General features: G+C 45.3%; 25 protein-coding genes across 26 annotated transcripts; 11 read left to right on the top strand and 14 right to left on the bottom strand.

Moving 5' to 3' along the window:
- Positions 1-867: 867 nt before the first annotated feature.
- LOC128723430 (uncharacterized) lies at positions 868-11,738 on the bottom strand. Its single transcript, XM_053817174.1, has 5 exons — positions 11,696-11,738; positions 7,110-7,298; positions 6,064-6,575; positions 4,160-4,617; positions 868-4,075 (listed from the first exon to the last, which is right to left on the bottom strand). Exons 1-5 carry the CDS (start codon positions 11,736-11,738, stop codon positions 868-870), a joined length of 4,410 nt encoding a protein of 1,469 aa, XP_053673149.1.
- A 2,105-nt stretch (positions 11,739-13,843) lies between these two features.
- Positions 13,844-15,720, bottom strand: LOC128723421 (doublesex- and mab-3-related transcription factor A2). Its single transcript, XM_053817161.1, has 3 exons — positions 15,499-15,720; positions 14,366-14,609; positions 13,844-14,283 (listed from the first exon to the last, which is right to left on the bottom strand). Exons 1-3 carry the CDS (start codon positions 15,718-15,720, stop codon positions 13,844-13,846), a joined length of 906 nt encoding a protein of 301 aa, XP_053673136.1.
- A 6,454-nt stretch (positions 15,721-22,174) lies between these two features.
- Positions 22,175-27,482, top strand: LOC128720806 (hematopoietically-expressed homeobox protein HHEX). Its single transcript, XM_053814502.1, has 3 exons — positions 22,175-22,622; positions 26,835-27,037; positions 27,126-27,482. Exons 1-3 carry the CDS (start codon positions 22,178-22,180, stop codon positions 27,480-27,482), a joined length of 1,005 nt encoding a protein of 334 aa, XP_053670477.1. The 5' UTR covers positions 22,175-22,177.
- Positions 27,483-27,785: 303 nt separating this feature from the next.
- Positions 27,786-33,745, top strand: LOC128723410 (prion-like-(Q/N-rich) domain-bearing protein 25). The gene is given in 6 exon segments (XM_053817150.1): positions 27,786-27,804; positions 30,401-30,682; positions 32,338-32,487; positions 32,651-33,052; positions 33,125-33,270; positions 33,338-33,745. Coding segments are annotated over 6 exon segments (1,212 nt in total). The 3' UTR covers positions 33,551-33,745.
- Positions 33,746-33,990: 245 nt separating this feature from the next.
- LOC128732305 (major facilitator superfamily domain-containing protein 10) lies at positions 33,991-35,896 on the bottom strand. Its single transcript, XM_053825490.1, has 4 exons — positions 35,453-35,896; positions 34,782-35,373; positions 34,535-34,702; positions 33,991-34,463 (listed from the first exon to the last, which is right to left on the bottom strand). Exons 1-4 carry the CDS (start codon positions 35,894-35,896, stop codon positions 34,234-34,236), a joined length of 1,434 nt encoding a protein of 477 aa, XP_053681465.1. The 3' UTR covers positions 33,991-34,233.
- A 1,213-nt stretch (positions 35,897-37,109) lies between these two features.
- LOC128720291 (uncharacterized) lies at positions 37,110-38,868 on the bottom strand. Its single transcript, XM_053813953.1, has 6 exons — positions 38,614-38,868; positions 38,322-38,499; positions 38,043-38,231; positions 37,851-37,980; positions 37,380-37,747; positions 37,110-37,292 (listed from the first exon to the last, which is right to left on the bottom strand). The coding sequence occupies exons 2-6, from the start codon at positions 38,389-38,391 to the stop codon at positions 37,237-37,239; spliced, it is 813 nt and encodes a 270-aa protein (XP_053669928.1). The 5' UTR covers positions 38,392-38,499; positions 38,614-38,868; the 3' UTR covers positions 37,110-37,236.
- Positions 38,869-39,396: 528 nt separating this feature from the next.
- LOC128719991 (SAGA-associated factor 11 homolog) lies at positions 39,397-40,418 on the bottom strand. The gene is made up of 2 exons (XM_053813637.1): positions 40,058-40,418; positions 39,397-39,983 (listed from the first exon to the last, which is right to left on the bottom strand). The coding sequence occupies exons 1-2, from the start codon at positions 40,416-40,418 to the stop codon at positions 39,796-39,798; spliced, it is 549 nt and encodes a 182-aa protein (XP_053669612.1). The 3' UTR covers positions 39,397-39,795.
- Positions 40,419-40,825: 407 nt separating this feature from the next.
- On the top strand, positions 40,826-58,308 carry LOC128732095 (synaptosomal-associated protein 25). Its single transcript, XM_053825258.1, has 8 exons — positions 40,826-40,962; positions 42,385-42,478; positions 42,611-42,652; positions 46,894-46,942; positions 48,970-49,087; positions 49,185-49,313; positions 49,415-49,559; positions 53,646-58,308. Exons 2-8 carry the CDS (start codon positions 42,386-42,388, stop codon positions 53,706-53,708), a joined length of 639 nt encoding a protein of 212 aa, XP_053681233.1. The 5' UTR covers positions 40,826-40,962; position 42,385; the 3' UTR covers positions 53,709-58,308.
- A 4,376-nt stretch (positions 58,309-62,684) lies between these two features.
- On the top strand, positions 62,685-63,795 carry LOC128723400 (transmembrane protease serine 9). The gene is made up of 3 exons (XM_053817138.1): positions 62,685-62,784; positions 62,905-63,076; positions 63,159-63,795. The coding sequence occupies exons 1-3, from the start codon at positions 62,685-62,687 to the stop codon at positions 63,793-63,795; spliced, it is 909 nt and encodes a 302-aa protein (XP_053673113.1).
- A 1,226-nt stretch (positions 63,796-65,021) lies between these two features.
- On the bottom strand, positions 65,022-66,592 carry LOC128731587 (putative inositol monophosphatase 3). Its single transcript, XM_053824717.1, has 3 exons — positions 66,079-66,592; positions 65,737-66,003; positions 65,022-65,660 (listed from the first exon to the last, which is right to left on the bottom strand). The coding sequence occupies exons 1-3, from the start codon at positions 66,590-66,592 to the stop codon at positions 65,401-65,403; spliced, it is 1,041 nt and encodes a 346-aa protein (XP_053680692.1). The 3' UTR covers positions 65,022-65,400.
- A 475-nt stretch (positions 66,593-67,067) lies between these two features.
- On the top strand, positions 67,068-68,614 carry LOC128720223 (uncharacterized). The gene is made up of 2 exons (XM_053813882.1): positions 67,068-67,942; positions 68,010-68,614. The coding sequence occupies exons 1-2, from the start codon at positions 67,068-67,070 to the stop codon at positions 68,611-68,613; spliced, it is 1,479 nt and encodes a 492-aa protein (XP_053669857.1). The 3' UTR covers position 68,614.
- Positions 68,615-69,400: 786 nt separating this feature from the next.
- Positions 69,401-70,551, top strand: LOC128723390 (uncharacterized). The gene is made up of 5 exons (XM_053817126.1): positions 69,401-69,569; positions 69,638-69,693; positions 69,767-69,894; positions 69,958-70,099; positions 70,384-70,551. The coding sequence occupies exons 1-5, from the start codon at positions 69,401-69,403 to the stop codon at positions 70,549-70,551; spliced, it is 663 nt and encodes a 220-aa protein (XP_053673101.1).
- Positions 70,552-70,733: 182 nt separating this feature from the next.
- LOC128723379 (transmembrane protein 17-like) lies at positions 70,734-71,468 on the bottom strand. The gene is made up of 4 exons (XM_053817115.1): positions 71,423-71,468; positions 71,264-71,367; positions 71,089-71,202; positions 70,734-71,012 (listed from the first exon to the last, which is right to left on the bottom strand). The coding sequence occupies exons 1-4, from the start codon at positions 71,466-71,468 to the stop codon at positions 70,734-70,736; spliced, it is 543 nt and encodes a 180-aa protein (XP_053673090.1).
- Positions 71,469-71,783: 315 nt separating this feature from the next.
- On the bottom strand, positions 71,784-75,553 carry LOC128730600 (coatomer subunit beta). Its single transcript, XM_053823673.1, has 6 exons — positions 75,460-75,553; positions 73,878-75,390; positions 72,984-73,804; positions 72,644-72,917; positions 72,452-72,557; positions 71,784-72,334 (listed from the first exon to the last, which is right to left on the bottom strand). The coding sequence occupies exons 1-6, from the start codon at positions 75,551-75,553 to the stop codon at positions 72,260-72,262; spliced, it is 2,883 nt and encodes a 960-aa protein (XP_053679648.1). The 3' UTR covers positions 71,784-72,259.
- A 988-nt stretch (positions 75,554-76,541) lies between these two features.
- LOC128723368 (uncharacterized) lies at positions 76,542-77,299 on the top strand. The gene is made up of 2 exons (XM_053817105.1): positions 76,542-76,685; positions 76,763-77,299. Exons 1-2 carry the CDS (start codon positions 76,542-76,544, stop codon positions 77,297-77,299), a joined length of 681 nt encoding a protein of 226 aa, XP_053673080.1.
- A 387-nt stretch (positions 77,300-77,686) lies between these two features.
- On the bottom strand, positions 77,687-79,415 carry LOC128731049 (putative OPA3-like protein CG13603). Of its 2 annotated transcripts, XM_053824143.1 has the most exons (4): positions 79,105-79,415; positions 78,895-79,037; positions 78,701-78,829; positions 78,484-78,642 (listed from the first exon to the last, which is right to left on the bottom strand). In XM_053824143.1, the coding sequence occupies exons 1-4, from the start codon at positions 79,413-79,415 to the stop codon at positions 78,584-78,586; spliced, it is 642 nt and encodes a 213-aa protein (XP_053680118.1). In that variant the 3' UTR covers positions 78,484-78,583. The 2 variants fall into 2 exon arrangements, with proteins under 2 accessions (XP_053680117.1, XP_053680118.1); XM_053824142.1 differs by having other exon boundaries at positions 77,687-78,829.
- A 512-nt stretch (positions 79,416-79,927) lies between these two features.
- LOC128731979 (N-acetylneuraminate 9-O-acetyltransferase) lies at positions 79,928-82,600 on the top strand. Its single transcript, XM_053825138.1, has 4 exons — positions 79,928-80,060; positions 80,119-80,215; positions 80,294-81,052; positions 81,122-82,600. Exons 1-4 carry the CDS (start codon positions 79,928-79,930, stop codon positions 82,503-82,505), a joined length of 2,373 nt encoding a protein of 790 aa, XP_053681113.1. The 3' UTR covers positions 82,506-82,600.
- A 44-nt stretch (positions 82,601-82,644) lies between these two features.
- LOC128731750 (mpv17-like protein 2) lies at positions 82,645-83,319 on the bottom strand. Its single transcript, XM_053824887.1, has one exon. It carries the CDS (start codon positions 83,282-83,284, stop codon positions 82,706-82,708), a length of 579 nt encoding a protein of 192 aa, XP_053680862.1. The 5' UTR covers positions 83,285-83,319; the 3' UTR covers positions 82,645-82,705.
- Positions 83,320-83,788: 469 nt separating this feature from the next.
- LOC128720205 (DNA polymerase eta) lies at positions 83,789-86,636 on the top strand. Its single transcript, XM_053813862.1, has 4 exons — positions 83,789-83,845; positions 83,912-84,015; positions 84,086-85,866; positions 85,954-86,636. Exons 1-4 carry the CDS (start codon positions 83,789-83,791, stop codon positions 86,634-86,636), a joined length of 2,625 nt encoding a protein of 874 aa, XP_053669837.1.
- Positions 86,637-86,698: 62 nt separating this feature from the next.
- LOC128723359 (uncharacterized) lies at positions 86,699-87,519 on the bottom strand. Its single transcript, XM_053817094.1, has one exon. It carries the CDS (start codon positions 87,517-87,519, stop codon positions 86,725-86,727), a length of 795 nt encoding a protein of 264 aa, XP_053673069.1. The 3' UTR covers positions 86,699-86,724.
- A 68-nt stretch (positions 87,520-87,587) lies between these two features.
- Positions 87,588-88,705, bottom strand: LOC128723349 (uncharacterized). The gene is made up of 2 exons (XM_053817081.1): positions 88,644-88,705; positions 87,588-88,542 (listed from the first exon to the last, which is right to left on the bottom strand). The coding sequence occupies exons 1-2, from the start codon at positions 88,703-88,705 to the stop codon at positions 87,588-87,590; spliced, it is 1,017 nt and encodes a 338-aa protein (XP_053673056.1).
- A 521-nt stretch (positions 88,706-89,226) lies between these two features.
- LOC128730729 (tRNA (guanine-N(7)-)-methyltransferase non-catalytic subunit wuho) lies at positions 89,227-90,435 on the top strand. Its single transcript, XM_053823807.1, has 2 exons — positions 89,227-89,711; positions 89,786-90,435. Exons 1-2 carry the CDS (start codon positions 89,227-89,229, stop codon positions 90,432-90,434), a joined length of 1,134 nt encoding a protein of 377 aa, XP_053679782.1. The 3' UTR covers position 90,435.
- A 139-nt stretch (positions 90,436-90,574) lies between these two features.
- Positions 90,575-92,140, bottom strand: LOC128730728 (26S proteasome regulatory subunit 10B). Its single transcript, XM_053823806.1, has 3 exons — positions 91,982-92,140; positions 91,739-91,858; positions 90,575-91,667 (listed from the first exon to the last, which is right to left on the bottom strand). The coding sequence occupies exons 1-3, from the start codon at positions 92,073-92,075 to the stop codon at positions 90,703-90,705; spliced, it is 1,179 nt and encodes a 392-aa protein (XP_053679781.1). The 5' UTR covers positions 92,076-92,140; the 3' UTR covers positions 90,575-90,702.
- Positions 92,141-92,497: 357 nt separating this feature from the next.
- LOC128730730 (60S ribosomal protein L35) lies at positions 92,498-93,109 on the top strand. The gene has a single exon (XM_053823809.1). The coding sequence runs from the start codon at positions 92,572-92,574 to the stop codon at positions 92,941-92,943; it is 372 nt and encodes a 123-aa protein (XP_053679784.1). The 5' UTR covers positions 92,498-92,571; the 3' UTR covers positions 92,944-93,109.
- Positions 93,110-96,014: 2,905 nt separating this feature from the next.
- Positions 96,015-96,629, bottom strand: LOC128723338 (pheromone-binding protein-related protein 6-like). Its single transcript, XM_053817070.1, has 3 exons — positions 96,516-96,629; positions 96,368-96,443; positions 96,015-96,289 (listed from the first exon to the last, which is right to left on the bottom strand). Exons 1-3 carry the CDS (start codon positions 96,627-96,629, stop codon positions 96,015-96,017), a joined length of 465 nt encoding a protein of 154 aa, XP_053673045.1.
- Between the last annotated feature and the right edge of the window lie 25,267 nt (positions 96,630-121,896).

Genomic DNA, 121,896 nt, shown 5'->3' with positions numbered 1-121,896 from the left:
TTGAGCCCATTTTTCCATATTCTTCAAAAGCGCATTGCTTAGGGCGCACGTACGCGCACGAGAAACAAAAAAAAAGGAGATCACCAACATGCGTATGTATTTCACTTTTAAATTACCAAACTATCAAAAACATTCTTCATTCAACTGAATGCCATTCTTCATTCTGTGTAGTACATATTATAGGGTTTCGAAAAAAAAATGGTAGTTCAATATACAAATCATCGTAAGAAAAACTAAAGTAATTCCGTTAAACTAGCACAACGTTACTAGCAGCGACAAAGAGCACACAAAAAAAATCCTTTCGTAATGTACGCGATTCTTCCTATTCGAAGGGATCTGCGCTTCCATCACAACTAACCTAAATCTCTCGTTTTGTTTTCCACCGAATGGATATTGTACGCAAAAACAAAATAATCTCTTCTCGTTCTCCTCGTGATCGTGATCAATAAGGAACGAATTCAAACGGATTCGTTCGCAACCAAAACACCAGTGAAGTAAATGAACCAGCAGGTATAGCATTCCCTGGTTAAATTGCTCACACTTAACTGCATCAAGCATTCGAATCCTTCACCAAAGTGAGGTGTGAAGGTCAACGACAAGCGCGAGTACCATCATCCAAAAGTGCATGCGAATTTCAACAGATAATATAAACCGGCATGCAGCAAAATAATAATACTACTTGCATGCATACACATCCGATGCGATGGCCACATTAGAGGCCAACGAATGTGCGACAATCACCCACATCTTCCGGTCTCCTGGGAGTTCACAATGGAAGTTCGCGTATAAAAAAAAAAAAGATATTCGAAAGTGATCGATGGCAGTTGGCCACAACAAGGCCTCTCGCCGTGCCGTTGGCAATGTCAGTTAACCGCTCTGCGTGGTAATGGTGAACGGGCTGGGAGTTGACGCCGTCCCGGAAACGGCGTTGGTTCCGACTGTCTCGTCAGCGTGGAAATTGGGATGATAGTACGGGTAGTGGTAGTATCCCCCCATCGGTTTATCAACAGCATGGTGAACGATCGGCGAGAAGACGGTACGCTCTCCTCCTCGCGGATCCTCGTCGTCCTGCTCCGGTGATGACAATGGCTCCTGCTGCTGCTGCTGCTGCTGTTGCTGGCGTCTGACACCATCTTGGAAATCTTCGATCGCCAGCGGAGACGGTGGCGTTTTCGCTCCAATCACTATCGGCGCGGCGGAACAGCTTCCGTTTTCCATCGCCGGTAGGCAGAGACTACGCGATTTCAGCGACAAACGGCGCTGCATCAGCTGGCTTTCGTTCGGTGGCGATAAACCGACCGGTAGACCACCGGTCAACGCCATCTTCACTACGATGGCTGGGCTGCTGTTGCCCAGTCCCGCCACGGTCGTGGTCGAAACATTCCCATTGATGACGCTGTTGCCACTGTGGCAGCTCGTGTTGCTGCTTGTGCTGCTGCTGTAGACAGCTTCGTCGATACCCTCGATCGCGTCCGGATCGTCTTCCTTGCGCTGCACCAGATGTTCCTGCATCTGTTGCCGCTGGTGGTGCAGTTCGGCCTCCTCGCCCTCGTCCGCCGGCTGCTGAAGCTGCTGCTGCTGATGGTGGTGTTGGTGTTGGTGGTAGTAATCCCCACCACCAGGGAGTTCCGGCCGTCCGTTCAGGTTTAGCCCGTCGAATCCACCGATCATCATCGACTGGTAGCCGTTGTTGCGCGTCTCGCGCTTAAGGGCGCTCACGATCGTGGTCGAGTTAGAATGATAAAGCTTATATCTATTCATAGTATTAGTTGTTGGATCACAGTTTATATTACTCCTACTCTGATACACCAGCGTATGTGGCGGCGGTGGAGGCGCCTGCAGTATTAGCGTTGCCTGCTGCTGGCCAGCACTGCCGCGCCTTGCTCTTGCCTTCGCAGCCCCTACAACACCGTCGATCCCGTCGATGACGTTCTGGACGACACGCTGCAATCCACCATTGCACGATGCCGATGAAGGATTGCGCTGATTTTGGTACTGCGGCGGATGGTATAGCACCATCCCACGATATGGCAACGGTTTCTGCTTCTGCTGCTGCTGCTGCTGGCCACCATGGATCCCGGCGCCATAATGATGGTGGTTGTTGTAGTTGTAATGGCCCGCACCACCACCGCCATTGTGATAGAACTGATTGGTACCATTGTTCATCATACCACCATTGTGGTGCTGCTGCTGTTGCGGTGGCGACATCTGGTGGTACTGCTGACTTTGATGGCTGTTGCCATTGTTCATCCTCGCCGGATGATGACTACTTCCGCCTCCGTTACTACTAATGTTGCTAGTATTATTATTAATATTATTATTGGTTCCTCCGCGATTGTACTGATGGTGATTAAAGATAGTCGTGTTGTTGCTGACTTTGCCGTTGGTATAGTGTGGCTGCATCGTAGCAACACCACCGCCATTGCCATTGCCATTGCTGTGGCGATAGTTGTCGATGTCCTCGGTTCCATCACTGAACCGTTTGGTGGCGTACGTCGACGACGGTTGAGTACGCCAGGAGGACAGCGTAGGTGAAGACTGCAGCTGCTGCGACGACGGTGCACCATGGTGAGCATGGTGGTTGTTGTACGGATAGTGCTGTTGCTGCTGCTGCTGTCTAGGTTGCTTCATCTGTCCCGGACGAATATCGATGCCCTCGGAGGGCTCGTTAGTGTTGCTACACATCGTACGGATGCATCGGACGACAGTGTTGCCATAGTTGTGATGGTTGTAATAACCTCCATTACCGCCATGCGACGCGTGCTGCTGGTTCTGATGTGCGCCATTGTTCTGTCGATAGGACGACGATGATGACGTCGAGGACAGCGGTGGATGCGAGTGGTGGTTGCTGTGATGATGGTTATTGTAGTACGAATGGTTACCGTAGTGGTTGTTGTTGTTGTTGTTGTGGTGGTGCTGGTGGTGGTAGTTATGGTAATGTTGCGGATGCGAATGATAATGACCACTGCGGCCACCCTTGTAGCTCGCGCCAAAACCTTGGGCGGCATGCTTTGCCGGGTACGCGTGCTGGCTGCGACTGTTGTAGTCGTACGTGGCAGGACTTTGCTGCCGCTGGTCATTTGCATTACCGCGATATCGCCAACTCGACTCGGGCGGAATGTCCCAGCTACCGCTGCTCTTCTTCGGCGCAATGTTCTCCTTCGCACACACGACATGAGCCGGCGATGAATGGGACGAAGACGACAGGGATTGAGCTGGAGCCACCAAAGCAGCTCCTTCCTCCTCTGATGATCGCTTTCCATTCCTATCTGCAGCCACCACCAGGGCACCACCATCATCCGACGACTCACCGGTACCAATTCGTTTTGGTGGATCGGAATTTTGCAATCCTTCGTCACGTTTTATCTCTTCCTGTTGCTCCTGCTGCTGCTCTTGCTCCTGCCGCAACAGTTCCACTCGCTGATCGCCATCCTTACCACCGCTGCCGATGGTGCTGCTATCGTCGTGATGGCCGTTAATGGTGATGTTGGTGGCAATAAGGGCCCCTTCAATACCGGAAGACATACTATTCACAACACTCGGGGTTGCAGCTGGCGCATCTGCAACGGTGCTGCTGTTTTCACCAACAACGGCAACGGCGTCAACAGCACCGCATCCCCCCTCCTCCTTCGCCGCATCTTCCGACCTCTCTCCACTCTCCACTCCACGTTCGATGGAAACGTTTTGGTAGCTGCTACTATTGCATCTTTCCAGCTCTTTCTTCTCCTGCCAATGCTCCTCCTTCCCGTCAACTGTTGTTTCATATGCTCTCGTCGCATCGTTTTCCTTCCGTTTTTCATCCTCATCACAGACTCCATTGGGTTCTCCCGCCGTACGCGCCACAAACGGATCATCCGACGCAATCCGTTCTTCCGCTCCGGCCAACGTCGGTTTGGTTGCTTCGGTGGGTTGTACCGGGGGGGCTCGCTCTACGCTCCCGTTGTACGACGGCTGATAAATGTTCGGACGCTCCTTCGCCATGTAGTCGTAGCGCATCGAAAAGTGCTGCATTATGACCCGCTTGACGGCCATCGCCGATTCGGCAAAGTGGGACAACTCCAGCGCGGATTGGTTTCTGTAAGCGAGATGAGCGTATGAGCAAGGATTCACGATGGATAGTGATACAAAAAAAAACAATAGGCATCCCGCATTCCCTTACCGTCGAATTACACCTGGCGTCTTCAGCACCCGGCGGCGCTGCTTATCCTTGTTCGCTTTGGAGTTGATACCACCGGCATGGCACACCGTATCGTCGCTAATGCGAATCCACGGATGCTGGAGCACGGCCGTAGCACTCAGCCGCTTCGGTGCTTCCTTCACCAGCAAACCCCGGATCAGATCCTTCGCTTCCTCGCTCACATCCAGCCACTCGCTGTCCGGGAAGCAGTACCGGCCCTCCTGGATCGACTCGAACAGCAGCTCCTGGCAGGTGCGACAGTTCTCGCCCCGGTTCCACCCACAATCCTGCTCGCAGTTGCCGGAAAATGGCGGATACCCACACAGCAGGATGTACGCGATCACACCCAACGACCACAGATCACAACGCTTGTCGTAGTAATTCGATTCACCGACGAACAGATCGACAACCTCCGGTGCCATGAATTCGGCACTACCGACCTACAAAGAGAGGAGTGAGAAGTTGAAAACAAAAAGCAAACACGATCAATGTTTGATTAAACCAAACGGGGGTGAGTTGCGTTGCATCGCCATCAACAATCAACCTTCTCCGCACACCCACGAACACAATGAGTGCACACATTCAAACCAAAACACTGAACGCAAACAAAACAGAACCCATCAATACTTTCACTTCTTCTTCCCGGCCGCTGTACACGAGTTTATTCCCCCCTTTTGCTATAGCATCGCAAGCAAGTCCAGTTTGTTATCAAAACTACCTTCTCTCTTATCACCAGCAACGAGCCTTATCGATAGCGAAGAGGTCAAGCGGAAGGGGGGAAGTTTAATAAAAAAAAAGAAAAAAACAACCACATTGTAAAAAGCTGACGGAGGCTTCTTTAAGCAAAACCTTCTACAAACGCCACTTTACACCTTTTTTGGATGGTGCAGAAGCCACGATATGCCGCACGGTAGCGATGAGTCTCTCTACGACCGGAACATTACGGACGGATCAAATGAAGGAGCCATATTCCGTTGCGGGTGTCCTTCTCTTTTTAGCGAGCTGGCCCCATCAACAGTGGCTGAGCTCGGGACAAACATGTTTACATCTATTATTTATCTAGCAGTTTCACACAACCCCCTTTGGTTTATCTTATTTTGGGTTCCCCGACGACCAAGGATATGATATGTTAAAAAAAAACTGCACAAGTTTTGCGCAAAACACTCCCTCCTCCCTGTTTGCCGTTGATTGATCACAAAAGCAAATGCAAATGTGTTGGGGCATGGGAGGGAGAACACGAGAGCGATAATTTTTCCTCGTCGTGCTAACAACACACAACAACGCGCGGTCACTTAATTTACGCATTTCCATTTAATCTCAACCGACCTGATCGAGGGCACCCTCCTAGTGGCAGAGCAAGCAAATGTGATCTTTCTCTGTTGTTTTGTCATTACAGTGTGCTCTTTCTTTTCTATTTGCTTTCCAAACCAGAGTTCATTGACCAACGGGTGGTATGTGACAAATTTCCAATTGCCCATAAGCAAACAATTGTATCCATGCGAGCTTGCAGTCTTTTAAACAAGGAGCAGTCGCGTTTTTATCTTGCCGAATACACACAACACTTCAAGGGAAGTTGTTGGTGTGTGGGGCGGGCGATGAACGAAAGTGTTTATTTTAATTAAATTTGCAACTAAACAAACAGCGGCACGAACGAAAGCACCATCCTGACGGCCAGATAGCATAGCAAATTGGCAAAAATTTGGTAAACAGTAACGCCCCTTCAACCATCCTTATCGCTCGAGCTGGCCATTGGCGTCATCGCTAGCAGAACACTGACAAGAAGTCCGATTCGATCCCACCCTTAACAGAAAGTAGGTCAATTCGCAATTCGGAGGTGGCTCTTGGTGGCTTCTTCCCCCACGCACGCACACACACACGCAACCTACCGGTGTCAGCAGCTGCGGTGTGGCCGTCGGTGACGAGATGTTGGTCGTGAACTTGATGCCGGATCCGAGATCAAAATCACAAATCTTGATCGGACACAGCTTGTCCGGATCGACGCACAGGATGTTCTCCGGCTTGAGGTCCCGGTGGGCGATGCCCTTCTTGTGCAGAAAGTCCAGCCCGGACGCGATCGCCTTAATGATCTGGGCTGCGTCGTACTCGGAGAAGCACACGTTCTGCTGGATGCGCGTCAGCAGCGGCCCGCCGTTGATCTTCTCGAACACTAGATAGAACTTTTCGTCGTCCTCGAAAAACTCTAACAGCTGCAAGATGTTCGGGTGGCCCTGGCAGTGGTGGAACGTTTCCACCTCGCGGAAAACGCGTGCCCGCGCGTGCCCCGGTATTTTGTCGATGATCTTCACCGCGTACTCCAGCTCGGTGTAGATGTTGATGCACGTTTGCACCGACGCGTACGCTCCTTCGCCCAACACTTCGCCGGTCAGCTTGTACAGTTCTGCGAAGATAACAAAAAAAAGCGGTCAGTTATCGATCGGCTGTTGCCGTGCGATCGTTTGTCGCCCATTGCATATCTAGAATGCGTATTGCATTACCACCACCACCGCACAAGCTCTTCTTTGAAGATCGATCACACGCGATCACAGAAGAATGTGGGGGCATGTGAAAGGTAGTACGCAGTAAGAGCGAACGGCTGTGCTAGTAACTCATTGCAAACTGCACTACAGCCAGGCCGCTGACCGTGAGCGTTCGTGAGAGGTGGATGCCCGGTTAGTAGAGCAATGGTGAGTAGTTAAGGCTGCTGTCACTGCTACCAGGTTAGACCAAAACCATGAGACCACGTGGTTCGTTGCACAAACACCTAGAGCACACCTAGACGGCTCTTCTTCTCTCGGCTCAAGCGCACTCAGCTCAGTATAGAACAATTCAACTATTGCTAAAAAACGCACCACCGCGTTGCGTTGGTGCGTGTAACGGTAATTGTGGCATCCGTGCAGGTGCCACACCACCCCCGGAGGGTGTTCTCTTTTACCTTGAAAGCATGACGACTGCATCGATGAACTGGCGCGTTTCTTTCGGCGCCGCTTGCGCTTCATCTCCTCCTTGTGCCGGTTGAAGTCGGCCTGCCGTTCAGCTTCGGATAGCATGCGTGCCTCGATCGACTCGTTGCCGGACACCTCCTCGCTGCTGTACCGTGCGACATCCGCTTTGCGTGTTGAGTCTGCGAAAAAAAAAAAACAAAAAAAATGAAACCGAAATCGAATGAGCAAACCAAAAAAACAAAGCAGATTAAGCAACTGGAACACAAAATCCGGTGCTAGCTAAAGGGTGGAGTGATGGTTGGTGTTTGACGAGTTGGAGAATCGCGTGAAAAAAAAACGGACCAAACAGAGAGAAGCATCCTTTTCTACGTCAGCAAGCTTGTCCCGCCCCTACAACTTGTACCCAGGCGCCCGTGGCGCATTAGGTTTAATGAATCGCCATTACAACATCGCACGATCGTTACAATGTTCCTCTCCTCAGGCAAGCAATCGGTCAACACACACAACCGGCTAAATCGTTCTTGGCAACTCAATCGCGTTCAACTCGATAAACGATCCCTTTGTAACGATCACTGTTATCTTACGCTAGAGATCAATGTCGCCTCTCATTTAATCCTCCCCCCAAAACAAAAAGAAACAGATCGATTGAAGCTGCTTTTTTCAACAACAAACAACCCACCGGAGGAGTTTTGCACCGGAGCCACCAACGCAACAGTGAGGATGACACATACATTACGTGGCTTTCTTTTACCCCAATTACGATTACTCATCGATGGTCCGTAACGCACGTCACAGAACCCAAACTGAAATGATGAAACAATAATATATCCCACCCTCCCCCAAATAGAGACACACAAGGGTTTTTTTTGTTGATCGTGGGGAAATTTCCTTACGCGACCCGCTTTTCTCCATCTTGCCGGCAACGCCACGATCGCCACTTTCCGTGCGCTTTTTTTACGATCTCAACAAGGAAGGATATATCGGTCGAGTTATTTATGCACCGCCGCCACCTCGAGCACCTCCACCGGCCACCCCCTTCTTTTGTGTGTTTGTCTTCTCTGTCACCGATCGACAACAAAAAACAATATTGCACACAGGGACACTCACACACACACACCCGCACGCACAAAAACGTGCTACAAATATCTCGCTGACCACCATTAACACCCACCTCACGGTAACTCGGGGGGTGGTGAGTGGGTGGTTGTGAATGAACCGGCGCAATTCTTCCGCCAATTCTATTGCGGCTGTTTTTTGTTTTTTTTTTCGAGACCGCGGATCGCGGAGACGTCATTTCTTTGATCGTACACAGTGCCTCCCAAGCGATGTAATGTTTTTTATTTATTTTTTTCGTCAGTCTCTCTTTCTACAGAACGGTTTGTTTTCCTTTTGCTTGAAATATTTTACGCGCCCCCCTCCCCAACACCGGCTCCCTTATCTAATGTGTCTTCTCTGTCCCCTTTCAGGTCCTTCGGCCCCCCACGAGTCTTCTCCAAGGTCATTACGTTGAGGGGGGAGGGAACTCCTTTCGGGTGTGTGCACCGAAAACCAACGTGCTTTTTGGTGTGTCCCACCATTATTTCCCCCCAGCTCAACCCACGGTCACACTCTGCCTCTGGTGAAGATTTGTGGCGTACCTTTCTCCGAGCTGACAATCGGCAGGCAAAAAGGGCCAGAAAGGGATGGTGCGCGCCGCATAAAGAACCCCCAAGAACCGGTCTTACGCTGATGACAGAACAAGACAGAAGAGCCGGGGTGTACCTATGAGGCGCGCGGAGGGTGGGTGTTGATGTCCACATACATTTCGTTCTTGCGCTCGCAAAAACAACAAACACAATGGCGCGGCCTGATTATTGTCGTTCTTATTTTGACGTTTCAAGACGGCGGCACGTCATCGGCAACCATCCGTCACTGATTATTCGATCGAAGCAGGCCAGGCTCCGCTCACAAACCACGCGGGTTCTACAACGCGGGGTTTCAGCGGCAGACCGCGGGATGGGCGGAGATACGCGTATATAATGCGTATTATTTGCGCAACGTTTGAATCTCACCTCTCGCGCGGTTTTGGTCGACCGCGCCACAACCGTGAGGAAGATACGCAAAAGAATGACATTCCGTGTCCGTGAGGTGGCGGCCGGTTTAAACACGCCACGCGAGACACAACGACCGGCATTCGGACGTTGTCGTCGACGTTGTTGTTGTGGTCGTCATTTCTGGCCAGTGACGGATTCGCACTTGCGCGAATATTATTGCGATTACGCGCTGACCCCACAGAAAGCAGCCTCTCGGAATATATTATGGTGGTGTGGCTGTACAAGCGAAATAAAAAGAAAGGGGTTCGAGAATCTAATCGAGAGGGCGAAGGGGATAAATCTCTCGAAGCCAGCACAGCAGCAGACACACATCCCAGCAGCGAATTATTAATCGGTTTGCTTACACACCACCCGGCGAGAGCCGTGCCGTACACCTTTCGCCCGAGCCGCCATTCGAAAAGAACCGCATGGGGTGTGGGGGGGAGGGGAGCTATTGCGTGTTAAATTTGGCGATTCGCCGCTGTCGACGTTCGATTCGAACGGCCACTCGCTGTCGTACCATTTCTGTACGTTTGTGCTGCTGCTGTTGCTGCTACTGCTGGCTATGTTCTCACAGCGGTATGCGTGAATTTCGACCGAACGACGAACCGTGGCAGCGGTGCTAGTGCTGTGTTTGTAAACGCAAACCTAAACGCGTTCGCCGGATCGCACCATACACCGCGCCGCGTTTGCCCTTCACCAAACCCTTCTCACCCACCCACTCATTCACCCACCCACCTTCTTTCACTTCTTCCGGCGCCTAACCGTGCTTCCTTTCCATTCCGTTCAGCATTCTTCTTCATCACAAAAACATCACCCATCCAACCATTTTTTTTTGCTAGAGGCTACTGCGATGCGAGAGAAGGGCTTGTGTGGCAGCAAACGGGCCAACGGTGTGGCCCGTTTTCGCGTCCGTGTGCGTACGTGCCGCGATCGTACACGCGGCAGAAGGCTTACCAATATCACCATGGCGGCGCTACGCTCAACAGCCCCGCGCGTAGCGCTGTGTTCGTGAGGCTTTCCAAGCGGCAGCAGGCCATCGACAGCTGCCGACCTGCGGGATGGGTGAATGAGCGAGAGAGAGACAGAGAGCGCACACACAGTAGGCAAGGTGCTGGGTTCGCGTTCGGGCTAGAACGAAACGGCACGAGAAAAACAGGCCATACACCGAAAGAACAACAAAAAAAAAGTGCATACGTGCGCATCGAAACGCAATTCTACCAACGGTCGCTTTCCACGGGGAAAAATGTCCCTTTGTCGCCGTTAAGCGATCCTTTGATGGGCTGAGGGACCCGAGCAAGCAGTGGAAAACGAAAAGCGGCACGGTAACTGATAAACATGGCACCTGGAAAAGCTGAGGCTAGCTTCGAAACGAGGGTACAATGATGTTCTCTCTCTCTCTCTCTCTCTCTTTCGTTCTCCCGTACCCGACGTGAGACGAGCCTGCGGGAAATGGGCATCGGTTGGGAACGATTTCCTCCAACTTGCAACGGACTTTTGCGCCGTTAAAGCCTCATAGCCGGCATTTTAGATTAAGGCTAGGCCACAGCGAGAAAAAAACCCATTACGATTGTTCGATCTTCGGGGCAACAAGTAGCGCAAGAAAACCCACTCTTTACAATCCCCACATCGAGGTAGCCATGCCACCAGTGGTGAGCTCACACCTCTGCTCACTGACACTAGTGGCGGTGTTTACAGTTTCTGTTCCAGGAGGCACACAACCAAGAGATGTGACCATCCCAACTGCTTCTGCTGGTTGTTTGCATGCGATGCCGGGGCGGAGGGAAAGAGCTGAACCATAGGGGCCATGATGAAATATATTCCAGAATGTCGTTCGAAAGTCGAATACAAATCAGTGGCCGCGCAGTGGATGCCGTAAAAAAACATGTTCTTTCCGCCTGGTGGTGTGGCCGCGAAGAAGACGACGTATCGCTGGTGCGCTGGTGTGCGTAAGCGCCATTACACTTTGTCTTCTTTCTCTCGCATCGCTCGTCGTCGCGGATGGGTGAGCAAGCAGAAACAACGAGAGCGCAAGGGACGCCGGAGGAGCGGCGTGTTTCGATCGACATGTGTTTGTGATCTAAGCTCGGCACACGAGAAAACTCTCAAGTCTAAAAATGCGTGTTTGCCACCGTCATCGAACGAGTTTTTTTTCCTTCCTATTTCTCGGATGCTGCTGCTGCGTGTCCTGCTGTCCCTGCGCGGGGGGGGGTTTGCACTTTGCACCGCCACCGAATTCCGTTTCGCCCTTTCGCAAGTCACCACCTTCTTGCGTGTCCTTTCGCTGACATCCAATCCCAATATTCGATGCCGGCATATTCCTGGCCTGCGCACGCCTGAGCACAACATCCTCATCGTTTTCTCTTCTCGCTGCCCTACGGGTAAATGGCCCCCTTTTTTCTGTCCTGTCAGACACTCCCACACGTTCCGAACACACCACGCCACACGTTCCGAACGTCACGTAGCCCGAAGAGGAAGAAGAAGAGCACAAAAAAGTAGCTTACCGGAGTTCACGTCGAAACCCTCCTCGACGATGCGTTCGACCATCGTGCTGCGGTGATACCGGATGTCGTCGTGGAAGGCACTCCCGCTGCAGCGTGACACCTCCGGATCCGGTTTACACCACGACGTTCGACGAATCTGCGGGCACCGGGAGCAGCCGCTGCGGCTGGGACGTTCGATGGGCGCTCCACTATACCTGCTCGCTTGCTGGTCCTCGGAAACCGTCGATGCAAAACCGACGATGGTCGAGGTCCGGGTGGGATGGAATCGGTCAGCTCTTCGCCTGCCGGAAGTACGGTACACACGGGTTGTCGTCGCTCAGCGCCGGGGGTTTTGCTACCGCGGAAGCGCGTAGCAGCCAATTTTATCAGCGTACGCTCGCACACATGTACGCGTCGCAGATCTCTGGCTCGTCGCAGTACGTGTGTCCTCGCCAGGAAAGCACTGCCAACGCGGGCGATGACGGCGGGTCCGTTGTGATACACGGACACGAGGGGTGGGGGAGGGAGCGAAAAAATGATGGCACAATCCGAAACGGTGCGATGGCTACTGTTGCCTGCTGCTGCTGCTGGGCCAAGGGTTTTTTTGGGTTCTCCACCGGCACCGTACTAGAACACACACGCACTGCCCAAAGAAGCGAAACGCGCTGGCTGGCCGAATCTACACTCCGAAAATGGGATGCGGCTTGTGCGGAGTAAGATGATGAAAATGGTGTTTCAAATAAACACTTAACAGCGGACACAGGCCGATTTTGATTTCCTCTGACTAGCTAGCTACCCATCACGATCCATCACGCACGAGAGCAAAACCAAAACAAACGTAGGACGTCAAGTGCTTTGTCAAAACAACCTCTGCCCATGTTCAACTGGCTGCGTACGTTACCAGCCCATGCCGGACCCAGTGGGCAAGTGAGAGAACATTTGTTCGATACTCGTGGATTGAAGGATCGGATCCCAGTTCACGGTTGAGATGGAATCGAACCGTCTCAGTATGGAGCGTGCATCATCTCACTATCGGTGGTAATAAAGGAAAATTGCTGCATCGGAGTTTATGTACCGAATATCTTGAGCAGCAATACAACCAATTTCAGTTCAATTTTGAAGGTATTTTTTGTTGAAGCACGTTGCGTCGACCGCCACGATGAGGCTCCCATGACAACATCAGATCGCACAACATGCGAATAGCACGAAGCCGTTGGATGCTGGTGTCACTCTTTTTAAGCACCACCAGATATAGCGTGCTAAAATGGGGGTTTTGATCCTCTCCTTTGCGACGGATACGGTGTACCGCGGTGACCTGCAGCTGTTGGACCGCTTTGAACTCCTAAACTATCTTCTTCTCGCTGTCACGTGGCAAGCCACGAAGAACAATCTTGTAAGGCTTTTCTTCCACTAGGGCGTTCGAATCCACTAGGGCGTTCGAATTCGAAAAATTTATATTAGATGTGACTCCAAATAGTCACATCTAATATATTCAAAGGTTGACCACTTCTTTATAGGCTCGACTATCAGGAGTCATATGCCTTTCTTTGAAATACACTGGCAACGATTGTAATCGGATCACCTTCGTTAAATTTGTGAGCAGGGCGCTAATGTTCGTGAGCAGATCGGGAAAATCATCTCATTGTATGAAAACTGCAAGCTGTCATTCGTGTGACGTTTACTTGCGTCAAAATATCAAGGTATGTACACTAAATTTAAGAGCTGTAGCGATTATACTAACGGTTTTGTTGCAAACCATTCAATCAGGATGAAATATCCTGTTTTCAAACAAATTCATTACCATGGGTATGCAACTGCAAACTGCATGGAACACAATCAATTTGTGAGTAAATAAAATAGAGTATCATAGTCTTAACACGCTTAAACTTCACTCAATCCTCTAATAGCCTTGTTTTAACGAATTTTATTATACACACAATCTAATATCAAATCAAATAAAAGTAATGGTAGCTGCAAGTAGCTTGCATGATTCTTGTGTATCGTTTTGCGTGCAATTTGATGAACAGCTTCGTAAATATGTAGCATTTTACTCTTGTGCCATGTACTGAATCACAATCTTTGGTATTTTTATTTCAAAAACAAATGCAAATCGAACGAGATTATGTTAACCATCGAGCACTAAACTAAATGATCATCCTTGCAGCAGCCTCAGATCGGATGGTGAACGCACATGACGCAGTTGGGCAGCGTACACCTTGGCGCCAAGTTGGGAGCAATGTGGCTAAAGGACACCGGAATCGACATCGGCAACAGCCACTTGGGGTACGCGATGAAGGGTGGATACCCGGTCGGACTGACCGTTGGTGGTGTCGGGAAGGAACTCAACAACGCACCATCGCGCCCTCTATCGGCCAGGACCTGATCGCGAACCGTCGTCGGTATGGTGCCGGTGTTCGAAACTGTAGCCGTTCCAGTGCCCGGTGGTTTGAAAGCGCTAGCATTCTGCGACTGACTACATTGTTCGATCGCTCGCAGTAGGTCAGAATCGCACCGTTTCAGGATGAGCTCCAAGACGGACCGCTTCCGGTGCGGGAACAGTTGAGCCAACATGTCGAGCGCGTGCTGAGACACGGTCACAGTGCCGGTGGCTGAATGGGATAGAAAATGAACCATGTTAATGGGTGAAAGTAAAAACAACAGATAGATTGGGATTGAGATGATTTCCCTTACTTTCCGGTTTACATGGCAATCGCATGTCTTCGGCCGGTTCGAATCCGATGCCGTCGGACGACGTAGAAGAGGTGACATCGACCGTGGCCGTCGAGGATGAAGGGGATGGAGAGGGACACGGTTCTGTGACGGTCATGCCGTAAATTTTGCCCGGTGGAAGCGCCTCCAGCTGAGTTCCGGTTTCGGTGGAAGCCAACCGAAGCGCTATGGCGTCTTCAACCGCTTGCTGTCGTTTTAGTGCCACCTAATGTTAGAAAGACATTTCAGTTAACACTCGCTGGTGATTGCCCAATGGTACCTGCATGTATATAGATAATACGTTTATAATACGATACGATTAGATAAACCCTGATGCATGTTTCATATCGAAACCTTCAGCTAGTTAGGAAATTTGCTCATTTAATTCAAATTACAGCATCACTTCGACTCAACTCAATATATAGTTTAATTTCGTTTTAAACACACATTTTCTATTCTTTTTCTTCTTAAATTGTTCGACAACACCCATTTGAAAAAAAAACCGTATTAAACGCTCATGCTGGACCCAACATTTAACTACACCATAAAAAATGTTTAAACTCAGCCTTGCCTTTATGTATTTGAATTTATAATAACTAAAAATGTCTTCACTGCAGAAAAAGGCAAACGAAGTTAAATAGGTGTTAGAGTTGTTGTACTTTGTTTCGATTTATTTTCTTCTAAACTTTCATAGGGGTTTTCTACTTATCATGCATATTCAATCATGTCCTATCACATGCTAGTTCAAGTTTTAGAACATTTATTCGTTGGATGTTTTGCTTCGCTTTCAAGCTCCATAATTTTGCTTTATTTCATTCCCTATTGATGTTTGATAATTTTATTTGAATGTTCAAATGTCATTTTTATGTAAGGTCTAATAAAATCAAGATAAATTCCCAATCTCTGTAAGCCCAAGTGCTTGCTACATTGTCACATTGTTACAGCATTATGTGCTTGCGGAGTAAAGAACGCCAGCTCGCCTTGAGGGTTCTTTAAGCGATATTTGCATTTTATATCACTCGCGCTTGATTTTTCACTCCATTTACACACACACACACACACACACACACACACACACACGCACATACATGCCCCCCACCCGTTCGCTCACCAACCTGCGCGGCCATAATCTTCTGGCGCGACAATATTAGCTCACACTTTGCGCAGCGACAGTTCCGGTACGAGCACAGTTTCTTGTGACCACGCAATCCCGAGATGACACCGTGGTTCCGGCAACGGGCACATTTCGGCACCCGGAAATTCGACCCAGCTCCACCTGAGCTTGCCGCTCCCGTCAAGCTGCTTGATCCAGCGGTAGCTCTGCTGCTGCCACTCATATCCGTAACCGACAATTTCAAACGCCGGAAAACACGCCGCAACAGAACGACCGATCTTCTCGCGGCACGCACGAACACCAAACTGAACGACTCGAAGACGTTTTTCCCTGGCACCAAACGTTCTTGGACTCTTGCGCAGATGCGAGGATTCACCCGACATCAACTCATCTCCGCCCACTCTGCCAAGAACTACGCTAGTCGAAAAACGGAAACAATCCCCCTACGCGTGTGTATGTATCGCTTCAACAAGGACGATCTCGGGTTGCTATGTACTTCGAGCGATCGACATGGTCTCATTTCGAGCTGCTTTTGGGGTTTGGCTTTGTAACACGTTCGTTCGATTGCAGTTTCCCGGGAACATCTTCATCAAACGATGCGTTACACGGGATGCGAGTATACTCGTTTCAGCGTGATATCACACCTTAAGGCGTTTGATCAGGACAATCAATAAAGCGCAAAGCCGTTGGTCATAAAACGTTGTTGGTTAACGGTGGTTTGATGGGTGCGCCATAAATTCAAGATGGCAAGTACATAAGTGGACCGATGACTGCCTAGTTCGTCCATCAGTACTAATCCACCCCCGGATGAAACGCCCTTTTTGGAGCGACGATAACCGCCACAAATGACGAGTGAGTGAGCGAGAGAGAGAGAGAGAGAGAGAGAAGCAAAAAAAAAGAAAAAAAAAAACAAATCACACAGGACGAACGCCGTAGAAGCGCACAAATGTCCGTCTTCAAAATCCTTCGGCACATCAAACCAAAGCGGCCAGCAAGCGGGGGTTTTCGGGGAGGCTAATCCCGCCGATAAGCCGGTGTCAAATCGGTCGGTGTTCGATTTCGGTGATTCTCGAAATCACGGCTCGAAAGGGGGTGCGCATTTGCCGGCGATTGCGCTAATGCGGCCCGATTAGCAGTTTGCCTGAGCCTGGATTGTGTGTCGATTGTGTGAAGGCGCTTTTGGACGAGGCGGTGGCAACCCACCGAGGGTTCGCCTCCATCGATAAGATATTAACCGTATAAATAGATACCTCGGAGTCATCGCAACGGGTTCTGGAAGGGGTGGGGTCCCGAAATCTGGCGGCTAAATGACGACAAATATTGTCAAATATGCGGGACCATGTGCAAGGCGTTATCACTAGCCCGGCCAGGGTGGCTATTTGTCTGCGTTTGGCGTTGATGGTCCTGTCCTATCTTGTGCCCTACTGTGCTGGCTTTAATCCGGGCCGGGATTGCGAGGGCCGCGAATCAAGTTTCGTCCGATAAGCTGGCACCCCGAAACGCATCATTCCGTTGGTGGGTTACGAGTTAGGTTTTTTTATAGTTGTTTAGGCAACAATATTTGTCATTATTTCCCGCTGAAACATCGCTCGTTACGACGTGCGATTACTCGATAGTGGAGGGAGCATTCAGCACTAGTTGCTAATGGCTAGGACTTGCCTAAAGAGCACTGAGCAAAAGCTCTTCCCACATGTTGCCGGGATATTCAAGAAAGGCACTAACTACGTCATTTTTCGGTGAAAAGGCGTTTCCTTTAATCCGCCGTCGGGTTTAATCCGCCGAATTTGGGCGATATCGAGCGCTAAGCTTCCTTTCGTGGGATTTGGGTCGTTATCGAAATTTAATTAGACTTATCATCACCGAAGGACAAGTGCACATTGTGCTGAGACCATTTGCCATTGTAAACATTGCAGCCGTTTTAAGCTGCCTTGTTGTGTATAATTCTGGCTATATTGTGATATTACATAACGGTGTATTAAGCAGTATAATAAATTATATAAATCATTCCGAGGGTCGCATATTGAGCCATGCGAAATGTGTCGTACAGCAGCTGCTGTAACGCATGTAACGATGCCACATTGTTCGATCCATTAAACGATTGGAAAAGTAGGCGTGGCTACTAGCGCTAGCCAAAATGGCGCTAACGTCGAGCGGCAAAGGATACATAACGAAAAAAAACGCTCTTTATGACATTAGAAGGGAGCTTTTTGGCGATATTATAGCGTTTATGATACAAAAAATGCTACAAAACTTGATCATGTAAAATGTCAGAGTAGAAGTGTTTCGATTTCTTACAAACCGACGTAATTCAACACGCACTTTCAGCGATCCTTTTTGAAGTATGAGTAAACCTTTTACGTTATTTTTTAACGCACGGTTTATGAGTACCGCTTTTTGGTTTGTTTTTAATGTATGAATAATGTCAACTATAATATTCATGTAGGTGGCATTAAACAACTCTAGTCAATTCTTGTTTGTATGGATTATGTGCATCCACTAAACAACACGTTTCTTAACGTTTGTATTTATATTCGTCGAATCTCTCAGGACTTAATAATTTCATAGCGTCACATTGTACACTACTAAAGCCATTTAACAACACCATTAGCAACAATCCTTGGATGCTCACGATCCGTAAAGAAAACAATTACCATTCCCACCCGAACGCGACCCAAAAGCGGCATCTACAATGGATGTGATTATGTTCTGCGGTTGTTTGTTTGTGGTTGACAGGTTCCTTTCCTTCCCTTCGTTTCCCAGCATCCGAGGATACCCGGCAGGTCACCAGACAGGCACCCTACACCGAAGAGCAGATGTTGGCCGTAATCCGATACAGATCCGATACATCGCAAGCCACCGCGCGGTAGTTGTTTGCTCAGCATCATGAATACTGCCGCTGGTTGTGAGGCTAATGGCCTAAAACACGCCAGTGGGGAACATGTTAAGATGCGCCACATCGTTACTGTGTGGTCTCAACGGTGCAACTTGAACTCTCGATTACTCCCGGCGACTCGAATGTCAAGTATGGTGCGTTGTATCAACAGCGTAACATGAAAATATATCTGCCAACGGGTTTCGGCGAAATTTCCAAGCAACGTCGGATGAAAAATAATCAATCACAAGCTTGTGATGTAGAAAAAAAAACACAACCCTGATAAAGCGTTATAACGTTACGATGGAGATTCACCTTCTAAAGGCTCCCTTTTTGGTGTCTCTCTCTGTGAATCCTACCGCGGCTTTATCTCTTCGCACACCATTGAGGACGGTGCTCCGAGTTATCGACATCGCACACTAGCCGACTTTCCAGCTGCCAGTAATCCGCTACACTGTTGGAATTGGCTTGCTTTCGTGCTGGCTCGATGTGTCAACATTGGTCCCGATTTTCGGATTTTCGGCCCCTTACCGATTATTCTATTAACCCTGCTCGATTACGAAAACGCTATTGACACATCGGTTTCCAGTGACCCGGGGTTGAGGGGCGGCTAATGGATATTTTCCAATTCACCCCTACTCGGGCCAGAGATATGTTTACAAAAAAATTTGACTAACGCATCCCCGAGCCGAGGTTGGTTGTGTTTTTTCCTTAATTTTATTTTTTGCCGGCGGAAGGCAGAATGCCGAATGTGCTCAGTCATGGTTTCGAAACATGTGCTCGAGCTGAAGGTAGCTTGCAGCAGGGAATGTAACGTTTGCAGGAAGGCTAATGTGAAGGATGAGAGATTATTTTTAAACTCCAATAGAGGTGTTGTTTGGAAATCCTCGTGTTGTTGTGTGGAAATTAATCTTGTAAAAAATGTAATGATTTGGAATTACTTCCATCGCTTTATAAGAACTTTTTCGTCAAAAAGATTCAAACTCCATAACTTCTCCCAGGCAAATAGCCTTTCCTACATCACGAATAACAAAATGAAACGAAAAGAACAAAACACGAAAGCAGTTAAAACTATTTCCCAAACCCACCCAACTCGTGGTCCCAACCCGTTCGAGTCGATTTTCCATATTTATTTGCTTTTTCCGCCCACAACCGCAACAACATCCACATGGTGTGGCATCAGCTAGAGCACTAGAACGGCCAAAAGCGATCCGTTACCGTACCATATGGAAGGTGTGACAGGTTTGAAAGCAAGACACTGCGTGGCGGAAAGATGGAGACACGTGAAAACCAACAACCGGCCGGGATAGGACAAGAAGTGTGTGAAAAAAATAAAATTTCCGACGAAACCAAGACTAAAACTCTCGCGCCTCCACCGGAACCCATTCGAAATGAAAACATTCCCGTATCATGACACCGGGACCGCGGGTTTCTGGGAGGGCCGTCAAAACCCAACGGCCCTTTTTACTGACACGCTGCTGCGGGAGAGGTCCCGATTCGCACACGCCACCCTGTGCGGGTATTTATTTATTTATCTTAAGCTAATTGAGTTTGTGTCACATTTTGTTTGCACAGCGAGTGCATGTCGGTGGCGTGAGTGGCGTGGAAATGCTGGCCACACCAGGAATGGTTCCATCCTCCATCGAAGGGATCGATCGATGAGATGGGAGCCTGTTGTGATGGTTGTAAGTAGAGGTTACGATCACTTGTGGTTGTGTGAGGCCTCCATGGCTCGATGAGATCATGTCGTGTTGACGAAGATCACCCAAGTATCGAGTGTTGCCCGGAAAATGCAACTTGTAATGGGATAGATTGCAGAATTAAAATGTAAATGGTTTCCAATGGCAGGATCATAGGTATGTTGAATCGATCTGTACTCCTTGATCTTGTAATTGCAACCAAAAAAATGATTGATATGATCATTGTTATATTTGTGACACCGTCAGATATCAACAAAACGGAACATATTTTGTTCCAACGATTTTTAAATTTAATTGAAAAAAAAACATAAATCCTCCATACTTTATCTAATGAAATTATTATTTTTCTAAACAAGCTCATCATATTTTACACTGTTGACGTAGTAGGCCTAACAGTGGAAAATATCGCTTCAAAGATCATTTAATAAGCGTAGATCAATACAACTTCCCATTTCTGTTTAAACGAAACATCTCCAGCTTCGGACGATCGCTGTTCAAAATGAACAAATCTCCACAGAAACAATTCGAACGGCTCCAACCGCAGTTCTATCGCTGTGCTACATTTGTCCATCGCACCACAGATGTTCGTGTCATGGATACAACACCGGTAATCATTTTCCCGGACTTGAATCCGTCAAGTCGTCATCTCCGTTGCACTGTTTACGGTCGCGGTACAGGAAATTCAAATAAAAAAAACACACACACACACGCGGCTCGCGATCGGTTTCCAAATGATTCTCGGCTCTCTATTTGTTTATTCCGCTGCGACGAAGTCCGAAAATACCGCAAGATGCCGATTTCACCGAAACTGATGTTTAAATTAAATGGCGTCCTGGCACGAGCTTCGAGCTACGACGCCACCGAACCAGGAAGGTGTGCGCCAGTAGTGTGGATCACCTAAAGGCCCTTTTTTTTCGACCCATAACCGGCCACATCTGGTCGCTCCCACGTGGTGGAAAGCGGGAACTTGAAACACCCCGATTCTGAAGGGCGATCCAGCTGGTGGGGAGTTTGATTCATTTACAAGCATTCGTCGGCATCTGAAGCGCGCGAACTATATTCTATTATGGATATCGCGCCTAGAAAGGGTTTGATAAAGCCGACGGCAACGCTTAATGCGTTTAACGAGCACCTTTTTCCTTCAAACAGTCCATGTCAATGCAACGTGTCATATAACTTATAAAATATACAACCTCAACGACAAGCATGCATTCGTAAAATGGTCTCGTAATTCCCTTTTTTAAACTGCACAGATAATCCCATTACCAGCAGCTTAGTAGATAAAGACGTTAGCACAACACATCAACAAGGACTCTTGAACAGAAGGGTGGTGGTTATATAAAACCTCAAACAATCAAACCAACCGATGGAACATGGTTTAAACGACTTGTTGATTAGTTTGACGCCATTGGATGCTCATTTGGTGAAGCAGCACGCGATCACAACCCAACCGGCCGGATTACCAGCCCACAAATGTGACCTCCACAGTGGTGTGGAAAAAAAAGGGAAAAAGAATCCACCCAGAGAGAGACCATTTCCCTGGCAAGCGCAATCGAATGAGGAAGGGCCCCGAGAAAGGGTGATACCGTCTATCAATTCGCCCGCCGGCAGGTACAGGCAACCGAGGGTGGAAGGCAAACATAGACAAACGAAAAAAACAAGGAACAAGAAAAAGAAGAAACGAGAACCGGGTGTCACCGCCTTTCGGGGTGTAGTACGCGACAAATCGACATTTTATCGGCCCGCCGGGCGGTGCGCGTTATCAACCGAAATCGGAATTCGAATTCGAATTCTAATAAACAGTATTAATGTATATAATGCGGTGGATTGATAAAACTCGTTAGTCACAGATTGGGTCCGCTTGAAGGAACGTTTCCCAGCGCGTGTCGAGTACGGTTGGCGTAGTGGCTTGATGGATTTTGTTTGAGTGAGTTTTTGGAAGCGAACAGCGTCAAAACCCAGCAACCTTTACAGGGTTTTGCAGTGACTGAAAGGTGTTCCAACAATCCTAAAGGTGTTCCTAAAGGTGCACAGGTGGTTTTGTGAAGTGATCGTGAAAGTGAAAACCCCGGCCACCACCAGAAAAGGATACCACCATCGAAAGGAACATGAAAATGGGATCATCGAAGCGCAAATCGTCCTTCCGGATCGATGACATCCTGCATCAGCAGCGTGCCGAACAGAACCTGTTGCACCATCAGCATCCAGCCAGACCATTCGGCACCGGTAGTGGTGCAACATCCGACCAAATTCCGTCGGATCTTTCACTGGCACATCCTTCCGGTTACAGCTCACAACACACGGTTCCGTTGGATTGTGCCAGTTCACCACCGGGTTCGTCCGGAATGGCTTCACCGGTGTTGGGGTTGGGTACGGGTACGCCCGGTTCGGCTCCTGTTCGATCAGAATCACCGAAAAAACCCACCGCCATGTATCCGGGACTGTTGGATTTCTCGAAAAACGTCATCCCGATTCCGCTGCAGTTCGGCATGCCGACGTTTAACCCGCTTAACACGGCCTACCTGGAACATTACGCGTCCATGCTGCACAAAGGTACGTGCTAGTGGGGATGGTTAATCAGGGTTAAGTGTTGGGCGTGAAAGGGCGGTTTGGGTAGGCTTTTCGTTTGGCACTTCAAGGGATTGAGAACAGGTTATAACCGTCACTTAAAACATGTAACATTTGTGCGTAATATTTCGGTCAATGAAGAGAATTTTAGATATCTTCTTTCGTCGATCGCTCGATCGTGCAATTATTTAAACAAAACTCTGCCACTGCCAAGCTAGCGTAATTAGAAAAGCTTCAAAAGTAACATTCCAACGATAAGTGAGCTCTAGCGGCGATGACAACGCGAAAAGATGCTCAATTCCTGCTGCATCATCGCGTTTAATGTTGCGTATTTTGAGGCAGTTAAACACCTAGTTAAAAATAAACCCATTACATGGATTAAATTAAATTGGAAAACCGATTAGCTTCCTCGCTTCCTTTATGAGCCGTGACCACCATCCGCCATATGGAGATTGAAACAAAAAATAAAAAAGCCACCCACCATATCCACCGTCCGCGATTCTTCATATCAGAAGTATATTTTCCACCGCGCTGCTGCTGGAATAATTGGCCCAAAAAGGCAAGCGCGACGGCATGGTGAATTGATTATTTTTGGGGCTGCTTGCGAAATTAAATCAATAAGCCACCGTATCGTGCGGGTGCGTTACCAACAAAAAGAAAAATGAACGCCGAGGCTATAAACCACCGATCAAAGCACCGATAATATGCCCATATGTGCGCCCTTATCGAGCCCTTCCATGTTAGCACCACCGGGTGAGCATTGAGCCACCTATTAACGGCTAAAGCAATCCGGAACGAGCGTTTTTCTTTTCTTTCTTTGATGTTGTAGTACCATTTTCCAACAACCCATACACGCGGTACACCTACAGAGACGGGTGGTTTGTTCTTAATCCCACCCAACGCTCGGAGAACCCTTCACGAATGGGGCAATTGAGGGGCCGATGATTCGTATGGTGTGGCCGCGGTTCCACATCAAAGGGTCCGCCAACATCGAGGCATCGATTCAAGTAATCTTTCACCTGCAAGATTTATTAACACCCGTCGCCGCGTTTCACCCGGCTAATCGAGCTGACAATTGATTTACAACCAAGCTGCGAGCTAGGCTAGTATAAAAGAAAAAAAAACGTGGGCTGACGAAAGTGGGTTGTTGTTATTTGCACGCTTTCGTACGGAGTGCTTGGGGTGTGTGGTGATAAGGACACCGAACGGAAGCTAGCAGGGTAGTAGCCGGGTTGAGCTGCTGGTTCTGGGATTGGGTGCTTTTACGGGTGCACGATCGAAGGATGAAGCGCGATCGCTTTCCAGATTCGAACAGTAATAGAGCGAGCATGTGTACTAAAAGGTCCTTTTTTAGTACGAACAATTCTTGTTTAAGAAAAGGATGTAAATCGAAGAGAGAAGAGAGTTTCGATGAGGTCGGTTACGTTTCTTTATCAGAACATTCATTAATATGTAAAGGATATTCTTGTGGAAAAACGTTTTTTAACTCTTGATCGCTGAAGATTCATTACTCTAAACATCTTAGCGCACTGTCTCACGTGTAAGTGTATTAACTTCCAGCGCGTGGTAGCTTATTTTCTCCAGTATTCAAAAGCTCAAGTGAAATGCAATTTTCGTTGCATCTTAAGTGCACTCTGGTATGCTTTGCTTTTCTTGAACGCGTAAACTGCTACACGTTTTTGAAGAGGATCAGTTACATTTGCCGAAACATTCGAGCTAATAATAAACTAGATTATGATGAAATTTGTGGAATGATTTGCGCCTGGAATACGATTTAAATGTAAGAAAATAGGAAGCAGCCGTCGGGGGCTTTCGTGGATTCAGTGAAAAACTACACAAAAAAAATCCTGAGATGACCCAATCACGCCAATTGACGCATTCGCTCGGGATTCCCAGCCAAAGGGTCCGATTACACCCGTCGGCTGATGGTTGTATTACAACAGTGTAAGCAAATGCATATGCAAACAGATCGGGCTCCGATGCGCCCTTTCACCGGCGCCACTGCGTCCTAGCCCTTTGGTTGCCCTTCAGTCCCACTTCAGAAGAGACAGGGCGCCGATTCTTGGAGCCAATTCTGACGCCGTCCCAAGCGCTATCGAGTGGTGGCATTAAAAAAAAGCATTGCTCCCACTGGCGCCACCTTTAAATCCCTTCCTCAAACAACCGCAAAGCCCAATTTTATTTTATTGAACATGCGTGGCGCCCTTTTACCCCGGGCCTGGGAATCAAGGGAAATAGGGCATACGCACATACGCGCTCGGTAAACACTCACAGAGAGAGAGTGAGGACACTCGAAACAGTGGAGCCGCCAATCGAGCCGGGGATTAAGTGTCGTTCATCTTATCACAAAAACACATCGCGCCAGCTACAGGGCGATCGGATGGGCGATCGTTGGGTTGTGGCCACGGGCATCGGTTGCCCTTTAATCGACCACGGAACCACGGATCTTCCCCACCTTTCTTTTTGGGGGTTCCTGGCTCAGGTTTCCGCCAGAGCGGTGCCATCGCTGTGCCCAAAATAACCCTTCGCCAGCTGATAAAAGCCCTTTGGCCGATAGGCTGGCCAGACGGGCGACATTTAAACACAAAATCCCGACAACTCCGAGCGATCATTACGTTTGATTGTTTTTTTTTTGTTTTCTTCCTCTTTAACCTCTTCATGGCTTCGCGATTCTGCTAAAACCTCTGCCTATCCACGGTGAACTATCTGCCTAAGGGCCAACCTCGTCAATTCGTGTGTTACCCAATCGCGTGCGGATGCCCTTTTTTACCACTCTTCCCTCTCTAAGGGGGCAAATCACGGCCGATCGGTCGTTTATCTATCGCCTGCGAGGGATTAAGGGCCACAGGACAGACTGGCGGCGGCACATTTGCCACAAAAAGGGCTGGGCACTGAAATGTGTCACCGATCGTTGTATTCACGATTGTCACTTCAGCCGCTTTTGGCTGACCAACGGGAAGGACAAAAACTGATTAATCTTTAATGCGTAATTCGTGGCTCTAAAAAAACGTTCCACGTTACGCCACCCTTCATTTGTCGATGGGCATTTATCGACCCTCCAATCGTTCGGGAGCCCTTTTAATAGTTTTTGAAACACTCGAACAGGTCCATCATTCAGGCGAGCGCATACATTTTCATTCCTCGTTTTGTTTTCCCACACGAAAATGACTTCCAAAATGGCCCAACTCCTAGTGCCGTTTTGCTGGCAAAGAAAAAGATTACATAAAGACGATCGATTCATGGCGCATTGCACGCGATTATTTCTCTATCGGGGGTTTCGTTTTCTCTCTCTCTCTCTCTCTCTCTCTTCTGTTAGCCACTTCCGCAATAATAAATAGAGATTTCGATCAGGACTTCACCACATTACAGTCCCCCAGATAGATAACAGCCCTCCCCCCGGGCCAGGGATTCGATTCACCCCCGGGGTGGGTCCACTTTCGTCCGCATTTTCCCTTCTCGGAAGGCATTGGCGACCTGTTTCGATTTATCGTTTCACTCGATTAGCGAAAATTGCACCCTAAATGAACAGTGATTTTGTTGCCACCGGGCAAATAGGGCGCATGAGAGACCAACGACGAGATATGGAGGGCGAATAGCAACATGCACACACACACACACTATCACACACACACGCTCTATCGGGTGAGGTGGGCTAATCTCTCGGTGTGTAACGCTGTTTATCAAGCGAATAGCAAAGGCAAACAAACTGGTCCCGTTCGATTTCCGACTGGTCCTGTTTCGTTGCTTTCGCTTCGTTTAGCACGTGTGGTTCGGGAGTCGACGGGCTAGACATTTTTTTTCTTTCGAATCAAACGAAACGTCGTTTCGCCCTTCGAGCGCGTTTCCAAGGATAATTGATACAAATTAAATCAGCGGCTTTCTCGGCCCCGTCAGTAAGAAACCAGAGGGATCGATGAAAAAGATAAATATCGTGCATCCGGACCTAGAGCGGAAGTACGACCCCGCCGGCATAAGGACGAACCCGTGATGCCGCAGGACTTCGTTACGAATTCGGCACAGGAAGCTGTGCGGTGTTTGTGTTTCATTTTTCTTCTGCTCTATCCCCGCGGGAGCCAGCCCTGGGTGATGAAATGGAACTGGCTCGCATAAATTTCACGCTTCCGAAACCGCATCCTGAAACGGGATTCAAAAGGAGCACACGGGTTGTCTAATGTCCATGGTTGTCTGTCCTTACAGCATCACCTCGTGTCGCGTGGCCCTTCTACCCGCACCCGTACAGCTATCTTCTGCCCGCCTGCGGTTCCAAGCGAAAGGGCGGCCAGGTTCGATTCACACCCCAGCAGACGCAAAGTCTGGAAAAGCGATTTTCCAACCACAAGTACCTGTCACCGGAGGACCGCCGGAATCTGGCGATACAGCTGAAGCTTAGCGACCGACAGGTAGGTGTTCATCTTCACTCTCTGCTACCATTTAGGGGCAGTTTTGACCCATTGGCTCCCTATTAACACTTTCGTCGGTTTCTCGCAGGTGAAAACGTGGTTCCAAAATCGACGTGCCAAGTGGCGCCGAGCCAACGGAGGTTGCCAGTCGACGGACGTGGTTGGTGGTGGTGGTGGAATCGATGGAACACCTGGTGACATGGCCAAACACCACGATAGCAGGACGAACAAATATTCGAGCGATGACGAGGACGATGACGATGAGGAAGATGACGAAAACGCCGTTATTCGAGCAGACCAACATTCCACAGCACCTCGGCCTGGTCGAAGAAACTCTCCATCGATGGAGGACGATGGCAAAAGCTCGGATGGTTACTCCGGAAGGGCTTCGAGTGAGGAACGGGATGATGACGATTCCGCCTCGCCTACAATCGACGTCATATAGCAGCCGCCGCCAGTCCTGTGTAAATATGTCGCCAAGGAACGATACTTTAAGCATCCTACTTTACCTCTATCGCCAGCTCCAATATCACTAGCTTTTAGTGGGTCGAATGTTAGAAATATAAATATAAGCCCGTTTGTTACCGATAGATTGCGTTTCAATCGATGCCGCAAAACTCCCCAACCCGGATGTGTAAACGCACACCGATGCGTCGAGAAAAACCGCGCCAACAGAAGCAATTGCGCGTGCGATGATGATGGTCATGATGATATTCGCAGTTTTGATCTACCAATCAACCGATAACCGATGGTCGGACTGTTGCAAGGTAATCCCCGCTGGGCCACATTCCTTCCGCCCCGTGACCTTTGCTCGATAATTGACTCTCATTAAGACGTCACCACCGATGCCGCACCCGCAGCGATAAGGGCGCAATCGCAATGTTTCGCCAATAAATCACCAACCTACGAGGGGGTGATGCCGGGTCGGTGTATCACTTGTCGAGTTGTTCGAGAAATCCAGCAAAAAAACAAAAAAAAAAGTGTCCTTCCGAGTCAACCGACGTGATTCACGGTTAATCTCTTCCCTTCGATTCCGCAAACCGATAGCGTCAAACCTAGGAAACCTTCACGCTGGCCCCTAAAAAAAGCGGGCGAAATCGTCAGAATCTCATACCCATCATCAAACGAGCGGTTAATCGAGTGCCCGTGTTTTCGATGTTTTCGATACCTGATCGTGATACGCGATCGATCGCTATCATTGGCATCGATTAAGGGTTGTTTACAGGCTCCCTTACGGGCTCAGGTGAACAAATAGCTGACATCATTCGGTCGAAACCACCTGCTGCTTGCCTGCTTGACTTACGCACCGATGGGCCGTTCAATTCCACCCACCGTTTTGGTCCTCTTTCTCGGTCATTAATTGATTACGAAAGGCGCACACACACGCACACACATACACTGGTCAAAATCTACGGCGCACTATCGCACACTGGAGGATGATGTTATCGAGCCGCAGTGCTTATCATAATCATCAATTGATGAATCGCCAATCGCTGGTAGCCCATGCTCGAGATGCTCATTTGACCACCCGCTCTCGAGTAGGTCATCGAATAGGGGAGGTTTTGTTAGTAGCAACCCACCCCAGCCTAAGGGAGTATGGGAGTAATTCAATTTCCCCAATAGCTACATTGAGCGATCGTCCGGTGATTAGCGGTTGGAGCGCGTGTTCCGATTTTTTTAGAAGCGCAACACCCTCGAAGGGACACCCACCGTTGGGGTCCCTTTATTTGTCCTACCGAAAGCGCGCAAATCGAGGTCCCCCACATGGCCGGTGTCAGGACTGATCGATTGCCCATTAAAGTGGTGAACCGTTGGTGGAGTTGGCTTTCCCATTCGCGGCTCTCGAAATCGAACCGGTCCTTCGGTAATCGCGGAAAACGTGCTCTCCAATTAAACCGGGGGCGAAAAACAATGCGCTTTTTTTGTGTGTGGTTTGTCACCCCACGACCGGTAATTCTAATGGCTTCGTTTTCGTTGGTTTCGAGTGGAAAGTTCACACACTTTTCGTGTCCGAATTTGCATTCGAACAAAGCCGCAAATGGCCTGCCGACTGATTTGCCGTGACCGATCGTCATCAAACCGTGCGAAACGCTGTTTAATTAGCGCATCATTTTCGAGTGCAAATGGGTAGTTTTCACTGTAAAACCTTTATCGGTTAAACAGCACAACAATCGCTGTCGGGGATGGGTCGCAAGAGTAAATGATAGCTTGAAACGGTGGCCTTACCGAAACACCCATTTTGTGGGTTTTTACACGGGCACCTCTGGTAAGCTACGAGTTAAAATCACCGACCCCACCGACGACTGGTTGATAGTCTAATGCATTAAAATGCAGTTACACAAGCGCTTTAGTTTTATTACAATTTTAAATCACCCAGCTTCCGCTCGGATCCCATAAAGCACGGGTTTCCCCAATGTGCTATTGGGGTCTTATGTGTGTGTGTTTTTATTCAACTCTTTCTATGTCTCTCTCACATTCCCTCGAGATTCATGTTTCTTCACCGTGCGCTGGAAACAATGGCAATGCTGCGGTTGAAGTGGTTCATCATTTCGAAGCTGAAATCGAGGCGGCAAGATTCCTAAGTAAGCTGCCACCGTTCAGGTAACCAGGGGGCGGGCTGCCGTTTGAAGGGGTGGGCGGGAGGGGGGAGGCCAGAGATCTAAGTTCCAAATTTGCAGTTGTATCAACGCAGTCGTAGTTTGTCGAGGTTTTTTTTTCTCTACTCGACCAAGCCCCGGCGGCCCCACCGTAATTGCCGATTGATTGCACCGTGAAAACTCGTGGCCTCTCCACCGTCGATGGGGTGGGAGGGGGGGGGGTGGCACACGATGGCACAGTGGGTTGGAGGTGAACGTTGGATAGGTCAAAAATATTGTGCATGGATTGTGTTTTTTTACATCTTGCTGGAACTATCCCAAACACGCTGATAAACGATGAGAAATGTTCTACTTTTAGAGCTCAAATTTTTTGAGGTTAAACTGAGGATCAATTGTTCAAACCCCTTTTGCAAAAAATTGCATAAACTCTCGTAGATCTTTCAACATACATTCAATAAACATAACACAAAAGAACCCACCAAGGGCAATGCGTACCCATTTTCCTATTATGACCCTTATGATCTACCATAGTTCCAGTGCCATTTCGGAACAAGCGGCCTCAACTCGATGAAGCACTCGAAATGCACCAAGCCAAGGGGGGCCAACGAGACGAACGGGTCGTACGGGGCAGGGAAGTGGAAAACTCCAAAAGAAGATTGACCGCGCAATTCCATCACGTTGCCATTGTTGTGTGCGCTCTGTGTAGCATCGTGTATTTTTTCCATCCCACCCCATCGTTTGGTCCAGCGATCTCACCACCCCCCAGAGACCGGGAGGGTAGAGCGCGAAAAAAAATGAAAATGTAGATCAGTGTGCTATTCGATTCCGCGCCGTAATGTTGTCGGTGCCACGCGATCCGACCACGCCGTAACCATACGCACCATGCGCTCCATCGTACGCAAGCGGCTTGAAAATGGCGCACCACGCGGTGGACAAGCGCCCGGAAGTCTGCGGTCACCGGAAGTTACTGTGGGCCCGCCGTTGCTGTTGCTGCTGATGTTACTGGCCACCTTCGGAGGTGTTGTGCGGTGTCAAACGTTCATCCGACGTAAGTGTTGTGTTGGGGGTTTTCCACGCCGTTGGTGTTCTAACATGGCGTGGGTGTGTGCAAATGGGTGAAAATTGCACCCGAAACTGTGTGCCGCGTGAGGAAAAAAAAAACAATGGACCGTTTGTGATGTTTAATTCATGCCAACAAGCCACCGGAGAGGAGTTATTGTTTGATGTTTGGGTATTGTGCATTTGTACGCATGGACGTAACAACAAAAAATCGCAAGAACCCACGCTTCTGGCGCAAATCATACGCCACCGTGTTGTGGGGGTGTGTTTTATCGCAGAGTGTTTTAAGAGAGAGAGAGAGAGAGAGAGAGAGAGAGAGAAAAGGGGGAGCGTATGCGAAGGTGGACGACATAAAAAAGCGATTTGTGCCAGGGAGCGCATTAATCATTATTGATTGGCACTCGGCGGGAAATTGATTGGATGGGCTAACAATGAAATTTAAGTGATCGATGCCGGAGGTGAGGTTGGCTGATTAAACACCGCCCGTTTGGTGTGGGTTTTGGGAGCAGAGTCATAATTTGTGCGTACCTTTTGGTCACCCAACGATGACTGATAACGTGGTGGACTGCAGGCGTTCACGTTTTCGGAAACAGCCGTACGTTCTTGATGCGTTCGAATGGGCGAATAATTTGGCCACCAGCCATCTTCGGGAACTAGCTCTCTATCGCACGTGGAGCTCGCCCGTACACTGACCTACATTGTGTAGCCGGATCCGCTTAAACGCTTCAGTGGCATCGTTTTTTGGCCTTTTTTTCTGTAAGCAAAGCATAAGAGGCAGCTTCCTCCTTCCGATCTGTGCGCTATCGAAAGAACACACTTCAAGAGTCAGGCTAAGAGTACCCCCAACATGCGTGGCCTTCGTGGTTCATGAGCAACGGGTATAAAAAAACGGGTACATCAAACCAGCTCTTCATGTATCTCGCCAAACAAAAACACGAAAAAAAAATCAAACGCTTGCTGCACCCCTGCCAGTGCGTTAAAGGTGTGTGCTTCACGTGGAGTGGCCTTCGTACACTTCCGCCCGGTGTACGCGCCTTCACACGATCCATGATGGGTCCGGGGAATGATTGAAAGAAGGGCGGAAGTTGTGTTCCTCCCTTCTCGCAGCTTCCTTGCGCTTGGAGCTTCATTATTCTCCGCTTTACATAACCACGTGTAGCATCGTGTTGGCGGATCTCTCGCCTTTTAGTTAGCAAAGGCACTAAAGCAACACAATGCGATACGGTGCTGCATAAGGGCATGATCGGTACGACGTCTGGAACGGGGCAGAAGATCACTCTACTAGCTCTCTATTGAATGCGGCAGCCTAAAAGAGTGGGCAGAATTGATTAGATGGAGATTAAAAGTTGGCAAACGCTCTATTTTAGAAGTACCGCCAAACACAGTTAACGCGTGCGTGCGATTTGTGCATATATCAGCGAGATTATCAAACACACAGCACGCCATATTAACTCCTCTCCCACGTGGCCAATGGCGCAAATAAACACGTTACGATGTAACGCCAAAACGTCATGCCATTGCATTTTTGCCGACACAATTTCCAAACCAAATTACACCCGCGTTCGAACGAAATGGTGCGTGCATCCTTCCCGCGAGGTAGCCTACTAACACACACCCACTCACTCACACACTCACATCCCACAGGAACGGCCAACGTCTGCCGGACGGATGACGAATGTCCGGTGCAGGCGTACTGTGAGCGTTACAACTCGATCCACGAGTATGGCGTTTGCTCGTGCATGGCCGGTTACTTCGCCGTGACAGACGGTAATAACACGCGTCGGTGCTTGAGAGGTAACATTATTACTTTTTTATTCCTTTTGCCATTGCCGGTAAATGCCGGCCGTTTTATACCACCAGCCGTGACGCACCACACGGTGTGGAAGATCACGATCGCACGTCCGGAACTAACGTACTGTTGTCGGTTTTCTTTTTTGTTTGTTTATCTCGTTACCAGCGGCCACCGACATCGGAGACTATTGCCTGCACAATGACCAGTGCCAGTACACGCTCAGCACCGGCAATTCGGAGTGCCGGGACAACTCGTGCCAGTGTGTGGACGGGGCGCATTATGTCGAGCGGGAAAAGCGCTGCTACAAGACAAGCTTTTTGGGCGAGTACTGCCGGCTGACGAACAACTGCATCGGGAATGACACGTACTGCCGGGACGGGATCTGTGTGTGCACTCCGGGAAAGCATCCGAACGCGGACCGGAACCGGTGTCTGCATGATGCCAAGCTCGCTGATCAGTGCTTCCGGGATGAGGAGTGTGTAACGCCGAATTCACGGTGCTCCCAGGAGATCTGTACGTGCCGCGTTAGTCACGTGTTGAACGAGCAACGGAATCGATGTCTACCCAGTACGTACGGGCAGGGTTTTGGTTGAGAGCATCACCGGTTTGTAGGTGTGCTGCTGATGTGGTTGATTTTAGTTGCAGGAAAAATCTACGATCTGTGCGAGGAAACCCTACAGTGCTTGTACAACATTCCCTACTCACAGTGCCGCATTACGACCAGCTCGGATGGAATCACCGCCGGACGGTGCACCTGTGCAAGCCCGTACCATGAGGCCAATTTTGTGCGTATCGTATTGTTCGCCGTATTATGTGCAATTCCTTTCTGATTCTGGTTCTGATCTCTTACAGAGATGCGTCTCGTCGGTGCACCTGAATGGGGTCTGTGAGGTGCCGGACAATTGTATCGATCCTGACACAACCTGCATCCACGGACGGTGCCGGTGCATTGATCACATGCTCGACGTGGACGGCATCTGTTCTGGAGCAGGTCGGATTCCACACGTCGGTCACGTGGTCGTCGTACTGGCGGTTCTTGGCACATGGTGGTGCGGAAGCAGCTGACGAGGATGACAATCCCGTGCTAACCCGTGCACTTGAACAACATGGACATGCACATCTCGTTTCTAGATAACTCAAAAAGGCGCATTACTCAGCTACTTACTAATGGGACAGTATTCTGATGGTCTCCCGTTGCCTACCATGCGGAACGATCGAAAAGTATCGAAAGTATCTCAGCACAATCATCCGTACCAAATGGACACCAAGGATTCGCTTTTACCCGTATCCGTGGGTCAGTTCTGAATTTGTTTTCGAATTAATAATTATTTTAGGAATAAATAACAGATCGTTATAAGACGTATTTGGCTGGTTTTAATTTGCTTAACAAGCAATCTTACGCAAAGATTCGGAAAGAAGTAATTTGAATAGGTTTCGTTTCTTTTATTACATTTCTTTACAACTTGTTACAAAACAGCGGCTTTTGTAGCCTGATTGCTGGGACATGATTTGATATAATACTCCGTTTCGATTTCATCACTCTTCAAAACAACACTTTTCGGGTATAGACCGAGATTCGAACGCTCACCTGAATCATGAATAGGACGGTGGTAAGTAATCTTACAGAATACTGTAAAAAACTAGCTATACGAAAAGGTGTATAAATACACGTGTAATACAACAATGTAGCAAAACATACACAAAACATAATACGAAAAAAACAGCACACGTTTGTGGAATGCGAAGCTTTACAGCCTTAAGTACTGCAGCATCAATGCGGGCCACAGCAGGAGCACCCCACCGGCAACGTAAGTGAATCGCGATCCGACGCTCCAGAACGCCACGGAGGCAACGATCGGTCCAACGGCTCGAGCCAGCGCGCCCAGTGAACGAAACACACCCAACACGGTGCCCTTCTGGCGAAAATCTCCGTATTTCGATGTGATCGTTGTCATGCACGTTACCACGAATGCGGTTGCTAAAAGTGCAAAAGATGCAAATTCGTTAAAAAAACTATAACAAATGAAAATTCCGAAGGTTAATGCTTACAGATTGCAAACAATATCATTCCCAAGTATAGGATGGGTGTAGATTCCGCCAGACCGACGATGATGAAAGCTGGAATGATTAAATATAGTCCGAACACTGCGGATTTCTTGACCAGTCGGTCCGGCAACCTGCGAACTACAGAACCCTGCAGTAGCGCCATCAGCACACCTAGAAAGGGATCGGATAGGAATACAAAGTATGTTTATTTATACTGTTTGCAAATGCAATTCCAACAGCCAATACACACCTGTGGTAAGGAACATTTTCGCCTGATCAATGGATGTGTACCCGAATTTGTGGTACATAAGAAAAGTTACCGTGAACTCTAGACCAGAGTAAAGAAACAGATACAAAAAGTACGTGACGCCTAGGCTTCGCAGCGATCGTACGTCCTTCGCAGGCAGGTTTTGCACCGCGGAAAAGCGAAACAACGCTGTAATACTGATGTGATCGACGGCGTGCGAGAGCGAGTTGATGATTCTGGTCGATCGCTTTTCTTTCGGCAGGGATTCTTTGAGGCACAGTACCAGAAACAGGATGTCGGCCACGGCAAGCATCATCGCAAACATGGCAGGTGCGAAAAACCACAGCACACCGGTTTTGTCCGAAAATCGGGAAAACATAGCACCGATCATGGGCCCAGTGATGAAACCGAGGGAAAATGCAATCCCTACCAGGGCCATCGCCTTGCCGCGGTTCTGTTGGTTCGAAACGTCCGTTATCACGGCCATACAGAGCGACACGTTACCCTTGCTGATGCCACCGACAAAGCGTGCGATCACGAACAGAAGAAACGATTCCGAGTACGCCCACAGCCCGTACGAGGCCGCGATGCCCGTCTGAAATGAAACGGAAGCAAACGTTCATTACTCTGCCCGAGGGTATTTGCGAATCAGATCGCTTTCACCTTTCACCTACCGCGCACAGCAGCATCAGCGGCTTTCGGCCATAATAATCCGACAGTGCTCCGACAATGGGGCTGCTGAGAAACTGCAGAAAGCTAAACATGGATCCCAATGCTCCACCGAACAGCACGCTAGTGAAGCGTTCCGGAGCACCAATCCAGGCCTGGAACTGCTTGATGCTCTCGGCCAGGTATCCGTACAACTGGTTGTCGTTCTTCCGGTAGTATTCCAGCAGCGACGGAAGCAAGGGAAGAATCATCGTAAACGCCAGCAGATCCAGCAGCAGTGAAGCGAAGATTACGTATGCCGTTGGATGCGTGCGTGAACTATCGGTGGGGGATTTTGCGGAATCTGGCAGGGATTCATGTTTACGCGCAGGTGGCAGGTCGCTGTTGAAATTGGGTGCGGGATTCGTGACAACTGATCGCTTCTTTACTTCATCTAAATTGTACGTCATTGTGATGAAGAGCTGTGGTGAACAACATTTGGGAGTATATTAATTACAAACAACATCAGACTTCACAAGTGCTACCTATGCACGATCGCACGTACTTCGATTCGAAAATTCACGTATTTTTAACACATTAACGTAGAACAGCAACGTGCACTCTTCCACACAATGTGACTTTGTATGACACCAATGAGTGAACCTTTCGAAAACCCGCACTACCGAATGATTGTTCAACGCCGAATACTTTAAGATATGTTTGTCGTAAACTTGTATAAGGTACTATTACGAAATAGATATCCTATTCTTTCTAAAACCAATAAGGACTGAACGCGTGTCCGCTTTGACACGATCGATCGCACGATCGCACGATCACAAAGTGGTATTAAACAGCTGCGTTCGACACCACTACAGGGCATAACCGGATCGTTGTATGTCGCACTTTCACTTTTGCCGCTCGTCTTGCAGTTTACCGCTTTATCCCAAGAAACCCGTGGAAAGCGCTCTTCTCAGCTGTGTAGTAGTGAGGTAGTGACGTAAAATTTACCAAAGCAGATTAGTACTCGGAAACCCTTCCGCTGGTGAGGAGAATACACTTTTCTGTAGGTGGTTGCTCGGTACATCCAAACTACTAGCCAACAGCGCACTAACGTTTGACTGTTCCATTCCAATGTTTAGTCAAACATTTGAGTGGGTAAAGAATTATCAGCGGATGTGACCAACTTTTTCCTGCACTTATCAACTTGTTCAAGATAAACCAAACAATCACTCGTACGTGCTGTGAGGGTTTTAATGTCGATAATAATTCCCTAGCCCACACACCCACCAGATGCCGATAGTGCTCAATGAAAAATAACATAAAATCTACACGCCCCTGAAGTATGAGTACTTCACGATAATTACCTTCGTTCATTGTTTCCGTTAGTTATCCAATTAATATTTCGGTGGCGAGGCGAAGTGTATCAACAAAACAATAATTGAGCAGCTGTTCTACTGATCGCTTCGTTTGACAGCTATAGCGAAAACATAAACAATCCATTGACAGAGTGTATTGCATAGCCAACGGTTCTAATACGTTTTAGTGACGAATTTAAATTTAAACCAAAAATTACAGTACCATATTGAAACATTGATAACCATTACACATGGTTCACCTAACAAATATCTGTTTAACAAGTTTGCATAAAGGAGAAGTGCGCGCAGTGAAACCCATCTATAAGCGTTTATTATTTTATTTCTCACGAGATAGGAACGGAACAAACGGATAATTTTAAAATGATCTCGCATAATATTAGGTCAGTAAAACCTGGCCACCTTGACTGCTGTTTCTGGCAAACATCACTCGGACATCACAATTGAGAGTCTACCGAGTTCTTACGTTCCTGTAGAATTTCGGCAGAAAGATCTGCAAATTGCGAGAGAAGAAATAGATTATATATATCTGATTGAATATCATGCTCGTATACAAACCTTTATACTTTAGAATACAAACCTTTATATTTTTGTTTGCTATGCAATGATATATCCACTCTGTACAGCTCAAAATCAGGCATAAGTATGATTCTAAGCAATATAATTCCAAAGCCCAAAACTGTAGCTCCAAACCATATCCAAGGAAATATTAAAGTCAAAAAATAGTTTTTATCCACCTGTACGAGCGTTGAGTTCTCCTTAGCCAACGCAAAATAAAGTATAAGACGAGCACAATCTAGTCCTTTTACTGAGTCTACTTTCTGAAACTCGGCACACACGTGCTTCAACCCTTGGGTGATGAAAATTGCCGTTGCAAGAGAAGTTATCAAACAGCCAAGGAAAAAAATTAACGATGGAAACACTATACGCCACGGTTGAGGAAGAATTCTATAGGAAAAATGAAATGAAAGGGAAAACATAAAATAAGGCGCTAATGCATTCATTTTTAAGGGTTCCCTTCAGTTTGAGTTACAAATGCACGCTTACATACCCTCCAGGTCCATGGATTAGGAAAATAGCTAGCCATATAGTGCAGCTTATGCCTTGAAATAATGGCACATTTTCTAGTATCTCACAATAAGTACCGCTACTCCAGTTGCTCCAATACTCGTCAATACGATCTGTAATAATCAAGGAGCAAAATATTATTCAATTTGAATGAAAGACTATTTTTTATAATTACACTGAATCGTTTGGTTGGTATCCGCAGAGATTGTATTCTGCTGAGATTGGTTTCCAGCTGCTCGGGGTTTAAATTCTAAGTGCGCTTCGAGCAAGCAATGGTTCCTGTATTCCGTAATTAGCCCATGAAGGCTGAAGCTTACCACAAAGCACGTGGACACTATCAGCAGCAACGAGAATACGGTGCATGCTAAATGGAAAAAGAAGATAACATTTGCATTTTTCTCACCAAAGAAATGAATCTGTCAGCCTGATTACCATGGGCTTAGATTGTGCTTACATTTCCAGCGAGGATTAACGTGGGATGGTTCCTTTTCCACGATACGATGATGTGAGCACAAGATGGTCATTATTTCCTAGCGTATGCTAAACAAACCACCCTGGCTAATATGATTGGATGGAAACCAAACTTCAAGCAGGTACTACGATTTTATTTCGTATTTATTCAGCACAGCTTGCTACAACACAACAACAGCATACACAGTTGCGCACATTGAATGAATTACACCCGTCCTTGAGCCGAGCGGACTTCAGCCGTAAAAATGCAGGGTGACTTAGAAATAACGCATTACCTCATTGCGCTGCATATGCTTGTGGAGACTAAGTTATGATCTCATCATAACACAACATCGTACAAGCACGTTCGAATGAATCATGTTGCAACACGAAGCCGGACACTAGCGATGGTAAAACTAAACTGGTTTTATGGACTCGTTCCCTTTTTCTCTCAACATAGAGATGTCACATATTTTTATTTTCGGCAGCTACGACTATGTCCACCGTGACTCTGAAGCCATAGTAACGATCCTCTCTGCCGTAGGTGATTAGATCAAACTTCGAATTGCTTCAAAAATGCTGGAGCACGCGAAACAAACACGCTCAACTAATTGCGCGAATCACCCACACGCGTTCGTGGCTGTGAGAGAATGTCGTTTTGGAGAGAGAGAACGCAAGCATTTGAGCATTTATTTATACGCTCGATTTGAGAATGAATGAGATAAAATAGAGTAGAACAAAAAGTAAACAAATCATGCTGGGTGACGATCATGGGCCCAGCCGGGAAGAAGATCGTTTAAAATAAACACGCTTATAAATTCCAGATATTAATTTACTGTAGAGCGTATCTGTTTGCGGCATTGACGATTCGCTCATTACTATTTTTCTCTACATAAATAGGTCGCAAGATTTAAAAAATGTCTGCGGCGCGCATAAAGCATAACTAGATCATTTGAATTAACGATCTTTCCATGACGAATTATTTACTAAAGTGAACCTATTTATTAAACCTTTCCTGAAACAATATAAATATAAAAAACATAAATGTTATGAGTTTATTATGGTACATCTATTTTTTTTCATCTAGCCTAGCTATGAGTATAAATTTACAACAACTTTCGTTGGTACGGTCAATTCGTTTGCCCCAGCCGTTCATAGGATACATGTTTTGAATACCATCTTAGTAATACGGCTTGTTCCATGCATAAATCTATTTGGCAAAATGCATATTAACCATAGTATTGGTGCAAAAATTCCTATTATTTTAGTTTGATGGTAAAAGTCGGTATCGTCACCGGTACGTTTAATTTCCGTAGTTTAGTCAAGAATCTATGCTACAATCACTCCATTCGTAGGGGTTGCAAAGCCGAAGCCATTCATTCAGTTAATATCAACTTTTTCTCGTCGCTCGAGGATCAATCCGGCGAGCATTTTCTGTTCAGGAACTTTCATTATCAACCCCGTACGTGCACCTACTTTCATGAGGTTTTTCCATTCTTTTTACTCCCATTAGTACGGACTTGGGAGATTTTCTTTTTTCTCTTCTCCCCGGACCAATCCGCATCATCCTCATCGTCCTCGTCACCACCGAAATAATTTCCGGTACCTACATCGCGTGTGTTTGCTATACGTCTGCTAGCTATACGTGACGAATTTCTTCCCATTCCTAGAATATAGTCAAAATAGTTATTAAGCTGCCAAGGTTCTGTCGATATAGATATATGCATCCCACTGCCGTACCCATGCATTTCTCTAGGTGAGGAGCAAATCTTGATGCAGCAACGATGCGATTGCAGTTTGGACAGTGGCAGTCTATAGCTTTTTTTGTGTTGGAAGAACCGAACACATCCATGTCCGGAAGATCGACGATTGTGTATGGTTTGCTGTCCTCTGGTTCGCCTTCCACTGCTACGCCGGACCCCGTTTTGTACGCATGATGCACTTCGTATGCGACTCCAAGGATCGTTTCCTCTACCAGCGACTCGTACAGATAGTTGGCAGCTTTTTCCCTCGTTTCTGGATCACTCATAAATCGTCTAAATTCGCGAATCAGCTCATGTTCGTCTGTATATTCTATATGTATGCCGTCGTTTTCGCTCATGCTTTCGCCACAGCACAATTTTCCGAAAGGTGCCGATAAACTAATAATAATAACAGCATTTACAACAAAACATCCTCCAGCTGTCACATCCCAAAGCCCTTTCGAAAAAAGAGTCGTCAAATAAGCTGTTTGAATACTGTGTATTTGATAGTTGTATGACTTTGCTAGAAATAGTCAAAAAGGTATATAAAAAGAAAAATTATCGAATAAAATATAAAAAAAAACCTTGTGGTCAAACTAGTGAATATCTCAAACACGTCTAGACAACGTCACACATTACGTTAAACAAAGGTTCCTTTTAGACGATTGCCTATTTTCGAAGATTCTCTTGTGACGTCTGTTTGACAAAAGCGTTCGAAGATTAAGTTGGGATAGGCACTGTCAATGGTGCAATCAGAAAAAAGAAAAGAAGTCAGTGGAAAATTCGTGCGTATTGTGTCTCTGCGTCAAACTTTTCTCCAAAAAGTCTCTTGGTCGCTTCTTGAAGCAACTCGTTAATTCTTCAACGCTTTCACTGTCCTCAACGTCCCATATACTAAATCAGGTAATTGGGGTTATCGGGTGCTATTCTATGTGATTTAGTTCGTCGTTCGGGTGCGACGCAGTGATCGTGCATAGAAAAATCGATGCTAGGAGCATATCGTGGCGATGATTTTGTGCCGTCTCCCGAGGGTAATGACGTAGGATTGTGATCATGCGAGTGATCATTTGTGTGACTCAGTGGCATGCTCTCAAGCGGTGCAATTAACACGTCTCCGGTGAAGTCATTTCTTCGTAAAGGCTCTATTGGAATTCCCCAACGAACGGCTGCTGTGAAGGTGCGCCCGTTACAGCCCAAAGGACAGCCCCACCATGACATACTATGTTGTGCTACGCCCTTTCTGGGCGCACGCATGGAGCGCAGCGCTTCGACGCTGGTGAAATTGCACTGTTTTGGCATACACATGTCCTTATGCGGGTGGCCGCGCACAACGCATACATACGCATGCCGAGACATCATTTCAGGGTCAAGTCTACGGAAGAAAAACTGCCCGTTTGAACATAATATGGTCCACGGTTTCGTCATGTTCAGATTGCTATTTGATCAGTAAACGAAAAAAAGAGCTGTATCCTCAACAGCCACCTACAATTGAGTGGAATTTGATGGCAGAATCGAAGTGGTTCTTGGTGTTAATTTGTGTCCTTTTTCATATTGAGTCCACTCACATCCTTGCGACAGGATGAGAAAGCCGCAGTCATCGCGTTTTAGGATGAGACACAGTTTAGCGGGCAGACGCGAGAACGAGACCGAAGTAACACCACACATACCAAAGATAAAAATGATGCTTGGCGCATACTCAAATCGGCCCTTCCCGGTTGTTGTTTTTCACCATATCAGCCTTATGGTATCGATTTTTTGGGAAATACGCACCTTACGAGCCACCACCCGTGGGCTCCAAAGATGTGCGAATGATGCTCAACTTTCGTAGGCATAATATCGAAGCAACAAAGCAATCCGATTTGTCTCATATTTGAATTTTTGTCTGAAATCTTTTAGATTAAAATAATATTTAGATGCGAGATCTAACTTTGCGGGAGAAACAAGAAACATATATTTTTTATCACGTTTTGTGCTGAAATGTGACGTTGCATAGTCTTTGTTTGCAACAAGGGCAGATTTTCCTTGCCTGAACATCTCTTGAAATTATTTTATTTCAGCGATTGAAGTCATGCACTGCCTTGCGTGATTTTTTTGCTTCAATTGTTGCTCATTGTTATGTATAATCCATGTATTAATAATATAGTACATTACATGCCATAAATAAATAATTGATAAAGCATTATTTTGTAGAGAAATCAAATTGCTCATAGCAATAATATGCTTTACCTTCTGATTTACCAATTCCATTATCAATGTTGAAGATTTGTTTAAAATATTCTCCCCCAATTAATCAATCTTATATTTTCTTGATTTATTAAATTTCAGAATGCCGGCTGCAGCACCCCCCGAAAATGGTGCAGGCGTACCAAAAACCGAGCTTCAAGAGCTCCAAATGAAACAGCAGCAAGTGGTCGATGAGGTATGAAATGACTATGCACATCAATTGTGTTTTTTATTTGCTACTTGTTGTTCGAGATCCGATAGTCGGATAGATTTTCAAAATGTTTCTTCCGTACTATTTGTGTTCTTTCATGTACCGTGCGGCATGTAGTCCTTGGATAGCACCCGGCGTATGCTGGCATTATGCGAGGAGGTAAGAACATCCCTTGTTTCCTCTTTTGTTTCCTATTATCGCGATGTACGTTTCAATTTTGAGAATAGTGGCAGCGACTTAGAATATGACGGAAGCAAAATATTTTGCTAGAGGAATTATGCTTCTTCTTTACGCTGATTGAGGTGCCTACAAAATATGAATTAGTATACGTTTCATAGAACTGGCGTGTGCCCCTTCGGTGGTTTTCTAAACTAGCCCCAGAATTTTAGAAAAATGCCAACTACTGGCCCGGTAAAGTTGTTACTTAATCGTTTCGTTCAACTATATATCCAAGCTAGTTCTAGTGTTTCTTAGTTCGTTAATTCTATGTTTTGTTTACGATTATTCAATCGGGCAGCCGATTTATTGGCTCTGTCGTCGAAAATTTTGAATCCCAATAAAGTCATGTCAATTTTAATCGTCCTTTATCCAAGCCTGCATACAGTATTGTCTTGTTTTGATTGATAACGTGTGTTTTATCATTATTGTTTCTATTTTTATTTGCAATATACGTTACACAAATGAAAAAGGTTCTTTTTGTAAAAATGAATGTCGTATTTTCGTTTTGAACCGTATCATGTTTGATGTTGAAATTTCTAACATGTATTTTTTTTGTATTACGATTTTTTTCGTAAGAAATGACGATGGTTTTTAATCATATTAAATAGGAAATTGTATTTGACTATAACAAAAGTTTAGTCGTTTATGGCTTGCTGCATCAGGCACTAACTGTAAAAAAAATTAAGTATAATCGTGTAAAATTGCATCAGCTTCCTGTCTAGATGATAGGGAATTAAAGTTAGTAATAAATGTTACTGAAACCTGAAGCAATGTTTGATTCCTCCAGTTTCCTCGCCAATTATGGTGTAGATAAAACATTGAGCAGATTTTTTTTCCTTTCATATATTTTTATGTTCAACGTTACTAATTTTTGTGTGTTATTGTGATTAATTTACCTATTTTCTGTTGAGGCTGCGTGTGTTTGTATGTCACGATCTATGTTGCATGTCTATGACTTACTTCAAATATTCCATTGTCTCACCCAAAAGAATCTTAAATATCCCTAGTCCAGATGATTAGTGTTGTTGGATATAATTCAAATCAAAGAAAAAGGATTGAACCTTTTCTTTTCTAACTAGGTTTACTACTATCTAAATGCCTCTTCCTATTACTACTGCTGAACTACTACTATACCGCTAGTATTTTACAAAGAAACAACTGTGATGCATGATTATTCACTGATTCTGTCTACTACTTCCAATGTTCCGTTGTATAAACAAACATGTTCGATAGATCTGTTAGAAGGAAAAAACAGAAAAAATGTATCATTTCAAATTCGAATTGAATCACAACACTTTAAACATCAATTCAACATAACTCTTTTATTTTTTTTGCAAAAACGGTTATTTTCTACCCTTTTACCGCCGTGCTATATTTATTATTTGTGTTTGCTCAACGTATGCTGCATCTACATGTTTGGTGTCGATATGTATTGAGTATGTATATCTGATTTAGTTGACATTATTGCTAGAATAAATTTGAGTTAAAATGTGTTTATATCACATTAGTAAGCAATGGTAATTGAAAACTTATACAGGATTTTCATGTGCACCTGTTAATGATCGTGAAGGAATGAAAAAAGAAATATCAAAACAAATTATATGATTCGTTTTACTGTATTTGCTTCATTTACAATACATAAGTTTCGCTTCTGTGTCAAATTCCATGTATTTTTTATCATTTTTGAGTGAATTTGTCTTTTTTTTCTATAAAAAAAAAATTACTTACGTTCATGATCTGATGTGAAATAGTGGAACATTTGTTAGTTGTTTAATCGGGTGTATGTTTTATTTTCGGTTAGATTAAAATTCATTTGTATGCAGTGTGTTTACGGTAAAATGTACTGCTATTAAATGTCTAAAACAATAACACGATAACAAACACTCAAATGGAGCAGTTTTTCCAAGATGTTATATCGAATTTTTTTCGATTTCGTAATATTCACTTCATAAGTCTGTTCATTGTATTTTTTTTTCAACTTGATTAGCAGATTTGTTTTGCGTTGTATAGCTCGTTAATGAAAAATTGTTAAAAAAAATCCATTCATCTCTTAGTTTATTGTTGCCGTTAAAGAGTTGAATATCTATACGATAATATTCTTAAATTAAGTTCAACTGCGCTGATGAAAATATACCGATGATATTCTTAAAATTTAAAATCTTTTGTGTTACATATAAGACGATCAATTGTTGATTGTTTGGCTTCATTTTATGTCCAATGTGTTGTGATTTCTGTTCAACGTTTACTTTATATTTACTTTGTACAAAATAGCCTTATGCTACAAGGACGCCAACAGCTATTGCTAAATTGTTCTACACCAACTTCGAACTATTCCCCAAGCAGGAAACATTATCAAGTTCTTCCTCAGGAGAAACGCTCGCTAGTAGGTACTAACAACTGCCACATGAACTAGGGAGCCATCAGTACTAGTCTGTTTATTGTAGATGTATATGTACCCGAAAAATATTGCAAACAGATCCAAAACGAAGTACATTTAAAATTAATGCCAAGAGAGAAAATTCAAACACCATTGATAAATCGCTGCTGCGCAATGATCTATTTTATTTATTTATTTTTTCAAATCCAACCTAACAAGCAAAACCCACCCAGCCAAACTAAACGCTACGCCAGCACTACAGTATACGCAGAACAATTAACAAATTACACTTATTACTGATTATTCCAAATGCCGCCATACAAAAATAGAGCAAGGAAGCCGGGATTCGAACCCTGGTGGCCCTTGACGATCAGGGAGGTGAGTCATCATTTCATTGGACACATGTTCTACCTAATCTACTGTACTGTAATCTTATGGAATGCAACAAAAAACATGAATAAATACTACATATGTGCAATTTTAATACACAAAACTCATCATAAATAGTTTGAAATTCACCACACCTCTTGATTTTATTTCGATCATCCAATCACCACGGTTATCGTTCCTCAATATGGCTTATGAGTTTAAATGTTTCATTGTGATATAGGAATACAAACCCAAACATTTATTTGAAAGTAGGTACCCATTTGCTCAGATGCTTGTGAAAACTAAAACCAAAATGGCAATGCATTGACACATTATTAAGAGAAAACAAGTTGTGTAAAATAAAAATCAATTTCCTATCATGCTACTGAAATCGCAGCATTATCGAATAGCACATATATGCCATTACATTGCTCATAATCCACCGTTTCTCGTTTCTATTAATTTTTGCTCATCCGGTACTAGTGCTCCCTACACTCAACACAGATGCATAAGACGCACCACCTAAATGCTTATAGTAGCTTTTCTTCTATATCTTTACCTACCTCTATCACTACCTTTTCCGCATCGACTTGTTGTTCTTCTCTATTGCTTTCAAAAAAGCTCTTCACGCTCTTTCCTTCTATAATTGTCACGCTTCCCATCGTTTTCCGAGCTTCTAAACCATCCATGCAGTTTCATTCGTTCAGATCAGTTATTTTTTTCTGTAAAAGAAACCGATTGTGTTCGCCGTTCCATTTTTAGGTTTGTGTTTTTCAGTTTGAATTATGGTTAATCGAGTGTTATTGTATGATTTCGTCTGCTGCTTTTCCGTGCGTAGGGTTTGCTTTGCATTATGTGTACAATATTGCAATACATATTTTTGTTTGATTTCGAACGCCCTGGCGAACCGGTAACGGTCTTATGAAATATAATTTAATTATTCGCTATCGTGAATGTTTTTGTGCTGTGTTGTGTAACTTAAATCGAACCAAATTTTGACTAATAGAGAGTGTGGTAAAGTGTAAATTATGGTGTCGTGCTCAATGCTCAAAAGAACAATGGGAACTGGAAGGTTGTATGGTATACGTTTTATCTAGTTGAAATTCGCGCCAGAGCTAGTATTTTGTTTAAAAAAGCAAAACAAAAAGTATCGTTTCGTAATTTGCAATTTTGTAATCTTGATAATGATACTGAAAGGCACTCTGATTGACATGACTGGGGCCAGTATTAAAAGATCAATTCCACAATAGTTTACGTTGACCGGACGATGGTAAATCGGAGCGGAATAAAAAAAAACTACTAACAAGAATGTATCGTGACTGAGGTATAAGATTTATGTGGGAGATCTTATACATCGTTCAAATTGTATTAGCAACAGGCTATAATAGACCGTGAGACGATGCTAAGTTGATATTTGTGATATTTTCTGATCTAGAGCACTGAGGTGGGAATGCGAACCATCGTAATGCTGGATGAACAAGGAGGTAAGCTTATTCACCGTTGAGTTAGCAAGTTCGTTCAATAACAATAAAAAGATATAAAATCAACACACTGCTGGATATAACCAAACAGTATTATTTGTGTGAAACCAAAATATGATAATTGTGTTACTAGGAAGCAGCAGAAACAAGAAAACAAAACTATTAATTAACTAACCTCTGCTTGCATTCACTGTTGGAAGAATGGAAAATGGCATTGAATACAACTAACTTTAAATACATAGCTATTTTACAAACAATATTTAACATTTTGCATCTCCAAATGCCACTTTCAAAATAATAACACTGGTTTAGCATTTTGATGAATTGACTTAACGGGCACAAGGGAATCTTGGATCTCGTAACAAACAAGGATATCAATCTTCCAAAAAAAAAATGAGTCAATTGAGAAAATATCACAAATCACCTAAGAAACCACCCAAAAAAACCAACGAACCAAGCAATACTAACGATGATTCACCCACTAAACATACTACTTACAAGTACTTACCAATCGGAAACAAACAAACGAATCAAATGAGCACAGCACTAATCACTCTAAACTCTGCATCTGCATCAATTAAACAACACAACAAAAAGGTATATAAAAATCATAACGATGGCGGCGAAAGTACAACCAAGTGTATTGTTCTGTAAGATTATTTTCCGTTTACTATATTACGAGCGAAGCTCCACAGCTTCGTCAAATATTGTACACAAACAAGATTGTGTTTGTTTTAGTTTTGTTTGCATTAGTTTTGTTTAAACAAAGATGATCAAAGAATATTCTTCGTTCGATGAATATGCTACAAAAAATCTGTTTTCCAGTTTGTTACATTGTATAATAGTTTCATCTTGTTTTACATTGTTAAAAGTAAACAAGGGATTGATTGAGTTTCTTAATATCATTTTGATTAACAAACTTTATTTTGCCCCAGAGCATACATTTGGTTACTGATTAAAGGTTCTTTTTTGTCAAATTGGTGTGATGCAATAGTTATTAAAAATTCCGTAGTTTTTCTTTTGTTGATTGAGCTTTTCCAATCATTTTGAATTTGCTCATTCCTGTTCAATCCTTCCAGTTGAGTTGATCATTTCCTCGGATTGCCTTAATCAAATACGCTGTTTATTGTTTCATTTAAAAATGCAAAATATCAAATGATTCAATGTTTGTTAATCATTTCCAGTCTTAGTTTGGTCTCGTTTTGTTTGGTTTTACATACGTTTTCTTTTTTGTTATTTGTTTTCCAAGATGGTAGAACATTGCATGACAAACAAATAATGTTACTCCAGTTTACCTTTCACTACTAATGAATATTGTTGCTACATAGTACTGTTTATTCCACCTAAACTACTACTACTATTATTATTACTACTCTTACTATTACTATTACTACTTTTCACTACTATATCACTACACATCTTTCTAATTCTGCTTTCACTTGAACATTTATATATATATATATATATATATATATATATATATATATATATATATATATATATATATATATATATACATATATATAAATAAATATAAATATATATATATATATATATATATATATATATATATATATATATATATATATATATAATGTTTAACAAACTCCTTTCCAATGTTATGACATTGTTAAATTTTGTTTTTTTATTTTCAATTATCGTATGCCGTTTCCGATTATCTAATGCACAATATCAGAATATTATACCCACACCTTCACGCATTGACATAAATATTAAGAGATATTCCAACCCGTAATTTCAAGCATCATTGTCACAGTCATACACAGATAATTTCCATAGTTTACAGTAACCCAGAAATCACCCATCACTAATTCGTTGTTGCGAATGTTCATCATAAAGTTATCCGATTTTTCAACATTCGATTGGCTCTCATTCTATTCCATTCTCTCTCCTTTTCTTACTTTGTGTATCTGTCCTTTTGGTGGTTATCGCCAAATTATGTTGATGCGTTGTGCACGGCCTAATTGTTATAAACAATCCAAACACAAATCGAATCTAAAACACAACAGAACAACTGGATCGAATCGAGGAGGGCATGGACCAGATCAATGCCGACATGCGCGAGGCAGAGAAGAATCTGAGCGGTATGGAAAAATGCTGCGGTATCTGTGTCTTGCCATGCAACAAGTAAGACTCGTTGTGTTCAGTAGCAACAATAAAGCGAAACTCTGCTCTGACTTTTAACTTGTTTTATACACTTCGTGCATCTGGTTAAAATTCGCAGAAGTGCATCCTTCAAAGAGGACGATGGTACCTGGAAGGGCAATGATGACGGCAAGGTGGTCAACAATCAGCCTCAGCGAGTAATGGACGATCGTAACGGGTTGGGCCCGCAGGCTGGCTATATTGGAAGGTACAGTATAGGCGACCCGTTTTTGTAACGTTTCCAACGCTTTGTTGCCAGCATAGCACCCACCCTATGGGTAACTTCTATTTGCATTCGCTGTCACACAGAATCACGAACGATGCTCGAGAGGACGAGATGGAGGAAAACATGGGCCAGGTGAACACTATGATTGGCAATCTTCGAAACATGGCGCTCGATATGGGCTCTGAGCTCGAGAATCAGAACAGACAGATCGACAGAATCAATCGCAAGGTAAGTGGCCCGTTTCCCTTCGCTCGTTGGCTTTCTCTCGCCACACGCTACCGCCGGTCGCATACAAAGGCTTACCGGTTGGTTGCAATTCGCTGCAGTTCTGCCCCGAACTACTGCATCCTCGCTACTACTATACGAGCGAGAGTGAGAGTGAGAGAGTGTGAGAGAAAGTGTAAACGAAACGAAACAGAAACGACGACTCAGCTCTCCAAATACCTTCTCTATTATCTACTCTAGCCAAATAGTGTTTCTTAGTTTTTTGATCAGATTATTACATCGTTAAAACATGCATTCGGTTTCGTCATTACTTCTTTTGATTTGTGTACTTGTGTTTCATACGTTGATATTGAATCGACAAACAGTAGCACTACTTGCCGCACAAGTGCAAACGATCAGAAAACATAAACATAAAAACATAACATAATCTTACAGCAGTTTTGCTTGCGCATTTAAATTTTCGTTGATTTTCTTTGAGGAGTCCTTGGACAATTTTTCCATTTCCATTTTTTTTTCTTTCTAAAATGTATTTTGCTTTTGTTCACATTAGATCCCGTTATCTATTAATCGTAATGTTTGTAATTTTCCGTTTAACGTTCATGGATTTATTTAAACTATAATCTCCACGGTAGAGGAGAAATATCTATGTTCTGTCGTTGGAACGCGTTGTTGTGGTCTATGTATACCAGTATGTCCGTTTGATGTTTGTTGCATAAGAAACAAACTCGAATTATCGAAACACAGAAACAATCATACAAATTTTCTTTTTTTCCCTGTTCCTTTATACAAAAACCATTTTGTGATCTTTCGTTTTGTTAAACACGCGTAGGGCTAAACGATATAATATTAAAGTAAGCGTGTACGTTTGTTATTGCTTTCGAGCTTAGAGTTATCGTTATCCTTCAGGATATATCGAAACCGAGCACGCATTGATCTCATAATGTGGGTTTTATTTGAATTTTACCAAAATTCTTAAGTCACGTATTGATTGTTGTTCAAGTCAATTGAAATATTTTAATCATATTGCGGTGGTTATTGCCGTTTCGGATATGATCCATCTTTTAAACGTCCACGTTTACCGTTTTGCTGCTCGTTTAGCATTGCGAATCCATCCCACAACAGCAACCCGTAACATAATTAAATTAGAAAATATAAAAGATCTAATTCGTTAGAACAGATTAAATCCCTAGGATTCAGTTATAAAATAGAAAAACAACATCTTTCAATACTCTACAGTCACTTCTACTGCTCCGTTGGCTCGTTAGGAGTACTTGTTCTTTTACACTGAACAGAATCAATCCTAGCTGTGCATAGATTGTCGCGCGGAAAGTGTTTGGTTTGTGTTGTTTTGCATTTTGGTTTCTCGCTTCCGTAATCCGTAATGAGTTTGTACTATACTCTGGTTTATATTCTACAGCCTCTCTAATGCCTCTATCCTTTGCTATCCTTGTTCGTTAGCTAATTGTGTTGTTATTTTCGTATAACCTTATATAAACGCGATAAGCCGATGTTTAAATGTTCCGTATACAACTAGCTATCTTCCGACGTCTCCTCTGACTCGCCCGGGGAACGTAAAATATGCGCGAATAGCGCCCACAAGTCGTAGCCAACGAAATGGCTTCGCCTAACGATGATACTGCTGTGCTGGTGGTGTTGGGCACCTGTAGAATTTGACATGTGTTTTATTCATGCCAGTAAACTACTTGACTTATCAATTAAAGTATTGATTAGAAAAAACTCATACGCACACTAACAGTATATTTGAAAATTCCCATAATGTTTTTAGCGCAATTGTTACATTACAATTTGCTCTGCTTTTTAAATGCTTAAAAATGTTTACCGCATTCAGAATAGTTACCAGATGTCAAATTCTACTATGTGCGATTCTTACCACTACACTAAACTGACAGTAAATCATCTTCGCAATAAAACGGTAGAGTATTGTGAATTTTTTTACTCAAAATATTACAAAAATGAAAGACGAATGCACAATGTGTCTGATGGGAGTAAGTATCGTTATGGCCCATAATCCGTTTGGTAGGTAGAGCCCCACTATTTTAAATGTGCCAAAGTTGACAATTCTATTGTTTTATGCTCTGCTACTGAGAAACCCTGACGGAAGTTAAATCCTGAAAGCATTGTTAAAACGAAAAAAAAACTGATACTAGTATACGTATATCAAAACTTTTTTTATAATATTTTCTTTTAATCTCCGTTTTCCTTTTGTTGATTGTTTACCATTTCTCTCATGCTTTAATATTTCCCGTGGCTGTATTTTGTTTTGTGTTTTTTTTTGTAATGATGTCGTTGAATACGATCGTCATTATGCTTCGGCGCGTTGTTATTCGACAGTTCCAAGCTTCGTACGTAATTATGTACAAGTAGAATGCTTCTTGCTACCGCAACTGGTTGTTTTTAGCAACGAGTTATTAAGATTCTACGTCTTACGTGTACAAAATCGCAAATTTGTAAACCTGTGAAAATTTGTGCTGGCTATTTTACAATAGGGATTCGTTTTAATCCTCTCAAAATAATATCAGTTTTGTCGACGATGTGAATTAACATCGCGACTGCTTAAAATGCGTTCCATGGCTAACATCAAGTTCGATTGAACTTTCAATACCGCTTACCATTCAAAAGTTTCTCCATTTTCCGCAACCTTATACTGACTTTACAGCTTGCCCAATTCTAGTTTGCATAATTTTTGCAATTGTTATTTTGTATAAAGATAAAGCAAATGTTCATGAAACAGGGTAATGAGAAGAGAAAAAAAATCTTAACCTCGTCTCGATTAGTGTTTTGTTTTTCTTTTATGTTTTCATCTCGATTTCCATACATTTTCACTGCTTTGGAGGAACTTTTGCGCGCATTATTCCGTTGATTCATCGTTGAGCGTTTCTTGCGTTAGTTTAATCGTTTTGTTCCTCTATTCCACCTTCCTGTAATTGCGCGCTCAGTTTCTACGAATAATCTGATTGAAAATCAATTGCTCTTACCTCTCTTACTCTTTAATTACTATACTATACTACATATATGAATATACCTATGTTTATGTTTATGCATGTGACATGATCGTTATCTTAATGCTCTTCCAACAATCTAGGGCGCATCAAATGAGGACAGGATAAAGGCGGCGAATGAAAAAGCGCACTCGCTTCTCAAATAAAAAGGGTACCGAGTATATATATATATACAATACACACCTATCTATACATATATATACATATACTTGTATGGCTATCGTTATTATTTTTACTTCTCCATTTTGGATAACGAATCGAACAAAAACGAAAAAATGTAAGTTGGTAGTCACATTTTTTAAACTCTATACATGTTCTTAAATATTTACTATTAGTTTCTAATACTGCTGTTATTAATATTACTATTTATGAGTGTAATCGATTATATTTATTAATTGCGATTTGTTTTACGCCAAGTTGTTCTTATATATATATACATATGTGTAGGATGTGATATTATATTACGCTGCAGAATCAATAGAACAGAAAAGAAATATTACTCACACAAAGACAAATTAAAAATAAAACAATGTTTATGAAACAGAAAAATAATCTGATCACTGCTTTTATTTTAAAACTCTCTTATCATCGTACTATTATTCGATATATTGTTATTCATTTTTTTACTCTCTATCTTAAAATTCTATTCACACTGTTTTATTTTTTGGCATTAATTAAATTGAAGAGAAAACAATAACCAGTATAGGTAATTTCAAATGTTACTATATTTCATTGAATGGTTTCACAAGGAATTCAAATGGAATATACAATGGCAAATAATGGAAAAAGATGAATTGATTGTTCTTCAATTGCCTGCTAAATTTGTTGCCCTGTTTTTACATTTCTTTCCACGGTCCATTATCTTTTCCCCCGGTTATCTCACATGTACTGTTATAGTAAAATTAATGCAAGATTTAACGAATACTAAACGATTTGATTTTTTTTTTTTCAAATATCTCACCTTTATTCCAATTATTCCACACCGATCGATAACTATTGCTACTTATATCCCCCTTGTTGTCATACCGTGCAAGAGTGATCTTATTCTGTGTGATGTTAACTTCCATAGGGAGAATCCAACGCCACCAGGATAGCAGCGGCTAACGAAAGAGCTCACGATCTGCTGAAATAAGATGTTACATTCGACCGCTGACAAATGCAATTAACTGCGATGCAAAATATGGCGAGGGATAGTGGAACGGCGTGTTGATCTGCAATCTTGCATTCCCGGAAGGGCACGTCTGGCCGGAAGCAAGAGTTGTGGCAAGGTCGGGGAGTTGATCGAGATCCACCTAAACTTTAGTTTATGACAACCAAACAAGGAAGCATATACACGCATACTACCGGTCGACCGAAGGGAGGAAAAGATTACTTTCAGCCGTACGTTAGACTGCTTCGCATTTAAATGGGATGGTGGCGTCGAGGGGAATGAGGGAAGGGAAATCAAAATAGGAATGTTTCAATCGCAGCCCGCGCTTGCTGGTTAGTGTGTAAGGACGCTCTAGTGTTGAAACGATTAAAATTGAGCATTTAAGCGAAATAGCGATGCGGCCGAGTAGACGGATGTTAAATTCCTCTCTCGAAAGCATATAACACAGACGACACGCTTTTAAAAAGAGTGAAGAGACATGTTGCAACGATATTCTTAGGTTTCATTAGGTTGTGCGAAATTTTGTTGAGATTTCTTTACCTAGCCGTATGTGAAAATTTATTCCATTTCCATCAACAACGGGCTCGTGATGCATCGCATTGAGAGCGTGGAGGATTACCACAGTCTGCAATTACTATCTTTAATTTTAGGCTACCGGGACCAAAGTATCCTGTTCAAGCATTTGTTTCCTGCATTCTCACTCAGAACGTTTATATTGAATGTGAAATATAAAATTGCGAACGAAATGCAACGCGCATCATCAAGCGACGAGTTGGCACAAGCAAGAATAGCTTTCTTCGCTCGTTGTTTGATACCGGAACTAGATAAGTCCGAGCTCGGCTTGTTTCCTTACAATCTCTCTTAGTATTATTATAAATAACTAGCCGATTTAGTCACAGTAGGATAGGATAAAAATCTTTTCCCCTTGTTCGTTCGATAGTTTTGCAACCCGTTGTGTTGGTTTCCAACGTGCTAAATGGTGGCATCAGCTTGGAGAGCAATGTTGGGAGCAAAATGTTCGAAGCGTCCAGCTTCCTGCGCACCGCCGGTGCATTTTAATCGCCCCAGTAGTGTAGAGCCTGCTTTCATTCGAGTGGTTACGAAAGTGTGTCCTGCCAGGTTGCACTTTGCTGCACCACATGTGCATGTATCACATCGTTTGTTCGTTCGTTCGTTGGACTACTGTTACCATGGTTAGCTTTTCTTCCCACCGAAAGAGAGCGAGAGAGAGAGAGAGTGAGAGAGGAAGAGAATGTGGATAATTGGGGAATATGTTTGCCAACGAAACCATTGAACTTGGCGTGTTGGCGAATGTTGCTGCAACAAAATGTATGTGCGCCCCCTTTCGAGCAGGAAAACCGACCTACCCAACAATCAACAATGACGAGGATTGTTTCTCGGTTTGTAAAACAAAATGCAAAAATGGCTACGTTTTGGAGCGATTGCAAACTCACAAACAAGTGCTTGTAATACTAGCTAATAAAAAAAAACAACAAACATCGTTACGTAGCAGTATGGTACTTCGTTGTTCATGAGTAGTTTGTTGCTTTCTGTTTTGAGTCTGTCATTCTAAAACATTATGACTAAGAAGCAAATAACAAGAACAATTGCAATTGAATTCCAGTTCATTTTATTCAAGTTTGCCCATAGCGGCCAGTAGCTGCTCTTGTTACGGCAATGCATTTGTCTTTTTTAGGCGTTTTGCGACGTAGAAAGCCATCGCTTGTCCGTAAATGTTGCACACAGTGTTGTAATTAGTAAGGAAAAGTTAGCCATACCTTTAAAGGAAAATATTCCATCGATTTATAGACGAAATCAAACGAACAGAACGCGGGGTCATACTTTCAGTTGACGACATTGCACCGACGGTGTAGTACCTTTTTCGCTCCTGGTGGAGTGCCGAAGCAAGTCATTTGTTAGTTGGTGTTTCGTTTTTGTTTTCGTGGCACTTCCGGTTCATCTGGCAACCGAGTTTTATCTCGATATAGCATCAATCTCAATGACAACGGAAGCATTACAAACAAACCCAGTGCAGCAGTAGAGCAGTTAGACGTACAGAAACAAGCCACCAAAAGTCGGACTAGTAAAAGAAAATAAAATTACCTTAACCTTAAAAGCAAAGGTACTTTAATAATAAATATAAATATACAAAACTTATTATACATTATTAATGATACAATATTTACTTAGCATCAGAGCGAGTAAATGTGCATGGACGCGCGTTTATATCATATCATGCGAGCGGAAGCAACACACAAAAAAGGCAGTAAAAACGAAAAAAAAAAAGTAAACCGAGTTGCGTTTTGGGTGAGCAAAAGACGAAAGACACGTTTAAAGGGAATGCAAACAAAAAAGTGTGAGAAAAATGAAGGAAAAAAACAAAACTAGCAAAACGAAACACCGAAGTGAATTGTATCGCAAAGCAAGCAAATAATACGAGCAGAGTAATGATGCAATGTGTATTGATTAGCTTCTCACAGCGGCGGGAAGACGAAAACGATTGGCATATTCCGCCCATGAGCGAGTATGTAACAACACAGCTTATGCTACGCGCGATTGTCGTGTGTGCGTTTTATGTGAATGATGATAATTAATGATTGCAATATAACTGTGGTGTCCTACCAGATCAGAATGGCTCGATTAATTAAAACCAAAAAAGGAAAAAAAAATCAACAAAAACAACAAGCATTAATCCAAGGCTATATATAGAAGTCCAGTAACGATAAAAACAAGAAAAAAAACAAAACTTTATCATATACCAATATAAGCTGGGCTTAAAGACAGCGACAGGACACTGAACACAAAAGACACGCGTTCAAGTATATACACTCATTATTATGTTTGAACAAATGACGTTGATTGAATAGATTCATCAGCAATAATAAACAATTGTGATAATACAATACATACAAGAGGAGAAACGCGGAGAAGGCGGAAGGAGGAGGAAACACAACTAAAAAAAGAAAACAATGAAGAAAATTGAATGTTGAACGCGAAAGAACCCGAAGCAATTGAAGGAAAAGCGCAAAGAAAAGTGGGAAAAGTGGTCAAGGTACGATGGTGGTTATAGCTGGCGTTTTGAATGACGAAATTGACGAAACATTCGCAAAAGGACACGACCCTAAAATGCGCGTGACGAACGGAGGAATGTGCAGGAAAGAAAATTGAGCTAAGGTGCATTCGTTAAACGAGGAGAACCAGGCGCTTGCATTAGCCCTTGCCCTTGCCAAACGCGAGCCGTACCGTCGTTTCGATGCAACGCGATTTGTTATGCTTCCTTCTTCGGATGGGTGGGTGGCGTCACTTCTTGGGCGGTTTTGAATATGCTACGCACTAAATGCCCCTCTTTTGGCAGTGTAGTTTAAGAGTGAAGAAAAAAGGAATACGCAAGATAACTGAAAGCAATTGTAATGTGAAACGTTTTCGCATGAGAACATGTTTTGCTTCCTTCCTTTCTCCAGTAACAGTGGATATTGGTGGATAGCGCCATATGCGAGTGTTAAGATGAGAGTTTCTCTCCCATATTACGCGCAGACATGACGACGAGTGAGGGATGTAAAAGGCGCATTCGACAACACCCTGACTATTAGGGACCTGAAGCAGAGAAATATCCCAACATCACAGTCCATCTTCCCTTTTCGGGCTCAATGTCGATCGCACTCAGCACAACACGCTTCGTAAGTCTTCTCCTACGAACTCTTCTTCCACGGCACAGTTCACCCCAGAACAGTTCCAATGTGCCTGTTGGCACCTACTGTTGGCCCTCTAGAAGCCGATGTCATCTGCCTGCACCACCGATCGCTCGTAGATCGATCCTCCTATTCGTCACTGCATGATCGATGGGGGTAATGTTAGCACGAAACGAATGGCTTGGGAACGATACACAAACACTAGCACAGCATGGTGCTTGACTCACACAGTGCAACACCGTCTCCCTAACTATCTAGCGATTGATATCCTCCCACAGCAAGGACACGCCGCGTCAGCCGAGCCTATGACTGAAACGGTAAACTAAATCAAACTAACCAAACCCAACTCACACCATCTCTTGTTGTCTCTTAAAAGTATAGCAAACAAATCTCTACATGTGTATAAAATCGTGTCCAAACAGGACGAAACTCCAAACTCTATCGCCCGGCATCTTTGGCACGGCAAAGTCTTAAGTATTAGCAGCGTAGCCTCTCTTGCTAACTAAGAAATGAAAAATGCAACGTAGCTCCAACGGAAAATTCGTTTATTTTTGCTCGGATCGTTCATTTGCACCGGCTTATCCTATTTCGCGACTCAACTAAACCACGAACACTCAAGACAAGAAGAACAAAACATGGCAGCATCTTCACAAGGTCCACTCTGTCTCACATAACACTGTTCTTTTGACGGCGGGCAGCGACAGATTTGATGGTGGCGAAAAGAACGGAAAGTCGTATGAAAAACAAAAAAAAACACACACACGCGGGGAAACAGTGACAACAGAGAGGAAACGGTGCGAAAAAGATAAACAAAAAAAAAAAAAAGAAACAAAAAAAAGGATAACGATAAACACGGGAACGAAATAGAAACGAAAAACGGAAGACGACAAACACTGTGAACACATTGTGGCCAACACACTAACGAGACAACACAGCACGAGAAAGCAAAAGCAAAAGTTTACGAAATGTTATCTAGTTAAGTTTGGCTACAAACAAGGAGAAATACTCTCTTAGCGTAAATGAATTCAACAACAAAAAAAAATGTAAATAGACTTCGCATTCATACACACGCAGCGGGCGGCATGGGATGAAAAAAAACGGTTAAACGAAAACAAACTTACACTCAACACATACACACAACACACACACACACACATGAACATGCACACTGCAAGATCTTACGCGTGGAAACGGAAGCAAATTGCAGCTGCAAATTGTTAATGTTGTCAGAAGCAAGCAACTATGAAACTGTTGAATATTGCTAGAGCAACTATGTGTATGTTCCCCCGTGACAAAAAAAAATCCCCCCAAATCAACCTGTGGATCATGTTTGTTTGGCTTGTGTTCGGTTTTCCGGCACAATGCACGGGTGCAGATTGTCTGTGCACGTGTGGGGTGGGTCGGTGCGTTCTTGCAACCCTCCGATGTTGCAATGTTGATTGACACCCTCTCGCCAAGCTGGATATCGTTTTTCGTTTGAAATAGGAAAAGAAAAAGCTTCGAAAAAAACCCTACGCGGGAATGTATTCGAAACAAACACAGCAAACAGGTACGAACGTTAATGCACATCACCTAACACGAGCAACAGAGTTCACATGAGAAGAAAAATAAACTAACTAAAACGGCCAAATCTGCACATGAACAAACAGACACACTCGAATGACCTGAAGGTGGTACACACGGTGCGCTCGCGTTATGTTGCACATGCATCTGCATCCCATGCACGGATGCTTTTGTTCAGTTCACGGCAGCTCATCAGTTGCTCACTCTGCTTCGATGGGGCGAAAAACGCGCGTAAGAAACCCGGGAAGCATGGTTGGTTGATCCACCACCACACGTGGGTGCTGGAACGTCGATGGTGCGATGACAATGAGGGGCGTAAAACGTTTGTACATACGTGGTGGATTTGAGCAAAAACACACATACGAGAGAGCATCATCATCCCTGTACGTTCTCGTTTGGCGCATCCCTTACCTGATTGCCGTTGCAGTCATTTGGTACGTTTTATTCGTTAACTCATTTTTCAAACTCACGATCCACCTCACGGGCTTTCGTATTTGGCGCACACACACACATATACACCCCCCCCCCCCCCCCACAGATACATTCGAACACAACTTTACAATGCACTTTACATTGCATGCATTTATGGGTAAGATAAATCAACCACGAAACGGCGAAGGCAGACAAATGGCAAGATGCATGAGAAAGGACAAACAGACAGCTGAAGAGAGCGAGACAGAAAATTTAAAATAAACTGCTTTTTTGGTACATTTCGTATAAAACCAATTTCCAACCAATAACAGACACTAATTCAAAATTGATAATCCAACAAGAAGAAAAAAAATGCGTATAAACTAGCTGCAGATTAATTGAAACTGTATTACGGTTAATACTTTTTAAAAATGTATTTCAAGTATCCTGTAAAAATAAAATGATTATAATGGACCTAAATGCAGGCGGTTGTGGTTTTGAGCGTCACGTTTTCCTCGATTAAGACCCGTGTGCGTAAGTATCCCGTGTCCGAATGATCGCAACTTGGCTGACTCGCATCTAATGGCGAGTAAAACTGTGCGTCAGTTTCATTGTTTCATTGTCGCTCATTGAGCGTTCTCGTTAACGTTCATCATTAAAGACCCAAATATATTCCCGCCCTGCTGTCAATCCCAACGGGTTTCGCCCGCTAGCGGCTTCTCCAGCAGCCCCAACAACGATAAGGTTTAAATTCGATAATTATGCTAATCCATTGCTTCCATCATCCTCGTGCAGGTGTCGCCGGCTTTCAACCGTCTGCATGCACGCACCGGTTCGCGCACCGTTATTAAGCCACCGGAACACCCATTACCCCACCGGTACGTGAATTTAACGCGATGCATCCAAACATCTCGGTTCCGTTCTGTGACGAGTTTGCATAAATTCAGCATAAAACCCAACGTTTGTCCATTTTCCCGGCGATCACCACGTGTCTGTCACAACGTGCCGCTTATCTGACGTACGCGTTCGAGGAAGTGACAGTGTTTCGGCACCGGCGGCTGTACGACGCGCGCGCCAATGTCAACGCACGCACTGCGCACCTTGAACTTCCGCGGAACGAACGGTTTCGGGGTGGTAAATTGTGAAATAATAAATTCATCATCCCCCTGCCCTGCCCCTGGGTTCGATCGGAAACGTCTGTATTGTGGCTTTGGCACGTGATGGCGGGGGTGCGCACAATGGAGCGAACGAATGCAGCCGCGTCACGTGCAGTGACGACTCATCGTGGCAGGTTCAATGCGCTTCGAGCGAACCATTCATGGGCTGGTGTGGCGAAATGGAAAGCATCAGAACGAAGCAGTAAGACATCCCTATTATATGCGCCGAAGACGGTTTCGAAAGAGAAGCAACACTTTTCTAATTATAGTAGGCGAATGGCGGAAAATTCCGTTGTCCGTTGCAAGGTCACACAAAGGTCGCGCATCTCAGTGGAAGTGAAAGATAATGAAATTTAAAGATTCCGATCGGCATTTCGATAAAAATTGATAAAGAAAAGATTGTCGATCTGTCCACTATCACTATCACCGCCGCCATGTTGCCATCGTTTTCGGAGATCGATCCACCGAATGTAGCCTCGCTATTGACACGAAACGAACGACGGCATTCAAAATACCGCCACTGCGGAACCCACGCGTACGGGCAAACACACATGTGTGCCTCGGAAACCAAACGACCTTACACTTGAAATTGTTTGCCCACCGTTGGTTCTGCCCGCGTCCTCTCGCGTCTCCTGCTGCGATCGTGAGGCCCCACCCGACGGGTGGAGCCAATTACAGTGCGTCTCGACGAGTCGCCTCAACCGGAAATGGCACTGGGATAATTGTTCGGTATTGATTGTGGGAAGTCTGGCTAAAAACATGGGCACATTGGAGATCGGTTAGGACAGATCGAAGGTGCTAATTTGGAGCAATGATTGTGGCGGCCATTCACCCACATTTTCCACCCAGCATACGATCACCAGCTCCTGGCTGCATAACGGTGGGTAATTTTCCATCAGATTTGTAAAAAGCGAAACCCTCCCATCGGCTCCATTACCACGACACTTCCGACCCACTGACACTGCCACTGTGGTGTTAGACGACGCTAATGTCAATGCCGCAATGTTTATCTCCTCTTAGGCTCGATCTACGCAACGGCTTCATTTGACATTGATACACTACCCGAATGTGGTCATCCTCACGGAAGGCTTCCGTTCATCTCCGGATCGGCTCAATGTCCATTTAGCGACCAAACAAACGGCGGTAGTGAGAATTTCTTTTTCTTCTGTACTCCTCCAAGATGTCATCGACACCTGGCAGGGTTGTTGTTTGGTGTTTGCAAGAGCGTGTGTGTGTTACCCACCCCCACTAGGGGCACACCTGCAGACGGGTTTTGTTGCAGTTTTGCCGCCAGCACGGGTAAACCACCGATCTGTCAACATGGGATAGCCGGCGGTGGTGACTGACACCCAATTCGCATTTCATCTTTAAAGGCTTAAAATTGGCCCATCCCCCACCGTTGCATTGGAACCTGCGCTCGGTACTAGCCCTTGTGCATGCTGGACCCGGGACGTGAACGATAAGCAACCTTCAACCGTTTCGAACGATTTGTACACAAAACGCATAACCCTCGCGATCGTTGCAACTTCCGCTGATTGCAATCCCGATGACACTGCATCGGTGTTAGAGGCGTGCTTAGAAAATGGCTAGAGCTGCTGCAGCACACATGCTGGTCGCACATTACTCATCACCCTCAGCCCAAACGTGTGCCAAAGCAAGCGGCAGATGGCGCTCGCACACCACAACCACCTTTAGTAATCGAGCGCGCGCGCGTGCGCTCCGTACACTAATCATACGTTGACACCGGCGAAGGTGACAGCGTTTCGGACGATCGGGTGCGTTTACTTAGTTCGTGCAGCGCGAGATAGAGAGAGAGAGAGACAAAAGTGCGGCCCATTCGAGAGCACCCGACGCGCGAGTGAAGCACAAAACACAACACAACGCAACGGTGATATGTCGCCTGTTTGGCGGTTCTTTTACCGGCGTGTCAAAAACGCACCCTCACGCGGGGCTTGTGTGCGCGCGTGTATAAAACGTGCTTTCGAAAGAACATCGACCACGAGTGCGGTGTTGACGGCGTAGTTGACGGACCGCACGAGCTCGTCGCTTCCTTTCGTACGGACGGATTCTGGTTTGCCGGTTTGCGTGTTGGTGTGTGGCCGCTCGAGTTCAGTGGCGATCCTTTTCCTCTACCGGTCATGGTGTTCGCGATCCGGAAGTGGCGATGGTGGTGTTACCAGACGTCGGTGTTGCTGACCCTCACTAGCCAGCTGGTGTCCGTGGAAGGGCAGATAAGTCGTAAGTGGCCAATAGTGGCAGTTTTGTGTGCGTGTTTCACCGTACGCCCGACACTGATCGATACAATTGTCGTTCAATCAATGCCTTTCCGAACGTCGTGGGTTCACGATGACACGGCAGTGTCATCTGTACCGTGTGGACAACAGCAGCAACAGCGGATCGTTGGCGGGATGAACTCCAACCGGGGCCAAATAACCTACATCGCGAGTCTCACCAAACGGGGCGGCCATTTCTGTGGGGCAGCGATCGTCAACGAACGGTGGCTTCTAACGGCCGGTCACTGTGTGTGCAGGTGAGTGGCATGGTTCTATTTTAGCGTCCAGTTCCGTGTCCCGAATGCCTGTTATCCTTAACCGACCATTTCTTTTCGCTAGTGGCGCTGGTAAGGTGTTACGCGCGAACCAAATTCAGGCCGTGTTAGGTCTTTACCGTAGGTCCGAGTTTGGTGGAAATCAGCTCGAACCGGATCCGTTTTCCGATCGTGCGTATGAAGTAGGCATCCGGACGATCGTGCCACATCCGGGGCATGTGTGTAATAGGCCCGCGAATGACATCGCCCTGTTGGAGTTGGCCCGAAGGATCGACTTCACAGCCTCCGTTCGACCGATCTGTCTGTCTAGTGGTGCGGATGGATCGGCCCGGGTCGAGGGTCAAACGGCTGTTGTGGCAGGATGGGGTTGGCAGCAAGAGAACCGAAATTTGGGCGATAAAGCGGACACGTTGCAGCGAGCCGTTGTGGATGTGTTTCGGAATGAGGAATGCGAAAGCATGTACCGGAGGGCGAATCGATCGCGAACGATCGCACGGACGCAGTTGTGTGCCGGCAAGGGCACAGGTGGTGTGGATGCTTGTTGGGCTGATTCCGGTGGACCACTCGTCACGAGCGGTAACGTGCTGATTGGGATCGTTTCGACGGGAATCGGTTGTGCTAGGCCGGGTTTTCCGGGTATCTACACGCGGGTCAGCGAGTACGCCAGCTGGATCGTGACGGTGATCGATCGGTTTAGATGAGAAGCGTAAGACCAAAGACCAAGCAAACCGTTTGCAGTATTGTTCAAAGCAGCTCTAGTCACCCTCATGCCAGTTGCATTCGACGGTTCAAATAGTGTAGTTGAATAGTGTAAGCTTTTACAGGCCCATATGCCATTGTAAAAACTCAAGACAAACTTCATGCACAAAGTGTATTTAATTGTGGTTATGCACCCGTTGTGTGCTTTTCGAAAAACAAACCAAAACCGGTGGTATGATCACCGAAGGTAATAATCAGCATAAGATCATGATAATAAATCAGCATAAGATTCATTCTAAGATACTAAAGTGTATCATTTTTAAATCTTAACACGTGCTAAACGCACGTGGAGGGCAGACACGTGGTCGTTCATGGAACAAGATTGGCGCCAAAATGAGGAGAATGGTTCTCTCTCTCTCTCTCTCTCTCTCTCTCTCTCGTTCTAAGCAAGCAATGTTATTGGGCCAATCGATCGATCGATGCACTATGGAGGAATCAGTGATTAATGGACACCGTTTTTATTCATCGTTTTAATTTCATTTCGACTCGTATAAAAAACATACTCAATGCTTTGTGGAGAATTGATTTATATCACAGAAATATATTACATATTATTATATTTTCTATGTCAAACTGAAAGAAATTAATATGGATTAAAAACGACTATTATCTTATGCCCACCAATATCCCACAGTGCGCGTAGAACGATCGGCGATCGAGAGCAAAAGAGATAGGATGGGGATTACCACGCGCCCGGGAGACCGTCGATATGGATTCATAACGCTAGAGAGAACGATCAAATTTGGCGAATGCGTCAAAGCGAGAAGGAACTGCTCCAACTGAGTGTAGCTTCCTTAGCACCTGGTCTCCTGTTATCAAGATGTTAAGCGCGGAATCCGTGCTAATGCGTGTAAGCGAGAAGGAACTGTTCCACCTGAATGCAACCTCTTCGATTCATGTTCTCCTGGTATCTTTCGCAGGTGGTAGCAAAAATTGACGTAGAAAATTTTTTCCGCTCTGCGAGGTCTTTTGATAAAAATTTGGCTTCGTGAGCCGGAAATAAAAATTACCCGGCGGATGAGGATGGGTGACATTTGATTGTTTTTATGAGGTTTTAAGCGCTGCTGAGATTGAGGGGTTTGGTTTAGTGATTTTGTGTGTACGATACAACCAATAATCAATTCGATTTAGGTTACTTACGTGAAATAGCAAGCTACGATTGGTTTTATTTCGTACAATCTTAGTGTTTAGTAGTACATTTCCTTACAATGGTGAAACATAAAAAAATACATTCGGCATTTTTACATTGTCTTTCGAGCGTATTCGATTGAAATGAGATCAAATACTTGATGATAAAAATATTCGCATTTAAATCCTGCACAGTACATTCAACGTGGTGCCCATTAATAGTGAACCAGCAAACACGATCTACAAATTCCGCTCAAGTGATGTGTAAGAACTGATGCAAACGTGAAAACTGTAAAATAGTCCTCATTCTATCCTTTGTTTCTCTTCTGTTTTGGACCCGCCACACTCGCTAATGACCGTTACGCGAATTACTCAATTCTCCTCTTACACGTTACGTGCGTTGGTGCAGCATTGCCCTTTTATCGACTAAAGCGTTTACTATCCACTATTCGTTTGATGTATGCCTCGTGCGTCGACACCATGGCCGTGGCAAGAAGTCCGTTTGGATTCAGTGCAGGAGTATCACGATGATACACAATAGTTTGATCGTGTAGATCGGTCATCCTACCTCCGATTGCACCGAGGATAGCATCACCAGCACAAATGTCCCATTTCTTTATGTGCGTCGTGTGTAGGTATGCCGTTGCATTATTCTGTGTAACCTGCAGCACTTTATAGCCTAAATGGAGTAGATTTGTTGAAAAGATTGGGTCGTTAGCACTCGCTTTAACGAACAACGCGATCCGAACACTCACCAGCACCCCCAGCCGTCACGACCTGGGCATTTTCCCCAAATATCTGCTTCGATTGTTCCTTTACTGCACCAGCGTGTGACCGTGACACGATAATGGTAGGGTGTTTAACATCCGCGTCGTGTTTCAGATTACTCAGTGACTCGGAGACCGCCTTGTCACGCCAGGCCCAGGTAGTTTTCATCTGGAATGGATTATGTATGATGCCAATGGTCGCGACACCTTTCACCGCCACGCAAACCATGGTGGTGACGTACTCGTGAAGTTTTTCTGAAAAAAAATTTCATCATCAAACACATGCGTTCGTAGGGTAAGTTGAAAAACCCACAGTTCTGCCTTTCCTACCAGTGTATTCTTGCGTTGCATCTAGCGGATCGATCCATACGTCGACGTCGTCAATATTCACACGCTCATCCGGTACGGTGATGCTTTCCGCCAGTACCGTTGGATCGAGATCAAACAGCTGCACATCCACGCATTGCTGCGCACCGTCATCTTCCTCGGATATGACTTTCAGCTTTGGGAATATCCGCAACAAGCCGTTCTTCATGACACAATTGGAGCGATAGTCGGCATCGGTTACCGGGTTGTTTGCCCCTTCTTTGGTTTTGCCCTTACTCTGCTCATGCAAATCACGAGACTTGGAAACTGCCACCACCTCAAAGCCGCCGTGTTGTGCGGCCTGTATGGAGCCTATTAGCAGCTTGCGAAGGTTGATTTCGTTTGGATTCTTGCTGAAAGCGTAGCTCGCACTATTGTTCGCATTACTGTTCCACAGATAGTACAAGATGCACATAAACAGCACCCCCAAGATGACGAACCCGCATTTGTTAATACGTATGGATCGGCCTAGATTCATTTTTAAAACGTTAAGAACAGCCGACGTGGAAAATTTGTGCAAGCAATTTGAAATTTAGCTAACTAACGCACAATTTAACACTTTCATCATTGAGAGTATTTACTTTACGAGCTGCTTCTGCCGAATATCAAAACAAAAGGCCTTTTGTGACGACGGCGTATTTGACGAACGTCACGTTCAGCTGACAGATGGAAAGAAACATTGTCAGATCTTGTAAAAAACGAGCGGCACATTGAATATTTGTAACACGTGCCTTGAAAAAAATTTAGATTATGATCCAAATCCAACAATTTTTTAGTTATTTCTATTGGATTTGTGAACTTTCGATACCAATCAACGAAACAGTATCGCTCTAACAACCTTGCTGTTCGATCAGCTGTTTGACTTCAAACGTCAAGCATGTTTAGTAAACACAGTGGAGGCGCCTCACTAGTTCACTTTGTAGCAAAAATCAATATGCAGTGTGCAAAATGAAATGTGCGAGTCGGTGCATTGCATTCAGATAAGCAACGTAGAAAATGGTGAAACATTTCAGCACTCAGTTGTTTTGCTCAAAGGTGTACTTTCTAATCCATGTAGCAGTGGGCGGTTACGTGTAGTATCCACGGATGGACGACCCGTAACATACTCGGTCGCGTTTGAGAATTGCAGCGGTAAGCTTGGAGCAAAGCAGGAAACAAATCAATATTTCCGCATTTTGCTCAGATTATCGGCAGGGGAAAATGGCTACGAAGTGGAGTACTGTAGTACCAAGAAGCATCTCCGTTTGGTCTACACTGTACCAATCAGTCTGCACACCGTACTCCCGTTGTACATCATCTGCAACGGGCACGATGGTCGCTATCAATCCGACGAAAGTGATACCGAATGCGATAGCGAAAGTGCTTGTCGAAAAATAACGCTCGCCATCGAGCTGTTGCAGTGCCTGTACGCCGAAAAGCTGTACGAGAATGGGTTCGGTCGCAAAACGTTTACGCTCGAAGCATCCTGCGTCCCGTTCCGCAGCCAGCTGGCCTACGAGCGGTCGGGTGGCATGGCAGAAGGAGAACTATGGCAACATTTTGCAACCGAGCTCGTTCAATCGCAACACTACGATATGGAACGGGTAAAGGTAGTGGCGTTCCTCAGCAGCACGCACTTTGCCGGCATTTCCGATGGGGACTACTCGTACGAAAACATCCGCAAGAAAACAACCGGTCATGCTGCGTTGGGCGGTGGAGGGTTAGCACTTTTTGGAACCGGTTGTCTCTACACATGGCCTTCGTCGCTTGAAGCGGTGTGTGCTGCATTTTTAAACCAACAGCCGATCGATTGTGCCAAACTGCTGGACGACAGTAACTACAGACGAACGTAACGTATTTTTGTTCCACACGTTGCACATGCCCCTATAAGTAAGCGAGTTACGGTTTTGTTCTAGGTATGGTGGTTGCTTTGCCACAACGCTCGGCTCGGTGTGCCATGAAATGGGCCACACTTTTGATCTTGGCCACACACCGGACGGTTCTATCATGGGTGACGGATTCGATGACATCGATAAAGTGTTTGTCGGAACTCACGATCGTCCCAGTAATGGCAGCACTGGCCCGAAGCGCGTGATTGAGACGAAACCACACGGCCCAGCAGGCAAGCTTACCCAGCTTAGACGTCCCGGGGATGTGTTTCGGCAGCGTTTGGAAGCCAAACAGAACGATTACGTATTTTTTGCACCCATTAGTGCGCTGACGTTGTGTTATCATCGCTGGTTCAACCAACTCGAGCGTCACGTTTGCGGGTCAATGCGGTTTGATAGCACTACGAGGACAGTCGTATGCAGCAATACTACGCTCGTTTTAGTGGAACTTAGGCAAACCGTGAATGGCATGATGCAGAGGTGCTGGACGTTTAATCAGCTAAACGAGCTCAAAGCTACTTTCACGCTTCCTAAGCTGCCCAATCTCTCGGACCAAACGTTATTTGTGATGGATACGATTGGTAACGTACTGAAAGTGAACTTGAGTAGTGAGAATTTCGCACAAATTTGATTTTCATGACTACCACAAAACGGCATGTGATTACCGGCCAACATTGCCAGGAACAATTGTAATGCTAATAGTGTAATTCTACAAATAGAAATACAAACGAAAGTTCATAGGTATTATGAAAAATCCAATCATCTAAAAATGCATCCGATTAAAATTTAAACCTGCTTGGAAAATGCTAATGGTTGTGAAAGTATGGGGTTCATTCCAAAATAATGACGAATCCGTTACTTGATTACGGGTAGCATTATCAAGATTTGGCGACAGGCAATTTTGAAAAAAAAATCATACCTTACACCATACATAATATATGCTTGCGGTAGACCACGTTGGATTTTGCTCGTGCTTTCGTACCTGCCTGCTAGCAAACCGACACGGGGTAGGATTACCGTATCTATATCCTTACTTTATTGCTCTTTTCGCCACCGATACGCCGTTTTCCATCCGCGTTTGGTTTCCCCAAGAACCGGCATGCTTTAAACCGCACGTCCTTTTGTTGCTTACGTACGCTAACGGTACGGTTCTGCCCGGACGGTTCTCATGATAACGCAGCGCAACACTTCCCTTACTTCCCCACATTGGCTGATGTGTGATGATAAACATTAAAAACGCTACCCGTAGATAAGATTAAATATTCCCTGGCCCACCCAATCACACTTCACACAGGCAGCAGGCGTTCGATCAAACACCGTGATAGAGACAATGAGGAACCAGTTTTCCTTTGAATGTACGCCCGGTACGGTGGAAATAGGTTAGACCCAGTTGAACCTCCAGCTCGAAGAGACGCACAATGAGTGACGACAGCACAGCGACTACCACCGTCGATTCGGCCGACTTCTGCGAGGCCAAGATTCTGTTCCGGCAGCTGAAACCATTCCCAGCGATAGACGAAAATAACAATTACAAAATCGACACTCAGCACTTTCTCGAGTCGTCCAATCAAATCATTGATGCCATTGGTAAGGTTTCAAAAACTTCAACAGTAAACCATATCGTACATCGCGCACTAACATCACATCATTTGCAGCATGCTTTGGAAAACTGTTCTCCCCCATCGTGAGAGACATGCGGCAAAATGTACAGGTAGTGTATAAAAAAACGCTTAGCAATCGTTGAGAGTGTTTCTGCACGGTTTCCATTTCTTTTAAATCGGTAGAAAATAACAAACAAATACAAGCAAAACGAAGCTCTGTTCAGCTGCTTGGAGGATTTAATCCTCAAGGATAAGGACGGAAATGATATTCCGTTTGATACGGTGACTGATGGTTTGCTGTGGTTGAAGAGGTGAGTAAATTTTAGTGAAATAACCAAAAACAAGCACAATGCTAGTTATTTCGATCGTTACAGGGGGTTTGAAATGATAGAAATGTTTTTCCGGAGCATACTTGAAGATGCGGCGTGTAGTGAGCAGATTAAACCGCATCTAAAAAAGGCCTACGAACAATGCTTATTACCGTTTCACGGGTTTCTCGCCCAGAAAGCTTTTCAGGTAAGCATATAATGATTCAAATTTTACCAGACTCGCTAGGGAGAATGGACAGATTGCGCACATTGGCTTGACGGTTTAACAATAGCAGAAGAACAAGATATCATGTTTCAAGAGCATGAATCCATAGCTAAGCTGAAGCCATATCAATCGTGTACCGATCTTGTAACCTCTTACTTTGCAACATAAGTGAACCGGGCACGAAAAGTTGTTTGATATAAAAATACTATACCAGTAAAATACCAACATTTTAAACTGATATATTGTTATCGATTCCGTTATTTTAGCTTTTACAGATGTATATGCCAACCAGATCATCTTTAGTTGGCACGCCAGACACAAACGGGGACAATATGAAGGCACTAGAGGAATTTCTTGTGCTGTTCCGAGCTAATTTGACCCATTTAAACGATTTTTATAGCAAACATGACCTACATAGAACGTATAAAGCGTAGAACTCGAGTACGAAACAATTTGTATTTTATTTATGTTCCTAAATAAATTATCTATTGTTTTAAGATTATTTACAGTAGCTTTAATAAAGATTGTCTTATTCACACTTTTCAAAAACTTGGGATGTAATTCAGTATGGATTCAATGCATGTTATACTGTCGATAGACAATTTTGGAAGCCCTATCACTCATCACTCGTTACCTTTGCAGCGGGAAGTTGACCTTCTGCACTTTTTCCTATGTATTGCCAACGTTGCAACTGGAATTGTTTTCGCCGAAAAGCGGATAATTTCCGCATCGCCGGCACACCAACCAAAATTTGCAACACTAAAATTCCGGTCATAGTAGACTGCACCAGCGTAGCTAGCAGATGTTTCCCGGTATGGCTCGCTAGTAAAAGATAAATCTGCAGAGGCAATTGAATGAGAAACGACAGCACTAGATAGCCGGCAAAGTTCGGTATCTGTAGGAGAAATGATTAAGGATATTGATAAATCGATAACCTTAGTACGAGTCGTAAAATACAGCAAGACGTTTACCGCACTCATTAGGTTGCCGGTGTGGCCGAGATATAAACGGAACCCTTCTAGCGGAATTGCTACAACTAGCGCAAGGATGGACAGTATTTTCTCCATGCCCGTTATATTGCTGAACTAAACAGAACAACAGGTAATCTTTCAAACATAGCTCCTTTTTTTTAATGATCATACTTGCCTCATCATTGAGAAATATTATCGTGAGAATTAGCCAAATTCCGTAAAAGTAGACGTTGATGTGTATTAGCAATTGCACCCACATGTGCGATATGACTGGTTCCTCTAGCGACAAAGCAAAATGTTTACATTGTTTGAATAAAATAAATTGTGCACTTACCCGTATAATCCGATCCTTTGGAATTTGGTCCACTAATTTCGTTCATGTTGAAAAGGGCTTATTTGAGCTCACTAATGTATACCACTGGAGAGGGCGTTCGCAATTGTTTTTCGTTTTCTTATAACGAATAGCCATGAAACCATGGTAACCACTTTGAAACCACCTGAAACATACAACCTCGCACACGAAGAAAATCTAGCTTAGAGTAGGGCTTAGCCCAACCAAATATAACAGCCAATATTTGAAGCTGACTACCAATGATATATTGGACAAAATAGGCCCATTTATGTGACATTTATGGTCTTCTAAGTTTATATACCGTTCGAATGCATCAATCGTCAAATGATGGTACTCGCTATCATACTATGATTTAATGAATAAACAGATTTTTTAAATTTATTTTGCGATAGAATTCATGCCGGATTCCTCCATCCGTTACGAATAGTGCACAAATGGATAACTGTTACAGTTTAAAAAAAAATAATAAAATAAAATATAGGAATGGAGACTCGATACCTTGTCTTACCCCATGCGGTGGCATACGAATATACTTTTGTGTGTGGGGCGGAGAAATCAATCAAGCCCACCCCGGCAACACGTTGTTTTTTTACGTGTACGCGCGCGTGTGTGTGTATATTTTTTTAATTGATGCATTAAGACCCACCGATTTCGATTTCCATGTCTCACACTATTTCGCTTCTCAAAACGACATGTAGATAAACGGCGGTTGCAAGTCGTGTTCTAGTGCTACTGTCCATCCTACCAAGTATCCGCCGCGAACGCACGGGAACAGAATATAAGAATCTCTTACAAACTACGAGCGCTGGCGTATTAGTATTAAGCGGCAACCAATTTTTCTTGCAAACACTTTTGCGTGTGGTTTATCTTGTCACCCAAGCTGAGAGCCATGCCCTGAAAACAAATAAAAAACAGAATAGCATGTTTCGCATTTTGTTCAATGATGCTTGTTGCTCCATGTTCAGTACAGAGTATGCAGCCAAAGGCCGAAAACTTTCGAACGCAAATTACCTGACTCTTGGCGCGGATCCTGATATGACCCGTAACGGGTGCATCTGGCCTATCCAGGGGCTTCTCAATGCTCAAGTTAGCCAGCGCATCTTCACCGAAAATTGATCTAAAAATAAGATGCAAGAGCGTAAAGCGTGTGTCGGTCGGTTTCAACTCGAAACAGCAATTGATTATCGCTGCGAATTCCCTTACCTTGCGTACATGTTGGCCGCCATAAAACCGCACTGACCCGAAAGTGCCTTTTCCGGCGTGAGGCACTTCATGTTTGTCGACTTGAGCAGCAGCCGCAGATAGTCGTGTAAATCGGTCAGCGTCGTGTTGACCGACACCTTGTTTTCCCACTCGAACTCCACCCACATCGTGCGGAACTCGGTGTCGGTGCAGGAGGCCGGCAGAATGTAATCCATGATGTCGATTTGAATCGTATTTAGCACGACCACATTCGATGAAAATGTTGTATCGTAAACTAAAACGAAGAATTCAAATTTAATCCCAGTTTGGTGCTAATGCATCATTATCAGTTGATATTTACCAATGTTGCCAAAGATGATGCCATTCTCTGTGGACGATACCTTTACGTTGGCTTTAATATTGCAAAAATCGTGCGGTGCCAGCACCACCGGATGTGGCTTCTCGACCAGCTTCAAATCCCCAACCGTGGCAAGCTCGAGCGTACAGTTTTGTAGCGTGTCGCTCGTCTGATTGACAATCAGCACGTCCAGCACGATGTCGTACTGATTCACGTGCACGTATGCTTCCGCGTACACCGGATCGGAGAAGCCAGTCAGCTGGTTCACCTTGTTTAGCTTGTTGTTCGGAGAAGCGATATCCGACAATGTGGAGGTCTTGGTACCGGCGAGTGCCTGGTTCAAGCTAAGCTCGAACACGTTCTCGCCCAACTGATCGTTCTTGCCGTTTGCGAGTTGCGTGAAAGCAATCGGATCGTCCGGTTGGATCTTGGCCGCATTTTTTTGCTGTTTATCCTTCTTCTCCTGTGCCTTTTCGTCGCTCTGGGCGTTAAGCATGTTCGCCAGCGCGTTCCGGCAGCTCTGCGTGAAGATTTCTACAATCTCCGGTGTCCGGAGGGTCAGCGTCTTGAGACAAAGGTAGATCCGATCGGTGTCATCGTTAGTAATAGCTTTTGTAGGCAAACCGGATTTCCCTAGGTGAAGTATCGAGCTCATGATCAACATGGCGCATGTACATAGACGGTTTTGCTTCTTTTCGTTCGGTTCTAGCTGGATGAATTTCAGAGCCAGCTTCGTAAGAGTCGATGCTAGCGTGGTTGCCACGAAGAAATCCCCATCCATCATGTACTGCCGAAGGGGTGGTCGTTCGACCTTTTTAGCGACTCTGTTCAGAAAAACAAAAACATACTCCCATTAAGCGACACTTGGTCAATCACTCCGTCACGTGTAATACTTACGGGGCAACGCTGAATGCACTCTGCGTGGCATATGTACCATCCGACGTAACCTTATTATTGGTATTGTTTGGTACTGTCTCCGATACCTTTTGATCTTCCTCACCAGTCTCATTGCCAGCGAGACGGCTCTGTTCAGCCTCGACGATAGGTACTTCGCCGAGCGTACGGTTCACGACCCCAATCACCTCCATTATATCGTTCAGTGAGTTGGCATATTCGCCCAGAATCCACAGCGTCGTACGATGGATTTTGGCAGACTTGATGGCCGGAAAAGCTTCCAGCAACTTCTCGATAACCAGCGGCTGGAGGTGGGAAAACTTCTGAATTGCCTCACGCACAAACACCAACACGTCCCCGGCGGCAAGCTCGTTCGAGTCGGACAAAAATTCCACCAGCACGGGAATTACAGCGGCGGCTACATCCGGGAACTTGATGCAACAACTGTGCAGCGTGCGGACAAGCAGCTGCCTGTATTTGCCCGTATCTTCGTGCTCGATGTTGTGCGTTTTGGAAACTTCTTTCTTCAAAACCAGCACCATCTCCTCAATATTGCGCGATGAAACAAGATCCATCGCCAATGCGAGCGTTTTCCGACGAACCTCAATATCGGTGGCACTCAACACACGCAGCACGTCCATAACGAGCTCCTGCATGATACGCTCCATATTTTCGTTTTCCTTCAGTGCGATCAAACGATCGAGCACGATCAGCTTCACGTTGTTATCGCTTTCTTTGACGATCAAATCGATGTAGCAGCTGACGGCCGCCTTGATGGCGGTCGGTGCAGTCGAAAGGGTTACTAGCGTGCCGGCCGCCTCGTACCGCACCGCATTCGACGACGAATTCAGCAGATTATAAATGCAGCGTATGAAACGCGACCGCTCGGCAGGGTTCGCGTGGCACACTTTGTAGATCAGCTCCACAATGACCAGCTGCAAAATGTCACCAAAGTTGCTCACCTGATCCAGACAAGAGGCCAGGTAATTCAAGGCTCGCTCTTGGTCCGCGTGAAGCAACATTAGGAAGGCGTTGCGCTTGCACGACATGTCTTGCTGGGTATCAAGAAAGTTTGCAATCAACTCAGGTCCATCGGGCACGAGCCAGTCAAAGTTTTTGTAGATGGTAAAAATCGCCAACACAGCATTACGCCGGACGTACGAGTGGCGATGCTCGAGGCTGCTGCGGATAGTTGGCATTAGGGGCTCGAGCAGCTCTGGTTCTTTTAGCTTGCACAGAAAGCGCAGTGTAGCACCCCGCAAAAACTCGTTCGGGTGCTGCAGATCCTTTCGGTAGGCATCGCACACCAGTATCATTTCTTGCAGCAGCTTCCCATCAGCCGATGTTTTGGGAACAATTTCCCAGTAAATCAGCAGTAGTTTCTTAAGGGTGTGATTTTGCAGCGGCAACACGAAGCGAATAATTGTCATCAGCAAATTCGGCAGCCGCTCTCCTTGCAGCATTAGCTGAATGACTTTTTTCATCGTTTCGATCTTCACGTTCACTTCGCCCTTTTCTGCAATTGTTAGCAATAAGATGGGTTGTGTATCGGTTAACCAAGACATCTGGGGCACACTATACTTACCAAGATCTTGCTTGATCTGCATCTCATTGTACAGCTCAATTTCAGGGGGATTTATTATCGTATAGCAGGACATTCCCTCAGACACCGACGCCATCGTCGCCAATATACTCTACTTGCCGAACCGCGATGTGAATTGAATATTATCGATAAGCACAGCAAATGGCGAAGCGACGAGGTTGGTTTCGCATACGTATGCCCCTGTCGACGGTATAGTGTAATTGAGAGCCACTAAACTCGCACGGAAACGTGTGTTTCTTGAGCAATTTTCTAATTTTCGTCACTATTTTCACCGAAATCAACCCAACTCTACACGGCGATGACAATTATCAATACGTGTCATGGCATACGTTTATAGGGCGACGAGCTATTTCTTCACAATACACAACAGTTTTGACTGCCAAAAAACTGTTATACCCATAGCAAGGTAGATAGAACAATAATTATACTAATGATACCCCAGCAGTTTACAATAATGCGATATATTGTTTATTCAAATCAATAAGCCTTTGCACTTCATGTGAAAATCAATGCGAGCTAATATGGAGCAAAGAAAATTAAAATTATAAATTTTTCATCTAGCTTTTTACTAATCTATCGAACATTCTTGGCGCATTGACAGATTTACAATAGGCAAATTTAAAATTTTAAATCATCATGCAAATAACACCCAAACGATGAAACAAATAATAAATAAATACTTACGCCAGTTCATTAAATTTAATATCCTAATTTTGCATTTTTCATGCAATTAGATTCCATAATGAGAAAAGCTGTTTATGAATTTATCTCTCAATGTTCTTGTAAAAAAATTATAGAACATAGACAGCATGCAGTATGGTTTTTGCTAAATAGAATATAATTAATCAAATGATTGTGAATTGCATATTGTCTTTTAAATTTGTTATACATCTACAATATATAAGTACAAATTATATGAATCTTGTACATTAACTGGCCTTGTAAATGACGTTTACTATACAAAACAAGTGAGACCAATCTAATTCGCAGCAAATCTATTGTTTCGACATCTCCATAAAATAATTCTCTGTTGGGAATACGATCAAATACATAGTTTTAGCATCATGGGCAGTTTAATGGAGGCGTGTTGCACCGGTTTCATATGTAGGCTGTGCTCAAAAATGAATCATAAAGTGATTTTTATATATGGTGCAGACGGTCTTGAAAATAATTTACTGGAAAAAATTAACAGCTATCTTCCCATTGAGGTAAAACACCTAATAAGCGCTGGGTATTGATTGCGATCAAATGAATTTATCGACAAATTTCCACTATGTTATTACAGATAAGTGAAGAAGATGAACTTCCGAAAACTATCTGCGAGGCCTGTATGGTAAAAATTTTAGTTCATCACCGATTAATCGTGCAGATCCGAACAGCTCAGAAGAGATTTGTGAAGATGCGAGAAGAGGAACTAGCTGCCCGAAATGCAACCACCGCCGATTCGAATGCAAGCTCGAGAACTCTCTCCGCTGAATCTACTGCGAGTTCACGCACGATGTCAGTTGATTCCACTGATGCCGTTGAAGAACCTGCCGAGACGTTACAATCCAGCGAGATCAACACTGAAACGACCGATGCACCCGCAGATACCGTCAACACGCGAGTTCAAATTGATCAACCGAACGAACTGCCTACCAGCCAAGATCCTCCTCAGAATGTTTCAGAAGATCTGAATCCAACAGATCCTGCTGGAGAACCAAACGGGAACGGTGAGCAAGCCGAATCTGGTCCATCCACCGCAAATCCAACGAATCGTTTAAAGCGTAAGCAGCGAAATCCAACTCGATCTGACAAAGAGGCCAAAAAACGGTTAGAGTAATTTTTTTTGTTTGATAGTTTTTTAATATCATAAGTATGGGAAACTGCTTGAAACTCAGATTACATAAAATTCATCAAGCAAACATTTAATTTAAATATTTTGGTCAATAAACCAGGTAAATCTATGAATTACTGATATTACAGTAACAAAATCTAGAATACGTTGATGACATAATGGGGGGAATGAGGGACTATTATAGAGACGAGCTGTAGGCGCATTCGTCCAAAAGGGCAGGATTAGCTACTAGCAGACGAAAGACGGTTGATCGCGAGCTGTGACGTTTGCAGCAAGAGTATCGGAGAAGTGTCCTCAAAGGATTGTAGCGCGTAATAACTAACAACTAGTAATATTGAATTGTTTGAATTGATTTATTCTTTTAGTGTTGATTCTTATAACAAATATTTACACGGTATCGATAACATTCTGCTACCGTTGCCGACGAGCTAGCACTATTTGCATAAGAAACACTGTTCGTCGCATTACATACTGCTCATTACTACTTGCTGAAGCCCAATCGCAATTTCTACAATAGCACTGGTAAGTTTGAACGTATATTGCAATTGAAAAGGAGACAGTGGTGCCTTCAAAATTATGCATACATCACAAATATGTTAGCTTTATGATCGAACCAATATCTAAGATTCTCACTGCAAAATAATTGATCTTACAATGATCAGCATTTCCTAACAGAACGACTTATTTATGCCCTGAAATCAAAAGGGTGTTTAGTTAGTCAGACGATGACTGAGATATAATTGTCCGAGGTTAAAAACTAAACGAATCTTTGATTCAAAAGACATGTTAAGTACATTGAGCAAAATACGCAAAAACTGTCCTATACTTTTGCGGATCTGTCGGAATCAGAATATACGAACTAGCGTAAATGTACGTACATTGGAAATAGTTTCCAAACGATGTTTGCTAACATGCTTTATGTGCGAATAGATCCAGTCGAAAATGCAATTGCTTGGCTTTGATCGATATGGTTTTACATAAGGATCGCGATCTGTGTCGTTGTCTTGCTTGTCTATTATATCCAGCATTTGTCTAAATTAAAATATTCAACGTAACTACTGAACCACACCACAATAAGTTCAAATATAATCCTAACATTACACATGAGAGTCGGTTCAATACAGTCGAGGATAGAGCTGAGAAATTGGAAAACGTGAAAATAACCCATACGAATACCTTATCCATACAGATTGAACCTCTATAACTCTCTTTCTGTAGGTTGTGATGTTCTTGCGTTGGCTTCTAGCAAGTAGTTTAAGCTACGCATTACTATGCCTGGCCGGTGTTGATAAGCGCTTTCTTCTTCAGATCCGTCTGTTGCGCTGTCCCTATAAAAAACTTCATTATCGATAATCTCCAACGCTTTGGAAATAAGTCCTCTATTACCACTAGAACTTGATGAATCCGTTTTGTCACTACCAGGCGAGGAGGGTATGTAAAGTGGTTGTTCGTTTTTGTTCTTTTTGCCGAACGGTAGCTCGTCTAAGATTTTTGGCTTCCACGACGATTTAGATTCTGTAGAACATAAATGGTGACAAACGATTAAATAACTAAAATACACATTTATTAAGTCTTTTTACCGAGATCTGCTACGACTCTTGCTATTTCGCGAATCTGCGTATCCTGCCGTTGCACTTGAAAGATCAGCTCATTAATAGTCGCTTGTAGTTCAAGTTTCTCTTGCAAAACCATTTCCTCTTTGTTAGCTTCTTTTCTCACTTGTCTGTAAGAGAAAAAAATGCGAAATAAATAATTCGATTTGAGATCCGGTTCGTATTGTAATGAGCTACCTTTGATACTCTAGCAAAAGCAAACCGGCACCTATCGTAAAAATAATAATCTCTCCAAGCAGGTTCGCACCCAGGTCTATTGCCATTGCTTCGTTTAACACCGGCACTGAGGTGGGCTTGCCTAGATTAAGGGCCCACATTTTTGTTTTCACCTCCATCCAGTTATAAAACTGTGCCGGTGGCATGCAAACATACTTCCGAAAGAAAGGACTGTTTTTGGCACGTTCCTTTAGAAGGTTCGCTATCGGCTTGGAGACCTGCTTCATAGCAAGAACGCCAAGCTTGGCGGCCGGAAACGCACCCACAACCATGTTGCTTTGCTGTATTATCTATACAATATGCGCACTTATCGTTATTAGTAGTTTGTGCAAAATTAAAATCTACTGGCACGGTTATCTAGTAAATAGTTTTACGCAACATACAAATCATCTGTAGCGACACAAACTGTCATACGGATGTCACCGCATTTGCTCAAGGCTCATATATGTTTTCAATTATGGTGTATTTCATTTCAATTAATTTATAGTCAATTGCTAGCACATTTCCAAACAGATTAGTATAGAAGGATAAATATACTTGTGCATATTTGCTTTTCTATATTGCCTATACTTTTTTTTCTATATTTTTTAGTTAGTAATTTCATTTCCCCTTTCCGAATAACCACAAAAATTGTCAGTTTTCAATTGAGCCTTTGACAGCTATAAAGCCAACAGTTTTTGTTGTGGTTTTATGCGGTTCGTTTTGCTAAAATGTAGAGTATCGAGACAGTTTTGATAGAAATTTACCTTTAGGGCAATATCTCTCCGTAACTAAGCATAACAATATGGGTAACAACGGGAATTTATCGAAGGCGGAATTATTTATTCAGAATCTTAATGCTAATAATGCCAAAAAACTTGCATTCGCTATGGTGCTTGGATTTGTTGTGTATCATACATTTCTTCACATGCGCTATGGTAAGGGATTGCGATTAATTTTTCTTCGAATTTGTGACCTAACTATTCTACTCTTCAGGATCTGACTCATGTAAATGGCTACTGAGCGCCGGCCGTTTCAAAGGAGATAAGGAATGGCAACCTTACGGGTGTATGCTGCATAAGTACACAGAGACGTGAGTAATATTTGGTCTACAAGATCATAGGTCAGCACGAAAATTGATTGATAATTTATGTTTTCTCATGCCAATCAGCGATACCCGTAAATGCCTGCGTTATCTAGCGTTCTGGGGGAATCAAAACCACTTCGTTCTCATAGGAGATGAGCGTTTGAGAACGCTTTCGCTGGAATTTATCGATTATCTGAGATCGAGCGAAACCGAAAATATCTCGAAGCATTCTTCCTCCAAAAACACGGAAAATGTTCAATTTACAGATTACAAGTTAAGATTGCGTGTGGAATATATCTACGCCAATGAAGTATCCAAAAGCTTGATTGATGAATTTATGAAGTGGGAACATGAAGAGGATCCGCCCAGTCTGATCATTGCCAGCTGCACCTATCCCACCTTCCAGAGGGGCAACGTGACTGAGGAAACGCAGAAAGCGTTTGAAAAAAATCTAACGCGCTTAGTTAACCCGATCGACCGACTGTTTGCTAAGAAAACGAAAATTATCTGGAAGCTGCAGGATCCCGTCGATCAGGAAAGCTCTACCGATGAGTGGAAAAACGTGCACAATGAGGATGTCGACCGGGTAAATCAAGCGGCGAGCAATATTTTGCGCTATTCGGAAGCAAAGATATGGTCCTCATCGAACATGATCGCGTCTGGATTGGTGGACGAATTCGCCGACGGACAAAAACTGAGCTCGCTCGCTTTGAAGCACGACGTACAAATATTACTCAATATGTACTGCAACGATTACATGAACTACAACGACGGAACGTGTTGCAGCAGCGCTGAACCATACACGATCATTCAAGTGACGACATATGCGTTTTTAGCGGTTTGGTATGTATTCTTTAACGTACATCGTCTTGAGGGTAATTCGTTATTAACACGTGATGTTACTTTTTGCAGTGCAAGCATCGCTATTGCCATGTACCTACGAAAGTGGTTTGTAAAACTGCGTGGCATCCACGCTTACATGCCACTGAATCAAACCACCGAAACACAGTCCCCGATTTTGGCTCTAGCATCGCTTGCTGTTATCATGACGTACTTTTATCTCTGCGATCGTACGAATTTCTTCATGAAGGAGAACAAATATTATTCCGAGTTTAGTTTTTGGATTCCGGTCGGGTACGTGTTCGCCCTCGGGTTGTTCTTCACCGAGGATAGCAAGCTAACGCAGGTGTTGCACCGTGATCAAACGGACGAACTGAAGGGCTGGATGCAGATCGTCATCCTGATCTACTATATGACCGGTGCGTCGCACATCCTGCCCATCTACATGCACATCAAGGTGCTCATTAGCGGCTTTTTGTTTCTCTCCGGGTATGCGCACTTTACTTACTGGTGGCAGACGGGCAACGCAGGTTTGGTTCGCTTTTTAAATGTCATGTTCCGGGTGAACTTTCTCACCGTTATCCTGTGCTTGTGCATGAACCGTCCATACCAGTTTTACTTTTTCGTGCCGTTGCTCTCCTTTTGGTACAGCATCATGTACTTAATGCTTTCGTTGCCACCGCGCATCACTGCCCAAAGCACGGAAGCCAATCCGTACCAGTATCTGTATGTGGTGGTAAAATTCGTCACGATGTTAGCAACCGTCACGGTGCTGTACATGAGTGAGGTGTTTTTCGAACGCATCTTCGTCACCCGCCCCTGGAAGGCACTGTTTGTGACAACGGATGACGATATCCATGAATGGTGGTATCGATGGAAGCTGGACCGGTATACCATCACGTACGGTATGATATTTGCTGCCATCTTTCAAATTTCGCAACGCTTTGCCGTGGTGGACGACAACAACCATGGCAATTTGTTCTCGAAACGAATTTCACTCACCTCGACGCTAGCTGCCATCACCGGCATTGGATGCTACATGACCTGGACGTTCTTCTGCCGCAATCGGCAGGACTGCGAAGAGGTGCACTCGTACGTGGTGTTCATCCCGATCGTGGGTTACATCCTGCTTCGTAACATCTCTGGAATTTTGCGCACCCGTTACTCTACGTTTTTTGCATGGTTCGGAAAGATCTCGCTGGAGTTGTTCCTTTGCCAGTATCATATTTGGTTGGCAGCCGATCGGAACGGTGTGCTGGTGTTGCTGCCCGGTTTCCCCACGCTAAACGTTCTGATAACGTCGTTCATTTTCGTTTGCGTATCTCATGAAATCCATCGTGTCACTACGGTGCTGCTGCCGTATGCGGTTCCGAATGACTGGAAGCTCGCTCTTAGGAATATTGTGTTCTTCGTGATACTGCTCATTCCCCTTGGTCGGTATGATGGAATGTTTTAAGTATTGTGAAGGTGATATGTTTAGCAAACACCACCCGACCTCAGCGCACACCAAACAAATTGGCGATTGGCGAAGTAGAATGCTAATTATGAAAATAAAACAAAATGCTTGATGCAACGCTTACGTTAATCATAAGTAGTATAAACAAACTTTTATTCCTATGGTTGTGTAGGAAAGGTAAGCCTCTTGGGGGCCTACGTTTACGACGGGATAGCTGATCGATCGTTACTGCTATCGTCATTGATGACATAGCTTGTGTAGACATCGTACCCGAGTGAAATGGTGTTATCATAAAGGACGCGATATTTGGTAGGAAGGAAGTAGAAGTTAACGATCTGCGCCGGCGGCCACACAACCCATTCGGCGGTGTACAATCGTATGAACTTGTCCCGCACCTCGTGACGCATTTCCTCGAACGACGAACGTTTGAGCACCGCCAGCGTGGCGAAGAATAGGAATATCACTATTGGCGAAGCGACCGTTTGATCGATAAGCACCTTCTTCAGTACCAGCCCGATGGTGCGACCGGGAAACCGGCGGTCCATGAAGTTATACCAGCCATGGCAGAACACACCGACGGTCATGCCCGATATGGACATGAAGCGTGTCCGCTGACGATCCCAAGATGCTAGCTCGCCGTTGTAGATTTCATAATGCTGCTCGATTATATCACCGACACCGGAGAGACTGACCGATATGGCTACATTCGTGAATAGCAGATACTTTTTGCTAAACGCTTTGTTGGTGGCAGTCCGGAACCACTTCACTAGTCTAATCATTTGAGAGCGCTGCACTGGTGGATTATTTCAGGTGCCTGGTGTCCATTCTTTGTTCAACATTATATAAAAAGCACTGTCGTGGTAGCCATAAATATCTATCTAATCATAACAAAAGCCTAATCAAAATAAATGAGCTCGCACGTGATTTTAGCAGCGTGCTGTCAGCGTGTTGTTTCAAAGATGAGGGTGCTGCTTGGTTATTTCAATAGTAGATAGACTGTACACAGTTTTTGAGAATCTACAATATTTCAACTGTAGAGAATCGTTAGAGTAACACTTAGCGATGAGAAAATAGTGTTTATGTTTCTTGTGATTTGATTTTTTCATATAACTTTTGATATCAGAACCATTAAGTGAGCACTATAAACGTAGTTGTTTACATCGTAGAAAAGGAATCTACGCAATCGTGTGTCACATGAAGCAGAAGTGTTTTAGGCGGGAACTACATTTCATCGCAATCTAAATGTTTTAATATACAAGTTTGTTTTAATCCAACAAATCAGCATGAGTAGTAAAGCATGTATAAATATAAAGAATAAGTACGACCGCGTCGTGGTGTTGGTAAGTTAGCTGCAGAGCAATGATGGCAGATGTAAAGGAATAATTCTGTTATTATCATGCTTGCAGGTCGATATGGATTGTTTTTACTGTCAAGTAGAGGAAAAACTAAATCCCGAAATAAGAGGCAAACCTATAGCCGTTGTCCAGTATAACCCATGGCAGGGTGGAGGGTAAATGAAATTGTGTTACGATTTTTTTCCAAATTGTGCCAGTAGCTCATGGTGCTATGTCGTTTTTTAGCATTATTGCCGTGAACTACCCAGCACGAGCAAAAGGGGTCACTCGCCATATGCGTGGCGATGAAGCGAAACAACATTGCCCTGAAATTGAGCTGCCGCAAGTACCACAGGTGCGTGGTAAGGCCGATATATCCAGGTACCGCGAGGCGGGAAAAGAGGTGGCTGATGTTCTTAAAAGTTTCACGCCTTTGCTCGAGCGGGCCAGCATCGATGAGGCATACCTAGACATAACCGAACGTGTGGTAACGAGAATTCGCGAGATGAACGAAGGAAAGTTTCATTTACTACCGGACAAACTTTCCAACACGTTTGCCGTTGGGTACGAAAACATTGGACAGTTCGTTAGGAAGCTTTCGGGTACGTTCGATAGTAGCACCGCCGAGAACAGCACATCGGACAAGTTTGAATTTAACAAAAGCGATCTCAAGCTGCTGGTTGGTGCTTCGATAGTCAACGAAATACGCGCAGCTGTGAAGGAAAAAACGGGCTTCGATTGTTCAGCCGGCATTGCTCACAACAAGATCCTAGCGAAGCTAACAGCAGGATTTCACAAGCCCAACAAGCAGACAATACTGCCGATAGATAGCATCCCAAAAATGTACGAAACTCTACCACTGAAGAAGGTGAAAGGGCTTGGAGGCAAACTGGGCGATCAGGTGTGCGAGGTGCTTAAAATAACGTTCATGTCGGAGTTGGTTCAGTTTCCGGAGAGCTTACTGCAGCAGCATTTTGATGAGCGGATGGGCAGCTGGATGTATCTGATGGCTCGAGGCATCGATCTGGAAGCGGTAACGGCAAAATTTCATTCCAAAAGCATTGGCTGCTGCAAGCGATTCCCTGGAAAGAACGCAATCACCGGACTTGCAACGTTGACACACTGGTTGAATGAGCTAGCATCAGAGGTCATGGAACGGCTTGAGAAGGACCTGGACGAAAATAACCGTACGGCCAAGCAGCTTACAGTGAGCTACAGCCAACAAATCGAAAACACCGATGTGGCCAGCACAAGAAGCATTCCGCTGGTGGTGTATGATAAGGAGCGTATTGCCGTCGATTCGCTGGAAGCCATCAAGCGTAACACGGAACGATTTTTCAAACTCAACTCAACGACGGCTTTAAATAATGCCATTAAATTCCTGGGAATTAGTGCTGGGAAATTCGAGCCAAATGCCGGCGGTAAAAGTGGACGAATAAAGCAAATGTTTCAGTGTTACACTTCAAAGAAGACGAACGCGGAAGACATCAGTCAAGCTGTACCGGAAGCACATAAATCAGAGCCTCTAATAGAAGCGCAAACAAAGGATAAACCAACCAATGAATCGACATCAGAGGCTAGTAAGCCAAAAAGGAACATACAGCATTTTCTGCAAAATCAAGCCTCGCTAGTATCAACTTCAAAAGGGGAACCCAATAAAAGCCACCCAATCAAGGAAATAAAAGTTGGAGAAGATTTACAACATGCCAGTACCTCAGGAACTGTGATATCACGTGAAACGGTCAATCAAAGGAAAGATATGAAATATTTTATACAGCAACAGCGTGACAAATCTGTGTCTTCCGATACTAAAAATCAATGCATCGAAAAACACCTCGACAGCAATGATAAAGAGCTCTATGATGCGACAACGCCTACAATCAACGACAACGCTCCAGAGCAACAACAAAATGATGTAAAAAATGCTGCTGAAGAAAACAACTATCAACAAAATCGCCAAGAGGAAGATCAGCAAGAAATAGTCGACGATGCCTTACCTGCATCAGAGGTAGTTGATAAGGTTGAAGGTGAACAATTTCGAGAAGAATCTCCTACACCAGGTGTATTAGATGAAAATATCAATCAAAATTTACCATCTAGCAGCGATAGGGAAGCGCCATCATGTAGCTATAAGACGACCTATGCTGAATTTTATTACAACAACCCGGAGCCAACTGCTGTAACTGTAGAATGTCCGCAGTGCCGAAAGCAAGTACCAGAGTACGAGTTTCAATCTCACCAGGACTTTCATTTTGCGCTCTCCTTGAGCCAACAGCAGCGTGATGAATTTCGTAACGATTTGAAGATGAAACAAATGGCAACCAGTCAGGATGTTAATTCACCGCTTAATGCAAAGCGAACATCGAAGGCGTCTGCGACTGCCTCGAGAGCAACATCCGGATCTACCAATGGCACTACGTCAACGGCAGGTCCATCGATTACTCGATTTTTGGAGAAAATTCCAGCGACTCACAGGGTAGAACGGAGTGAGCAAGAGAAAGATGATCAGATAATGCATCACCTCATCAAATGTTCCGAATGCGGGGAGCTAGTGGAACCACAATCCATAACGGAACACAATGATTACCATGTGGCGAAGCGCCTTCAGCAGGAACTGAGACGACTCGAGCCTCCATCGCCATCGGTTTCCAGCAAACCCGTCGTAACTTTGCTGACTACCAATTCAAGCAATGCAAGCAACAACTTAAAACGAAAGCGCCCAGCTGTAAAGGAGATGATGGCAGAACCCAACAAGCAGAAGCACAAATCAGTGTCATCTTTCTTTACCAAACTTTGAAATAGATTCAGGTGCAAACGTAAATGCCTAGTCGTATTTATTGTTTTATTGCTTTTGTTTACAGAGCAAGTAGAGCTTCACTGCAACACTAAGCGAACATTTTCTTCACCATGGAATTGTATCTACTGTCTTCTTGTTGACGGGTTTGGAGAATTTGTTTGTGCAAAACCGCGCACTCCTTACTGCTGGCGAAGTCTATCCTTTCCAATGTACCTAGGGCTTCAGTAAACTGTTTTATCTTGAACTGAGCCAGTGCTTTTCGGTACGTTGCCTTTGCCGAGGGTTTCTCCTGCTGGTCGGTGTACTGTAGCACGTGCAGAACCTCTTCGTAGCGATTTTGCTTTATCAAACAGGCGGCAATGTTGAGGTATAACGTTTCGAGCAGCGACTGCATCTCGTCCAGCGTGCTAGCGCCTTCGATGGCCGGATCGAGCTGTTCGATCGGAGACCAAGAAAGAAGACACTTTACCGCTTGGTTGAAGTAAGCGTGAGCAAACCGCGGATACTTTTGGAACATTGCCACTCCATTCTCTTTGTACTGTTTAGCTAGTGCGAGCGATTCTGCGAGCGTCTGTTCGTAGTAATATTTCTGTCCTTCGATACGCAGCAATTTCATGGTGAAGATTACGGCGCTTCCTTTGCTGCTGGTGCACGTGCATCTACTCTCTTCGTTGGTCAACATTTGGCGAAGTAAAAGTTCTACATAACAATCGATGGGCGTGATGGCCGATCCCATTGCGATCCACCGTTCCAGGACACCCGTGACGGGTGCACCTGTTTCCTGTGAGTTTCCATTGGCGAGATAAGACGTTTCGTGCTCTCCCAAACCTACGACGTCTTTGATCGTTACTAGGCAACGACTCAGCTCCGTAGGCTTCTCCATCGATGTGAAATGAAAGGAAAGCCGCTCCTTGCGCAGTCCCTTCACGCAGTCTTCGTATACAGGCGGCACTAGAACATCATCATTTCCAGCAGGTGCTGGTTGCACTGTTGCCGGCTCTGTTTCCATAGCGAATCGGCGAGGGCCTCTTTCCGCACTAGTGGGTTGATTTCACAAAAATCACTCGTCTGTTCGCCCCAAAACTTACGCACGTAGAACGGTGGTTTCGCGTCCGTCAGCACCGAGTACAGGATCCCCTGAGCTCCCTCGGAGGGTGTTTTTACAAGAAAGATTCTTAACGGTTTCTGGAGGAAGTATAAAAGTCGATTTGCCAGCGGTGGAAAGTGGCGGTAGATATCCGTCTCTACGTTGCCGGGATCGATGCAATGTACGGACAGAACATTCGAGCCAGCCGTAAGAAGTTGCGAGAGGCGATAAGAAAATTGCACCAAACAGAACTTACTCTGCTGGTACGCCCGGAACCGATTAGCGCTCGTGTCGGGAAACAGCGGGCCGCAAAAACTGCCGTCTGCGGGAATTTCGGATACCGAGCGATGCGCTTGTGAGACGACGTTTACGATGCGGCTATCACGTGGATGTAATTTTAGCGAGGGCAGTAGACGCAGCGTCAGCAAAAACTGCGACAAGTAATTCACCTGATAGGTGTACTCTAGCTTGTCCTCGGTAAGTCTCGGTGGTGCGTAAAACACCGCAGCATTATTAACCAGAGCGTACACCGGTTTGCCCAGGTTTCGTACGTTTTCACTAAACTCCACCACACTGGCTAGCGATTCCAGTTTCAGCTCGAACGTATCGATTACAGCCGAAGGATGCTGGCGGAGCACCGTCTCACGAATCCTGTGGCCCACTGATACGATGCGCGTCCCAATCACGAGGTGGCAACCCCGTCCGGATAGTTCGATCAACGCCGCAAGCCCGATGCCGGAGTTAGCACCGGTTAAAACGATCACTTCACTGTTCTGGAACCTTCGCTGGTTTACGTATCGTCGGCCAATGTAATACCACCTGCAGAAAACAATATCGATCAGGTGAGTTTGTTGTTTTATTTTTGTGTTTGCAAATGAAAAATAACAAATCCACACAATAAAACCGTCTCAAAATGTTACCGCAAAATGTAAGCGATAGAGCCTAGGCCCATCAAAATGCAGCACTTGCTAATCACCCCCATTACACGCTATCTGTGGCGCAACATTCTTAGGCGGTACACTGACACCCCAAAAAAAACAGCAGCATACATACCGAATAACGGTATCACAATCGCTACGGAAACCGGTGCGTATTTACCTTCGGCCAAAAAACGCTACCAAAACAACCCCTCTGTTATGTTTGCTATGCTGGGTCTGTTTGATACGGGCCAGGGCCGACGTCACACTGCGCCCGGTGCTCTTTGACGTGCCGTGGAATCGATTATCGCCGGAGTGTGTTAAATCGTGTGAAATGTGACCGACAGTATGATTTTCGATTTGACCTGCGTTAGGGATCTATGCCAATGTTTTAAGCATCATAAATATATTCTAAATAATACATAAAAAGTATATATTGATCATTTTTTCGTTGTTTATTAACCTTGCGTAGCGAACGTCAACCAGAGCTAGAAAACAAAAAGTAAACAAGTCGGCTGTCAACAAAAACGGTTTACTGCTAGCACCACGTTTGCGCGTGTTCGGTTTCATTCCGCAACGAGAAAAGATGTACGATTTGAAAACCTATCCTGGCTTTACGGTCGTGGGTATCCGAGATAGGATAGTGTTTTTTTCCGCTGCTGGCGCTGTGCTGCATGAAATAGCTATTCCCCAGAAAGTGGTCGCCGATGGAGCGAACGCAAACGGTGAACGAAACACCAGCAATCAACCCCAACAACCGGCACATGTGGTCGCGCTCGAGTATTGTCCGAACGTGAAGGTGCTAGCGGTTTCCCTGAGCGACAAATCGTTGCGGTGCTATCAGCTCACCCTGGACCAAAATGATCTGCGCTCTACTCCGCTCGGGGACCGTATCGAAACTGCAAGGACGATTGTCTGCATGAAATTTGCTCCGAAGCGTGGCATTCTGTTTGGCTCGGATAAAAGCGATTGCTTCGAGTATGACGTCTTTGGTAAATCGGATCAACAGTCCAAATGGATATTGGGTCACACAAGCCAAATACTGTGCCTAAACGTCAGCGAAGATGAGCGGTAATTAGCGCCATCCAATCTGCCGGCATTTGATGCGATTTGTAATTGTAACAACCTGTTTTACTGCCCCGCAGGTTCATAGTAACGTCCGACCGGGATGAGAAAATAAAGATTAGCTGCTACCCGGACTGCCACAACATCGAGTGCTATTGTCTGGGGCATCTGGAATACGTGGCGGGATTGGAGATGGTAACCCCGCAAAACCTCCTTTCAGTATCTGGGGATAAAACGCTTCGCCTGTGGGATTACACCGAAGGTAAACAGATCTTCTGTCACAATCTCGATTTTCCAGCGGTTGGCATGGTGACGCAACCGATGACCGATGGAAGCGGTATGTTGTGTGCGGTCAAGAGCTTCGTTGGGAACAAAATCGAAGTAGCTCACGTTTCCTCTAACAAATGCGTTACATTCGATCCGGTAACAGTCGACGAAAGCCTCACAATACTGAGTGCTGCACTAACTGGGACCCTAGAGCTTATATTGCTAGCGATTGAACGGGAAAATATGCTCCCTAAAATTATGGTATTCAACTTTGTTAACGATAAAAAACAATTTGTACAGTGCACAGAACATGCATTGAGCTTAAACTTTGAAAAATCGTTCCAAAAAGTGACGATTGACGATGTAAAAGATTACACGACGCTATTTAAACACAGCATCGATAACCTAACGGAATACTATGAGAAAAAGAAGCAAAAAATTGAATCGAAAAAATCAAAATAAAACGAACGAATAATCAATCCATGTAGCGCGGTTTTGATGAAGTAATTTTAAGCATATAGCTCATCGCTATCCGGCACCAAAATTCAGCTCGCCCCCACCAGCTCGTTTGTTCATTGATCATAATACGTATTCGTGTTTAATTTAATTATTTTATTACGCAACTTATATGTTTTAAATGTTACCACACCTCTATGGAAAAGGGAGGTATATCAAAAGGGGATTATGCTTCATACGCTACCCATCAATACGGGAAAACACAGCGCTTGGCTTAAACTGGTTTGTAATCCAGCTTGCTTTCCAGTCGCTTGTTGTCCGCCACCTTCCGGACGGCTTTCATAAAATCTTCCTGGATCACATACTCTCGCTCGGCACGGATGGCGAACAATCCTGCCTCGGTGCAGACATTGCGCAGATCAGCTCCGTTGAAGTTGTCCGACAGCTTAACCACCGCTTCGTAGTCAATGTCACCATGTTTCGCGATTGGTGCAGCATGGATTTTCAAAATCTCTAGACGAGCCTGCTCGTTTGGCAGAGGGATTTCGATTTTTCTATCCAAACGACCGGGACGGAGCAATGCCGGATCCAACGTATCAGGACGGTTCGTGGCCATGATCATCTTTACCTGACCGAGCGAGTCGAAACCGTCCATTTGATTAAGCAGCTCCATGAGCGTACGTTGAATCTCACGATCAGCCGATGTACCTTCGGAGAAACGCCGTCCACCGATGGCGTCAATTTCGTCCATAAAGATGATGCACGGCTGGTGATCGCGCGCGTAATTGAACATCTCTCGGATCAAACGAGCCGATTCGCCAATGTACTTATCGACGATGGCGGATGAAACGACTTTAAGAAAGTTGGCATCGAGCTGGGAAGCGACAGCGCGAGCCAGCAATGTTTTGCCGGTACCAGGTGGCCCGTACAGCAAGCAACCCTTCGGAGGCGTTATGCCGACACGAAGAAACAATTCAGGATTTAGCAGCGGAAGTTCAATCACTTCCCGAAGCTCTCGGATCTGCTCCGATAGACCACCGATAGCGGAGTAGGTCACCTCTCCAGGATCCTCGTGAGACATATTGTACACCAGCGGGTCCACCTCACGTGGAAGGTAGCGCATGATTGTTAGCGTTGTCATGTCCAGAGCAACGCGAGTACCCGACTTGAGCTTGCTTTTGTCCAACTGGCGCCGACATCCCACAACGTATCGCGGTCCATTGGTTGCCTTTACGATGACTGTGTGCGTATAAAATGGAAAAGAACCATTTATTGAACTGAAACATGAACAAAACGATGAAATGACTTACATTTGTCTTCCGTCAGCTGTTTCAGCACTTCTCCGACAATCTGGCCGACGCTTTGTAGCGCCTTTAGATCGTTTTCCGATTTGTCGAATTGTTTAGTGAGTTCCTTCAACGATTCACGCACTGCACAACAAAAACATCGTTAAACTCAAGTTAAAAAAGTATAAAAACAAAGAACCAAACCGAACAGATTTAGTTACTCTTTTTGACTAGTCATGGGATCCCATAACCTCAAACGGTGTTTACCTTCTTTCAGACGAGATTCGACCTCTTTGTGCTCCAACAACTTCTTTCGGTAGTCTTCCAGCGCCTTTTCACGAGCCGTATCCCCGACAGTCATGGTTGATGAATGAATTTATGCGCTGGTAATCCTTAAATTCGCTGCCCGAGGTTAGTTTTGGACAAAGTACGTCCGAATCCTTCGCAGGGCAAAACAATTTATAAACCTGCCAAAACGAAAGCACTCACACATACGCTCGCAGTGATGCGTGATTATGCATTCTGCTGACAACTACACAAAAGATGAATGACAGGATGACGACACCGTGCCCGTTCGGATAAGGGGTTGTGCCGAAGAGTTCAAGTTTGCCAGGGTTGCTGGTGTAAGGTGTGCCTCGACCCACAGTGCTCCATACAACGTGCAGGGCACCGATGGCCACAAACTGTGCTACTGTGCTGACAGCCGTCAAGTGAAGTCGACCCGGTGTGGTGTAAACCAAGACGCTGCCGCGGTGTGGTGCTTTCCGTTCTTTTCGACGTTTCTTTCGATTGTGACCGGAGGTGTTCCAATCGCGTGCTTCTTGAAAAAGTAGCAAAAATCCCCACAAAGCATCAAAATGGTGAAAGTCAAGTGCTCAGAGTTGCGTACGAAGGATAAGAAGGAGCTCACCAAGCAGCTCGAGGACCTGAAGAAGGAGCTGCTGAATCTGCGGGTGGCTAAAGTCACCGGTGGTGCTCCGTCGAAGCTGTCCAAGATCCGTGTCGTTCGCAAGGCGATCGCTCGCGTGTACATTGTGATGAACACGAAGACGAAGGAGAACCTTCGCAAGCTGTACAAGGGCAAGAAGTACGTGCCTCTGGATCTGCGCCCCAAGAAGACCCGTGCTATGCGTAAGGCCCTGTCCTTCCGCGATGCCAAGCGGTTGACGCTGAAGGAGCAACGCAAACGTGCCCGCTTCCCGCGCCGCCGATACGCCGTCAAGGCCTAAGAAGGGACTTGTGCTGGAACATTTTAGCTAAGCTGCCTGGTGCGTGTGGGTGCCGCCGTTGGGTTCGTTTCGCAACCGAACTCGGAGAGGAAAAGATCTTACTCTAGCGACACGGCTGAAGAACCTGTATATCGAGATCGGTATAATACAAAACAACGTTTATTGAACCACAAAAGCTCCGTGTATGTTTTCCTCACTAGTTGATCAACTGGTTGTTTATCGTTATCGCTTCCTATAGCTACAAGAGTGTAACTCAGTATACGTGATTGTACCATCGATCTTGATCATTCCGTTAGGGAATGTTTCAGTTTCTTAACTGGACATTTCTACTAACAATCCGGGAAAGAACTTCTTGAATGGTTTGAAAGAAACTTTGCTGCTTTTCTAGGTTCAGGTTTTAGCAATATTGTGGAACGTTTGTTGGTATCTTCAAACCCGAGCTATCCGTGCTCATCAGATGATACCCCGAGAACAACATGGAAATAGTCAATTTGGTTCCATAAACAAAAACTGGACGAAACAATGGAAGGTACGGCGCAATTTATCCCATCGTCGAGAAAGGTAAAATAATTCTGGAATGTTGGCCATTTGATTGGATTAATGCATATAATGATGTTATTCAATAGAGTTGCAGAGCGAACGAAATCTTCCTAAATGATTCCAACCTCCAAATCATGCTGATTCCGAATCACGATTCAAACTGGGAGAGCGATAAACTATTGGAACGAACTCCGTGGATACTGATAAATGCGTCATATGATTTAAACCACCTACTGAATTAAATTCAATCATGCTTGCATCGCTGAAAATGCTATCTAATTGGTAGAAACAACTTCAAACAATGCCTGTTGGAAGGCTGGGATACTCTGAGATGCAATTCGACTGCTTTTGTAAATATACAAAGGAAAAGCGACGTAAAAGCGGGTTCGTTCGGAAACATATTACACCGCATTCGAGTTTCGTTTGACTTTAATTTCTGTACATATGTGCAAATATTCTCGATATTTGTTAAACACAATGTACAGATAACAAGCTGTATTATGATTTTTTGTGGCTAATATGATCCACAGTACTTGGTACTATTCATGGCTAATAAACAGTACAGCTCACTAAATAAGATAGCTGTGTAGGATCGATTTGTATAATATGCATGTGCTAATAGCCATTATGTATTACGCTTTGACTCTTAAACGAGGAATTGAGGAATTCTTAACGTCACATCGCTCCAAATGTACTGAATTCAAATTTGAATGAAACCTCACAGGCATGAATAGCTACAGCAAAAGTGCATGTTAGTCAATGATACCTTTTTATAAGCTTTATGATAGTATTGCTCACGACTTGAATACCTCGCAAGTTAAGCAGAACCGGATAGTCGGCTTATTGAAGTGTATGCTTTGGATTGCTTGAAACATCTAAGCGTTTGTAAGCAGAACGGCTTAACTTCACTGCAATACTTGTAGTTTTTTTGTTTCATTTAATCGCAAGCCTTTTAATGGAAATCTGCATGCGACATGTTTCGCTACGAAGATCATCTTTTCCACCGTAAAAGTGTCGTTTCCGTTGAAAGGACAGCTCAGTAACTCTAGTGCAGTATTGTACATCAACCCGAGACGAGCACTCTCCCGAGACGAGTATGAAAGCAAAGCAAATAATGCCCCTATAACAATCCAAGTTCATTCATTTAGCTTCAATTTCTTTGCTTGAAGTTTACGCACATTTCTATACATGAACTATGCGTTTGCAATGCGACCATCTTCCGCACCAACAACGCTGCGTTCGTTCAAGATTCCACTCAATTACGTCGGGCTTTAGTGGCGGAACATTTTTGAAGCACCGCCATGAATCAAACGAAGGCTCGCGCCCGCCGGGATGAGGTTTATTGTTTCTCGTCGTTTCAGCGCACGCTCTTGAACTTTCTCATTGCACAAGGCTGCGCCTGCGGCTGTGTGCATTGGACTTGCATTGGTGCATCACCGTCACTGGGAGGTACATTTTTGCTTTCTTCTCGCATTTTTTTAATTAGTCAAATGGATGCCATAGAAGCGCTGCCGTGCCACCTACAACCATTCCACACCGGCACTGGCCACCGTTCACGGAACCGGGGGAAAACTTACGGCTCGGGCTCTTCATTTACATTTTAATTTGCTTGATTACGGCGATACTTTATCAGAACGAAGTTTTACTGTGTTTTTTTGTTGCTACCCGGTGCCTCCTCAACGCGCTTGTTGTTTGCGTTGGCGTTTCCACGGGCAACACTGGGTCCGGTTTTTAGGTGTCAACTTCTGCCAGGCTTCCGGTGCCCCACCGGATGTCGGATGTTCGCGTCCCATGGGCATCTGCTCCGCGTGGTGGCTGCTCGATCGGTGACGTTGTTATTGTTGTTTCGCTTCAACTTTTCGCACCGCGCTTTCAGCGTTGGGGGATAATTTTAAGTTTTTTTCTCCCACGCCCGGTGCGCGGGACCCTTTTTGGACAGAACTTTGATTAATGATATTCCAAATTTTTGCATCTCTCCTCGCCCTGGTGGGCTGGCGTAATTAGGCGCTGATAATAAGTTTTAATTTCTTACTCCTGGCCGTGGGCGGTTGGACGGATGCTTCGCCGGCTGGGAGATTGCTTTCTCTAATCAAGCCGATACCGGAAGTGAGGAAACGCAACACCCAGGGGCGGACAATAAAGCGGCATTGGGGCATTGTTTGGTTTAGTAGCTCGTTTCGAAGCCTTCCTAAATGAGCCTTCCCGGGTTTACTGCCCACAATGGCCACTTGGTGGGGGGAAGGTAATTCGAATTTCAGATAGGCCTGAAGTACCCCACAAAAAAGAGAGCTCGTAAGGTCGAGCAAGAATTGAGCGAAAATTAGGTGATCCGTCGTAATGTACCCAATTAGACTGACGGTTGGATTAGTTTGGCGCAAAAAAAGGAGGTTATGTTTGCGATGGAAACACAGAGTGAACCAAATCAAGAAAACTGCAACTGTTTATTGTGGCTTCAGAAAAGATAACTCAACAATGCAACGATGCTTATTGGGTTTTGGATGAAAGTCAACAGCACAGAACTCGTTGCGGTGTTACGGCAGGAAGTAGTGCACCGGATCCTTCGCCTTCCAGCAGCTGTTCAACCAGAACGCCTTCTCGCAGGCGGTCTCACCCACCGGGTACAGGCACCGCTTGAACCAGTTGAGCGTGATCAGGTGCATCGACTCGGGCAGAAAGTCCTGTGTCTTGACGTAGTGAAACTCGCCCTTATCGTTCACGACGCCCGCCTGCTGGAACAGACAATTCATGTAGCACTTGAGCGCGTCGTCCTCGTGGATGTCCTGATCGCTGAACCGCTTGATAGCGTCTGGTGGAGTTGGAAATAAAGGGTTTTTTTTAGTGCAAAGTGGGTGGATTTATTCAGACCGCAGACCCGACGCCTTACCCTCGGAGACACCCGTCTCGGTTACGCACGCATCGTGCATCGGTTTCATCTTTTCCAGCAACTCCGGGGGTGGATACTGAAACGGACCGCATGTTAAGGGCTGCTGGTTCATTGCTCGAATGCAAAGACAAAAAGACAAAACACTCACGTTCGCGTCCCGTCTCGGCGTGTCAGCGAGCACGTGCCGGGTGGAAAAATCCTGTCCAACCATCAACAGCAACCCCAGCAACAGTCGGTGTTGCCCTACGCCAAAGGTAGCCATTCCGTGGGTGGGGTGGTGAGAAAACGCCCTTCGATTCTGCGTCTGCGGCAACACGTATTTAATTTTCCACCGGCTGGGGTTTCCGCCGAAAAATGGCCACCGACGAACGAACGAACGAACGACCGTTCCCGGGTCGTGCGTTATTAATAATTAAAATGGAGATTTTCACGCTCACCGCCGGTGGGCAATGTGCTCGAAATAAAGGGTGGAGGCACAAGAAAAAGGATGAAAAAAACACTGAGATGCACCCGACGCGACTCGTGAATGTTGGCACGTGATGCAGATGAAAGGATCCCCCTGACGAGTGGGTGGCTTTTACCACAATCTCTGTCCGTGGTACACGAATTTAATTGCTACGACACAGGCACACAAACGCACAAAGCCACGAGAACTGCATCAAGCCGGTGTGCAAAAATGGTGTTTTGCAGTCGCGGATATATTCGCGCAACCACGCTGGCTTTTATATAGCTAAGCTAGCTAGGCGGACGTTCTCCCTGGAAGGGATGGAATGAGTTTTCTAAATTGCTGCTGCTGCTGCTGCTGCGCGTCAACAATCTGCGGGCACTTGCGGTTGACTTAAGCTGATGCCAGTTCACCCCCGGTCAGTGCTTCAAGCTCTTGGGTTGGTGTTCCCTCGAGTGAACGTGTGCGGGCCTGGAAAATGCAACCCTTTTTGTGCGTTCGCCATGACGCAGCCATGTACCCTTCGAGTGTTGGTGGGTGGGTGGATGGTTGTATCAAATCTTTCACTACGTGACACTCAAAATGAAGGGCCCACGATGGAAACAAAATGCGGACCGAGAACTTGCGATTGCGACAACGCAACGTGTCCGTGGGTGGGGTCGAATCATGCGAGAAATAATTCACACACAAAAATCGTTAATTCATCTTTTCCGCGCGAGCAAAGTTTAATTAAAAGCCCCACGTGGGGGAGGGCAGCACTTGCGATGCCGTTGCGGGTGGGTTTGCGGTGGATAATTAACAGGCGCGGATCCGGATTCAATGCAATCGTAATTACCGAACATGATGAAAAGTTTCGCAGCGCTGCCGGTGGTGGGATGAACGAAGAGATAATAAGTGGATGTGGGGGGAGGGCATTTTTGATAAAAGAGAATATTAGGGCCAGTGGGAAACGCTGGATGGCGTAGAAAGGGTTGGCTCTCTTCTAGAGTGGCCTCAGTGGGGGGTAAAAGGGTTCGCCGAAGAGGATGCTTTGAGACGGTGAAAGGACTCCAACCGCAATTCCAAGGAATATCCTGCTCAAACACAATGGTCTGCAGTTGGTTGCGCCACGCTGAACGCGATGAAAGCAATGTGAAAAAAAAACGTTACGCTGTGGGTTTTTTTACTGTTACTAGCCCTCCTCTATTGGTTGACTTATTAAGTGACCAGAAATGCAAGTAATGTTTCCTTTGATAGGCACGGCAGTGGAAATGCAGTGCTAATGACTGGTGCAGTAGGCCATGCGAAGCAGTTTGAAAAAATAATTAACGTAACATTTTTCACATGAGTGCGTCGCGTGAAATTCAATTTACCGTGTTTTCTCGTATTTTTTTTGTGGAGAGGAGTATTTTTGGGAAAAAAACTTCTCGAAGCATATTTATTTTATCTTTAGTCATCAGCATAGAGGCTGTTTCACCCAGTAAATCTTTCTCTGCACAAAGATATTGAGCTAATCTTACTTGCCGATTTGGTGACTTGATAGTGGGGAGGTATTATTTTATTAGCTTTTTTTCCTTAAGTGCGCAATATATTCGATCAAATATGGTAATTAATAGAGCCGAGGACGATTATGAACTCGTTCAATCTTCAGCTCGATTTTTTTGCAGTTTTTAGGATGAAAAAAAATTCTATCATGTATTCTCTTTGAACTCTTTCGGCCGTAAGCATGATTTTATTCAGTACAGGTAAAAACATATTTAAATTATACTCCTGCTATACTTTTTAATCTATAATCTATAATAATCCATGCTTTAATTATAATCCATCAAAAATAGGGAATCAATTTATCCACCATCGAATATAGTTATAAAGTAACGTAACGATTATTTTCGTTTAACGCCATGCTAATGTATCTTAACGCCCCCGGAACGAACAGCAGATTCGATTCGCAACTGCCACCAGAACTGCACAACAACGTAATCCACGACATTAAAACCTGCTCAATCATTTACCGGTTGATACGATTGCGCTAGATTATTTATTCCCATTTCGCAGACGGATATTGCAAAAAAAAAACCGGAAGAATTCCCCCCCACTCACTGGTTTGCTCCTGTTGCAGGACGAGATGTGCAGGAGAACGAAAAGGAACCGCAGCGGAGGAGCATCGCAAGAAGATGGGGTCAGTGAAAAAATGAAAGAACGAGGAGAAAAAAAAACAACTACACAACAGCGTGATGCAACAAGAAGCGAAAGCGAAAGAAGCTGTGCTCGAATAATGCTTTCATTGCATCGATAAAAATAAATCACATCCTTTATTACACCCGCTCAAGTGCAGACAAAAGATCCCCTCGGTGGCCACTCGCTGAAACCCCGGTGGAGGTTCCCGGTTGAGTTCTTATCGCGAAAGTACCGGATCGATGGAAAACCGGAACGCTGGAAAAGCGGCAGGAAGCGCGTGATTGCGGGCGCAATAATATCCTGCCCACGGAAGCGCGCTGTGGACCGACGGAAGTGAGTTTTCTTTCTGTAAGTGTTGGTGCATGGGGGCGAGGAGGAAAAAAATAAATAAAATGGAGAAAAAAAAACGCCGGTATCTTCGCTTTTGATGCGTCAAAAAAAAAACATGGTTTGCAGAAAGAAAGAAAGAAAGAAAGAAAGAAAGAAAAAAACTCCCACCACTCGAGGTATAAATAAAAATCGAATCCAATCGAACGGAACCGAACGGGTGTGTGGATACAACTCCTGGTGGCAATAAAACGCCACGAGACGTCTTTATCATTCGGTCCCGCACGCTGGATGGGTGGAATGCATCTCTAGCGCCCTCTTCCACCCCCTCCAAACCAAAAGGGTGGACCATTAGGGGTTGGATTTGAGTCGAACGCCAATTCCCAGTGGATGGTGGCTTTTCGCTTCTGAAAAACATCCTTGTTGCTCTTGGTCCATTGGTCCATCGGGGCGGATCGTTGTAAGCATGTTTGGGTTGCTTTCCATCCCCCAGTAATCACACCCTCCCACCCACCCATTCACCCGCGCAACCGTTTCTTTCCCCATTTTTTCGCAACAGCCCTTTTCGCGGTGAATGAGGCACCCCCTCCATTTGTACCGATCAGAATAATTAGTGGTTGTAATTCATCAATCTTTACGCTTCATCCTTTGACCCTTCCTTCCACCAGTCCCCACCCCCTCCCCCCCTGTCCCACCCCTCGAGCGGCACTCGACCGGTCTCGCTTTGCCCACGGTTTTGCTACAAATCGTTGTCAAGATCCCGGCCAACCCTCATTTGTTTGGTGCCGGTACGGGTTGGGATTAGCCCCCCGGGGGTTGTGGGGGCTTGTGTTGGGAAAGCGGGGTGGAGATACCATGCACCCACACCCCCGACGCGGGGTGGGATATACTTTTTAATTAATCTAAAACTTCCAACAATGCTCGATTTCGGGCCGGGCATTTCGTTTACTTTTGGATTATTTTATTTGTCTAGGTACCGGCTGGGGATTGGCTCCCTCTTTTTTTTGTAAGCTTCCATCGGTACGCGTTTTTCCGGGTATCCCTTCATCTCTCTCTCTCTCTCTTTCTCGCAACCAAGCCACGGAGCAATCGATCGGTGCGAAATGAATCTGTAATCAGTGCCGAGAAGTGGAACTGAACCGAAGCGAGAGAAAAAAATGTACGGCACTCGCGGAAGAGAGAGAGAGAGAGAGAGAGTGAGAGAGAAATACACACCGACGTGCGGTGACAATCCGTTTAGAGAGGCAGTTTTCCCGACTCGTTAGACCGCAGCGTGGCGCGCAATCCTCGATCGACAATGAATAATTACCATCGATTACCGGACACGGGTTGGCAGGGAAAAGGATTATCCGAAAGACGCTCCGGGTTTTGCTCCATCCGTCCGGATTACCGAAGTTCCAAGGGGTCTCTCTTTTTTTTTGTTTAAATGCGGGAAGGAATATAAATTAGGATTATAAATAGTACGCTCTCCACCTCCAAGTGGGTTGGGATGGCTCGATTTAGTCGCCACGGAATGGCGAGCGAAAGATAATGTGCAATCTCGATGGTGGCGATCGAAATGGCCGCGAGCCATTGGTGAGGATCTTTTGCGGGAAAAGTGTCGCTTTGAAAGCAAGAGAGCCTTTCGACGGTGTTGATGAGCTGTTGGTTGAAAAAGGAGGTGTAGAAAAAGCAAAAAGAGCAAAGGAAAATAAGTTCCAAATGCCTCTCGTCTGATGGGTTCCATGATTTTAGCGCCCTTCTTGATAAATAATCGAACAAATCATATTCTTTTCGAAGCTAAAATTGTATGTTCATTGATCAACAATTGTGTGGTGTTTGTTCTAACAAAAAATAAATAACGTCTTCAGGTCTGTGTACAGCGCTGATGTTACATTTTTATCATCCGAAAAGCATTTTCCACCAGAACATTTTGTTTTGTTATTGTATTCCGAAAGAGCATTTACTCCCTTTATTTGCCTTATCCCGGGCATTCTCGATTAAATTTCGTGATTATGTGTTATAAATGTGGATTGTTTGTACGTTTTGTCTATTATTGTTGGGTTATTGTTGCGTTGCAGGTGTTGTGTGTGTTGTTCGTTGTCTGACTATTGACGAGTGCTTGTTAACAATTGTTGAAAAAGGTAGATTCAGCGTGCTGTAGTATGTCGTTAAAATTAAAAAAAAATCATTTTTATAATTCATTTAACACAATGTTGAATACTTATCCGAATACTTCTCAAACCACTGACCGTGAATTATGAATTCCAAGGACAATATTTATCAAGACAAGGACCATTCCGAAGTCTTGAGCTTCCAGGACATTTGTGTCTTTTTTTTTAATTCTACCAGTCCTACCTTATACAGCTTCTCTTGTCAGACTTTCTGAGCTCAGAATGTCCTTATCGCCATTTGCAACGCTTCAATCTACCTTTCTGGCAGCAAAGGACTTCGGGGCTCATCTCGTTACGTTTGATTGGAAACTATGAAAGGAACACCCAATATTGCGCTAGGCGTCTTCTGCAATCAATTCGAATCGCTCTTACCACCCAAAATCACCCAAATTCATTCCGACGGCGTTAAGCGCAATTTTTCCGCAAACCTAACGCGCAAAAGACTCCATTCAACAAGCGACCTGCAGCACGCCCAACACCGATCAAACATGTTATTAAAGTGCATTAATTGCGTGTAAGTGTATGTGTGTGTGTGTGTGTGTGCACACGCGCGAACGCAACCAAAGACAACACCGACAAGCGGAGCGTGGAGCAAAAATTAAAACACCATTTAAAAACTTTATCTCCGGCGCAGCCCCCGACCGGAGGGTTAATTTGCCACACACACACACACGCTGGCGCTGGGTTAAAAGGGTCCCCCCACTCATCCCCAACGAAACCCCTCGACAAGTCCCCGCATAGCCATGAAAGTTGATAATCACGCAAAACAAGTGAAAAGGTGCGATGTTGCTGAACGCGTTGTGGTTGGCGTTTTGGCGTTGGAAAAGTTTTGCGCTTAACAGGCAGTTTTTCCCCGTGCATCTTGCATCGTCTTGCATCGTCCAGCTTAGCCGGTTTCGGACTGGCCGGTTTAGCTCAGTTGGCCCCCAGTTCTGCCCAGTTCTGCCCAGTTCTGCCCGGTGCCAGCCAGGACGTCATCACGCAACAACACGAACCTGGCCCCTTTCGGTGGCGTGTGGCAAGTGTGCATGTGCTTGTGCATGTGTGGGGCGTGTGGCGTAACAAAATTAAAACTAGCTTGCATCGACCCACCCGAACCCAGGGAGAGGCCACTTCCGATGAAGGGCTGGAAATGGAAGTTTCATAATCTAATTTAAATTAAATGGCAGCTATTTTTTTGTTGTTGTTTGGATTTTACCACGTGTTTCATGGCCACTTTGCATGGCGCTGTTTGCAATGCCGTCGTTGTTGGTTGGTGTCTACTTGGTGTCTGCTGCCGTCTGAGACCCATTCCACCCAACCTGGGGGTGTTCGGTTCGGTTGATGGCTTCATCAGGCGGTTCCACGGCTCGAAGAAACGGAAGCCAAAACCGAGCGTCGATCGGCGCCGCCTGCTTCTTGGTTCGTCTCCGGTTTATTATCCTGTCGGGAAACAATTTCCTTTTGCCCTAGCCAGGTCGTCATCGTCGGCTTTATCGTATGGCTGCTGGGGCCGGATATGGTGCACGAGTGCTCGATGTTATCCTTGCATGCATGCGCATGTACGGCAGCTGCAGTTGCGCTGATGCAGGTCGCGTTCAAGCGTTGAAATCGCTCACAAGGACCTCCTGCGGGAGTCCTGCGACAGGAACGGGACGAGAGTTGGGGGATTGGGTGGGGGCCACGCGCTGATAATGCGCTGGAAATTATGCATGCAAAACAAGATTAGACATCGTAAATTGCAATCCAATTACGAAAATAGATTTGATTTGCCTCGCCGCTGTAATGCGAAAGAACTAACTGCGAATTAGGATTTTTCTTTCCCCCCATTCACTTGAGTGGGTGTATGTGTGTTTTTTTCTTCTTTGTTCGCGTCCTAACCCTTTTTAACTTGCGGTGGAATGGCGCTTCCGGGCAGTTTAGGACGGTGGCTTTTGCTAACGGCTGGCGAAGGAGGTAAATCAGGCAGCGTGCACCGTCGGTATCCTTAAAGGCGGTTCTATTGATTGGGTTGCTTTTGCTTGTTAACGAGGAGGGAAACTGCTGCGATGTGAGAGAAAGTTCCTTACATTCGTGGGGCGTAGACTTCATTCGGGTGTTTTCGAAGTTTGGAGCAAGTGTACTCACATTGCATACAGTGGGCATCTGAGAGTTTTGATTGAAATGTACAGAACGATGTTCTAGAAGGTTAAATTTAACAAGATCTTAACGGGAGGTTTCATGTTGATTGACGAATTACAATACGCATAAATACTTATAGAATACTTAATCGAACAAAAGCTGTTTATTCAATAATGTGTTAATGTGGAAATAATAGATGCAAATCAAGTAATGATCATACTCCCTTCGTGTACTTTCCCTAAGTAATTCATCTGCTAAGTTTCAGCTACCTAAAGATTAAATCCAGGAAATTGTGAAGCAATTAGTACCATCATGTCTTCAGTAAATGTCTAGGCAGCAATTCATTCGCTACAACTTTACTTGAATCACCTATGGAGTCGCCCAGTCATTGACACTAGAGCAATGCATTGTTTCAAGTTTGAATAGTTTTCTTTATCACGAGTGGTCGCATCTTAATCAATCATAAAATTGAAGTTAAATAGTCCCAGAATAGCTTGTGTAAGATGAAATTTTAGGATCTATAAGGACTTTTGTTTGGCACAATGTCAAACACAGAATTTGTATGGTTTTTCACTAACATTTTGAAAATAATTACTTTTTTAAAAAGTTTTTTTGAAGTAAAATACACTTTTTTTCTTTCCAACATTCTATCAATTTTTAAAATCAACCCATTATCTATCGATTTATAGTAGTTTTAAAATGTTAGCTTTTTTGTTATTTTGTGCTTTATTTTGAGCAAAATCTAACTTTGCGGGCTTGTATTTCAAAAACTAAAATACTTACATATATTAATTACACATGTTTCTTAGCGCAATGCTGTAGATTGAGAAACCATTTAAAGTGTTTCGAAAATCCGATTTTCGATGGTTTTTGGACTTATATCCCGGTAAATGCCCAAAGTGCACTGGCGGTAGAATAAAGTAATTATTTTTCAACTTTAAAGTAAACGGCGTAAATTAGATATACTCTATTTCCATATTTTTTAAAAAAAGATCGTGGAAATATATCTAGCTTATTAATAATTCTAATTACTGAATAATTTGTAAACATATTCCATCTTACAGCCCGCATACTCATACGAGAATGAGCTAGTCAATTTTTAAGTGGGAAAGTTAACATTATCTTCTCTGTAACGTTAATTTTTATTTTGTAACAACAGAGAGCATTGTGTGCGGTAGTAAGATCAGATCACCAGCATCATATTACGAGCTCGTGGAATTTGATCAGTACATTGCAAACGGTTTACTTTTTGATTAATTTTATGACCACGTTTCTGTTGAGTTCTGCCAAGACAATTTGTATCTCAACCCCACAGTACTCAATACCGTCTGGAAACTCGCCGGGAAGCGCTGTACAACGCTAATGTAATTTCCCGCTTGATTAGCTCCCCAACGGTGCGCGTTAAAGAGTTGCGCGCGAAGTTTATAATACAAAGTTCGCTTCTTGTCGACTTTCACCTGCATCCGGGAGAGTGCATTTGGTGAACGTTGATCCTTTTTGTGGAAAATTCCCTTCACTCGCTGGCCATTCTTGGTGTGGCTGGCAGAACCCAAACACACACAAAAGAAAAATCCACTCACGTTCGGAGTTTATAAATAAAATCCGAAATAGAATCCGCACCGTCGCGCGGCCACCTCACGATGGGTATGATATCGGTGGAAAAGCTAGCTGGAAAACTTTCCCACCCCTTCACCACACGCGCCCACAGAACTGTCCAGGTGGAAAAATGGCCCCCCTGTCGCTCGTGCTTCCCAAAAATGCGTCACGAAAAAAAGAGGAGCTTCCGAGTCGTGAAATGGAAAACTTTCCATGGCATTTGCAACCCCTGCGGGCACCAAAGGAGTGCAGCGATGCGCACAGGTACATCGATTGGTCGCGTCATCAATTTCTTATCTTCTCACCTGCGCCTTTTCAGCCCCGGACTAGGCTGGGGCTGTCCTTTTATGCGGACCGGGACGCTGCCCGGCGGTTTGCAGCGGGCGACAATCTTTCGACCGACCGAAGGCCGCCCAAAAATTGGCCGCAGTGCAATAAATCATCTGCGGCAGGATATTAACGACACGGCCATCACCCAACTCCCGTTCGTGTATCCTGCGGACATATTCCTGGCCGGAGTTCCTAGGAAGACCCTGCCCAAGGCCGCCGATTCGCGGCTCGAGGCTCCCGAAAGGACCATAAAACAAAAACTTTCACCCGGGTCCATTCCATTGTCTGCCAGGTTGGCGTGAAAGCGTGCCTACTTTGGCGCTCGCGTTTGCGTATGCGTCGTCGTTGGCCCGAACGAGGGAGCGGTTTTTGAAAAAGGGGGTTGCTTTCCCAAACCCCCTACTTCTTCGCCTCTGCTTCGCGTTCTTCCACAGGGAGGGGGCTCATTGTAAAAGTGCAGAAGTTAAAATGAAATTCACCAAAGTTTAATGAGGTGTACATTTGGGTGGTCGACGCCTGGCACCGGCACCGGCACCGGTCCGTTTGACAGCATTTCTCGGGCCTGGGAAGCCATTTTGCACACCGCTTCTTCCACCCCCCAGTTGCTACCGGGAAAATTCGTGCCCGATTATCACCCAGAGTCAGCGAAAGGTTCGCGCAAATGCGAAAGAAAAGCGAACGCGAACAGCAAGTAATGCATCCCAGACGAATGGTAAGTGGAAGGTGAAGATGGGATGCATCCCTTGCACTTCCGGTACTTTTCGGTCGACAGCGCGTGCGGAAAATACAATTGTGGTAATGCGGTGGCTCTAATTCATGTGAGCGAATGTGTTCGCTCGCGTGTGCAGCGCCATCTAGCTTGAAAAATGGAAACTACGAATGCCTGCGAATGGGCTCCGAAGCTAACGAAGGGATTTGGCGGGAGGAGAGAAGAAAAGCGCCAAGTTTCCCAACCAACCGGGGCGAGGGGGGGAGGGGTCCTTATCTGACACCCCAGCCCCTCCACCACCACCACCTTCCATAGGGGGTTTTCACACCCCATCGAGGGAGGACGATACGAGAAAACGAGAAACTGCCATGGAAATGTGCATAGTTTATCTCGCTGGCACCGCTGGCTCGCTGCCTGACGATGGTGGTGGAGGAATGGGTACAAGAAGAAGGGTGAGGGGGATCTGCGGGAAAGCGCCGGGCTGGCGATGGGAAAATTGCATTGTAAATTGGAAGATTTATATATTCCATTCAATGGATTCCGCTTCACCGGCACGCCTTTGCGAAGTGTATTGCAAGCGACATCATTTTGTTATTCGCCTTTTGCGTTAAAACCACCCACCCCTTGCGGCATGGTTCATGCGTTCCCCCGTCCGTCCCTTCCTTCCCTTTCTTCTCTACCAACCAACCCACGGTCCTTTCCGCGGGCTGCGTCTGAAAACTTTTCCTTCCTTCCGCATGACGGCACCGTTCGGGATGGCAATTGAATAGGTTTAAGCGACATACATACACACACATGCCCACACACACACACATGCCCACACACACACACACACACACACGTTTCGGTGGGGGGTGGGGGACTGATAAGAAGCGTCGAGCGATGCTTTGCGTGCAGTTTATTTATTTATATATAACACGTTTTTTCTTTCTCTCTCTCTCTCTTGTCGAAAGCTTGAAAAAGGAACACGCACGCAGGTGTAGCGCATCCTTACGTGGACTCGTGTGTGCGCGCGGGGATGGTTGAACCGACGGGAAAGCGCTTGTTAGGGGTCCATTTTTTTACTTGTCGCGTTGCATCAGCCATTTCCGTTTCCGCTCCTTGCTTGCTCGCGTGGGTCTCGAATGGGGGCTCGATTTGTGTTGCAGACGCGCTGCACTCGGTTGCATAAGCGCAGCAGCGCGTTTCGACGCATTTCCGTAATGCTTCCTTCAATCATCATTTCGGGACGGGCGTGCGAAGTGCTCGAATTCGGGGCTCGGACTCGACCGGTCCGGGTGCAAAAGCCCTGCGAATGGATGGCGAACGCAATGGATTGTGCGCTCGATGTTTTTTGTGCAAATTGCAGATGAAATCTCTCTCGGTCCTCGCTGCTGCGCTAACATATATTGTATGAGCATATTTTTTTTTGTTTCAAGCGAAAGAAAGCTTGCTATCGATAAGTGTGATAAGCGTGATCGGGTGGAGCTGGTGATCATTGTAGCATGTTATAATTACAATTCATTTACCAGAAATTCAGAAAAGAATCCTGTTATCGATAAGGATGATAAGCGTTTTTTGGTGAACGTGGTAAAAGCTGGAACTGAATTTTTTTCCAATATACAGTTTTCATTATTTTTCCAGAAATCCAAGCGTTGTAACAACTGAAACAGATAATCTATTCGATATTGGGTAGGAAGTTATAATTACAATTATTTTTCCCACAAATCCTGATATCGATAACGGAAATAACGCTTATTAACGCTGATGAGCGTGGTAAAAACTGCAGCAGATAATTTATGCGATATGCAGTTAGATGTTACAATTATAATTTTTTTTTCCTCAAAAGCCAGAAAGGAATAATTTGTTTTTTCTTCTCAGACCTTCAATAAATCTCACTTCAATTTACGTACCAATTAAAACATTCAAACATTCCTCGATGTGGTTTAATACATTTTTCAACTGATAAATGCGTTAAATCTGTGTTGAAGAACAAATGTAGATCTTCGATGCGTATAATTAGAATATGGTAACATGATCGCAACAATTACAAAGTACATAAAAGAAGGTTTTTGCCACCTCTTTGTGCGCGAGAAAGAGAGTGCCAAAAATGCATCTGGAATCACAAGTGATATCGTCAAATGTGCTAAAATTATAAGATCAACACGTCGCGTCGTTACATATTACGATTGTTCGGTGGAGGAATGCGCCCAAAAGCAAAGCTTGATCCTACGAATGTTTAACGAATGCATTACCAGGCATGCGGCCATGCTGACATGCCACCAAAAAAAAGGGCACAATTATATGACGAACGCCAGCACCAACCAACGTATGCGTCTGCGTGCCAAAGTGAAGCGCAATTTGAATGCCCAATTGTGCTGCTCGAGCCCATTCTAACGCAAGTTCAAGCGCACGGTTGAGCACGAACTGCTGAAGCCCACATTCACCGCGTGGTCATTTGCAGCTGCCAAAGCAGAGTCTGGTGGAGAAAAAAACAACCAAAAGGGACCACCTGGACGGTAGATTCGTTGTCGCGACCGCAAACCCCAACCGAGTCGAATGCATCGCAAGTGGCCACGAAAAAGCCCACACACCTGGTTGTCCGTGTCCAAAATCGGCACGGCTTAGCACGCGACAATGGAAAAAACGCAGGTGAACACCTCGACAGTGCTGGCCATTTAGGTTTCAATTAAAATTAAAATAATTGAAAATCACGTCGAAGTCCCCACCATTCTGCGCAGAAGCCTCTCCCGGGGGGCCGACTAAGCTTACGCGCGGCTGGAAAAGCGCCCTGGAAAAGCGTCCTGGAAAAGCGGTTCTCGCGTACGCAAACGGACGTGTCGCAGAATGGCCAGCCTCCTGCGTGGCGTTCTCATGCGCTTTTCCGTTTCCGATCCGAACCTGCCGACAACTTTGAGCTCATATTCAGGACCTCCACCTGCCAGCTGGCGTATGCGTGTGTGTGTGTGTGTCGAACGGTTTTTCGAACCCCAACGCAAAAGCCTCCCACTCGAGGGTAGAGACACCGTCGTTTTTCCAGCATCCACAGCCTGAGCGCACACCGGGAACACGACAATCCGCACGCAGCTGTTGTCACATCGATAGAAAATAAACTTAACACTTCAATAAGTCCAATTAAAATAATTTTCAATCAATGCAGCGCACCGTTTGCGTGGGATCGGTGCACTATTTTCGGCGACGAGCATTCATATCGAGCGACACGACATCGAATCAACTCCCGGTGTTGGGCCCGCGTTTTTCCGCACAGAGGCCTCCATGTCCTCCGGCTGGCATGGATGTGTCGGATGTCCTATAGCTCTACGCCTAGCTGGGTCAGCTTAGCAAACCCTTTACACAAGTGTGTGCCTCACGACGAATTGTGAACGCGCGATCATCATCAACGGCGAGCAGCAGCTGCATTAGGTGGAGCCGACCGCGAAAGTGTCTGGCCTTTCGTCTGGCCAAGGATACCCGGAACGACGATTTATGAATCAACCAAGCTCTTCACACGTCCCCGGCTTTGGCTGGTTCGGCTCGTTTAATTAGAGAAATCAAAAAGTTCGACATCCGGTGTGCGTGGTGGTGACAGCGCGCTGTTGACCATTTCCCTGGTGCGCTTGTGTTTTTCACGCGTGAACGAACGGAGTCCTGGTGGTCACAGTCTTGTCCGAGCGAAAGCCCTGATGGAACGGTTTAATGAGGATGTTGGCGTACGGTCTGTCGGACTCGGATGTGGCACTCGGTGAAGGTTGGTGAAACAAAACCAAGGTGACGGTGCTGGGTGCAATTTGGTTTTCGAGTGCGTGCAATATTTGCACGGCACCCCGTTGGTGGTGCCTTTTTTGGCAGCATTTTGGCGGCTGTGTTCGGGTTGGAAAAAGCGAGCGAATTAATCGCAATATTCCGTGACGGACCTCGAGACATCGAGAACGTTGCTCAAGTCGGGCTTTAGGTGCACCAAATATGCCGCAAAGGGCTGGTATGATAAGGATATTGCAACGAATGAAGCATTCGGCTTCGACTTTAGTGAAAATCCCACCATCGCTAGAGATAAGCTTCGTTTTGTGAGCTGAATAACACCTATGTAATTGTTGCGAATGCAACGGGTAGGTTTAAAATATCATAGGCATTATCTGTGACTCGTGGAAGGTTCGTTGTTGTTTGCCGAAATAAACATTTAAACTTTGATGGGCAAAATAACGAGACCGGAAACGAGTGCAGGAATAACAGAAACAAAGGGCAAGAATCAAACCGAATCAAGCGGGTTCGGATTTTCTCCCAAAATAACAAGACTGCAATAAACAGGAAAAAGGATGCATCTACATATGCGCATAGCGACAGGCGGGTGCATCATAAAACATTCAGAACATTCAACCACCATTTACATCCTCAAACGTATCTAGACGCAGCCTAAAACAACAACCGTATAATTTATGCGCATTTTGGAAAGAGATAATGAAAAATATTAGAAAATATTAGCTAGGAACTTACTATATAAGAACAAAAATTGTGAATAATAAAGCAGATTAAATCAAGAGCTCATTCGAGGAGGTATTCTTCATTCTGAAACGTCTTCTCACACTCACAGCACGCGGTTGTTTCTCACACACTGGCTTTCTGCTCACATCCGAACTGATAACTGACCAGATCTCGCCCCTTCTGCGGCATAGGTTCCCCGATTAATTCGGTAACTGGAACAACTAGCGGGAAGGTTGGAAACTCCTAGGACTCCGGTTACAACTATATTTTTGCTGCTGCCAGCGATACTCTCTTGCTAGGAGGCCATTCCTTCGCGAGGTCTGCAACGAGACATCTGCTCCAGCAACAGTTAGTCATAAACTTTCACATTAAGTCTGTTAAGCCATCAAAAGCGGTCAGTAGATATTTAATGATAATAAATAAATAAATAAATAAATAAATAAATAAATAAGCAGCTCGAGAAAAAACAGCCTCTTTGCAGAGGTGCACAAGATTAATCTTTTTTTTGATGATTTTTTCTAGAGACTTTGATCTTGAGAGATTCATTTATCAGCACAAAGAACCGCTTGTTCCTGCTTACACCATTGCTCACGGAATGAGTTTTATTTATTTAAAGTGCACCCACTTCCGTCTTACGTAATTGGCCCCGTTCGTCTTCGTTTGGGTTGGGTGGACTAGGTTTGATTAAAATTGCACCAAATTGCATCGTCCGTTGCGAGCGCTTTCAACATCCGTTCCCCGGAGTGGTTTCTTTGCATCGCCTGGAAAGCATCACCATCGCTCGGGGTTGAAGTTTCTATGATCCTTTACAACCCTTACTGTGGCGTTGATAACGAAAGAAAATTATTTTCACCCCCCTGAAGGACCAAACGGTGCATCTTTCGCGATCCGGAAGTGCATTCATCGGTCTCTTGCAGTCGAATCTCGCAAAAAAGCTCGAAAAAAGCTCTAAAAAAGCTCGTATTTCAAACGCGAACGCAACCCCGTAATTGATAGCAGCAGTTAGCGTGCTGCGTTCTCCCGGGAAACCGAACCACCGATAATTCACCACTAATAAACTGCCCCGGATCCTTCTCCAGGGATACCTGAAACCGGAACCGGAATACCGATGCCAAACGGTGCGCCAGTTCTTAAGCAGCTGGTGCACTTTTCAAACGCCCTTGCATTTGCTCGGTGTTGGGAAAATTACGCCCCCTTGGGGTGGTTTTTCCGACATCCTTCTTCAACATCATGCCCTCCCCGTGTTTAGTAAACCCCTCCCCCAAAGAACCTCTCCCGGAACAGGGTGGTTCATGTTAATGATGGCATCTCACCCATCGAAATGGATCGAGGCTGATCAATTGAACGTGCGCTCTCTCTCTCTCTCGTCCACCAACTCTCGCTCGCTAATTGACTTTCGAGCTGATATCCGTTCACGCCGAGAAAGGGGTGGCTAATTACCGGCGCAAAGGATACCACACGCCGGCCGGTGCGCACATCTTGAAAGGTGAAATGAATTTTTAATCAACCATTAAACCGCAACAACAACGCCTGGTGCCGTCGGGTGCAGAAATTGAAAAGTACAACCAAAGTAAACGACCGGCGGCTGCTGTGTGCGGCTGGTGTGGGGGTGTAGTTGGGGGTGGAGAAGAGGGGGGAGGGATCGGGGGAAAGGGTCCTTATCAAAGCCACTCGATCAATCGCCCCGCTGAAGTGGGCAAATTAAAACCGTCTTGGCCGAAAAAACGCACGAGCGGCGAGCGAAAAAGAAATTTGAAAATGGTCTCTCTCTCTCTCTCTCTCGCTCGCTCGCTCTTTCTCGTGTTTCGCAAGGGGCGGAAGGGAAGTTTTTCACCCGAGTGGGGGAGGGTGGAATTTCCATTCACCAATCCGAAGAAAAAAAAACCGCGCTCCGATGGAATCATAATTCCCGAATTCAATTACGTATCTGCCGGCGACGGTGAAAAGGAGTGGTTTTTTTTTTAATTGGAGAAGATTGCAGCACCGAAGTGGGTTTGGAATGGAAGATTTTGGAGCTTTCCTGCTTCTCAGTGCTTCCTCTTCCGTCCCAGGTCGCTTTCCCTGCCTATCGCTCGCTCGCTTGCTTTTTTTGGCCAATAATTTTTCCTCCCAACAGCTCACCGTGGTGGCGTGGATGGAAATCACTTCACGAGCAAAACCGCCCCTTGAACAAAATGATTGCATCTTGCACCGTGCACCGTGCATCCTTGCAATGTCCTTGGCAACCTTTGAAGCTCGATCCGCCGGAAATCGGGCCATCCCAGCTTCGATTATGATGAGCTGCGACGTGCGAGCTGAAGTTTTGCTTCCATCCATTGCAAAAGCGGCAAAACCGTTTGAGCGCGTTTGAGTTGTAGTTTTGTTCGTCGTTTTTCGAGCACACACACACACGCACACATACGCTCGGTCACCCACCCACCCACCCACTCAATCTAAATAGTTATTTCAGCTGCACTCGAGAGCTGGCTGTTCGATTTCGAAGTTGCCTTCGGCGCGTGGGGCGTTTTTTTGTGTTGTTATATTTCCTATCGCTTCCTGTTCACTCCACTTTCCGGCGCATTTTTTCGCACGAACATTTCCTTTTCCCAAAGTGGAGTCAATTTTCTTTGACGAAGGCACACCCCCGCCTCCCCCCACCCCTTTACCTCCTCCTCAACCCCCACGTGAAGGGGGTACGAGTAGCAGCATTCTTATCTCATTTCACCTGGAAGCGAGTTGGGATCGGGTTTCGAGAGACGCCACGCAACCGGAGCTGGCCGAGTCCATCGAACCGAAGGCCAAAGACGATGTACAAACATTCCCGGGTGGGTTTGGTTTTTTGTTTTTTACTCCTTCTCCCGTGCTTCCCATTGTTTGCTCACCGTCGGTGGCAATCTTAAGTTTGCGAGCTTTATCCGAAATCGAATCAATATTGAATGAAGCACTGTACGTCGTCGGGTCGATCCGGGAAGGAAGGCGCTTCGATAAGAAGCGAAAGAGGACACCAGTTTTGTCTCCGCCCCCTGCTAAAAGAACTCCCGAGTTCCCGCTTGAGGTGGGGTTGTTTAGCCAAACATTGGCTTCCGGAAAAAGGGAGCTTCCGGACGGGTGTCATGGCTGCCACGAAATATGAGCCAAGACGAGCTGTAAAGTTCTTCCGGGGATTCGATTGATCGTGTCCATCGACCTGACCGTGGACGAATGGTGCCATTAATCGGTTGCCGAGTGTCCTCAGTTCGGCTGATGAAGCAGTGCTTCTGAGAAGCAAGCCACTCTGGCCCGGTGAATGGCGTTAAACGCCCATCGGAGGCCATCGGAGACCAGTTGTAAGCGGATGTTGGCTGGTTTTTCAAGCGAATTTCAAACGACAACGTGTGCATTTCCGCTCGAAAAAAAGTTAGCGCCCAGCCCAAAAGTGACGCACAAAAGCGCAAGCTAATCGCGCTGCAGTGCCCTGGAGATGTGGACCCCTTTTCTTAAGGGGCTGAGACAAAACGGCTTGTGCTTGCGGTGTTTGTTCACCGTCTCCTTCGTGCAGCGTCTCGGTCACTCGGTGATTTCCTTGCGAATGGGAAAAGCACCCATCCGAACACGCGGTGTAATGTGCATTTGATTGCACGTTTCTGGTTGCGTTTGCATTTTTGCTGCACAGAAATTGACCGACCTCGTGCTGGATCGGACGCCAATCTTTTGTGAGTGTGTTTTTGCTGCACTTTTCGTTCGTTTGTTTGTTTGTTTGCTTTGCCACCGAAAAAACCCACCTCACCTCGTAGCCTTACACCGGGCAACCTGTGATGCAGCGCGACTGAAAGGACGAACGAGCGCGGAAAAGAAAGCAAAAGAAAGCAAAAGCAAAAAAAGGCAGGAAAAATAAATAAAAGCAGCAAAAGACCGCCGTCTTTCCGGGCGCGTGACGTGTTGACATGTCGAAAGCAGAGCCACCGGGGTCGGAGCATCTGTCGGAGTAAAATAAATCATCCGCTTTTGTGCAAGCGCCGCTCACATTTCGGCATGATTTCGGTGAGCTATCACCTCGCTGTGTGGGTGGGTGGGTGGATGGTGCGCGGGTGGCCAGTTTCACGGACGGAGTGAAACATTTATCATTTCAAAACATTTTGTCAACCATATTTCCCTGCACTTCATCTGCGTGGGAGTGGAAAAGCTGGGTTTAAAAAGGAACCAAACCGACCAAACCAGCTCCGTTGGACACATGTCGCGTGTGTGTGTGTGGATGGGTGGGTGTGTGTGGGTGTCCTGTCAGTGGGGGTGTCCTGTAAGATGGTGTCGAGAGAAGCGAAAGGTTCGTCATCGCTCCGCATCGTGTACGGTGCCAAAAATCATATCGCAAGCTTTTCCACACACACGAGCACGTGGGGAGTTACGGTGGGGCGGTGGGTGGGATGCCCTTTTTTTCCCGTCTCCCTTCGTTCGCTTGAATGCACTTCCATCCGGGTGCAAGTCGGATGTCCTTCCGATGGGGCGGTGGGTGGTTGGAAAATCGCGATAAGCACGTGGTTGTAAATGCAACAAAAGAGCAGAAAAAAACGACAGAAGCAAAAAAAGTAAACGCCAACCCACTTTCAGCATGCTGCACGACGTGGGTGACGCCCGTGTGTGTGTGTTTGGCCAGCTTTTGCACCGCTTGTAAATTGTATTTTGATACCAGCTCGGGTCGGTGGCCTGTCAGGGCGAAAAGTGGCGATGATAAATTTGAAAAAAATAAATCTCTTTTATTTCGCGTGGAAAATCATTGCCACCCACGCGGTGCCCGACACAAACATGTGTACTTACTGGCTCCAATCCAATATCGCGGTCCTTCCGATGGTGGTCAAGCTCTCTCTCTTTCTTTCACTCCCCTATTTGGTCCTTCAAACGTCAAGGATGGCCATGTCCACCCAAATGGCGCTCTTCGTGCGTGGATGCTGTAATTAATTCCTGGAAACCACGTTCGCCCTCGCCCCCGGCAAAAAGGACGATAAATCTTCGCGTTATTAATACCCGCGGCAGCCTACCCGGGGATTTTGGAACCTTACTTTGACGTCTTTCCAGACTCACGATTGGGTGGCACCGGCCTTTGGCGGTGCATTATTTTGACGATTTGTAGCGCGAATCCTATTTTCCTAAAACCTGTGTAATCTGCGTTGCACAATTGCATTGCATCTATTGTGTGCGCGATTAGTTGGAGGCTGCTGGTTGGTGAAAGCCCAAACGCAAAAGACGCTTAAGGGAATAATGATAACACTCCCCCTCACCTAACTGACACACACACGCGCACTGCATTAGCGGAAAAGCGGGTGAAATGATTATTCGCATTCGAATTCGAGCACAATGCGAACAAAATGATTTAACGGCCGGCGTAACGTTAATGCGCACACAAACACACACACACCGGGGCTCGTAAATCCGGCTTTACGATGCAAAGTTTTCCTATCAATGTTTTGTGCCCCTCCCCTCCTCCCCTTCCACCCACACGATACCCCCCCACCGAACAGGTACACGGAAAATCCATACGTTAATGAGCGGCGTTTTGTTGCATTCGTTCGTTCGTCGTTCCACGTGCCATTTTATTAGTGCCTCCCGGTTGTTGGTGTTGGGAGGGCCGGGAGGGAAGCCATCCACCACCCACCACTCACCACCACCCACACGACACCGATAATGAGTTTTCGGTTGTAAAGATCCGAGGATGCGTGATGCGTGGGGGAGGAGGCTAACTTTTGCACCCACCGCTGATAGCAAAACCATCCATAAATTGTTAGCGGCAGAAAGTTTTCCTTTTTTCTTCCACGCACACGCCTAATGTACTTTGCTCGCGGCGGCACAAAATGTGTGGGATGGATGTGGGTAGATTAGAAGGGAGGAAGGTAATTTTTTTACATTTCTTTCCCCACCACCGGTATGGGGCGCTTTCACCGAGCTTTTTTCATTCCGCGCACGTTCACGGTGTGTGTGTGGGGGTTTGGGGCCGGAAAAATCGAATAAAACAAAACATAAACCGAAACTTGCGCCACGGCCAGGACGCACGAAGAAAACTACGCACTTTCGATATTTCACCAGTTTTCCTTCTCTGTGTGTTTTTTTTTTCTTCATTTCTGGCTTTCCCCGGTACAGCGAGTAGTACATCTCAACCGAGGCCATAACACACGCGTGGCTTTCGTGGTGTGCGCCGCGGATGCATGATTTCTTGTGTATTTTTTTGGGTGGGCCTTTTTTTCTCTCTCTCCATTGGGAGGAATGTGGGCTTTTTTTGGTTGTTCGTTACTTGCTTCGTTCCGGGAGACTCCGCGCGACGCCACGAGTGGCCCGTAGTTGAGGAGCACTCTTGCGAGGTGCAAAAACTTTTTAATTTGAAAGTTGTTGCCTAACTGGCGCCTGGAAACAGCACTCCCGCTTTTACCCGTCGTGAACGCATGTTCTCTCCCAACGATGGCAAGGAACTTTCGGAGTTGGGAATGTTTTGCCGGCAGCTCGAAATGGCACTTGTCCGCAGCTCGCGTCGTCGTGGATAGGCAGGGCTTGGGAAAGAGCGTTACCATTTTCCCTCACCACGTGTGTGTGTGTGGGGGGGAGTTTTGTCTCGTTACTTTTCCAGTGGTTGTGGGTGTGCTTTTTGGCTTGCTTTTCCTTCATGTCCTTTTTTTTCCTCCCATTCTGCCACCGAAACCACTGCCGGCTAGAATGGAGCGAAAGATTGGGAGAAAAATGTTCAAGTTTAAATGGAATTTAAATGATGTATGTGATGGGTTTTCTTTTCTTTTCTTTTCTTCCTTTTCCGGCGCGATCGCGAGAGTGTCGAAAACAGTTTTGTAAGAACCGATGTTGAAGAGACACTCGCGCCGAAAAGATTTACAGAACAAACTCGGTCCGTAACGCACCGTAACCATTTTCCCCGCTAAATCGCTAATGGTGTTCAATGGATTCCAGCGAAATGGTGTACGCGCAGAGTGGCGTTTGTTTTCTCGTTGCGATTCGCATCGTAGTTAGTGGGAAATAATCCGCACAATGGCAAATGTTTCCGTCCCGTGAGATTGAGATGTCGTACGGGCACGAGCAATTAGTGCAGCTGCAACACTGCACAGGAGCTATTGAACGGTACAAAATTCGACAATCGGAACTTTTTCTCAATTTAAAATTCCAACACGTGGAACCCTGCAACAGCACCATGGCAACAGAACACTCCATGGGCTACTCTGATGCAGTTACGTTTGAGATACGTTTGACAAATTTGAATGCTCACGAGTTTGCTATTGAAAATGTGGCTGCTCAGGCGTCGTATTTGAAGGAATTTTTAAAAACGGTCACTCGTATAGGTTGACATAGGTTCGCTGGATTTGTTCAACTCCCCATGTGCCGTCCTTCTGAGAAAGCCATCCTGAGAAACTTATGTTGTTAATTTCGAGCTCCACCAGGCCACAACCACACGAACGTCTTGGATTTCTTATCTACAAATACTCGAAGCCACACGTCTAGCGTGTGCTCGCAAAATTGCAATAAATATAGTCCACAGTTCGCTAACCGGAGCCTTTTTTCCACGCTCCCGAAAGGACCCGGACCAACCCGCAAAATGTATGCATCCCAACCGTTCGGGATTTTTCCACCAAATCATATTTACCTTCCTCATGTACGTGTTCGACGATTGTTAACCTCGGCACATTCCCACTCTGCTCGCGCGCTTTTTTCCACTCCATTAGACGATGGCCCGGTGGCACCGGATCTGGCTGGCTCCGGTGAAATCGGAACCGAAAATCCCTGCCATAAATATAGATACATTTATTTGAATATGTTCGAAAAATAAATTCAAATCCTTTCGATACCGACACTATTGCTAGCTTTCGGATTCGGCGACGTTTGGGCGCACAGTTTCCTTTGCATTCTAGTCCCGGGGTGTTCTCGGTGTCTCGAATTCGCTCCCGCCTAGATCCTTGGTGCAAACGGGTGCCGGATTAGGGCCGGATGTGCCTCTCCGTTCGGGGTCTCGGAAAATCGTTTCTCATAAATTATTTATTCAAACATTATCGTATCCTGACACCGCCTCGTTAGCCATCTTCCACGCGGACCTTCACGACTTCCAGCCTCTCTCTCGGTTGGCATTCGCCTGCCAGTGATATGTTTATTCAGGATAAGATAGCCGGATTTCGGCTTGTGTCACACGTCGTTGGAGGGGAAGGTTGGCGTTTGATTGACTTCTGCTAAGTGCAAATAAAAAAAGAGGGGCACAATAGTGAAAATGCCGGTGCAAATGCCCGACCATGCGGCTGAGTTGCTTTATTTTATGTCTCTTTTGCGAACCGGCGCTTGTAGACAAACCGGACGAGAAAATGAAGTTATGATTTTCACCACCAGGTGCACTCTCTCGTTTTCTCGCTGGAAGGTCCTTGCGTAGGCGATAACGTCCTTGCGTCACATTCTACAGCCGGTGCGCCACAGCATTTGCGTGGCGTTATTGAAAAAAGATCCGAAACCCGAAACATATGGTATCAATCCTTCGGACCAAACGAGCTTCGATTCAATTCCGTGATTTATTCTGGCCATAAATTTCCCAGCTCCCGGTTCTGCCCCGGCGCTGACCATTTGCTGCGTGATGGTACTTTTTTTTTGTTTCGTTTTTTTTACGAGCCCCCAACTTTCGGAGGGCTCCGGGGAACGCGATGGGTTCGGCATTAGAGCACAGCTTGCCCCAACGGGGTCTGTCCCTGATTTACTACTCGACGTGGTGGGGAGGGCAGCATTTTCTTAGTACCGCCTGACGAGTGCGCAGGCCGGTGGAAATATTATCAGAAAATTGTGACTCATTCGGGGGTGGATTTACGAGCGGTCGGATTGTGTTGTTGTTCTACTTGTTTTTTTGTTTGCTTCTTCCGATGGAATGATATGTCAATTTCACAACGCGTGATAAAGTGTAACTATGCATCAAAGCCGCCTATGATCTTTAGCCGGTCATTAGTGGTCGTTACGGACAGGTAGATGTAATGGTTAGTGAGACCAGCGTTACCAGCGTTTTACGATGGTTACATCGTTTCTTTTGTTGGGCCTTTTTCCTGCGGTTGGACGTGCACACTAGTTTATGCAACTTTTGCTTGAATTTCACGATCAATATGCGTTGGTTTCGATGAACCGTTCTCGTACATACGTACCAATATATGTGTGGGCTTTGTAGCGATTGTAAGGCAACCATCCTAAGGGATGTTCAGAGGGTCTAAAGCTCGACTGAGTCCTTGTAAAAAAACCCAAAATTTATAAGATTTCTAACCAAACTAGTAACCCGGGATAAATCCGGGATAAGGCTCTCTTCGGCTGTTGGGATGAAATGCCTTTCAGCTCACAAATAATTATTCAAATCTAAATACGGCCAGGCCGTTCTTAAATAAATAACAATAATAACAACCAAACTATGTATGTAACAAGAGGCTGACATATGATGCATATAGGGTTTGTATAATTGATTTGAAAATATTAGCTCTTCATCGCTCGGTATCTTAAACTATGAAGTCAAAATAACATAACGGATGCGAAAATGAATAATAGAAAGCGTGCAAAAGAACGCAATGTTTGGCATTCGATATTTCATAGATACTTCTGCAAAATGGTTGAAAATTTGAATTAATATAAAATATACACAGAATTAAAATAAAAACCTCAACTCTTAAGAACGACATTTTGGTCTTTCCATATGAGCGTATAATTCATTTCAGAGCCACTGAACGCCCACTTACCCAGGGACAACGACGTTTGAGCTTATGAGACGGATACATTTTAGTCGTATGCATATCCCTAGGTTTAGTATCAAATTTTAGAAAAGGACCGCGCTCCTGAAAGAGTTTTCGTTACGTCGATAAGAGCATCGCTTATGTGGAATCGACGATCGAAAGCCCTCTGGGTGGACACCTGGATGGTTGGGGTTTTTAAAAATATTTAGTAAATTTGATATTTCGTCCTGATCGTGGGCACTACAGCATATATCGTTGCAGTATTCATCGTGCAAAACCGAGCTGCCCATGTTATCGACCAAACCGGGTTCCTTCGCGCGTTTTATGTTACCTTTTATGAACACAATAATCTCCCAACGATCTTACAGTGCTTAAGTCATAACACATGTTTTCAAGCTCCAGCAGCGAATGGCTGCGAATGTTTAAAATTGCGAAGCGCACCACCAGCGCAAACTGTAACGAACATATGCTTGTGGCGCTTCTGTGACCTGCGGGAGTCCGTCTTGGCACGATAAGGCGCGAACGGCGTGGTGGTTGGTTGTTTTCCAGCTCAAAAAAAACATCCGAAGAAGTGAACACGACGATAAAAACTCCCCACCAAGGATGCACGTACCGCCGTGCCTGGCCAATCTTTGCGCGAAGGTGTTGTGTTTCTTTTTTTTTCCACTCTCACACGCAGCTTGTACCCTGAGGGCCGTGTATTTATTAGAGAGCTATAATGGGAAAATTTCGGCAACCGGCAGCACAAGGTAAGAATTCGGTTCACCGTGCCGAGCGCCACTTCCCCAAAAGCACCGACAGCGAGGGAAGATGATGAAATAGTGAGAATATGCAAAACAGCATCGCTTGTACTTCCGGGACGTGATTGGAATGCGTCCCAACATCGCACCTTCTCTCCAGGTCGTGCACCCAAAGTGGCCGGTTGTGGAAAAATTTGCATCTCACGGCGAAAACACCTAACAACGTGTCCTGGGTTGAGTGCAACAGCCGGGTGCCCGGGAAAACGTCCCACCGGATGTACCGAAGTCGATCGAACAGGACCCAGCCCAACCCAGCCCGGTCATGGCCGGTGAATGCAATGAAAAGTCGATTATTTCTTTGTTCGGCACGGTAATGGAATCATTCCGACCCCGGGTCCGGGTCTTTGGCATACCGAGACGTGACTTTTTAGCAGCAGCCCAGCGGCCTCGAGTTGCCAATTTCGGGCGGGCCAATCCTTCCGTAAAGAGGTTTATCCTTTCGCAAAGATTCGGCCACCACGCCACGTCACGTATTCGGAGGCGAGTGAGAAGGAAAATGAAAAGGCTGGTCGAAAAATGAAAAGAAAATGAAAAAGGCAAAAGGACTTTGGCAGAACTATAACAAGATCCGTAGAAAACGGAAGCGAAAGCCCGACTGCAACTGAGGCTTCCTGGGCAGTGAGGTTTTTCTCGGTCAGTGTGATACGAAAGAGAAAGAGTTCCCCGTTCCCGATGCTAGGGTCTGTTAGTGCCGGGTTCGACAGGACGTAACGTTGACGTCTTTCTGCCTCGGTTGCAACACCCGTGTGCTCGAGTAAGTGTCGTTCTGCT

Source organism: Anopheles nili, chromosome 2, assembly GCF_943737925.1.
Source record: "Anopheles nili chromosome 2, idAnoNiliSN_F5_01, whole genome shotgun sequence".
NCBI lineage: Eukaryota > Metazoa > Arthropoda > Insecta > Diptera > Culicidae > Anopheles > Anopheles nili.
This window is presented reverse-complemented; position numbering and strand designations above follow the sequence as displayed.

What these genes read in the sequence shown, in the direction of transcription:
- LOC128723421 (XM_053817161.1), bottom strand. Translation starts at nt 15,720, where the DNA reads ATGAGTGGCAGCAGCAGAGCTACCGCTGGATCAAGCAGCTTGACGGGA. An exon ending in AGAAGATTATGGCCGCGCAG is followed by an intron (nt 14,610 to 15,498) that starts GTTGGTGAGCGA and finishes TTCTAACATTAG; the next exon opens with GTGGCACTAAAACGACAGCA. An exon ending in ATTGCCATGTAAACCGGAAA is followed by an intron (nt 14,284 to 14,365) that starts GTAAGGGAAATC and finishes TATCCCATTCAG; the next exon opens with CCACCGGCACTGTGACCGTG.
- LOC128730730 (XM_053823809.1), top strand. Translation starts at nt 92,572, where the DNA reads ATGGTGAAAGTCAAGTGCTCAGAGTTGCGTACGAAGGATAAGAAGGAG.
- LOC128723338 (XM_053817070.1), bottom strand. Translation starts at nt 96,629, where the DNA reads ATGGCTACCTTTGGCGTAGGGCAACACCGACTGTTGCTGGGGTTGCTG. An exon ending in CGCCGAGACGGGACGCGAAC is followed by an intron (nt 96,444 to 96,515) that starts GTGAGTGTTTTG and finishes GGTCCGTTTCAG; the next exon opens with TATCCACCCCCGGAGTTGCT. An exon ending in CGAGACGGGTGTCTCCGAGG is followed by an intron (nt 96,290 to 96,367) that starts GTAAGGCGTCGG and finishes CAACTCCACCAG; the next exon opens with ACGCTATCAAGCGGTTCAGC.
- LOC128723390 (XM_053817126.1), top strand. Translation starts at nt 69,401, where the DNA reads ATGAGTGACGACAGCACAGCGACTACCACCGTCGATTCGGCCGACTTC. An exon ending in TCAAATCATTGATGCCATTG is followed by an intron (nt 69,570 to 69,637) that starts GTAAGGTTTCAA and finishes CATCATTTGCAG; the next exon opens with CATGCTTTGGAAAACTGTTC. An exon ending in GGTTTGCTGTGGTTGAAGAG is followed by an intron (nt 69,895 to 69,957) that starts GTGAGTAAATTT and finishes CGATCGTTACAG; the next exon opens with GGGGTTTGAAATGATAGAAA.
- LOC128720205 (XM_053813862.1), top strand. Translation starts at nt 83,789, where the DNA reads ATGAGTAGTAAAGCATGTATAAATATAAAGAATAAGTACGACCGCGTC. An exon ending in ACGACCGCGTCGTGGTGTTG is followed by an intron (nt 83,846 to 83,911) that starts GTAAGTTAGCTG and finishes TCATGCTTGCAG; the next exon opens with GTCGATATGGATTGTTTTTA. An exon ending in AACCCATGGCAGGGTGGAGG is followed by an intron (nt 84,016 to 84,085) that starts GTAAATGAAATT and finishes GTCGTTTTTTAG; the next exon opens with CATTATTGCCGTGAACTACC.
- LOC128732305 (XM_053825490.1), bottom strand. Translation starts at nt 35,896, where the DNA reads ATGACGTACAATTTAGATGAAGTAAAGAAGCGATCAGTTGTCACGAAT. An exon ending in CGCTGATGCTGCTGTGCGCG is followed by an intron (nt 35,374 to 35,452) that starts GTAGGTGAAAGG and finishes GTTTCATTTCAG; the next exon opens with ACGGGCATCGCGGCCTCGTA. An exon ending in AATGATATTGTTTGCAATCT is followed by an intron (nt 34,464 to 34,534) that starts GTAAGCATTAAC and finishes TTGCACTTTTAG; the next exon opens with CAACCGCATTCGTGGTAACG.
- LOC128730729 (XM_053823807.1), top strand. Translation starts at nt 89,227, where the DNA reads ATGTACGATTTGAAAACCTATCCTGGCTTTACGGTCGTGGGTATCCGA. An exon ending in AACGTCAGCGAAGATGAGCG is followed by an intron (nt 89,712 to 89,785) that starts GTAATTAGCGCC and finishes ACTGCCCCGCAG; the next exon opens with GTTCATAGTAACGTCCGACC.
- LOC128723349 (XM_053817081.1), bottom strand. Translation starts at nt 88,705, where the DNA reads ATGGGGGTGATTAGCAAGTGCTGCATTTTGATGGGCCTAGGCTCTATC. An exon ending in TCTATCGCTTACATTTTGCG is followed by an intron (nt 88,543 to 88,643) that starts GTAACATTTTGA and finishes TGTTTTCTGCAG; the next exon opens with GTGGTATTACATTGGCCGAC.
- LOC128732095 (XM_053825258.1), top strand. Translation starts at nt 42,386, where the DNA reads ATGCCGGCTGCAGCACCCCCCGAAAATGGTGCAGGCGTACCAAAAACC. An exon ending in CAGGCTGGCTATATTGGAAG is followed by an intron (nt 49,314 to 49,414) that starts GTACAGTATAGG and finishes GCTGTCACACAG; the next exon opens with AATCACGAACGATGCTCGAG. An exon ending in TCGACAGAATCAATCGCAAG is followed by an intron (nt 49,560 to 53,645) that starts GTAAGTGGCCCG and finishes TAACTTCCATAG; the next exon opens with GGAGAATCCAACGCCACCAG.
- LOC128723368 (XM_053817105.1), top strand. Translation starts at nt 76,542, where the DNA reads ATGGGCAGTTTAATGGAGGCGTGTTGCACCGGTTTCATATGTAGGCTG. An exon ending in ACAGCTATCTTCCCATTGAG is followed by an intron (nt 76,686 to 76,762) that starts GTAAAACACCTA and finishes ATGTTATTACAG; the next exon opens with ATAAGTGAAGAAGATGAACT.
- LOC128730728 (XM_053823806.1), bottom strand. Translation starts at nt 92,075, where the DNA reads ATGACTGTCGGGGATACGGCTCGTGAAAAGGCGCTGGAAGACTACCGA. An exon ending in CGAATCTCGTCTGAAAGAAG is followed by an intron (nt 91,859 to 91,981) that starts GTAAACACCGTT and finishes TTTGTTGTGCAG; the next exon opens with TGCGTGAATCGTTGAAGGAA. An exon ending in ACAGCTGACGGAAGACAAAT is followed by an intron (nt 91,668 to 91,738) that starts GTAAGTCATTTC and finishes ATACGCACACAG; the next exon opens with TCATCGTAAAGGCAACCAAT.
- LOC128720291 (XM_053813953.1), bottom strand. Translation starts at nt 38,391, where the DNA reads ATGACCATCTTGTGCTCACATCATCGTATCGTGGAAAAGGAACCATCC. An exon ending in CTAATCCATGGACCTGGAGG is followed by an intron (nt 37,748 to 37,850) that starts GTATGTAAGCGT and finishes TTTTTCCTATAG; the next exon opens with AATTCTTCCTCAACCGTGGC. An exon ending in TAGCAAACAAAAATATAAAG is followed by an intron (nt 37,293 to 37,379) that starts GTTTGTATTCTA and finishes CGCAATTTGCAG; the next exon opens with ATCTTTCTGCCGAAATTCTA.
- LOC128723359 (XM_053817094.1), bottom strand. Translation starts at nt 87,519, where the DNA reads ATGGAGAAGCCTACGGAGCTGAGTCGTTGCCTAGTAACGATCAAAGAC.
- LOC128719991 (XM_053813637.1), bottom strand. Translation starts at nt 40,418, where the DNA reads ATGAGCGAAAACGACGGCATACATATAGAATATACAGACGAACATGAG. An exon ending in TCACCTAGAGAAATGCATGG is followed by an intron (nt 39,984 to 40,057) that starts GTACGGCAGTGG and finishes ACTATATTCTAG; the next exon opens with GAATGGGAAGAAATTCGTCA.
- LOC128723430 (XM_053817174.1), bottom strand. Translation starts at nt 11,738, where the DNA reads ATGGTCGAACGCATCGTCGAGGAGGGTTTCGACGTGAACTCCG. An exon ending in GCAGTCGTCATGCTTTCAAG is followed by an intron (nt 6,576 to 7,109) that starts GTAAAAGAGAAC and finishes TTATCTTCGCAG; the next exon opens with AACTGTACAAGCTGACCGGC. An exon ending in CACCGCAGCTGCTGACACCG is followed by an intron (nt 4,618 to 6,063) that starts GTAGGTTGCGTG and finishes CTCTCTTTGTAG; the next exon opens with GTCGGTAGTGCCGAATTCAT.
- LOC128720806 (XM_053814502.1), top strand. Translation starts at nt 22,178, where the DNA reads ATGAAAATGGGATCATCGAAGCGCAAATCGTCCTTCCGGATCGATGAC. An exon ending in CGCGTCCATGCTGCACAAAG is followed by an intron (nt 22,623 to 26,834) that starts GTACGTGCTAGT and finishes CTGTCCTTACAG; the next exon opens with CATCACCTCGTGTCGCGTGG. An exon ending in TGAAGCTTAGCGACCGACAG is followed by an intron (nt 27,038 to 27,125) that starts GTAGGTGTTCAT and finishes GGTTTCTCGCAG; the next exon opens with GTGAAAACGTGGTTCCAAAA.
- LOC128730600 (XM_053823673.1), bottom strand. Translation starts at nt 75,553, where the DNA reads ATGGCGTCGGTGTCTGAGGGAATGTCCTGCTATACGATAATAAATCCC. An exon ending in GCAGATCAAGCAAGATCTTG is followed by an intron (nt 75,391 to 75,459) that starts GTAAGTATAGTG and finishes TAACAATTGCAG; the next exon opens with AAAAGGGCGAAGTGAACGTG. An exon ending in AGTGCATTCAGCGTTGCCCC is followed by an intron (nt 73,805 to 73,877) that starts GTAAGTATTACA and finishes TTTTCTGAACAG; the next exon opens with AGTCGCTAAAAAGGTCGAAC.
- LOC128723400 (XM_053817138.1), top strand. Translation starts at nt 62,685, where the DNA reads ATGGTGTTCGCGATCCGGAAGTGGCGATGGTGGTGTTACCAGACGTCG. An exon ending in CGTGGAAGGGCAGATAAGTC is followed by an intron (nt 62,785 to 62,904) that starts GTAAGTGGCCAA and finishes ATGACACGGCAG; the next exon opens with TGTCATCTGTACCGTGTGGA. An exon ending in GCCGGTCACTGTGTGTGCAG is followed by an intron (nt 63,077 to 63,158) that starts GTGAGTGGCATG and finishes TCTTTTCGCTAG; the next exon opens with TGGCGCTGGTAAGGTGTTAC.
- LOC128723379 (XM_053817115.1), bottom strand. Translation starts at nt 71,468, where the DNA reads ATGAACGAAATTAGTGGACCAAATTCCAAAGGATCGGATTATACGG. An exon ending in TAATATTTCTCAATGATGAG is followed by an intron (nt 71,203 to 71,263) that starts GCAAGTATGATC and finishes TGTTCTGTTTAG; the next exon opens with TTCAGCAATATAACGGGCAT. An exon ending in CCGGCAACCTAATGAGTGCG is followed by an intron (nt 71,013 to 71,088) that starts GTAAACGTCTTG and finishes TTTCTCCTACAG; the next exon opens with ATACCGAACTTTGCCGGCTA.
- LOC128731979 (XM_053825138.1), top strand. Translation starts at nt 79,928, where the DNA reads ATGGGTAACAACGGGAATTTATCGAAGGCGGAATTATTTATTCAGAAT. An exon ending in ATTTCTTCACATGCGCTATG is followed by an intron (nt 80,061 to 80,118) that starts GTAAGGGATTGC and finishes TCTACTCTTCAG; the next exon opens with GATCTGACTCATGTAAATGG. An exon ending in TATGCGTTTTTAGCGGTTTG is followed by an intron (nt 81,053 to 81,121) that starts GTATGTATTCTT and finishes TACTTTTTGCAG; the next exon opens with TGCAAGCATCGCTATTGCCA.
- LOC128731750 (XM_053824887.1), bottom strand. Translation starts at nt 83,284, where the DNA reads ATGATTAGACTAGTGAAGTGGTTCCGGACTGCCACCAACAAAGCGTTT.
- LOC128720223 (XM_053813882.1), top strand. Translation starts at nt 67,068, where the DNA reads ATGTGCGAGTCGGTGCATTGCATTCAGATAAGCAACGTAGAAAATGGT. An exon ending in GACAGTAACTACAGACGAAC is followed by an intron (nt 67,943 to 68,009) that starts GTAACGTATTTT and finishes GTTTTGTTCTAG; the next exon opens with GTATGGTGGTTGCTTTGCCA.
- LOC128731049 (XM_053824142.1), bottom strand. Translation starts at nt 79,415, where the DNA reads ATGGTTGTGGGTGCGTTTCCGGCCGCCAAGCTTGGCGTTCTTGCTATG. An exon ending in CTTTTGCTAGAGTATCAAAG is followed by an intron (nt 79,038 to 79,104) that starts GTAGCTCATTAC and finishes TTTCTCTTACAG; the next exon opens with ACAAGTGAGAAAAGAAGCTA. An exon ending in AAGAGTCGTAGCAGATCTCG is followed by an intron (nt 78,830 to 78,894) that starts GTAAAAAGACTT and finishes TATGTTCTACAG; the next exon opens with AATCTAAATCGTCGTGGAAG.
- LOC128731587 (XM_053824717.1), bottom strand. Translation starts at nt 66,592, where the DNA reads ATGAATCTAGGCCGATCCATACGTATTAACAAATGCGGGTTCGTCATC. An exon ending in TGCAACGCAAGAATACACTG is followed by an intron (nt 66,004 to 66,078) that starts GTAGGAAAGGCA and finishes ATTTTTTTTCAG; the next exon opens with AAAAACTTCACGAGTACGTC. An exon ending in CGTGACGGCTGGGGGTGCTG is followed by an intron (nt 65,661 to 65,736) that starts GTGAGTGTTCGG and finishes TACTCCATTTAG; the next exon opens with GCTATAAAGTGCTGCAGGTT.